The 144,179-nt window shown below is 31.3% G+C and overlaps 6 protein-coding genes across 9 annotated transcripts; 4 read left to right on the forward strand and 2 right to left on the reverse strand.

Annotated features, from left to right (window-relative positions):
• Positions 1-1,039: 1,039 nt before the first annotated feature.
• Positions 1,040-5,760, forward strand: LOC136985978 (uncharacterized). The gene is made up of 5 exons (XM_067283405.1): positions 1,040-1,370; positions 3,576-3,672; positions 3,751-4,063; positions 4,142-4,370; positions 4,563-5,760. The coding sequence occupies exons 1-5, from the start codon at positions 1,339-1,341 to the stop codon at positions 5,713-5,715; spliced, it is 1,824 nt and encodes a 607-aa protein (XP_067139506.1). The 5' UTR covers positions 1,040-1,338; the 3' UTR covers positions 5,716-5,760.
• Positions 5,761-5,786: 26 nt separating this feature from the next.
• On the reverse strand, positions 5,787-47,220 carry LOC136985964 (protein MTSS 2-like). 2 transcript variants are annotated; one of them, XM_067283385.1, is made up of 17 exons: positions 46,801-47,219; positions 39,994-40,055; positions 37,745-37,818; positions 31,780-31,864; positions 31,596-31,687; positions 23,120-23,194; positions 22,681-22,841; positions 18,581-18,733; positions 17,343-17,480; positions 16,102-16,221; positions 15,839-16,025; positions 15,373-15,616; positions 15,158-15,282; positions 14,975-15,081; positions 11,336-11,465; positions 8,454-8,582; positions 5,787-7,981 (listed from the first exon to the last, which is right to left on the reverse strand). In XM_067283385.1, exons 1-17 carry the CDS (start codon positions 46,870-46,872, stop codon positions 6,816-6,818), a joined length of 3,120 nt encoding a protein of 1,039 aa, XP_067139486.1. In that variant the 5' UTR covers positions 46,873-47,219; the 3' UTR covers positions 5,787-6,815. The 2 variants fall into 2 exon arrangements, with proteins under 2 accessions (XP_067139486.1, XP_067139493.1); XM_067283392.1 differs by lacking the exon at positions 8,454-8,582 and having other exon boundaries at positions 46,801-47,220.
• Positions 47,221-55,133: 7,913 nt separating this feature from the next.
• Positions 55,134-56,549, forward strand: LOC136985708 (general transcription factor II-I repeat domain-containing protein 2B-like). Its single transcript, XM_067283043.1, has one exon. It carries the CDS (start codon positions 55,134-55,136, stop codon positions 56,547-56,549), a length of 1,416 nt encoding a protein of 471 aa, XP_067139144.1.
• A 2,635-nt stretch (positions 56,550-59,184) lies between these two features.
• On the forward strand, positions 59,185-75,130 carry Rpn8 (regulatory particle non-ATPase 8). 2 transcript variants are annotated; one of them, XM_067283414.1, is made up of 8 exons: positions 59,185-59,232; positions 59,315-59,509; positions 65,995-66,087; positions 68,664-68,761; positions 68,950-69,030; positions 74,416-74,507; positions 74,590-74,701; positions 74,775-75,130. In XM_067283414.1, exons 2-8 carry the CDS (start codon positions 59,341-59,343, stop codon positions 75,096-75,098), a joined length of 969 nt encoding a protein of 322 aa, XP_067139515.1. In that variant the 5' UTR covers positions 59,185-59,232; positions 59,315-59,340; the 3' UTR covers positions 75,099-75,130. The 2 variants fall into 2 exon arrangements, with proteins under 2 accessions (XP_067139515.1, XP_067139523.1); XM_067283422.1 differs by having other exon boundaries at positions 59,209-59,232; positions 59,331-59,509.
• Positions 75,131-89,925: 14,795 nt separating this feature from the next.
• Positions 89,926-93,634, reverse strand: LOC136985560 (disintegrin and metalloproteinase domain-containing protein 10-like). 2 transcript variants are annotated; one of them, XM_067282878.1, is made up of 3 exons: positions 92,921-93,634; positions 90,623-91,182; positions 89,926-90,558 (listed from the first exon to the last, which is right to left on the reverse strand). In XM_067282878.1, exons 1-2 carry the CDS (start codon positions 93,522-93,524, stop codon positions 90,644-90,646), a joined length of 1,143 nt encoding a protein of 380 aa, XP_067138979.1. In that variant the 5' UTR covers positions 93,525-93,634; the 3' UTR covers positions 89,926-90,558; positions 90,623-90,643. The 2 variants fall into 2 exon arrangements, with proteins under 2 accessions (XP_067138979.1, XP_067138970.1); XM_067282869.1 differs by having other exon boundaries at positions 90,623-91,188; positions 92,921-93,630.
• A 27,850-nt stretch (positions 93,635-121,484) lies between these two features.
• LOC136986231 (serine/arginine-rich splicing factor 5-like) lies at positions 121,485-125,690 on the forward strand. The gene is made up of 8 exons (XM_067283722.1): positions 121,485-121,570; positions 122,308-122,582; positions 123,623-123,704; positions 124,404-124,534; positions 124,615-124,743; positions 124,858-124,970; positions 125,059-125,208; positions 125,422-125,690. The coding sequence occupies exons 2-8, from the start codon at positions 122,336-122,338 to the stop codon at positions 125,497-125,499; spliced, it is 930 nt and encodes a 309-aa protein (XP_067139823.1). The 5' UTR covers positions 121,485-121,570; positions 122,308-122,335; the 3' UTR covers positions 125,500-125,690.
• The last annotated feature ends 18,489 nt before the right edge of the window (positions 125,691-144,179 follow it).

The following is a 144,179-nucleotide window of genomic DNA, read 5'->3' on the forward strand; positions in this document are numbered from 1 at the left end:
TCGATGCGATAAAATACCAAAAGTACTTTCAACTTTAACAGATAAGACGAAACAAAATAGAGCTAGGTCTTCCTTATCGTTCGATTGTTTCTTATTTTATCCATTGTTTAGATTTTGTGTGAATGAACGTTTTATGCTCTGGCCAGGAAGCCAAACATTCTTTGTTTACATACAATCCGACACGTGATATAGTAATTCATTCGCTGTTTGTCTACATTTCATTAATCTCAATACACAGATGATACAATTGTGTATAACTATTTTCTAAGATTTACGAGTGCCTCTTGAAAATACATTTCTAAATCTTGATTATCCGAATCTATTGTCCTCGTGACTAGAAAGATCGTCTGTTTTTCTGTTAGTCTCTATAAATTTGTATGATTATAGGGTTGACCGGATAAGGCAACGTGCACAAGGTCGATCTGCCGAGAGGGGTGCCTCCCGGGAGGAACTGGCTTCTATTAAGTGAATAAAGCCCGTAAACTCGTAGTCGGCCCGAATCCGCCAACAGAGTTCAGTTCTTTTATACATTTCGGCCACTGGTGGGCTTATGAATCTGGACAGGGTCTGAGCAAATGCAACGAAGCATTTCGGGGGAGCATCCTCTCATCCGGGAAGGGCCTAAGGCTACTTTTAGTCGAATAAACCTCACCCCTCAGTCCGCAACAGAAACCAATACAAATTGCGTTTTCATTAATATAATCAGAGATTTTCACAGGCTGTAAATTTCGGTACGGAGCCCATTCTTCTCGAAATATCTTACAACCATTTCCTTAGTGTTACGGACAATTTGGCTAAAGAAAATCTCTCCAAGAAAGAAAACGTGAAGTATCGCTTTGCGCAAAGAAATGCAGGCGTTACGCAAACTTATATAGGAAAAAAAATCAGATATCCTTCGAGATTATCAATTAAGGATTAAATTGTTTTCAGACAGCGATTACAACTGAAAACGTAACCAAAAAATAATAATAATAATTCCTAAAATCAATGCGTAACAAATATTTCTTCAACAGAGATTCTTTAAAGTAACAGATACTCGTTACGATATTCCATTTCAATTCGGATTAGGACAATTAAAATGCATTTAAAGACACGTAACTCGACGTTACTTTCGATGTAATGTGTATTAACCAACCACCGTCGCAAGATATATCGATAGCCAGATAGCGTAACCCGAATGGCTTTGATATCCCAAAACCTAGAAATTTAGAAAAGAGGTCGAGGTTGGGCGCGAATACTTTATCTAATATTAATTAATATATCGATTGAGGTAGGTTTCGAGTAAATTGCCGGAGCGTAACAATAAGTGAAGTGTTCTCGCCAAGAATTTAGGAAATCATGCGATTGCAGACGATTAGAGATAAGTTTGGGTAAGAGGTTCTTTTACACCCGTGCTTTGACCTCCGTGCTCGATATCCCATAAAAGAAACAAAGATATCATTGTTTTCCGAAAAATAACAGGCACGAAAGAAACTCGCGACCCTATAATTCAAAAAGGCCCGAAATAGTCATTTCGGGCCTCAGATACCTCAACAGGAACTGAGGTATGAGGGTCCCTGTTGAAGCATCGATGATGCCTCGTGATACCTCAACAGGTTATGGCGAGGCATCGATGCATTTACACGTAATATTGGGTTTTTTTTCACGTGTCTCGTGGGAAACTAGACCCCATTTAAGTATTTATAAGATCTCTTCCATGGGGAAGATGTCTCATGTTCCAGAATACTCATCACCCGAAACTCACCCACCAGTGGCCGAGTGGATAAAACACCGAACGCTGGTAGTTGATGGCGAGTTTGCACCCTGCCGCGTGTAATTTTTCCAGCTTTTTTGTCACGTGCTAACACCCAGATCTCATAAAAGATCCCCTTGGCCGATCTCACGTGTTGCGTTCCCACATCCCATCAAAACCGAACCGATTCTTCTCGAAAAATCACGCGAGATCCATAAACGATCCAACAAAATCCAATGGAATGAAAAGACTCCTAATCTGAGAGGAGCTTTTCAAATGAAGCTTTACAACAGGGAACTTTTTACGTGTGATTCGAATGGGGATTTTCTTTCTGCTCTAGTCGTTCGATGATCAGAAGGCCGATGCAGCACGAGGAGCTGATGAGCCAATGGTTTTGGCTCATCGTGGTCGCTAATGATTTTTTTTTTTAATACTTTGAAATTAACATAACAAGGCCGAGAGCTACAGATTCTCACGAGGACAAATCCTAAGAACTTTGCAATCCCCATATAAAATTTCCAGATTACCAAAAATGACTAAAATCGGGCTCCGGACGTAACGAACTTCTCGAGGCCTCTACAGTTCCAAATGTAAAATTTAATATTTTTGTGGCTTTTCGAGACGAGTGGGCCTCGAGCGCGACCGGTCCGGACCGGTCGCCACCGTAAGAAAGGCCCGATAAAGTTCAAACTTTTGATAAATAATTTATCGCGTCTTCCCTATCTCGATGCGATCAAAGAATTGTAGTACAGTATTTCGACACCGCCGACGTCTGTAGTGTAAATTACCCGTATTACGCCCGCCAATGCATTGGTAAATTTCATACCATTCGGAAGCCATTTTATCGCTCCGCTCCCCCCTCGTTTCGAAATCTGGCGCGTGAAAATGGCCCTCTTGGTGCACTCGGTACGGAAAGAATCGATCGAGTCGACGAATTTGCGTAACAAATTCCGAAAATCCTCCCCACTTCAAACGGCGAAGGTTGAATCGGACTTGATTCACACGAAGGTCGGCGTGAATCAAGTCCGATTCAACGATAAAGTGTGATAACGCGAGTCTCTCGAGCGTAATTTTGTATAACAAACCTTCGAAGGTTACGCGACGAAACTACTGAAGAAATGAAACCGAATTAACACTTTAACAATTAATACGAGGCGATTCTAGAAGGTCGGAATCTCGAAATTCAATTCAATTCAATTTTGGCAATTTCTCGAATTCGGTTTTTCGTCGTAAAATACGTTCCACGAAAGAACTGCGTTTCGAAATTACTCAGAACATGCGACCGGCGTGTTTTTTTTCTTCTTCGCGCTATCTGCGTAACCTTGAAACGTAAGCAACATTCCGCACGTAATTTATCGAACCGATCAAAATATTATTAAACGATCTACAAAAACAAAAATACGACGTAAACGTAACATCCTCCTCCCCTCCGAATGCCAAAACCCTTACATACAAAGTGCGTAAAAGTGGGATTTCCCTTCACCAAACGTGGAAAAAAAACCCGCCATTTTGGCTGCACGTAACTGCATACTTCGGCGGATAAACTTGTAAATTTCTGAAAGTGGGCAATTTCGTAAAATGCCGAAATTTTTTACGGTTACGTGGGCATAATAGTTTCAAAATGAAAGGATAACGCGGCGTAATCGTTACCTCCACTGGCGTTTTTTCGTAATATACTTCGACGAATTTTGCCACAATGGCGACACCCCCCGAAAATGCCATCGGTTGTTTCCGATCTGTGGAACAATGAATGATAAGGTCGCGTATCGATCCGAGATAACAAAGTCCGTTCGACGACGATAAAACCAAAGAAACTTTTAACGGGACGTCAATTTTATCGCAGCAATCGGTTAGTCGAAGACAAAATGGCCGCTCCCTGCAAAACGGGATACTTGGACGTCAAGATACAGCACAAGAGCAGAGGCCTCAAGAATTGGAAGGTGAGGAAATGCGCGATCGTGTCGGACTCCGTTGTTTTGTACGGGGTGGGTCTGTAGCTTCTCGTTTTTGTATTCTAGACTTGGAAGAAACGTTGGGTGGTGATTTCGAGTACGGATTTGAGGCTGATGGGACCACCCTCTCTGGTAATACAGATCTATTCTAACGATGGCCAGAAGGACAAGAATTGCCTCTTCTCCAAATGTTTCTCCTCCAAGCTTTCGGTGGTGTACAGGAGCAGATCTCGAACGCACAGACACGCGTTCAGCATGGCCGAAGACGGGGGTGCCGTGTTGCATTTGGCGGGAGGAAGCGAGAGCCAGAGCCAGGACTGGATGGCTGCCATCAGAGATCTGTTGTGGCCTCCTAGTCCCTTCCTCCAACTAAAAATGGGTAGGTTCGGTTACGGCAGCCGGTGGTCGTTATGGATTCTCGTCTATGCGCTACTCTGACGCAAACTTTATTTTACAGCTTATAAAGGAAGTTACGACGTTTCTTTAATCGATAACGAATTCAGTTACCAGTCTGGAATGCTGGGACTCTACGGTCACTTCATGGCCGCCGCCGACAGATTGGTACTTTCCACCCCCGATACCGGTAGGGTGGTGAAAGAATGGAAACTGTGCCACGTCAAGAGGTATCAGCTGGTACCGCAGATTAACAAAGAAGATGCTTACAAAGTGTTTTCCCTGACTATTAGGTAAGTGGCTTTTTAAATATAGATAAGGGTTATCGCTAGAAGATAATACTGTCAAATACGTCAAACAATAGAAGTAATTGCAGAACCGATAACTGCTATAGACAACAAAAGGGGGTTGAGAATAATCTCGACATCGTTTTATCCGGTGTTCTAGATTGTCATTTTTACAACCATTGTCTTTTCTTTGAATAGCGAACCTGGTGGCTTTGTCGGTCAGCTTCAGTTCTACAGTGTTAATTCCATGTCCATACTTCAAAAAATAAATCGTGCTCTGGATTGCTATGAACCGGTCGACTCTCTTCTGGACACGCCGGTGGAAGAGGTGGATCTGATTCGGTTTGATGATTACAGACGGAATCCCGGAGCGACTACGGACGATGAATTAGAAGAAAACAGGCATTCTCTCGGAAGTTCCGGTTCCGGTAGTACGGACACTTCGGAGAGCACTACGTCGAGCCGATTATTTCTCTTACCCGACAACATGCTTAACTGCAGTGTTAACTCTGGTCGGATGCAACAGCAAGACGAAGACAGCGATTCCTTTTCTCCACCCTCCTCTCCGTCGTTTCATGAGGATCTATCCAACTTTGATTTCCCTTCTCCGGAACTCGACAATGCAGACAATCCCCACATTTATGTAGACATACAAGCTTACAACGAAGAAAGCCCCAAAGAATATATATACGAAGAATTAGAAGAGAGTGAAGATTTCACTGGAAAAGAAACCGTACCGCCTCTTCCTCCCAGGAATACCTATCTCCACCCGCAGAATACTCCGCCCGATAAACACATTTCGGCACTATCGAGGATAAAAAGGGCAAAAATTTCCAAGCTCTTTCATAAAAATGAAAGAAGAACCCAAAGTGCATCTTCGGCAGAATGTAACGAAATTCCTAACGAAAGTTTGGTTCGGACCGAATCCCTTCCAATTTTTGTACCATCCAAATCTCACCACGCACCCTCTCTGTTATCGATCTCTGCCCCGGAAACTCTATCAGGATTTTATAACCCGACGCAACGCACGTGTGATGTAACAAATGTGGACGAAACCTCACGTGGCACAAATTTCCGAGGGAGAAGCAAAACGACTTCTAGTGGAGCCAGCGAATTACACACCATAATAGCAGAATTGGACAAAGTGCAATCGAAGCACAGACACTTCAGACAGTGTATGAAAGCGTTATCGACAGAAAACTTAATAAAACAAGAACTTTCGCTACCTTTGTCGCAATGCATCGAAGACTTAAGAAGATTTTCCTCCGAATACTGCAACATGAATGCAGATCCTGTATATATCGACATGAATGGTATAAATGGCATAGACACGCAGACCGAAGAAAGCTGAGAAATCTGCTGTAAAATGTAATTTTTTTTTTAAGTAAGATTTTTTTATAATAAAAAAAAATTAAAATAAAATTTGACATCAATTAATTTTATTTACCCTTTTTTTTTTCTTCACAATATTACATGTCCCAAAAGACATGACGACACACAAGCTATCAAGTTGGATAGAATATAGATAACTAACGATACAGGTAATTCTCTTGCAACCTGGTTCGTAATTGGATGGAAAGTTAAGTGTTTTTTTTTTACTACAGATATTTTATTCTAAGTTATATAAACTGAATCTTGTTACGACACTTAACTAATTCCCTTTAACTACCGACTAGTAAATAAAGATTTTTTTAAATCTTATCAGAGATTAGCATTAGGCATTTTGTTTAGGGGAAGTAAAACATTAAATACAACTACATATTTACAATTTTCTTATTATTATTATTATTATTATTTTATCTTCTCTTGGGCTTATGCCAACGGAGTATTTTCACCAATTCGAGAAACACAACATGCAGAAAAATTCAGTAAATATTTACAATCAACAATGAAGAATGGAAAAGAGCGAGAGAGAGAGAGTAGGGAGGGAGAGAGATTCTCAAACTAATTTTGTTAATTGAAATTAAACGCGCAGGATACATATAAAATGGGACAAATTCGTTGATCAATTTTGTACAAACTGGTAATACTGTGTGACATTTAAAAAACTGTAATGCAAATAATGGTCCTGACTCTTTGCTTAATAACTGGTGGAAGTGTGATTGACGCTGTCGGATCCATTGTTTTCCTTTACGTTACTCTGAAAAGGTCGGGAATATGTTCTGTCGAAATATCAAAGCTGTAATTAATTTTAAGTTCTGTATTACAGTTAAATATAATAGTATTAAAACGGGTGAAAAACAATAACAAAAATGATAATTATTATTTTGTTTTTTTTTCCTCTTGTACTTTATGCAAAATCGCTTATTCGGCGAATAAATTCAGTGTTTTATAACTTAAAATTGTGTTCTATTACTTTACAAAGCTTCCTAGAGGATAGTATTTGCTATATCTAATTAATGATTAATACTAAAGTCTATCACTTGTAAGTATTGTGGCTCTTTAACTAATTCAAAATTTTGGAGCCGAACGGTCGTTGCTCGGCACCTTGCGCAGCGAAATTCCCTGTCGAATCTGACACAAGAGTGTTTCTCTACAGGTGGTATTGTCCAGAGATCCTCTGCTGGCCAGCCAGCTTTGAACTCTAGCTGCGGCTTCGCTGGTGGAAGGATGTCCGTTGTCCATCATTTTCCTGGCACTTGTCGAGCGGCTGCGACCCATGCCCGGTTCCGAATCTAGCTGCAAGGAACATCTTCTTTCCGTCTGACCGGGTTGTTGAGCTAATTTTGCATTCAGGGCGGCGAGGAAATTCTGTTTGTTGGAACGTTCTCCCGAAATCATTTGAGAGAAATCTTCCTGAGAGGAGAATCCCATAGTGACGTCGTGCAGTTGGTCTAAACTGGGCTGCGATGCTCGCCTGTGAGCCATCTGCTGGGGAAGGGATTTGTGTCCGGTTCCGTGTTTGACCCGAAGGGATGGCTCTTGAAGCGAAGGTTTTCTTTGCACAGTGCGAAAGCCAGCCTGCTGACTTTGTGCAAACCGAGCATTTAAGCTTTGGATGAATGCTTCTCTATCATTTCCTGTCAGAGAATGAGCTCTGCTAGATTTCTTTGGTGGATGGGCCAAAGTGTGAGCCATGCCGTACATTGGATGGACAGGAGGTTTGTAGTTTATTTCTTGTACATTTTGAGAGAATGTTGAAGGATTAAAAAATTGATCCTTTCCTTTCGGACCGTGATCTATCAGTTCCGGATGTTGTAATACGGAAAGTCTGGCGTTGAGAGCCTGTATTAGTTGTGCATGGGCAGTGGGTTCGGAAGGCACAGAAGCAGAGGTACAAGATACAGTAGACTGGCTGCTGTTTCCTGACCTACCTGCATCTTTTTTCAAAACTCTTGCTGGCATGTGGCTCTCGGTGACAGATGGCGGCGATTTATTCAACTCTTCGCACATTTTATTTCCCATGGATCGGGGCCGAAAAGTGTTTTCACTGGGTATTCCAGGCGAAGATCTCAGGGATGCATGTATTTCAGAATCTCGTTTTATGGGCATAAATTCCTGTTGTACTGGACTTGACGTAGAAAGAGACGAAGACCTACGAATCGGAGGAGGTGGTTTGTGAGATCCGGGGCGTGTCAGAGTGCCGGAATTATTTGGAGACGAAGTTGGAACACTTCCTGTAAAATTTAAATTATTATTAAATATTAAATTTATAAATTCAGGATATTATTATTCATTTATCAAATATATATATACATATAAGTGGAACAAGAAAACTATTAGATAAAATAGAAAATTGTATTGATACAATTGACTTGATAACTCCTTTAGATACCATTAATAGAATAGAAATTAGCTCATATTCATTTCCATCTAGATCATTATAAATCACAATTTTTGTCTCTAATTTGCAAAATTATTGAGCTTAGTAAAGTTTAGACATATTTAATTTGCATAATTATTGAATATAGTAGAATAAGTATTTTGTGTTACTAATCATTATCAAATCAATAATATACACAGTTTATTTTAAATCAAAGTATTTTACAGATGTTATTGTCATCCAAATTTTAAAATTATGACCTTTTCCCTGTGTTTAAGTTTAATTAAAGAAGCAAATTTTGTATAATAAAAATTTACAAAACAAACCTGCAAAAGAAGTTGGTCTTTTCTGTATGGGAGGATAAATAATTGGTTTTGTATTTATATCATTTTGAATTGGAGGAGGTGGAGTGAGAGGAGGACTCCAATCGGCAATCTCAGTTTTGGACGTAATGTCTTTTATTACAAAATAAATAGAAATATAAGAAATGGTGATGCAAATTAAGCATAAATAAAAACAAAATTAAAGAAAATAATCAAAAAATAAAAATTTTAAAAAATTGAATAACACAAAGTTTAAATTAAAAAATAAATATGTAAATTATTGCAAAAACAAGCTGAAATAACAAAAAATAATAATGTTACAATGAAAAATTAATAATTTGTTAACTGAATTAAAAATGTGTACTAAAGAAAACAAATTAGATTACAATTTTTTTAATTTTCAAAATATTTTGTAACTTTCTGATATCAATTTAAAAATCAGTGACGTATGATTAACAAATTAGTATATGCAATGATTTTTTAAATTAATCATTCAAATATATTAAATAAATGCAGATTGTATGTTGTATATACAAGTACTGTACATACACAAAATTTGTATATATTTGTAGAATTTATAATTTATTGGTAAATTTATCAAACAAGATAAGGAATTTTTGTCTTTTTACATGAAGTGTAGTGTGTACAATGTTCAGAAATGCTGAATAAACAACATGATAATTCGTTCAAATAATTTTCTTATATGCTGGATAGAATGTCAAGAAACTGTATAGGAGTGACAAAAGAAAAACTAATTTCATTCCTTTATATTTTTGTTTCAGTAATCAAATGAAAGTATTAGATTACACCAGTGGTTCTCAACCTTTGAGGACATGGAATACCATTCATATACGTTTTATTGTATACAGCATTAACATCAAGATATTCAAAATCAAACAATTCTATGTTTACTATTCTCCTGAAGCAATTAACTAATAAATTTTATTGTATTGAATAAAAGAGAAACATGAAATTATCTACAAATAATGTCATATGCTGTAGCACACTGGAAGAAATTTGCAATAAAAACTTAAAAATCTTTACTCGTGGAATGCTCGAGGCAATTTTGCAGAACAAGTTAAGAACCACTGGACTAGACTATAATGAAAACTAAAAATAAAAAAAAAATACAGGGTGTCCCATAAATTTGTCAATAGTTTAAAAATTCATAAAAGTTGAAAGAATTGGTATATTTGAATGCGAACCGACATCGGAGGTACGGACCTCTGATAAACGTGGTACACCACTGCATGGCGATTACACAAACTTCCCATTTCTTCAAACATCGTACTAGGGAAACCAATCCAGCAGGGGTGATTGGAACCCGAACCTTTCTTCATTCTCTTCTGTGTCCTAAACCTTCATAAAGTTTCAGCCGGCGATTTGTGACTGAGATAAAACAACTTCAATAGTGCTTTATCCACCAATGTCAACATCATAATGAAAACTGTATGTCAGTGCCAGTAACAGGAAAATTCAGAAATGAGCTGTTAATCGTACACCCTGCATTTTATATGCACAGTTTGATTTTCTTGAGTTCAGCGCCCTCTAGCGACAAAAATTTAAACTATTTTCTTTTTCTCTACCCAAAAAAATCCCCCTTTGTGACAATAACTTTTACCCAAACCACATTCAAATATACCAATTCTTTCAACTTTTATAAATTTTTAAACTATTTACAAATTTATGGGACACCCTGTATGTACTGTACAGTACATTGTCATGAATGCAGCATTACATCTACCATGTGTCAGATAAGAAATCTTTCCCTCATTCATGAGTACTAACACAATCATGATATAACTGCAGGATACATTCTCCTATTACCCACTAAGAAATTTGTGAATAGTTTCTCATAATTTAATTTATAATTCCAGATTTAAGCTGTTCTAAAATGTTTTATTAAATAAAAATAAAAAAATTCTATACTCTGAAAACTGCTCTGTTCAGAATTCAGATCTAAAACTGATTTTTAATTCATTGAAAATGAATTCTACTTGTTTTAAAATCTTTCTACAAATATAATTTATTTTTATTAGCAATTTAAACTGTAATGATTCTCTTATAAATATTTTAATTTTATATTCATTATATTTAAATTTTAATGTTTATTGTAAAATTAAAATGTTATATAAAATCTTGGCCACATATTAATAATAAATCAGAACATAAAACTTGCTTCAGCCATCTTTCAATATACAGAAACTGACTTAATAATTATTTAACAAAGTTTTAAAGCTTAATTTACAGTTAAAAGCTTTTGTTTTTTAATTTATTACCAAATCTTACATAGTTTCATTTAAAAATCTCTAAATTTAATTAGAATTTTTCCCAATATCATATACCATAATCTGCTGTCAATAAGATAAGAATTTATAAATTGAATAGCTATTGATATATAGTAACTTTATATCTTTAACTTAAATTGAAACTTAATTAGATATCACTTTAAATGCACATGATTTGTTCTATTTATAACGTATGATGTATATCATAATTACAGCTGGTTTCTTCTCTGTTGTGAAACATATTGAATATAATTACTCTTCTAAATTTCAAAAATTTCATTTGTTAAAATTTATTTATTTACATGCCAATTTGTAAAAGTTACTGAATAAATAAATATTAATTATTGAATGGATTTATGACAAAGTTAAAGAAGACTTTTAGAAATGTATAATATAATTGATCATCGCTTGCAGTTTAGAATAAAAGCATATATATTTTATAAATAACCATCTTAATTTTAGCTAATATTCTGTAGAATTTTATTTAGGTTTTATCTAAAAAATCAACCAAAAGTAATATTAATTATAGTTTATATGTGATAGTTAAATTGTTTATTATAACCCCAATTGTTAAGTAACATATATATTTCAACATACCTTCGGTTATTGGAGGTGGTGGTGGAGGAAGGTCCATAGAATCATCAGAAGGATTATCATTTTGTTGTAATTGCTGTTGTAGTAATAAACTCTGTGCCAGAATAGCAGCCAGATCTTTTTGAAATGCCGACTAAAAATTGTAAATATCTTTTACTAAATTTCTAATATTTAACAGAAATTTAAACATTTTAAATTACTTTATTTTATTATTATTTATATTCATACTATCACATTTATTCACACACTTACCAAGATTACAAATTCCACTTAATTAGACAGATCATTACAATAATTACATAATTGAATAAATACCATTTTAACTTAGTATTATGATTAATTGAACTTGAAGAATAGCAGGATTGCCTAGAGATCAACTGATAGACAAACAAAAATAATACATTCAAAAGCAAATTGCAAAAGTAGTTGGCTTTAAGCAATGAAATTACGTAAATAATAGCAAGGTTGAGGCTGAAGTTTTAAATGTGAAAACGTGTACGTCGGACGTTATAGGCTTACAGAAAAGTGGCGCTGAACATCCGACGTACACGTTTTCACGTTTAAAACTTTGGCCTCAACCTCACTAATACTGTTTAATTTTGTAACCTAAAAGCATATTGGAATGAAATTGTTTAATTAGTTTACAAATATACTTTAATTATGAAAAATAAGTTTTTAAAAATTCATTTTAAGTACAATCAAAATATAAATTGATATAGTTGAGGCATCAATTCATCATAATTTTTTAAAATCTCTAGCAATTTTATTTGGCAATTTATGGAATTTGTGTGAAGAATGATCAGTGCTGCTATAATTTTATAATCATTCCACCATGAAAATATTTTTGTATGACAAAAATTTATATATGATACAGCATTAGTATGTATTATGATATTTATTGTTTATTTTCCTTTATTAATCATTACTCATCAAATCAGCAGTTTTCAACCAGGGTGTACGGCACACTAGGTGCCTCAATGACACTTTAGGGGTGTCACAAAATATAGTGCTGAGCACCATAACACTTCATGCATGTATTCTGAAATTATGAAAAACACAGTAACTCTACACTGATAAAGAAGTAGGAGTGCCACTGTTAAAAAAAGGTTGCAAACACCATCTTAAAGGTATAATTTAAATATTTTTCAACTAACTTTATTGAAAAAATTCCAATCCAAAATGATAAAAACACCTGAACTTTTTACAAAACAAATCTAAAAAGCTGTCAAAGGTTCTTGCTCCAACTTTCCCAGCAATCAAACAAGAGGTTAAGTGGACCAGAAAGGAAGTCCAATAATTTTCAATTATACTGTGATATAAAATTTAAACAACAACAAAAGCTTGAGAGGGGTAATTCTGTTCAATTATGAGAACTTTCTCTATTTAAAAGAATATTTAAGTTTAAAACATACAAAGATATATTAACACCAAGTTAAAATTGTGTGTAGTGCCATCTGTTATGAGATTTTATAAAAAAATAATTTTTATATTATTATAAAAAGGCAAAAGGCTTAATTTTGAGGCAGAAATTTTAGAAAAATTGTAATGAAAATTTTACTCATTATTGTCATTTAAGTCTAATACCACTTGAGATATGACACATGACCCCCCTCTATCTCCCCATCCCTATGACCTTTAACCACCAAAATTTAAAAGCATCAATGCCTTGTAAATAGAAATAACCCTGCTAAGTTTCAAAAATTTTCATTCATCCAGTCTTGAGATAGAATGCATAATAGATGCCAATACACAATTTTGTAAGGAATTTTTTTTTGTGCTCCTTGAGTGTCAAAGCATCAAGAAATACAAAACAGCCAAGGGGATCAAAATTTGACCAATCACCATATTTTTCCTATGTTATTTTCCTGGCTGTTATAGATTATAAAACTAAAAATTAAATTTAAAAAAAAATCTTTTAAATCTGTTTCAAAATACTTTATTAGCGTCAAAAAATTCTAAGATTTTAAGTTAAAAAATAAAGAATTTTCCAGCCAAATGCTTTAAAATTATTGCACCTCGTTTTTAACTTTTTCATATTTTTATCAACCAATTATTTCAAATTTTCATTTGTTATAGCTCAACATTTTTGTTTTGTTACTTATGAAATATATTTTGGATATAAAGCTAAAAATTATATAGATTCACTCTCACTTTTCCCTATAGATAAAGTCGCATCTGTTCAATTTATTTCTGTCATCCGTGACTGTTTACGCATTAAAAACAACACAAACAGACGAGACACTATATTACATAGCAACAATTTTTTCCGTTGCTATGTCATTTTTATGCTCTAATTCCTTTTCCAATAAAATTATAAAATTAGAATTGTATTGAAAATGTTTTGCATTTAGAAAATTTTTCTTAAAATAATTTTATCTATAAATAATGTAGCTAAGAGCTTAAGGAAAATGCTTTTCATCTTTCTGAAAAATAAAATTTCATACCATAATGAGATCTTAAACGTGGACGAAGTAAAAACTATTTTAAACTAAAAGCATAAATCTCCTAAGAGTAACTTATTAAATATCTATAATTATAATTTACAATAATTATTAAAATTAAACTAAAATATTCTAAAATAATTCATATTTTAAAATATCTCAGCTTAAAATTCCTTATTTTAAATTTACGTTTATATTTTTTGATTAATTCGTTGTTTTTTTCTACCAAATTAAATTTGATGAAATATAAAAACTTATTTTCTTATGTAAATATCTAATGTGTAATTAATTATTAGCAATTAAAACCATGCAAAATTAAGAGGATAAAATAATTATTTTCTTCTTATACTTATTTAATTAATAATCAGTTAAAGAAAATAAATATTACTTTTTTAAAAAAGTTTAGAAGTAGATTTAATTGTATTATATTTTTTAAAACAGATTAATAATTATTGACTGTGTATAAAAAAACTGAAAATAAAATTGATTATAAACAAAAACTTTGCCAGAATAATATACGGAGACAACCCATTAGTAAATAGACACTCTGAACACAGCAAATGCATGAGGCAATATTAATACCGATAAATACATTGCCATATTGGAGAAGGGTCGTCTTCCAATAATCTTCAGTGGGCTGACAAATAAACATTCACTCTGTTCAGAAACAATGGAGCTCGTTGTCCCACTGCCAAAAAGACCAGAAATTGGTTGGAAACACAAGACATCTGCAAGCTTCCATGGACCAGTCAGTCACCCAACATAAATCCTGTTGAACATGTCTAGAATCTGCTGGATCATGCAGTGAAAACCCACTTCTTATGGAGAACTTTTAGACTGTTTGCATGCTGAGTGGGCCAACACTCCACAGGTGAAGGTAACAAAACTCATTGATTCCAAGCCTGACTGGATTACATTTTTGTAGTTTTAATATGCTACGTGCATGTATATCATATGATACTGTGAAATAAAAGACAGTGTTTGAAAATAAGGGTGTCTGTTTACTTACAGTATGTCTCTGTATAATAAAAATTAGTTTCTGCTCCTATAATCATTGTTTCACAAATATATATTTTTAAAATTATATTCAATTTAATTTTTAAACCAAATGATTATTTTTAAATAGTCATAAATATAATAATGCAGGAAATTTCAACTTATGTTAGTACTGTAAACTGTTAAAACAAATTATTTGTATTACTTTATCATACACATCTTCACTTGACAAAACAGGAGGGGGAGGAAACGAATCAGCTACTGAACTCGTAGGTATTAGTTCATTCAGATTTGCATAAACTGGTGGATCATCTGCAGATAAATTCCAATATGTGAAATTTATAATCAAAATTACTTTTTAAATTTTATTTTCTAAATTATATATTACCTGACATTACAATAGCTTTACTTATGTCGGCCACAAATGATTCAAGATGAGAGATTCCCTTAGAATATCTCGATTTGATAAACTGAGGTTTCTCTGGTAAATTTGGTTTGTCTGGCTCCATATTCCTTTATGAAGATACAGAAAATTTTTAAAATAAATTAAACTATGTTTTTACAATAGTCAACTTAAGAATCATTAAGCTTCTTTTAAGTTACCTATCTGGCAGTGGAGGGTTTGTCGGAATTGGTGGTAAGTCTCTGTTTGGAGCAATCATATTGTCAGCATCATCATGTTCCTGGTCATCTTCAGGAGAATGTTCAAAGGAACTATCTTCGGATGTGGAAGTCAGATTGTCAGAAGTTTCAACCATTCCACTTGGCCCTTGCTGAAGTTCTTGATTAAGTGGCTGGAATGTCTGAGCTGTGAGTGCTGGTCTATTATGCCCTGCACGTTCATAAGCTACAAGAAATATATATATATATATACATATAAAATAATTATCTAAAAAAGAATAATAACTACTAAAAACTTATATTTATCAAATATCAAACTAAAATTTTAATCATCAAAAATTATGATTCAGAAAAACTTCCCAGTTAATTTCTTAATAGGAAAAAGTTTTTCTTTTATTATTAAAATAATTTAGAAGTTATAACATATTTAATTATTAACAATAATCACCAGAAGAAATAGTATGTGGTCTTTGACTCTTTAGAATGGAAGCAGCTGCCCTTTCAAACTGTAGAGTATCCTGAAGATTTGGCCAAGTAGCAGTAACACATGGTGCAGGAGGATAAGGTGATGCTGGAGTACCTGTTGTGCTTACGACTCCAGTAGCATTGCTGTTAAACTCAGAAAGATTTGGAACCTTAAAATTTAAAAAATGAAATATAATATTTACTTGTAGGCATGTTAATTTCTATGCCTTTATATTTACTTTATACCTGATTAGTTAGTTCCATTGGTGGTGGAGTTGGTAAACGTATGCACAATGTGTCTTGTGAAGTGAAGCCAGAATCTTGAGATGAGACACTGGAAAGACGTAAGGCACCCGCTGGAGGTTGCTATCAATGAAAACAAAGTATTTATTATAGAAACTTTATTTATAATAATGTGTTGGTCCTTAAGAATATATCTAATATTGATATTGGATATATTCCTTTCTTCATTATTATTCATTATTTCCATACTGCCGATTATTCATTACTAGACCAAAGACATTAACATATTATTGTATATTTTTCACATTTTCTGAGTATGTTCATTATTGTTTTTGTTCAAATTGATATGATGTATTGTTACAGCTGCTGTAAATTCAATATGGCAATTACAAATCTTATCTTCATACATCCTTTATGAAATAAAATAAGCGTAAGAAAGCTTGTATCATTATCACAAAGGTAATCCAATACCAAATACATACAAGTCTGCTGCATACATTTTTTGATTATACTTTGTATGTTACAACATTCAGTGCCCTTACATTCTCTTGTATGTATTCCCCTAAACATTCTTTGGATGGTGCATAGACCAATCTCGTCATATTATTCAGATAAAATTCTAATTATCATCACAATAATTCTTAAACTTATAATTTAGAAGAAATTGTTACTAAACATTATGTTTCTAAAATTTATCACAATTAATTAAAAACATGACTTTATTTAATTATATACTTACTAAAACTCATATAAATAGCTATAATAGTTTCATTTGAATTTATTTTTATTTATTTAAATTAGCATAAAATTCTTAATATACTTAACATAACACACAAATTATTCCAAGTATGAATATTCATTGTGAAAAAATATCATTTATACTACAAAATTTGTTTTTTAAATTTTACAATTTAATGTTTTAGTGTAGCAAAATTAAAGGAAAACGATGCATATTACTAATTTTAATTGTCAAATTAATAAGTTCTATTGGATATTATGCAAATTATATAAAATACACCTGATTTTATATAGTTTTAAGTTAATTGCCAAGATCAAATCCAAATTCAATTAGTAAAAACCTTTTGTTTTACACATGGAATCACTTTACGAAAAATAAATTATAAATATAAAAAACTTTGAATAATCAGATAAAAGAATTCAAATTAATTATTATTTATAACAAAAGCCCAAAATAATAAAACTATAAATAATAATAATAAAATGATTTAAAAAAAAAAAATCACCTGAGAAAGAGAACGACAACGTGAGTGATGAGATGGAGAATGTGATTTAGTACTGCCGCTAGATGAACTATTTAAACTGCTAATACTGCACATACTTGATTTTCTTGATCCTAGAGAAGTTGGTGAACTTGGAGGTGTCTATTGAAAGAAAAAATTTGATCATCAGTTAATATGAATGCATTAAACTATACTGATTAGGAGAAAATTAAATTTAAAAATTGTCTAATCTATATATCATACCTCTATGAAAATTTTAATAATTTGTTTTCAAAAATATTTTAGTGAAGTTCAAGAATTTAGTAAAATACTAAAATTATAATCTTGTTATTTACTAAATTAATCAAATGCTAAAAGTGATTAAATTATTATTTGAGTCGAAATAAAATATAAAATTTATTTTCAGCTTCTTCAATGACATAAAAATAGACATAACAATGCTTGACTAGTAATTTTACTTAGTTATCAAAAATAATTATCAACCATTTAAAATAGGAAATAATAAAGAAACAAGATAAATTAATGAATTTATACAAATTTTGCAATTCAAATAATATAAACACTTCTGTTTTATTTAAATAGCATTACTGAAACAAATACAATAAAAAAAAAAATAATGATGATGATGATAATTATTTCCTTATCAGTGGACATTACCATTCTTCTTCATTAATATTATTGTAATAGTTGTATAAATGCAATAGCCAATTAATACCAATGCAAAGTGTTACAATAGATTCAAATTAAAATACATAATAAAACAATTATTTTAAGAATCTATGTTTGTAGTTTGTATGTATATCTATGTTTAAAAGTTTCTATCTACGCAACATACATTTAATAATGCTTCCTTTGGTAATATAATGTAAATGCAATGATTAAGATCTAATGTTTCTGTTCAATGATGTCATCAATGTCATCATATGTATCTTTGTTTAAATGAAAAGAAAATATTATTCTTTATGTAATGTTTTTATATAAATGTTCAAAATAATAAATAAAGTTAAATTAAATAGAAAGTAGAAAATTTTAAATATGTTTTTAAGTGAAAAGTTTTTATTAAAGTTTTTAAAAAATCTATTAAAATAATAATTTATAACGTATTTTTATTGCTCTCTGCAATCTAAATTTTAAAAATTTAAATTGAAGAGAATGGTTAAATGAGAAGTTATCGATTCATAGCTTAACAAACAAACATTTAATGATTTGTATAAATAATAACTTATTCAATAAATACTTACATGGAATGACCATCCACTATCAGATCCTTTTATATCACTAATAACTTGTTCACTTGCTGAAGGAAGTGACTGAGGATCTTCAGTTAGTTTTGTCAAGGCATCAACTATCTCTTGCAAATGAGTAACTTCATGGAACAAGGCCAATTCTGAATCCTAAATTCAACAAAAAATTTTTTTTCAAAACTCATAAGGCATATTTTAATCAAAGGAGGAAAAAATTTTCTTATTTTATTTAATTAATATATATATTTAAATAAAAACTTATTTGTTTACACAATTTAATATCAAAACAACTGATGTTATTTTCTTTTTAATACAAATACTTTAGTTAAATTAATGATAAAGTAAAGCTACTAAATCTAAATCAGGATTTAAATGTTATTTAAAAATTTTTATTACTTAATATTTTGGTCAAACACGCTTTCATAAAACTAAATCTTCTACTATTTATTTAAATTAATATAATTATATATGTTGAAATGATTAATAATTAAAAACTTAAGTATTTATCATAAATTAAATTTATTTATAACATATTTCAAGTTATGTCTGTTGTAAGAAAAAGCTTAAAAGAAATTAGAGAAGTACTGAAATATCAGAAGAAAGAAATATGAGAAATAAAATATTCAATTAATGATTTCTTTCACTTTTCTTTAAAAGAATATTTATTCAGAAAAATTAAAGAAAAACTAATAAAGAAAGAAATAACAATAATTACACTTTCTTCTTGAGAAATATATTAATTATTCTTTAGGAAAAATATATGTGCAAAAATAATACTAGAATAATGGAAAAGTAAGTACAGTCAAACCTGTTTTTATGCGGTCTTTTTTTGTGCGATTTTTTTAATGCGATTTTTTATTTGTGCGGTATATTTGGCGACTAGTCTCATGCGTTTTGTCATGTCTCACGTTAATATAGTTGTCATGTTGTCATAGTTGTCATGTCTGGCCAGACTTATTATAGCTAAATAAACTTATTATAGCATAAATGAACTTATTATAGTAATATTATTGCATGAATATGCAAAAAATGAAATCATTTATTTTTTAAGTCAACAAAACACCAGCTGGACAAAAATATGTAAAACAGACGATAGACGAGACGATGCAGTCAAGTGCTGACATCTGTTGTCAATAAATTCTACGTCTGTTTTAATTACGTTAATTAAACCTTCAAAGTGCTTTCACATTCCTGGACCATTAAGATAAGATTCATTTCAAAGCGTAAATGTACTGTATTATTTTTTCTATTTAGATATAAAATTTTAGGATTCTTATTTTATGTTTAGACATAATCCCTGAAAATGAATAAGGGCAAAAATAAAGCGAAGAGGAAGGTAATTTCCTTAGAGACTAAGACTACGATTTTAAAACGAGTTATTTTCTATGTGAGACTTTTTTTATGCAGTCCCTATTCACTGCATAAAAAAAATATTTTTTTAATTGTGTTGCGAAAACTATTTTTTATAGCCACTCGTGAAGTTTCGTGCGATTTTTTTAAATGCGTTTTTTTTATGCGGTCCCTATCCACCGCATAAAAACAGGTTTGACTGTATACTTAATAGTTTTAATTCAGTCAGAAATAACTATGTTATATTATGTTATTTTACTGTATGCTATTGTTTTATAAAACTAACTTTTGTATGAAAACTTTTGGTTTAATGAAATTAAACTATTATCATTTATTATTATTTAACTATGCATTGCTATTTTTGATTGAATCATATATCAACCTAACAACATTGTTTACAAGGTCATATTCAGTTGTGATCATTTCAATTGTATTTGATTGTCAGATTTATAGATATAATTTATCAAAATTAGATCAGAAAATTCACTACATCTGAATAATTCCACTATTTCAATATTTTATCTTCTGTGTTATTCACTGTTTTTTTAATCAATACTCCATGTTTATTTGTCAGTAAAAATCAAAATATCATTTGTCATTTTCTTCGATATTAGCTTAATACATATATTTTTTCTTAGATATTTCTATCATTTACATTTATTTTATATTTAATTACATTTGGGATATTAAAATAGTTTGACTTCTTTGAAGTTTATTTGCATCTTATTCACCATACATTATTCAAGTAAGTTATTTTTGATGGAGAGTGCATCAATAAACAACTTTATTAACAGAAAAGCATTATGTGAAGGTTACCAGAGTAAGTAGATGATGATTATATGAAACAAATTTTAATTAAATTCAGAATAATAAATAATCATAGTTTGTTTATGTAGAAGATTAAATTTAATAAATAAAAGTCAGGTAACTTAAAAAATGCTATGAAATAACTTATTAAAAAATAAATAAATTTTATATAAAATAATTAAAATTAAAAATTGATTGTACAGACAGAGAATAAATATTATAAATCTTTTTTATACAAAATATTATTATTAAATCAATAACTATTAAAACTTTTATTAAAATTACTTTTTTTCTTTTTTGTGATTCTACAGAATTATTCATCAAAACAAAACCCTCATAAATTTATATTAATTAATAAATAAAATATTTACATGAAACAATTATAAACTCAACTGATTTGGATGGCTGAAATGGAAAAAATTGTCTATCTGCTATTCTGAAAAATGTAGATTGAATTCTGAATTTTTCACGAGTGATTTGGGCAAAATCACTTTGCCAATGCACTGGCTATATGCTCAAGAATGTGCATTATACAAAATCTAATTCATAATGGGCATACTATAAAGGCAACCCTTAATGCCCACAAGGTAGAAAGTGTATATAAAACATATATAAATTTAAAAGTTAAGGAATCGCAAATGAATAATATTCAGATATAAGTATAAAGTAAACAAAAAATTAAATATCATGTATAACTTAGTTTTTAAAGATTTTTTAAAAAGTAATCTGCTTTAATATACAGTCAAACCTGTTTTTATGCGGGGGATAGGGACCGCATTAAAAAAAACGCATTAAAAAAAATCTCACGAAACTTCACGAATGGCTGTAAATAATAGTTTTCGCAACACAATTAAAAAAATAATTTTTTTATGCGGTCAACAGGGACCGCATAAAAAAAGTCTCACATAGAAAATAACTCAAAACCGTACGAAATAGAATTTATTGACAACAGATGTCAGCACTTGACTGCATCGTCTGGTCTATCGTCTGTTTTACATATTTTTGTCCAGCTGGTGTTTTGTTGACTTAAAAAGTAAATTATTTCATTTTTCGCATATTCATGCAATAATATTACTATAATAAGTGCATTTATGCTATAATAAGTTTATTTAGCTATAATAAGTCAACGTGAGACATGACGAATCGCACGAGACTAGTCGCCAACTATACCGCACAAATTAAAAAAATCGCACAAATAAAAATCGCACATAAAAAGAGCGCATAAAAACAGGTTTGACTGTAAATTAATAACAATATTCATTCTCCAATTATTGAATTAATTAGATACTTTTACTGTACATAAATTTAGTTACTAAAGAAGATAAAATTCTATGTTTAAAATTACTTTTGAGATAATTTCCTACTTCCTGTTTTTGATGTTTTTCATTACTATTATATAAAATTGATATATATACATCTTGAAATAAATATTCAAACAAAATTTAATTTGTGTAACATGAAAATCAACAATATTTTAAAGCAAAATGTGGTAAAGTGTGACGTTAACAAAAATTTTAAATTATAAATAAAAAAAAAACATTGTCTTTATAAAATCAAATCTTAAGGTATAAGGGCAATATTTTGTGTATGATTTATTCTCTAACTAATGTGTAAGTCATTGTCGAAAAAATATATACTCGATAAGAATACTCTCGTTAATAGTTATTATTAATTAAAACAATTATTAATGTTAATTACATATTCCTGATTATGAGATAATATTAAAACTATCGAACAGAACAGTATTAAATGTCATATTTTTTTTATAAATAAATATTCATGTATTAGTCATTAATTATCTGCTAGTTCAAATCTTGATATTGAGATTGTGATCTTCCTCAAAATATTATGTTATAAATATGTAGTCCTTAAAATATTTTATGAAAAAGTAATAATGATATATTGCTATATATAAGTACTTTAATACATAAATTACTTACAACAACTGGTTTTAAACAAGCCACAAAAAGGCAATAATGGCTTCTTTCCTCAATCAGAGCCTTTCTCACGGCTTGTTTTTCAGTCTCTTCTAAAAGTAGGTACCTATCCGTGACATCTTGTAGGGCAGTATCCAAACTCCTCTGTACATCTCCTTTACTTGCTGTTGGAAAATTCAATAATAAATAATAAAGAATAATAATGTAATTATTGATAATTTCTAATCCTAATGATGCTCACTAAAAAATTTTAAATAAATACACTCAATTATAATTGGAGATTGTAATATTAATTATAATAATTTCTAATTTCTTAATTGCTTTTTAATAATCTAATAAGAGTAATTTAGATATAGAATAAAAATAAAGTTATATCAGTAAATCTATTCTTTGACTTATTAAAACATTAATTTTTTTCTAAATTTAATTAAATAAAAATTACCTTTTCGAACTTTCTTTTGCAACCGTAAGGTGTCAGACGATTTCTTTTTAATGTCTTGTCGTACTCTTTTATATTCTAAAAACAAAATAGTAAAATTAAGTTATTTGATTTAATTAAATACTAATTAAAAACTCAATTTAAAATACCGAAATGCTACAAAACAATTATTGTATTTTTATTAATATCATTAAATCACTAAAATCTTTTTGTCTTGCATGCAAATCATACACAAAAATTTTGGCATATTCTAAGAGAATTACTGGAAACAAATGCTTTAAAAAACTTTTTGCCTTTTTGGGCTCTAAATTTTCTGAATATTAATGTTCTAAATAATTCATAAAAGTTCATTAAATTTGTATAGAGTTTTTAACTAACATTTCACATCCTAACAAGACAGTTTCAAAATTCTTTCCCAGTTCTTTTCTTCCAGATGATTCTAAATTATTTAATAAATTATTATAGTTATAATTATTAATTTGGTTAAGAGACGACACCTAACGTCTATCTCTAGTAGCAAATTACTTAGTATTAATCATTAGATTAGTGAAGTTATAGCCTAATTACTTAAGGCAATCGTTTGGTTATGTTTCTACTGAATGATCGTATCGTTGATTAGCAATTCATTTATTTGCTGATTATTATATTATCTTATAATAAGTGATTTATTTAATAATTTGCCAAGATTCTTAACGAGTTACAAAAACAACACTGTATTGTTACAGTATTATTCCTTGTAAATCTATCAAACTGTAACAGAGGGACCAGTTTCTGATCACTATATTGTGTATACGACTCTTGCTTTAGGCAAAATATTTGTGTTATTCACTTTTTTTAATGGAATTGTCATTTAAGGAAGTGCCTATAGTCGCAAAAGTATGTGGCATTGCATTTAATTAAAATAAACAAACAAGTTTTGGCTAATAAGTTATTCAATGATTCAGATAACTCAGTAATATAGATAGATGAGTCACCTATTTATAATGTTAAATTATATGAAGCATCATTATAAAAAGAGTAAAAATCTCGATATATTATTAAATATATTATATTAATAAATGTAGCGTCATTCTATATTACAATATCAACAAAACATTGAATTTAACACTCAAAAACAGGCTTAAATGGATTTAGACATTAGAAAAGCATCACTAATATACTACAGATTTGTAAATATGATAATATATTCATATATTTTCAAGGTTATATAATAATTTTTTGAAATTTGAAGTTTACAACAGCTTTCTAACATATGTCTACCATCTGTATGTACGCACGCTCATACTACCTGCATTGTCATCTCATCCCCTTACAATTCATTAAATTCCATTCTTTTATTATCTGCCTGTAATCCAATTTCTTAAAAATACACAGAAAAAACATTTAAAAATTTCATCTCTAATTTGAAGAAGTAACTTATAAAATATTGGAAGATTTAACTAGAATACATATGAATTTTAAGATATTTATCAAATCAAATATTAATAAATAAAAATTAAAACCTTAAATTACTCCAGCAAGTACAATTTAATGTAAACAAAAACATTTTTGAACCAATAAACGGCTCTTCAGCTGTTAAACATACAAACATTTAATTTGTATATGCTCTATTTAGTTTCAAATTTAATTTGTACATTCGACAACTGACGAAAATCCATTGACTGGGTCAAAAACGTTTTTGTTTTCATTAAATTGTACTCGCCGGATTAATTTGAGGCATTGATTTTTATTTATTTGTATGTTCATCATCCACTTTCTTATGGAATTTACTTTAATATATAATAGTTTGTTAATATTTTAATAAATCATACATAGTTCTGAATTATTACTCATAGAGCGAACCTTCAACAAGAACTATAAACGGGGAGAATAAAAAGCAATGTATACGTAAGGAAACTTGGATTTTTAACACAGACAATTATTTACAAAAAAAAATCCACTGCCATATTTTAAATATAATAAATACTATTACATTATTATGCTTATGATAATTAAAATATCTAATTTACTCATAAATTGGAAATTTTGTTCATATAAAATTTAAGAGAAATAAACAAGAACATAATAATTTTTATTTATATTTTTGAGATCTTTTATTATTGTTAATTAAAAATGTTCTTCGTTTCAATTTTACATAAAAAGTTATGTAAAATTGCTGTGTTTGTCTAGGCCGGTTCACGACTCCTTAGGGAGCCCGACAGCTTAGGTTTTAGTCATCATATAAACATTTTTCTTTGTACAGACACCTAAAACATAACATTAAGACAAACAATTAATGTAATTCATCATTCTGATGTTAGCTTCTGCTACCATTAAAAGTATAAGTAAAAATCAAATTAATCTACAAAGTAACATAACGGTTGATTTATATCGAATCAGTCGGCTGCAGATAATTCTGTGATATCATTCTTCGAATCGAATAAAATTAGAATGCACGAATGAAATCTTAGTATAGAAAGTGAATAAAAAAAATTGTTAAATTGGGCAAAAAAGTAATTTTTGAAATGATAAAATAGCAAAAAGCAATACTAAAATGATAAACTGTCAAAGAATATCGTTAATTGTTTCGTTTAGACAGATTTTTAAATTACAGAAGAAATATCATATAAAGTAAATTGTAAGTTACATATAATAATAATAAGCAGTTACACGTATAATTCCGGAAATTATTCAGTGACAGGCCTACCATTTCTGCAAAATTTGGATTCGTAAGTATATTTATCGAATTTAATAATCTCGTGCCAAATAAAATTACTATTATATACCACAATCAATCATCCATAGTGTATTAACTTTTTGACTCGGCAATTTTGTATTAGCAATAACATTTATTCTAATTTTTCTTATTAAATGATTACAGATTGCTCTTGAAACAAATCTTTCCAAAATTTAACAGCATATTTTGACTCTCTCCCATTTGTAAATATTGTAATTATATTTAAACATGGTCTTAAATATATTCAAAAACCTCTGAACCTCTGTTTTTATTTTTAAAAATAAACCATTTATTTTGCTTGTAGTCGATGCTAAATTTATTAAATTATTGCTTTCTACATATCAATTTTGTAGTATAAATTGATATCAAATGAGCATGTGCATTTTTATTTAAAAACAATTTATAAATTATTCCAATTTTGTGGAAAAAATTACACAAAAATTAATTTCTTATTGTTACTGTCTCTATTATCAGTGTCATATTTAAACTCATATTTTCGCATAAACGCACTCATTTTGAATCTTAAAACTGTTACTAAACAATAAACAAAAGCAAGCAATGACAGATAACAACAGTTTAAATAAATCTGCTAACAAATATTGAATTATTTGTACATTTCTATTTGATATATAAAATTTAAATGGAACTTGTTTCAGAACGTCTTTCAAAAGTGTTCCAAACTGAAAAGTTCGGCAAAAAACTCTTGAATAAAAAGCCCGAGATTGGCCCCCGAAGAGAGGCCAAAAACATTTGCTTCTTGTTTATATCAGAAGTGCTGGAAATGTGCAAAAAAGGTCAGTTCAATATCAATTTTTTATAAATAACAAATTAAATAAAAAAAGTTGTTATGAGATAACTTTTTAAATAATGTTTAACAGTTTTCAATATTAGAAATTTTGATAAATATAGGGACTTAATCAACATATTTTGTCTTATTATTCTGATTATTTAATGCTATCTTTGGATTTCTGATATTTTAGCTACATCCAAAGCTCATAAGTATTTTTACATTTATTTAAAATTAAATCTAAGTTTTTAAAAATAAATTTTATACTATCAGACAGCCTTAAATTCCCAATATCTGTTTTAACTTTCTGCACCTTCCTTGAAATATCTAAACAGCAAAAGTCATAAGTTTGATTATATTCTTCTTACCATTTTTTAAAAAAAATCTATAAAATGTCAGACAAAGTCTTGTTCACTTGTAATTAGAAATCATTAAAATTTGGAATTGAATAAAATGTCGAGGCGGCTAAATTTTCCCTTAGCAGAATGATTTAACAGAAGCCAGGCTGATAATGCCTTAGCAGTTAATAAAAACAAATTACTGAAACAAAAACAATATACAAATCAAACTGTATCTGTACTCATATACAGTTGTTTTGTTAGTAAACAGACTATTTTTACTTTTAAACAACAAAAAACAGCATAAATTATTATAAATATAACAAAATTTCATCTGTTTAATGTTATTAATTTTCACTTATAACAACATTTCTGTTCGTAACCTGAAAATGCTATAATTTGTTGAGATCTTGAAATGTATGATTCATAAAAATGGTTACATTCCAGTATGCATCGGTCTCGGCCACAACCAATACAATGGTAAACAGTTTAATAAGCTTTTACTGGAATGTCTGATGACCTTATAAGATGGCAAAAGCAAACAGTACACACTTATTTTGTCAAAATAATCTTGAGTTAATACAGATAGTAAAAACGGTGTTAATAATATAACCACGGAGGCAGCCGTACTGCTTCATCACCATATCCACAGTCCCACAAGTGCAACATGCACCATTTGCTGCATTAATGAACTCGTCGGTGAATTTCTGAACACATTTTAGTATATGGATGCACTGGTGCATACCGGAACGTGCCCAATGTTATCAAAACAATTTTAAAGCTATTCAAAGACTGCTTTTTTTAAAAATAAATTTCATGATACCTTTAATAATTAATTTTTCTGAATTCTAATCCTTTAAAAATTAGGAAAGATTTGTCCCATTATAAGTGTTTCTGTAATTTGTGGCTCAAATTGAATACTTTATATCAGTACCTATAAAACTGCTTAGATCTTCTTAATTATAAATTTAATACTTTATCAAGCTCGTCAAAAACAACAGAATATAGTAAAATATACTTCAAGTAAACGAAAAATGAACTCCAGCCGAGCTATTCTCCATCATTATCGAAATTCAAACAGTTAATAGATATTACATTTCCTTTGTTTCTTTCTGTTAAAAGACCAAATAATTTTCAACATAAATATAAAATAGAAATATCATCATTTGATTTAAATTGTTTATGTATTATATAAATAAAATATTAACTATTAAATGTTAGTAAATGTAATCAAATATATTGGAAATAAATGTTGAAAAATTTTCTATAACGGTATATAAATATTGGAAGAAATAATCGGAAAACTAAAACTTTAAGAGACAAGCCACATACGTATATTATTTACGTCAGAATAATTAAAACTGTTATTAAAAATATTCACAATCAATATTCTGTTACTGTGATATTAACTGTGCCAACAAAATAAAACATTTATAAATTTTTAATCAGTAAATGCACTTGAGTAATCTTCTATTTCTAAATAGTTCCAACATAATTTATGCATACTGCAGAAAAACAAGCAAAATAAATTGACATCCGATATAATTTTAAAGAAGAAAATGTTGTTACATCTATCGTTTATGCTTTATAATAAATACTATAATTGGATATTTACTTCCCAAGAAAAATAAAGCAATAAATTTCTGACTAAATTACTTTACATTAATTAATTTATACATTTAATTATTATTGAGTTTATGAAAACACTTGTAAAAAAATTTAATATATAAATGATTATTATATTATTTAAATTAATATTAAAAAAATATATTTTAAACTAAAGCCGTTTTAGTTTATTTAATTTTAAAATTTACTATATTTGCTAATTGAAAATTGCTATATTTATATATTATATAGATTATTCGGGACTAACTTATCACCTTAAATATTTATTATATATAATGCTAGTCAAAGAATTTTTCCAATAAGCATAGAATTCTACAATATAGATATTGGATTGCTCTGTTAAATTGCTTTCTCTAACAATACTTCTAACTCTTGACAGAAAACTAAATATTGAAGAAAATGCTCTTTAGACGATAAAATTGATTTAAAGATACACGTATAATAAAATTTTATTGATTTAGGCAAAACTAATAATAGAAAAAAGAAACACTGTAGACAAAAACATTCAGTACATCGATTAAATACATCAAAATATTAAACTTTCTACTTTGAATTTTATGCAGTTTAAAATAACTATCGTCCATAAAATGAACCATTAAAAATTAATGACGTTGACCGTGATAAATTTGCAGAATTATTCTAAATCATCCTCATATTTTCTGATATGAGAATCAATCTATTGATATCTACCTAGAGGGTCGAGTTATAACTTTGATTAGTTAGATCTTACAATAAACATATGAAAACATTGGCTAATTTATTCAACAGATAACTTGCAAAGAATCGATAAAAATAAATTTTATATAACGTGCATTTTTATTTATGGATAGAACTGAAACCATTGGATTGTGTTATAACAAAAGGCGTAGACATATCTGGCAAATACAGGTTTTTATATTACATTAATAGTGTTTACTTTAGTGACAGAGTAATATCGGAAAAGGTCATCCATAAAAATCAAAATTTCTTTAATATATTGAACAAAACAAGTTTGTTGTTAAATAATAACAATAATAATGAGGTACTTTATTTATAGTATAATTGATTGAAATTTTATGTAAAAAATGCTTTCAAAGCAATATATCAAATGTATTAAAAAAGCATTTCAACAGTATTTGCAGTTAAACTTTATTCTTTCAAGTATTTAAAACTATCAAATATTTATTTTTCTGAATTTATTTCAGCTGCTCTTTACAAATTAAATTAATCTTAAATTGAATTATAAGTATTGATTAAAATGTTTATTTTTGTAAGGTCAAATTAACTAAAACAAATCAGTGACTATATAGATTATGTATTTGATATAAACTACATAGTAAGTCAAATATACAATAGCTTAACTTTCATATTGAAAAATACTAGTGTAGCTTAGAGTAATTCAGATATCTATCACTACTAACACATCTTTTAATTTTAAAATCAGAATCTTGTTGAAAATGTTTTTACGACACTTATTAGAACTGAAGTTTAAAACTAAAATCGAACCAAGAATTAACATACTTTGTCCTATTTTATTGATATGCATTTTTATCGAAGAAGGTTCTTATCGATTATATTTCAAAAGATATTTATATTTATCCTAACTTATACTTATCTAAAATTTATTTTATTCAGTCTGTATTTTCTGTTTATAAAAAATTAACTGCCAGATTTTATCAGACTACATCAAGGCTACTTAATAACCAGAATCGAAGCAATTTGGTTAGAGATAGGCACTCTTTGTATATTTATTTAATAATTAGAAATAAATTAATATTTAAATTAAATTTAGACTATTCTGGAAGTAAATAATTGGTCTGGAATGAAACTTAAAGCCACAACTCCTACTGGCCATGCAGTTGCATTTCCAGTTACACTACTTGAATCCCCATCCAATATTCACTTTCACAACTATTAATTAATTAATTCAGATATAACCATACTAATCGTTTCTGGTGCTGATTGATTATATTAAGTTATATGATAGCATTTAAGATTTAATCACAGAATTTAATAATGTCATTGGTAATATGACTAAACAGATATTCTATATTCTTTATAACAAGTATTATTATAATTTAACAATCAGAGTCATCAACGGATGTTAAGATAGAAAAAGTGTTTTGTTTTAAAAAAATTTATTTAAAATATTAACAATCATCAATAATAGCCTAAGCTGGAACTTAGTGTCTTCATATAAACAATCACTTAGAAAAGTAATTCATATAATGGATTTTTTAGGAATTTCTAAAAAGATTTTAATAAAAAAATATTTAAAATAAACTCCTCACTTATAGAAATCCTGCAAAATCCTTGATTAATATTTCTGAGAGCAAATTTCATCTTCAGATTCAAAACATTTTGAAAAGAAAGCCTTAAAATGAATTCAAAAATATGACAACCCAAAAATAATCTTAGATTTGTTTTCAACACCATGAAGTGTTTTTGCATAGGACTTCAGTAAGTAAGGAGTTTATTTTTAAGATTTTTTGGTATTAAGGAATCAAAGAAAATATAACAATCACTTAATCAAATTTTAATAATAATATAATCAAATAATGTATAAAAAGACTTAGTAAAATCATTTTCTAGATCAGTAAGCACTCTTCTAATCAAATGCTTTTATAATTTTATACCTTAAAACGACAATATTAATGATGAAACTATTTATGCCTTATTACAGTTATTTATCTTTTGAATCATCATCATTTATACCAAATTAATTATTGCATTATAATATGCAATATGCAATTAAATGGAAGTTATATAGTCTCTTTAAATTCTATTGTATCATCTTTCATTTTTAAGTTGCTAAGTAATAATGCAGAAAAATTTAATCTGACCAAAATTATATTGGAATAATCAATCAAATTCATATCATAAACTTTCCAAAATATATCTTAATTGAGTATTAATTGCATTACATAAAATTTAATAATGCATAATTTTAGTTAATGATGTATATAAACATATGATTTCAGCATAAGGAGTAATGATTTAGATTTATTATTATTACATAAATTTATGACTTACCTTTGGCATGATCTTTATCTAGTTGATAGGCTATTTTTTTCCATTCTTCCATTTTATCTTGTAATGGCACAACCAAGCTATCCATTAATGAACTAGAAAGATGATAAATATTTAATCTAAGTTCCAGATTTACTGAAATTCCACATTATTTAATATAACCGCTTTCTATAAATAATAAACAGACCTCGTAAATGCTTTCAATCTTGCTTCTACACTTCTATGTCTTAAGCAGAGTCGTGTTAGAGCTGTTCCTATATCTTTGGTTGCTCCTGCATCATAGAGGTTTTGAATATCGATAAAGGAAACATCATATAGATATACTAATAATTTTAATTTAATTTAATTATATGATTATATAACAACATATAAATATATCACTAGTCTTTATGTCAACAGCAAGCAGAATTATTTTTATGCTGTTCAAGCTAAAACAAATTCTTATAACTGAGTAAAAATATATTTTAATATATAAAATAATTTTGAAACCATTTTAAAATATTGAAAAGATTTATATTGACAAATGACGCCACAAAAAGCTTTTGTACACAATAATTATTACAATAGGTCAAAGTATAAAACATCTGTGAAGTGAAAATAATAAGAATTTGTATTTGTTTTTATACATAAAAGTATGCCGAAGTCAGTTAATTAAGATTATAATGTGATCGTATTTTGTTATAACTTGCATACTTCATAAAAGCTGTTTGAAGTTAGAGCTTTCTTGTTCAATACACAAGTTACAATGCTTTAAAAAATTAAATTATAACACTTAAAATCCTTTGTCAGTTTATTTGAGAAATGCAAAGATTAAATAGATTTCAAGCCACCCCCACATATTTATTGTTTAAAAAATCACGTTAACATACATTAATTTCTACATATTTATGAAAATATTTTAGGAAAACAATTACAGAAATGCTAATTCAATTTTAATAGCATTTAAATTTATATTTGAATAAAACTGAAATTTCGAAAGTAACATTTATCGTTATAAAATAAATAAAAAGCAGAGAGATTCTTTTAATGGCAAATTAATTCCAGAATAAGCCACTCTGCAGGAAAATGCCTCGAAGAGATAACAACATTTTAAATGCCAGGTTAATTTTCCTACAAACTTTTTTTTTTTGTTAGAGTCCTTGAATGCCAGCCACTCCTATCACAAACATGTTAACTTATAACATCATTTTTTTTTTTATTCTGTTCTAATATTTATTATATATATATATATAAAATTATGCTTTATTTAATTGCAATGTTATTTTAATTACATAATTTTCTTTTACTTTTTAAACAATGTTAATTAAATGATTATTAATAATTCATACTTTATATTCTAATCTACATGCTAACTATTTAGTATAATTCTATATAAACTGACAATTGAAAATTAGTAACGTGATAAGATGTTAACCAATAGTATTTACAATATTACGGTAAAAATATTTTTCATTATATTAGTCAATTAATACATGTAAAAAAATTAATCAGAGAGATTACTTCCTGATATACAGGAAAAATATATTAAATAAACTAATTTATCATTATTAAAGATGAGATAGACAATTAAAAAAAAATTATTTGATATAAATTAAACTTGAAATTTCACTTAATCTAAGAACAGGCCAGATTTACACGCTAGACAAGCTACAGCTTAAGGTTTCACATGCTACGGGATGCTTAAGACTTTGTGCTTTTAAATTTATTATTTAAAATGGAAAGGCCTCTTATACGTTATAGCTTAGGGCCGTACTAGTCTGAACCTGGACCTGCTAACAGTCAACAAAAAAAAAAATTAAAATTAAATAATAGTAAAAGAAATAAAGCAACAAGAAACACACAAGTTTTTAAAATATAAACATAGATAATAATGATGATAATACACTTTTCCCACGAAGAGTAATGATAAAGAATCTATTTTATATTTCTGTATAAATAAATATTAACTTATTAATTATTATTTTTAATTTCAACGTTAACATTAAATTATGAATTTTATTAATTACTGATCTTAAGCATAATTCGGCTAGAAATATAAATTAATGAGAACGAAAATGCCAAGTTTCTACAAATCTATTTTTAAGCTGCGTGAAAAAAAAATCAATTAACAAATTTATTTCTAGAGATAAGCAGAGTCGTTATCATTTAACAGAATTTATGATTGTTTCCGTATATTGAATTAACGATAAGATTAATCTGCCACACAGGCAGAAAAATTCTATCCTTGTGGCAAATTCTTCTTATACACATTCTATATATAATATTGAAGTTATTGGTGAATTTAATCATTGCATAAATTAAATTTGGCTTTGTAAAAAAAGAATAATTGTAACTGTAACTGTTCAATGTCAAATAATTGTTTTAAAAAATAACTGCATATAATAGCTAAAACTGGAAACAAAACCAAATAAAACTCAGAAATCAGTAATATATTGGAAACGTTTCCAAAGCTTTCAGGAACATCAGCTGCTTTCTAATAAAACAATTCTCAAACCAAAGATTAGGTTCGAGAGGTGTTCTCTATTAGAAAGCAGCTGATATCGGACGGGAAAGTTCAGAAACATTTCCGACGTAACAAATTATCGACTCCTTCGCTTCGTTCTGTTCCAGTTTTCTTTTTTAAATATCGATAAACAAAAACACTTTACTTATAAGAACTAAACCCAAGCAGATTACAAATCAAACCATTAAAATTGCAGATTATCTCAAGCTTTAATCCTGCATTTTAATCATTAAAGATATCTCGCTGTTAAGTATGTACCAGTGCGTGCGATGCAATTCAAACACGCTAAATTGGATCTTATCCAGATTTAAAAGTAATTTAAATAATTCAAATTTACATATTTAATTATATAAATTTGTCATAGATCTTGTGAAATTTCTACTTATAATAAAATAATCATTAAATTTTCTATCCAAACTATTCTAAAATTAAGTTACTCTGTAACACTATACAATTAAAAAATAATACTTATATCCATGATTTATGTCTGTTATTGCATGCATGTATACATAAGACATTAGAGTTGGTGAATAAATTTCATATTAAAAGATTATTAAATCTTTAATTATTTAAATATCTTAGAGATGATGTTAAATACTTAATATTAGTTATTAAAAGATTCGGAAAATCGATATTTTCGTAACGGCATATTACTCAATCGGCCGAGACGAGGTATAATGTTCCACATAAGGAATGATATGTTTTAATTGGAACCGCGTTACGTAACACCTCATCAAAGAGCGAAATGCTGCATAATTGCACTTAACATTAAAGTATATTTAATGAGCAAATTCACTTTATACACACGCCACCAATGGACACGTTACACAATTTTGAAAACCTTTTATAGTAATAAAATATCCTTATTAAAATTTTCTTTAATGGGTTAAAAAATGTAGAGTGAAATTGTGTTATTATTTTCAAGGTCAGAAAGTATCTGACTATGTTTCGAAGTATTAAAAAAAAAAGTAATTAAAAAAAGAAATTATCATTAATTAAATTGTACGGATGGATTATCTAAAGGTAAAATATAAAGTTTTTAATTTGTTTTTAGTCATTTTTTTCAACTTTAACTTATAAAAGTTTGTTTAAAATTAAATCTAGAACTATAATAACACTGGAGGCGACATGAAATAAAGTGTTTTTTGTGGAAATTTATTTCATCTCACCACTCCTATGATTAATACGGTATCAAAGTAATTGTTAGTCGGTTCACGTAGGAATTACTCGAAGAAAAATAATGCCCAAATAATCCGAAGCGGAATAAATTATTAATATGCCTGTTTTCTATAAAGCAAAATGTCAATTTTCTTCTTATTTTAACTGCAGAAATTACAGTTATTTATTACTTTCTGATGAATTAGTTATAACCTTCCCCAAAGCTGCATTCTGTTGTTTTAAACCCTTCAATTATATTAAAAAAAAAAAAATCTATTAAAATTTAATCTGATAATTATAGACCAACATTAATGTATCAATCATTTGATGAAGTAAATCGCACTACAAGGCACAACTGTAAAAATTAAAATCCAATTAAATTCGTTTTAAAATAAATAAAACGCGTTTACAAACATTAAAATCTGTTAAATAAGAATTTCGCTTTTATAACTTCCTTGGGCGAAAAGGGAGAAGGATTAACGAAAAAAAAAGAAAATGAATTTTGTCAATGCTGCCTGTCACACGACCTTGAAAACTTGGCGGTAATCAACTCACGAACTTCGTTATCCCGTTCACTTATATCCAAAACATTTTTTTCATCAATTCAATCACGTTTTTTTTTATATACAGCTTACGTCTATAATTTCTGTATAAAATATTTTAAAAAATAGACTTGTTTGTCGTATTTCTATCGCTAATTCCGTGAATTTGTTTCGCTTCTATCAAAATACACGTGCGAGTTTGGCTTTTTAAAAGTTAGAAAAAGTTGAAATTAACCGGATTAATTAAAATTTCTACGATTTTTTTTAAATAATGGCGTCGGAAACAATCATTTTTATCAAACGAAACAATCTATTTATAGACCGGAAGATGAAAAATAGAACGGCAGTAATCAAAATACGTAGGCCTGGAGCACAGAATAAACAGTTTTCAATGTGAGCGAAGTGGAAAAAAAGGACATTCTGTATAAAAGGTTAGGGAAAAACGATAACGCATATCTCTAGATTGATATCGTGTCCTAACTACCATTGTAAATAATAATAACGACGGAAGAAACGTCTTAAAAAGCGAATAAACTCGAGACACGCAAGAGGAAGTGAAGGGGGAGCGATTCTTACGTAACCGACGAAATTTCCTTTTTTTCTCTCTCTCTCTTTCAATCTAGATAGGAGGACACACAATATTGGTCACCCCAGTTAAAGAATTTGCGGTTACAATAAGGAAACACGACGGTTCCACGCGGAATCGACAATAGATGGGGATTTTCTATTCACCATCCACCTGCCGACAGCGGTAGCGGATCAATGACTGAAGACAGGGTGGAGTGGGGCAACCGCTGACCTTCTGTTCCACCTACTTTCTACCCACAACACAACAAAAGCCCATCCTTTCATTTTGCGAGACGTCTTCGCATTCAGTTTCCTTTATAATAAGTGACCTCTATACGGAGAGGGGAGAGACTCGACCGGTTTCTGAATCCTTGGAAAATGTCTTACTACAGAAGTCCCGAGTGTTTTTTGAGGGGTTCCGAAACCGTTCGTAAACCAACCGGAAATAAAATTCGAACCGATCGATACCAGATGTACTGTACCTCGTTTAGTAACGCTTAACCTATTTTACGGTTTGCTCTGGGGAGGCCAGCACACTTGACATTGATTGGTCACGCGCACACGCATCTTCCCAAAAATATGTTGATGGGCCGCTCTCTTTCTGATAAATCGGGAGATCGTTTACTAAGGTGTTGAACCCGAAAACTGGTTTTAAACTCACTTTTTTACCCACCCCCTGGAGGATCGAGTGCAATCGTACTAACAAACACGCGCTGCTACCTTATCGGAAACAAACCGTAAAATAGTACGTTCTTCGGCAAAACACTAGCTTCTGAAAACTCGAACAACAGGTCCGGTGGGGTTGTTCACCCGAGAATCTGGCCTCGTGCCAGAGTTCGTTTTCCCTCCCTCCCTCCTCCCCCCCTCAACTTTCGTAGATTCGCGGGGGACCGATTTATAAAAAGGGAATTCTGCTGCTGGTTCATGGACGACTTGTTATTTTGTCCTTGCTGGAAGCCCACACAATGGTTACCCCGACGTAAACAATGTGTTTGTCCTGTCACCTAACCGACCAGTTCGTCGTAAATGCATCAGGAATCAATTTATACGTAAGCCGTATTTAAGTATTGTTTTTTTAAATGAGTTGGAGGAACCATTTGCTGTTAGAGCTGAATCCGAAAGTTTTTAAATATTCCACAAGAACGGTGCTTTTTTAACATTATTTAAAGAAATGGTCAGTAGTCTTGGAAACCGGCCAACACCCTGGGTAATAAATTTCTAAAGGACTCCTGTAGTGGAGAAACAGAATTTGACTCCATTGTAAAAACAATTTAAATATAGCAATAAAGTAAACACTCAGATAACTTAAATATAAAATTAAACTTTTCTGCTGAAAATATCCTAAATTCTACTGATAAAATTATTTTGTATTGATCTTTTACCTTTTGTATTTGTTGCCATGTCGGCGATCTTTTGAAATGAATCCAGAAACGCCGCCGAAGCCACGATTGTTGCTCTGGAAGAGGTAAAATCAAAAGGGAATATTCATATTTATGTTAATTAATTATAGCACTTATTCTAACTGTAATGAATGGCTAAATTGCTCGAATGTACTTGACGAATTGGTGGTTCACAAACATTTCTTCCGCTATTTTAAATCAGGATATGACATGTTACAATGTCAATGGATAGTTAAAGTTAACGAGAAGCAGGAAGAACAATGGGCAGTGAAGTGAACTTTATAGAACAGTTCAATGCACTTCTATATAATAACTAAAATATTGCAATACCAAATATAGTGTGCAAATAAAATAAATTACCATTTATGGGCTATGAGTTTCTTAATAAAGTCTAAGAAGTCTCTGTAATTACAAAGCATGAAATTGATATTTCATCACAATTAACCTGTTAAAGCACGCTGCAACTCTTCACTTGTAGTATTATCGCTTAACGAACCAATACGGACATTTTCATTAAAATCGCTAACGATGATGGCAAAATATCTTAACTTAATGCCCATTACGATTGTGATTATAAATTTAATTGAATTAAGAAAATAAAAATTGAATTATTCTAAAGCTACTTAACGAAAGATATTGTTTAAATATACGTTTAAGTAATTTAAAAATAATCATCTTTGATAATTCAAATTTTATTCTGATTATAGTGAATGAATGAATGGAATAATCTATTTTTACTAGATTCTATCAATTCATTCGTTTAATAAAATAATTCCAAGGATATAGTTTATGTTGAAACCTTTCCAAAATAAAAGCGAGATCCCTCTTCTTATTATAACACATATTTACAAAAAATGTTTCAAAATCAAATATATAACATTATATTCTTCGAATAAATGGTTCGATGAAGGCCATAATTTACATTCTCATTTTCCTTTCCAATCTTTTAATATACCCGTAAACAATGGTTGAAGTAAAGATATTTTTCTATACTTTTGTAATGTAATTCTTTATAAAACAATTTTTTTTATTATTTAATTTTCTTTTATTATTATTTTAAAAGAGGTCAAATTGTTTTCGACTGGAAAAATCCTACTGTATTATTTTAAAGTTGAAGAAATCTGATTACATAATAAAGTGAATAGCTAAATCTTTTATTTGGAAGAATTCTTTTACGTAATGAAATTATCCATTAATGTCCAGATTACGGCAAAATTTCATCAAAGAAAATTAATGTTTTTCTAAAAATAAAATAAAATATTGTTTGTAAAACTGATTTAAGCCAATTAGAATACGTATCAAACTATAAAATTCCAAATAATTAAATTTTATCTTTATTACGATAAAAACTTTCGATCTCCAGTAAAATAGAGATTCTTTATCGAATGGTATTACAAAATATATAATTACAGGAATTAACTCCTGTAAAAAAAAAATTATAGACTTTTACATGTGCGCAGCAGTTTTCTAGAATTATATGATCAGTCATTGATACTCTATTATTAATTATAATCAACTGATACTTCCTTTTCTTAAAAATGTTTACATAAATAAAATTAGTTACTGAAACGAAATACTCCTAAAATAAAAACTGATAATAGTTTAGTAGTAGATATCTATTCTCAACTATTTTTAATTCTACGGAATTCGTCGACAAAAAATTACTGCATCTGTTCGGCATATTCATAACGGACTATCAATATAGCTGTATAAAATGCTGCTGTTAATATCTTCCCATAGACCCACCTCCAGAGTCAAATTACAACACAGCAGTCCTTGTACTAAATATTGAATGTCATTGAACAACTGTCAAAACTGTTTCCTCAACAAAACATCAATTTAAATCATTGTAATTAAACAAATGTAAAACAAACTTCCAATTCATAAACCATAACTTTGGAATTATTATTATTATTAAATACACGTTACACTGAACTGAATAAGATGGGAGGAAAAAAAAACATAATAATTTTATTAATCAGTTAATTAATTCAAATAATGAAAGTACTAAGAAAAATATTGAAAATTTAAATATATATTTATAACAATAATTTACATAATTTTTTCCTTGAGTATATTTTAGCATACAATTCACTCTTTATAAAGATAAAGGTGTTTGTACTAATACTCATGTTTATTCATTTAATCGCTCCATTAAAAAAGTTATTTGCATTAAATACTTTCACTTCTGTAAGAAAATTATAGTGTATAGAACAGAATATTGAACTTACTTCAACTGAGAATGTAATTTGGTGGCTTTTCCTAAGAAATCCTCCCATGCTGGTGTTCCTCCCTAAAAATATTATACAAATTTTTATTCAAAACGAAAATTAATATTAAACATGAATAAATATTTTATTAACGTTTTATTGCGACAAGATCGAAATTTTTATGATTTACACAGCTGAATTTATTGTCTCTTTAATTTAAGTAATAAAAGATATCTCAGGAGGTATTAAAAAGCTGATAATTTGAGGTCAGTGAGATGTCAACTTTCTTTGAGTGAGCACTAAGCGGAAGTAACCTATAAACACAGGTGAGTGTGATAATGATAGCCTAGATTTTCCAGTTGATTGTATACTCAATTATGAATGTATTCTTACCCAATGGACTGAAAAATTTAGTACAATTTGTAATAAGAAGTTAAGAAGAAATGCAAATTTAATAATTAATTTGAAAAATTTTATTATTAACAAAGATAAAGATCTGTACAAATGAGAATAAATAGCTTTACTATAAGTTTTATAATTAATATTCAAAGTCAGATAGGTATGTTATATTAGTCAAAATGCACCACTCTATTAGATAAGTTTCCAAATCTAGTTCATTCATAAACATAATTATTTTTTTCAACTGATTATAAAAAATTTAGTTCTTAAAATTATTTATAATTTAGTACCTAATTCTAGATTACTCCCCTCTACCTACAAGATAATATTTGGAAGCTTCCACTCCCAATCCTCTGCCCAACTATATGACCAATCAATACCACCACACAGAAAATGCAGTGACTCACAATTCACACTGTGTCAAGTTTAGTTCCAGAGTACTATTCCAAATAGTCCTTATGGAAAAGTCAAAAGAATTGGTTTTATATTATAAATATAAAGGCCATCTTTGTTTAGCAATTTGGATAATATTGTAAACAAGTCCTCAAGGTATATAATTACCATACAATGAACATAGTGTGTAATTTTATCTTAAAAGTCTAAAGGAAATACAATTGAGGATAAAGTGCGCACTTATATATAGTAAAAAAAGAAAATATTTGAAAAATTTAAATGCTTTTAAAAGTCCGCAAAGTAGTTGAATCTTTCACTTTTATTAAAAAGTTCATTCTGAGAAATTATTAATTAAATTTTACACAATTTTTTTTTAACTTCCTAAACATAAAATTGAACTGGCCAAACACAAATCATTCTACAAATCAGCATTAACCTTTTTAACCAGTAATTTTATTGTTCTGACAAACGTTATCAGTTATCTTAATTAGTCGTGTTCAAGTCTGATTTATATTCAGAACTTGTATTTGAAAATACTTTCAAGCATACGTTTGAAGTACCGGTTAAAAGATAAATATGTACAATTTACCCAAATTCTTCTTAAAACCGATATTTAACCTTCTACAAACTTTCAAAATATGAATTTAATAATTCACTTAAAAACTGTTTCAATATAATTTCAGGAAGAGTAAATATAAATTTAAAAATTATAAATAAAAAAGAATAAATGATAAATTTTATCATGAACAAGGTTTCAAAAATTTAATCATAATAAAATGTCATTTATATATCATTTTATTACAGATATATCACTTGCTACATTAAGGATATAACAATAATCTAAATAAACAAAGTAGAAAATTAAATTTCAATTCTAGAAAAAACTGAATTTAGAAGCAATCAATATTCAAAACAGTGTTTTTAAAACCATCGAACTAAATATAATATTTTAAATGGATTAATATAAATCTTTAAGAGTAATGATATCTGTCATAATCTCTTTCATTTAGACTATCTTTTAACAAATTAAATTATGTAATCTCAAGAAAAAAAAATCCAAACTGTCAGTGTATAAGATTCATTGAACTATGATTGTACTTTCCAAGTTTCCTATTCCGTGTTCATTCATGCATGATATTGCTAACTTGTGGCATAACACATGAAGTTTTCCAAGCACATTAGTTTGCAAATATTAATTTGTTAATATTAGCTGGATAGATTGCAAAATCTATTAAATATTCACAAAATAATTAATAATATTTACTTATATAGATAATACAACATTTAAATAAAGAAATACTGATTGCATTAAAATAAAGTTTAACCTTACATACGCAAATTATATTCTTAATTAATTAAAACAGAACGTTTATTAATTATTTAGAGAATATAATTTTAAATAATAATTTAATTATTAAATTTACATTGTTTAAGTGTAGTTTTTAAAACAACTAAATAAAGTACGTATTAACTTATTTAAGAATCTGATTATTAATTATTATTTATTAAAAAATATAAAAGATACAAAAAAAATAAACTAAATCTTTCTTTTATACAAAAAGTTTATTTGAAGAAAGATTTACTTTCTAATATAATTCTTAAGATCTATATAAAATTTTCAATACACATATTGCATAGGGATTTGAAATATGAAGAAGAGATGCAGGACTAAAATTAGAACAACCCCTATAAAACCCCAAATTGGTCCTCTGTGTCATAAATGATGCTCTAAAAATCATCTATATTAAATATTAAAATCTATTTTTAATTATTTATTTATTTTTTCCTGTTATTGTTAAATATAATTTAAAAATTAAAAAAAATATAAATATAATATTTCTTAAGAAGTTTTACTGTTTTTTTAAGTTTAACATTTTATTTTATAGTACAATATTAAAAATAAATAACAATAATAATTTTTGAAAATCAAAGAAATATTAATAAAATAAAATGAATTTAGAACCGTTTATATTATTTACTAAATAGGAATTATTTGCCTATTTAAAAACCATACAGGGAAAAAAAAAATTAAATTTTTATACATCCATTACCAGCAATCAAACAATAATTATCTTTTATATATCATTTTATATACGAGAAAACTGAGTGGTGATGAAAACGTACTCGGCTGTGACGTAAAGCAGATTCCTGAGCTATAAAGTTCAGGTTTTAGTTTGTCGGAAAAATAATTATTTATATTTTAACTCGTGTTATTTTAAGCATTATCGTATTAAAAAGAAAAACTTTAAATATATACATACATACAAATAAATTGCTTGAAATGATAATTCTCTCCGAATCATCCTTTTAATTAAACACCATCATTAAGATATATATTATACATTAAGCATATTAAATTAAAGTTTCCAGCAATAACATTTTGATTATAGCCTACTTTATATATTAATTTGGTCATTTTCTCGTAGATGACAAGATATGAATTATTTAAATGAATATAACTTTAAATATTAGAATAATTATTTTAAATTAAAGTAAATGATCATTCTTACTTTTTTTTGAAACAATTTAAATTTAATATTTTTTTTTTATTGCATCAAATTTTAAAAAATTTTAATTTTACAGATTGTTATTAACAGTGAATAACTAAAAGTTATCAGTTGTTTAAAAATCATTAGAGTCAATTGCACAACCGTATTGAATTTGGAATTAAAGAGAATTTATTCTAGCATTAAATACACGGAATAACATCTTGAGACTCAATAAATTCAAATGTCCACTTAACACTGAAGAGGATCCACTTCTAATTGTTCAACATCTTAAAGCCTATCTAGCAAAACAAAATCTGCACTGTGGTTATAATGTTTTCAAACGTGTGATAAAAAGAAAAATGGTGTCACATTTGGTTATTGATCTGTAAAGCTTTTCAAAATAACAATGTTTAAGTTTTAAAAGTATGAAATATTTTAAAACGGTGAATTTATTTCGTCTTTTTTTATGGCATACTAAATTATACTGGGTTGCTCCTGACTGGCTAGCTAGAAAGTTTAATAATTAATAAAGTAATCCGGCACTATAAATAGTAACTAGGTAATTAATGTTACTTCTAGTACCTTGGAATAATTGTGTGTCTAGATCTATAATAAATACAGAATTTTTTTAAAAATTTACTTTGAAGGCTATCCAGAGCATTCTAATTTTATTATTATGGAAAAATTGATTTAGAAAATTATAGAATTGATCCAAATACTTTCGTTTCTATTTAATTTGAAATTTTACTCAATTACAATATTCTAAAATGTAATGTTTTTCTTTAAAAACTGTCTTAATTTGTTAATTTTGCCAATAAAATAAATATTCAAAAGATAATTAAGAATTATATCTTCTGTACAGCATATTAAAGTGTAAAACAGCAAATATACATAATTATTAATTCTAATCGAAAATTATATCAACTAAATTTAATAAAATAACTTCATTATAAGTCTATCATTTACAGTTTTTCTTTTTAAAGTCAGAGTTTATCAAATAGTATGATGATATAAAATGATAGGAATGTATAATATTTACTTTAATCTCATGATGATTTATCACAAATAATCAGCCAATTTCTTCATTAATTAAGAATAATAATTATACAATATAAAATAAGAATATGAATAAATTTATCTTTTAAGCAAATGAACTTAATTAAACTTATATTATTACACAAAGAAAAAAGTAAGGATCTAAATTTAGAGTAACCTCGTCTGATTACTACTTAATAAAATGAGCCTTTGATTATTAATATTAAGTGCTTTATTTTATCGTCATCATTAGACCCATTCACAGACATTTTTATTTTATAATACTTATCTTTAAAAAATATTTTTGCATTATATTTACTGTAAACGTAAGTCTGAATGATACATACTAATGACGACATATGGCGTAATAAAGCTCAACATTATCCTTCGACGCTAGCTAGATCTAATTAAGTATACATTTTTTAAATGAAAATCTACTATTACAATGTTAGGAAGAGAAGTGTATTTGTTGCAACAAATAATTAGTACGAGGAAAAAGTAACCGTAGGTATGACTGACGGAGAAGTTAATTATTTTACAACTAGTTGAAAATTTCCGTCTATCATCATATTGGCAGATTTATCAACGATTTTAAATGTCGAAAACAAGATGCTACATAAAAGTGACCGTCATTCGAAAATTAAATATCATAACATATTTATCAAATTTTATTTGTTTATCCAGCAGTTATGAATATTGTTATTTTCTCTATCCTTCTGTATGATTGATACGACGAATATACAGCATGTTTTTTTAATTTTCCCATCTACGTATCTAGTTATAATTAAAAATTTCCGACAGAGAAAAGGTTATATCATCTTACAAAAGGTTATATCATATTCAACTAAAACTCAATATATTGGTCATTTATTTATTAATTTTATTCATATATTTGAGAAATAGTAAATCAATTATATAAAACAACAATTAAAAAAAGTACCTTAATTAATCTAAACATATTTGCAAATTAATTCCTATTAAAACATTTGAAACATCTGTTTAAAATAATATTAATTGAAAGGTAAGGTAACTTTTAATAAAAAAAAAAATCTTAATCAAATTTATAATTAAATTAAATTGTTTCCATTACTCATATAATTGATATTAAAATAGATAGGATAATTAATTTCAAGCACAGGCAGACTGTATTATAGATTAAATTCTACGGTTAATAGTTAAATACCGTAATTCTTGCCTATAATTTAGAAAATAAACCTATATTGAAATCTGAATTAAATGTGAAGATTATAAATAAAAAATGTCTTTAAAATGTTTTGAAATAAATTAATATATACAGATGGTCTACAGCGAAAATCTCATAAATCACTAACAACTTTCCGGCCAGTACATCAAATTTACTCCTTAAATACACTCACTTTAACACTAAAAAATTATTAAAGCCAATGTTAACCATTAAGCACTTTAATTGCATGATAACAAATAATAAACTGTCAAAGCGAGTGATAAATTATCAAAATATAAAATTTGTTCGCTTTTTTCTTTACTTTCCTCGAAACATTACAAATATTGCATTAATGAGTTTTCTACTTATACCACCAAAAATTTCAATATTCGGAATTACTTCTTTCCAACTCAATTATTGTAATTTCGAAAAACAAAGTCCAACAGTGCCATGTTATCCAACGGGCAAAAGAAAAGGTACCCCGAACCTAACTCTTATAAGGAAATATCCCCCAAAGAAACACGGTCAACACCACACGGTTCCCTAATTCAAACTTGCCCAGCCACCTGCAACACTGTAACGTGCCACTAAAGCCCAGGATAGGATTCGAAAAACCAAACGTCGGCCGAAGAATTCGAAAAATACAGGATTTAAAGCTTGCGAAGTGTGCCCGAAACAATTTAGACCACCAAAACATAAAAATTTAAATTTTAAGAATTACTTCTTTCCAACTCAATTATTGCAATTTTAAGACAAAGCCCCAACAGTGGCGCGTTATCCAACGAGCAAAAAAGAAAGGCGCCCGAACCGATCTTTTATAAGAAAACATCCCTTGAAGATAAACGTCAACAGTCGACACCACACGCGGGTCTCCCCAATTCAAATACGCATCGCCGAAGCCTGGGACGGGATATGAAAAACCGAACGTCCGCCAAAGAATCCGAAAAATACAGGGTTTAAAGCTTGCCAAGCGTGCCCGAAACAACTTTCAAATTGACCATAAAAATATACAAAAACAGTGAAGATATTTATTTATTTATTTTTTTAAATTTGAATTTTTTCTCTGTTGAAGTATTATAATTTTTAATCGAATTAAAACTGTAGTAGTTTAACGTAGTAGTTTAATATATTTGAACTGATATAAATACATTAAATGAAAAAAATCATTGAAGTGTATCACACTCATCCGCCTAAAGCATTGAATTGCAAGGTACCAACTACACCGAATACAATTTATTTTTTCTATTTAAGTGTATAATGTATTGAGAGATAGGAGGGAAAAAACTGAATAAGTAAATAAATAAATAAATATGGCCAATGTCTTCTTACCTTTAAATCGTTAATAATCATTTGGAATAAACCTCCAAGTGCGGAACATTCCTTTTCCGCATTGGTCTCCATATTTCCCAATTAAATAATATCTTCGTGAACTAATATTAATTCAGATAATCCCGAAATAAACCTTATCGTCGTCATCATCATCATTGGCAATGATGATGGATGAAGGGACTCGTTCGATCCGAATTCCTCGACAAACACTCTCCGATCATCCGATATTTAAAAAAAGGCGGCACTTAACTTCTCTTAATAAATGCCAATTGCGTTAAATAAACGTTTGGTAATCGGTCCTTTCGATACTTTTGCGGATTACAAACATTGGAGAGTCGACCATTTTCCTTACAGTATCCGACATCGACCTGTCCACAACGACGGTGGCGACCTCACGCCGCTCCGGTCTGATGACATCACTTCACTTCCCTGTTGTATTTTATCGTCTGTTCCACATTCGAAATTTTTCGGACTTTTATGTTTCTCGTGTTTAATTATACGTTAAAAATATAGTATTAAATCTAAATTAAAATAATTTATATATATAAATTTTTTTAACTAAAATCGAAATATATATATGTATTTTAAAGATTATAGGTCATTGACATCGTTGATAAAAACTTTTAATTTTTATTCTCGATTCGAAAAATTAACAGAGGAAAATTTAAATATTTTATGTATTTAAGAATTAAATTAACAGATATGTAATAATTTATAAGAGAAGATTTATTAAATTCATTTTTAAATTTGAATAATTAGAAATTATTTTATTGTAGCTTAAAAAAACTGTAAAACTCAATTATTTGTGAATTATCAATTCGGGGTGATAGGCCGAAGGCTTTCTACAACTATCCTGGAAGTTATTATGAACCGATCCGCAAAAAAAATTGTTTATCCGTCAGTTTTATCAAGCGAATACCCGAGTTCGGCATCTTGGATAATGGCCGCGATTCGTTGGAAAACTCTGGTCAATGGAGAAATGTATCCTGCAGAGACCGGAATATTCAATGGGATATATACAATGATATATAGTTTAATAGTAATTTTAATCCGTTTCCTTTTTGTGAGTTATAATTCATCAAAATCGTAACCCACTTTGCCACGTAAATTATATAGCGAACTTAAATTTATGTCAACTGAGTTAGGAAATGTCATTAATATATAATTTCCTATATTAAAATTCTGAATTTTTAATTGTAATTAGAGTAATTCCCGTAGAAAATTTTATTTCATGTTTAATATTTGAGAAATTTTCTTGTTTTCAGCAACATTTTGTATCTGCGACTCCTTAATTAGTAGATCCTCGCTCATACGACCTGGAAAATCGTCGCTGTGCGAGCCGTCGTAAATGAAGCCATCATAATTTTTATAAGAACAGTAGGCTCGTGCTGCTGCCTTAAAGTAGTAATAAATATTTCTCTAAATCGGCAATCATTCTTTAAAGAACCTCTTTAATATTTTGGCTTAGGAGTAACACAATACATAAATCTGTAAGCCACAGAATGCCGAGATGGATAACAAAAAGATATTTCATAGTAAAAAATTTTTATCAGTTGTAATAGTAGGGGTGTAAAGTCAATAGCAGACTATATGTCAATCTAGTCCATCAAGCAGAAATCACTAGATCATGGATGGGCCATGTAGATTCAATAACGCGTTATCCTATGAACAAAAGGGGGCAATTATTTGGGACCCCACACCAACAGGCGGTCCCAAACCAATCTTTCATAAAAGAATATTTCCTCAAAATATATATATATATATTTGAAATGAACACTGTACATGGGAACCTTGATTGACATTTGCCAGGGCTCCTTGAAGCTATAACACGCTACTACGCAGAGTTTTCCAGGTGCCTAACATTAGAAGGACAAGTTCCGCATAAAGGCCATTTTGGCACAGAAAGTCCTCGAAAGAGGCACCTTTCCTTTGGCAGATCGGCCATATGTTGATTGCCTTATCTCATCACTCTTAATCTAATCGTACGTTTTCAGGGTCGCGCTTCATAGGGCCAAAATCGCCATTTGGCGGGTATAATAGAAATAGCTTTGTTTTTAGGAATAAAATCGCAATATTCATTGATAAACCTAAGAAATGTCGTATATAATCTATTCATTTATATGCCAGCTTTTGTCCCGAGATATAAAAATATTTACTTTTCTCACAAAATTATTGTTACAAATTAAAATTAATAATGAAATTTACGCTCTCATTCTTTAGGCCTGTGTCAACCATACTCATTTGTACGATTATTCTCATTTATTATTTACTAATGTATTAAATTCTCGATTTATTACTTATTTAATGGTTCCGTGATAATGCAATTGTATGTATACTCATAATATAAAATTATAAAAATTATGAGTTTAATCCTTTTGTAGCTTTTCTTAATGCTCTACAGAATGAAAATAAATGTAATTATATTCATACTATGCTCATTTAAAATTAATTTTTAAGTATAGCAAAAGGATTCTTAGATTTTCTAGATTTTGAAAGTCTAGGATTGTAAGATTTGTGGAATAAGGCGACACAACACATGAACACAGACATCTGCAAAGGGAGAGTGGCTCCCGGAATGAATTATAATGGGAAATTGGCGTGAAGAGAACCCAGAAAACTTTACATGGTGAGGCGTGAATACACAATAGGGACTACTAGTGGTTTTATCATTTGGACTCTGGTAGGCTCTTTTGAAAGACGGCCGAGTCTTTCAAACGAGTTCGAATGGCCGAACGTTCAATGAGGCAGCATACCGCTTCGGAGGACCAAGGTTCAAATTCGGACGGGTCGATAAAGCTCCAGGAATGTTTTGGGGTGTGGTCTGTCCAGATATGTCAAGCCCCCTCCCTCATCACCCGGCCACCCCATCGTGGGCTTGACTGAACCCATAATGGGCTTGCTAAAAAAGCCCTCACAGAGAGGAGAGAGTTTTTAAAAAAGGGTTCTTTTGAAAGCCTAGATTCCAGTGCATTTTCGGTTTCTATGCCTCAATAATGTCAAAATTACGATTGTAATCAATTTTATAATCACATTCCCGTACAGAGTAGAAATCAAAGCAATTATTATGTAATTCTGTTGTTGCTTAAGTGCCATTAGCAGTACGATTCCTGGTGACTCGATGAACAAAAGGCTTCCATTCTTCCTGTTAGCAGTTCTTTATTTCATCCATCCATCTCTTATGGGCATATTATGTAGCACATACAACTAGTTTTTAAGTATTAAAAGTTGGTTGATATCATGAAAATTGCTTGTCTGTGTATATAGGAAACAATCTTAATGGGTTGTGTGTTTCCTAGATACTGAATATAGCCTGATAAAATTATATCAGTGAGAGTATTTAGTAACATATTTCATATCTTTGTATAATAAAAATCATTTCAGTTATCGTAAATTATGTAGATATATATTATTTAACTTTAATGCAAATAATTACTAATGCATATAAACAATTTGTCAACTGTTTAAATGCAATTTTTAATAAAATTCCGTGAAGTCAAGGCACATTGAAACGTGGAGAAATGCAAAAAATTTGGAAGTGTATGTGTGTTTCGGGGTGCACGATTTTGTTCACCCACTTTGAAGTCTAATAACTCCCTTTTGTCGAAACTTTCTGAAATTTTGCAGGGCGGTTTGTGTATTAGAGGCATTAATGCTATTAAATTTTGGTGGTTAAAAGTCGAGGGGTGAAGAGATAGAGGAGGTCATGTGTCCTATCTTGAGAGAGGTCGGACTTAACGAAGATTTTTACTTGTTATTACCATTTACAACTGTTTATAAAACTCAAAATTAAGTTTTTCGCTAGTTTATTAATTAAAGGATTTGGACAGAATCGAGTGGCTTCGTTTGCCACTTTGTGTTAAATTAGTCAAGTTCATCTTAATGTATTCAACTTGCCTTCAAATATCATTCAGTTTTATGGTGTATATACCTTATTGTACCTGTGTAAAAAGGGAATTTTATGTGAATATTTGTAATTTAATTTTTACTCAGTAGTATAAACTTATACTAAGCTTATGTTTTAACATTAATTACCACTTATATCAATAGTAATCCTCTTCAATTAGTGTCTTAATCTTCCATTGATTTATTTACTTTTCTACCAGTCCATCAAAACCTGTTGCTGTGCAGAGGAGTTTCGGAGAGGGGCCGAGAAGGCTTGGGCTCCATTATTTTTGTAAATAAATAAAGAAAGCAAAATCAAACATTAAAAATTCACTTATGCACATTTATATACAATATGTAATGGCTTACTCTTTATTTCAAGTGCCAATAGCAAGATCCACAGTGATACAGGAGTGAATGTACAGTACGCTTGCATGTTGTAATTTGGGCCTTCACGTAATATCAGAAATGTTATATAAAAGTACATAACGAAGGACATTCTACTGTATAGAATTCTACTTGTTTTACAGGATGGTCCGCAGAAATAAGTATTCTACGAAAATAAAAATTATATAAACTAAAAACCAGTGGCGGATCAAACACTCGGAGGGCCCAATGCGTGACCTAGTTTTGAGGCCCTCTCCTTCTAAATACTAAGTAATGCTATAAAATCAGTTTATTACTTAATAAAAAAAAAATACTGATTAATCAATCGTTTCCTTAAAAATAAATCTCTAAATGTCAAGAAGATGGCAAAATGTAGCTCTTTTTTGAAGCTGCTAATTTATGGAGGTCCCTGACAATCAGGGGTCTCAAGGGCACGCTTCTTGCGCCTGTGCGATGATCTGCCACTACCAAAAACGGTATTCTCGTACTTGAAGGTGGAGTGATAAGATGGCACTATCGGTTTTACCACAGACATCTTTTATAAGCGTGACTTTAGCCTGATTATTACTTTTATTTATGTATTAATACTTTATCCTAGTTAATTGTTTCTTTATTCCCGCTTTGGTCTACACAGGTGATGCTTACTTTAATTTGCAGGAGGTACTTTCATCATTGGCGGTTTTAACACAGGAAATTCATGCTTTCGCATAGAGCTACGTAGTTGCAGGAGTCTCTGTTTGTTTGTTTGTATAAGCCTTATACTATAAGGCAACGCAACGCGTGGGCGATCTGCCGAGAGGATGTCTCCCGGGAGGACTTCGTAAAAAAAAAAAGGCACCTATTTAGGTGTTACAAAGTGAAGAAAATCCGGAAAACCGACCAGTGTTCACAGGTTTTATCTACTTGTGGGCACTGTAGGGTTCTCAGAAACTCACACTTGTAGTTACTTGTTGTTGATTCAGTACAGGAATTGACAATACTAGCAATCCTGAAAAAATTCAAGTATAGTGTGATAAGGGTTTATCATAAATGTAAAATTATTAATTTTTATCTCTTCTGGAATGAAAAATATATGTATATTAACTTCAATAATTTATTAAATTATAAGTGTAAATTTTATTATATTGAGTTAATAAAATTACGGTGTATGATTTAAAGCGGTAAGAAAATTTCCTGCCGGGATAAGTAACGTGAGTAGAGAGGAAGTAATGAAACTAAATTCGAGATTTTATTGCTTACCAAGATATAAAGAGCAACAGTTCTCTTCTTTATCTCGAGAAATATTTAAATCTGATAAACTTAAAGTTGGTTAGTACAAAAGAATGGCTGCGTTATCGATACTGCAGCGTTATGTAATGTATTTGAAGTACAGAAACATAAAAATCTGAACTTACGTCAGTGAAGAACGTAAATTCGTACATTTTTCTGACTATATATATAGCGAAATGCATACCGCCTGCTGAGTACATTTAAAAAAGAGAAAAACCTTTATGAAGCCCTGCACGACTCCTGTTAACAAGAGTGTTAAGGGGTGCCTTCCGGAAGAACTTTCTATAGAAATCTGGCATGTATTTAGGTATTAGACACGTGAAGAAAATCCAGAAAACTGCACGTGGTCAGTCCGTTGGTGGAGGGCATTCTACTGGTATACGTAAAATTCCTTCAATGTTAATTAATATTGCTCAAAGAAGCTTCTAAGGGGATGTCCATAACCGCGTAACGAAGATATGAGTGATTTATACAAGTGATTAAACGTTACAATGCATTACAAGATGGGGGTGTTTACGAAAACTTTACGTAATGCTCAACCCTCGAGGTGTTTACGCCACTGCTTTGTACGTTATATATGTAATTAATAAAATAATTAACGTGCCGCGTATTGCTCCTTAATACAATTAAGAGAGGCAATAGAGAAAATGTGTTATGTAATTTTGGGGATGGAATAGTGGCTGAAAACTATAAAAGTAGAGTTATGTAATTTATAGATTATCCCAAACATTAAATTTGTTAAAGTTTAAAGAATTTTATCTCTTCTCGTTAATGGATTCTTTATAAAAGAATTCGTTATTATCAATTACTGACAACTTTCGTTATCTGCTTCAGAGTTCAAGTAAATATTTTGTTGAAGATTTCATTTGTTAAGAGTAGATAAACACTTCATAAATAATCGTGTGTGAGGATAAATATTATCTGTCGTTCTTCGTATACAAGCCATAGTACAGATATTAATATTATAATTTCAATTAACGTTTACTTTATTCATAAAATGAATGAATTTATAAAACACATTTACTTATTTCTTTCAGAAATATATGATCATTTTGAGTGATTCTTAATTCGAATGTTTATAAGTTCGCAGGAAGTAATATCATAAAATGAAAGATTTACTCTGAAATTCTATACATATAATGAAAACATTTTTGACAGATCGCAATCTATTTGCTGTAAACCCACCAGTGGCCGAATGGATAAAACCGAATGAATAAATGATGGCGGTCGGTCAAGGGTTTGTGCCACGCCAACGGGTTGGTCGCGTGAAGTTTTCTGGATTTTCTTTAAGTGTTTAACACCTAAATAGGTGCCAGTTTCCCATAAAAAATTCTGGATTTTCTTCACGTGTTCAATTCCAAAATAGGGTCAGTTTCCTATGTCTGGAGTTACTCTCTTGCTGTATTTTTTCTGAATCGATTTTACTAATTTATTATTTTAATTTCGTAAACAAAACGCGTTTAAGTTTGACATAAATCTGATAAAACGCCTATTATAATTATCTTGCATTGTCTATAATTAATTATAATCTTGAGCTCTGCTTGAATATAGTACATTAGAACCGAGAGACGGTATGGAGATAGACTATTATATTATAATAGTCCATAGGTGGGGAACCTGCGGCCTCCGCGAGGTCCTTGTGCGGCCCTTTGCCATCTAGTACAAAATGGTAGAGTTCGTTTCAAACAACTATTGTACATCAACGCCATGACAGTTGCGCGAAAAATCCCGCCAAAGACAGTCATATTGTAACATGACGTCAGAATACTAGTCTAGACGGCCGGATGGCCGAGCGGTAAAGGTGGCAGCCTACCGCTCTGGGGGACCCGGGATCGAATCCGAACGGGTCGAATAACCGTGGTCCGTTCGGATATGTCGGGCCCCGTCCCTCACCACCCGGTCGCCCCATTGTGGGCCTGGCCGAACCCATAATGGGCCTACTAAAAAAGGCCCTCTTAGTGCCCACAGGGCGGAAAGAGTTAAAAAAAAACATACAGAATACTAGTCTGTATGTTTATGTAATTTACATATCTAAAAGAAACGAATAATGTTCTATGTAATATTTATTTGAAAATAAATTAAAATTACAAAATACTATTTACAAAATTTGTCATACAATTCATTAGTCAGCTGATTGTCTTTGCAAAAAAAAATTTAAATTAGCGCTAGCAGCGCCATCTACCTTGTCTAAGAAGTAAACAAAACTCGGTTTCAGATCTCCCATTTGAGTGTCACACCTTGCTTTGGCTTCTCTGACTCGCATCTCTCAACGCTTCCCTGTTGCGATCTTCAGCAAACTGTAGTTAATAGTGCGTGCTTATAACAGTTACACGGTTTTATTGTATTTCTAGAAAGTATACACTTTGTTAAAGATATTATTTGATATTCGTTTTTTTATCCATCATGTCAAATAGTAAGAGAAGAAAATTAGGTGATGAAAACAGAACATTTAATGTAGAATGGGAGTTAGATTTTTTCTTTACTGCTGGGAAAGATAAAATGATGTGTTTGTTGTGCAATACAGTTTTAAATACTTTAAAAAAGCGAATGCAAATAAACACTATTTGAGTCATAAAGAACATAAATATTTCGCTTTAGAAGGTGAATCACGAAAAGCTGCACTTCAAAAGTTGAAAAATGAGAAGCATCATAAGCAGGCATCTTTTAGTGCCTTTGTAAATCAAAATTCCGCTGCAGTTGCTGTTACGTATAAAATAGCACATATACTTGGAAAAAGGGGCAAACCATTTAGTGACATTGAAATAATTAAAGAATGTATTGTTGAAGCAGTGAGTATGTTAGATCCAAGAAATGTCGACAAATACAAACAATTACCTCTTTCAAGAAGAACTGTAACAGATCGACAGCACGAATTAGCGCAAAATGTAACAGAGCAACTTCATACAATTATACAAAATGAAGATGTTTATTTTTCAATTGCTTTAGATGAAAGCACTGATAAAACAGATTCGGCACAAGTTTTATATTTTATTCGTGCTATAACTAAAGAATTTCAATGTTACGAAGAACTACTTGCGTTGGGTACACTAACTGGAAGGACTCGCGGAGCCGATATTTTCGAAAACTTCAAAGAAGTATGTAATAAATTACAATTGAATGTCAGTAATTTAGTCAGTGTCTGCACCGATGGCGCACCTTCCATGAGAGGCAAAAAAGAAGGATTCGTTGCTTTGTTAAAAAAGGAAAACTTAAACTTGAAAAAATTGATATCATTTCACTGCATTTTGCATCAGCAAAATCTTTGCGCAAAATCTACCATTTTGCAAGACACTGTGGATAGAACCATTGCCATTGTCAACTATATTCGCGTAAATGCAATGCGTCATCGTGAATTTCGGCAGATGCTCTCTTTAGATGAGGAAACGTATAGTGTTGACCTACCATACTACTGCAAGGTTCGCTGGCTATCAACAGGTCAGGTTTTGATAAAAGTTTTGTCTTTACGACGACAAATTTTAAACTTTTATCAAGAACAAGGAAAACAATGTGATCTATCAGATGAAGTATTTCTCAGAAACCTTGCATTTTTGTCTGATATGATGACAAAACAAAACAATTTAAATGTTTGCCTGCGAGGTGAAACGAGGTATATTTATGAAATGTGGCAAAAGATCCAAGCGTTTAGAAAAAAATTATCATTTTTCAAAACATTGCTTTGTCGATCGGAAATATCTGCACAACACTTCCCGGAGCTAGCTAAAATGTTAAATGAGCAGAACTGTGAAAATAAAATATTCGATGAATATGTAGGTGTCTTGGATTGTTTAATAGAAGAGTATACTAATAGATTTTCTGATTTTGACGAGCACACTCCTGCTATGAAACTGGCATTTGAACCACATTTAATAGATATATCCGAGGCTCCTGCAGAACTACAAATGGAGTTAATTGATTTAGGGGAAGATAGTATCATCAAATCCCTTTTTAACGCTAAAAAGGATCCCATAGAAATCTGGAAAAATGCCGTTGAATATCCATGCCTTCGAGAACATGCTCGCCGTTTACTTTCCTGCTTCGGAAGTACCTACTGTTGCGAGAAAACATTTTCTCTCATGTCAAAAATAAAAACAAATTTAAGAACGCAAATTACAGATGCACATTTAGAGGATCAATTAAAGCTGTGTGTTACGAAGCTTGATCCAAATATACAATTACTGTCAAACAAAAAACAAAGCCAAATAAGTCACTAACTTAGTGAATAAAAAAATATTTTTTATTGTATTTTTTTATAATATTTTTATATTATTTTATATGTATATTATATTTAAAATTTTGTAGTATTATATTTCATTTTTTCTATATAATGCAATAAATTGTTAAATCTATAGAAAAACTATAATAATTTCACAAAAGTCACTTTCTTAGGTCAATCAGCTTATGCGGCCTCTCTTATTGCTGCCTAATTTAAATGTGGCCTCTAATGGTAAAAAGGTTCCCCACCTCTGTAATAGTCTATCTCCATACCGTCTCTCCATACCGTCCATACCGTCTCTCGGTTTTAATGCCATTCATATGTATCATTTACTACGAGTAGTAAGAAATGGGGCGTTCCTCGACCATTCTGATCGGCCCTATTGTGGGTCACACCCGTCTGCAATGAGAGAAATTGCCATTCGTTACATAATCACAATGCACTGTCTGACGTCGAAGAATCAACCAATCATTAGGATTTATTAAGAATTATCTAAGTAGATCGAAAAACCCCAGGAATTCTTCACGGGCGGGCCTCGTTTCTCGCTTTCCGGCTGCTGCCATTGTGGACCTGGTGGAATGGGGTATAAAAAAGACCTTAGTGTAAGACCTTTTTTCCATACACATCGTACCACAAGGCAAAAAGAGCCAACAATGAGATGAAACTGAAAACTGTGTGACAAAGCCTATCAGAGTTTCTTTCAATATATGAATTACACTAGATAAACAGAAGAATTGAAAAGATAATTTACATTCACAAAAGAAAAACTTTTTAATTTTGTGATAAAAATAATTTAAATTTATTATATTAATGATTTTTTAATTTAAATACTCCGTTTTCTTAACAGCGCAATATACTTAAAGACAGTGGCACTGTCAAGATTTGGAGGAGCCGAGTTGAACGGATTAATATGTAGGTTTGCTGTACGATAAATGAATTAAATTATTCTTATCAATTTATTCCATATACGTTGACAGTATGAAACTTGTTTATTTATGTATAAAAGTTTTATATTTGTGAATATGTGACGTTCTACTTATCAAAATTTATTTATCGAAGAAGAACACAGCAGCTAGCTACATCCTGTTTCGAAATGTAAGAGCATTCTTTAAAAATAGATTTAAAATTACTCGATATAACGAATAATTTAAAATCGAACAAACGCTCTTAGTGTAAAAAAAGTGGAATTTATAAACATAATAATTGAAATTATTTGGGCACGTAACGAAAATGTAACTCATACATCGTAAAGCTTAACGAGAGTGATGTGCTGTAACATTAAAATATATTATAGAGTCTCTATAATCCGTCGCTCGCCAGTCCGACGCGTCTACTCAGCAGTACGTGAACTTTTCGTGTTACTTGATGTATGCAACAAAGACTGATGTAGCATACTGTACAGTGTACATATATAATTCAGTTGCTAGTACGCGTGCAAAACAATCACAACTGTAATTAATTCAATATACAAACCTGTGTGTGAACCAAGTACTTTTTACTGTACAGTTTGCACACACATACAAAATCCAATAATACGACAATCTGCTGTAATTCGACACCACCGGTCCGACATATGTCGGATTACAGATGCTGTACTGTATAGGCCTATACATAAATTAACATTTCGAAGATCGTAAATGTTATTAACTCTTTCCATCCTGCGGACATATTTTGCCATCTTGAAGACAATGAGAGCAAGTATATGATGAGAGACAAACTTCAAATCGAAATTTCCTGAGCTTAACCATGCTCTGATCCCGGATCTCCCAGAATAGGGAATTATATGGTAGACCTACTTGTATATCTCCGATATTTCCGGTAGGTGGGAGAAGTCAAAAAACTCATCATCCTTTGAATAGAAGATGACTTTCCTTCAGTTTTGTCTCTTTCTTCCTCGTTGACATTAAGAAGGCCTTTTTAATCATACCCACATGAATTCAGCAGGGCTCACGAAGGAGCGGCCGGGTGGCGAGGGATGGGGCCCGACTCATGCAAAATTCCAAAATCTTTTATGGGAAAGTCAATCGATCCCGACATAGTCAGAGTGGTACTCTGACGCCTTAACCGTTTTGGCCATCTGGCCGTTTGCAAAATATATTTTACGTATCCCCGATGAAACAAAGGTCATTTCTAGCGTTAACTCCTTTTTCTACTTACCTATTAAAAACTAAACACAGTAATAGAAATTTATTTATCAAAATTTTCTATCTAAATTTGTTTTGTGTCAAAAAAATCTCAAAATTATGGCAATATCGGACTTTCCATGGTTTCGGCGTTCCGATTAAATCCCGAAGTGATCGAACGCTGACTTCTCAGGCTTTGATCGTTGCAGAATATCGATCGTCTTTTAATATAAGGAAATTTCGGACGAATCCTTTATTATTATTATTTTTTATTAAAACATTGACGAATATTATTATCTGGAAAGTAAAAATACGAAGTCTTATTATTTCGATTAGATAGATAGCCGCCCTATTTCTGCGTTGAATTAAAAATTAAATATTATAAAATTTATTTAATATTAATTAATATTTAATATTGGTAATAAAATTAAATTTCACATTTAGGAAATTAATTAAACACGAATTTACCATTTTGATAGTTTTCGATTACAAATTATAAATTTTGTAGGTGGCGTTGTATCAGTTTGAAATTGCTGAGTGTTAGACACTAGGCCTAAGGTAATGTGTCTTCGTGTGTTTGTTTGCGTTAGAATAAGAACAATACTTGATAAATTATGTACAATTTTTGTATTATTTTCATGTATTTTGTTTTATAGAAAAGTAATCATGCCCGAGCTACCGATATCTAAAGTGATTGTTCATCCTTTGGTGCTGTTGAGTGTTGTTGACCATTTCAACAGAATGGGAAAGATTGGAAATCAAAAAAGGGTTGTTGGCATACTCTTAGGCTCTTGGAAAGGCAAAGGAGTCCTTGATGTATCCAATAGTTTTGCAAGTAAGCTTATTCTTTTCATTAGACATTGATATTATGTCATTTGTTTATCCATGTGTATACAGGTTGTACCATAAGTCTGACCCTATAAAAGTATGTTGTTGTTTGTTTATTCTTCTATAGGTAAAGCATGAGGTAAAATTCAGTACCCCCAGAATTGTAGACCTCCTATATGAGCAAAAAAGTCAAAAGAACCATACCTATACATGTGACCCTTTGCTAGATATTTGCCTCCAAAGGTCAGTTTTTAACATTTATCAGTGTACTACTATGCATTGTCAAGGGAAGTGATAGTGAGCCTTGTTCAATACTCTGCATGTATTCGTACACTTTGGTGCTTGCCATCGTTTGCACCTCTGTCTAGGTGGGGAGACCCCACACCTCCTAAAATTATATAACATCAAGTACTCTATGAGCAGTCGAGTGGGCTACTCGAAGCCAGCATAGTTGCATGGGCTAAATAGTTAAACTTGTTTGTCTTAACTAAGCGATGCGACTCACGATCAATCTCGTGCAACCTGATTTCAGAGGCTGTATCTCGAAAAGGGTTGCTTGTAGAGATGTGGTTTCTTTGACATTTTTGTTCCTATGGGTATGCTCTACAGCTTTGATAAGGTTCCAACTGCGTCATTCGGTCCTAGAATTGTGCCATAACTTTTATGGAGGCAGACTTACGGGACATCTTTATACAAAGCAGGATTGGCAAAAGGAGAGCAGGGGACTTTTCTCCAGAGCGCACAGAAAATTAAGGGACTTTTAGTGATTCCTCTCCCTATAAAATTAGCATTATTTTTAATAAGAAAATGAAATCTTTAAGACTGAATTTTATTAATAAAGAAATATTCCATGTATTTCATTTCCTTAAAAAAAATAAAAGACAAATGGAACCTGCTCTACTTCCAGGCCCCATCCAAGCTTTCAATGACCCTGATACAAAGTATCTAAAAATAACTTTACCAATGGTATTTTATGCATATATTAAACAATGATTATGAACAAAACATCATTAACAGTGATATAGAGTAGGGTTTCTCAAATGGGATCCTGGGATCCCGGTTGTTTTTTAACCTGGGAAATCGCACAAATTTCTTAAAAATTCACTTTTTTTTTTATTTTGTGTTAAAATTCAGGAAATTTTGCAAATAGAAAGTATAATTAATTCATAAACTGTCAGAATAAATTTGCGTTTATTAATTTTAACCTACTTAGTTTTTTAAATTTTTGCTCATTATGGCATGTCACAAATGGTCAATAATCAATGCATAGCTTATTTGTGGCAGGACTCTGAAAATTCTTTACTTGTCGGAACCTGTAATATCTGGAATAATTGTGCTTATGCTGTTTTAGTTTTTAACCATATCCAGTAGCTTCAATAACTGCATAACGCCAGGTTGTGCACATTGCGCAAGGATACAAACGAGTACGAAGTGTGCAAGTATGAAGTTTTTCTTCATAAACCTAATTATTAAAGACAAACAAACTGTCGAATTATCGGGCTACAAGCTTAATACCGCTATTAAAGCAGCCAAGGTAGACAAATCAAGAATACTAGAGAGCAAAAGAAGTACTACAATATCGAAAACGAACTAGAAATCCTCCAGGCTACAGGTGAAAAAACACATAACATCTATTTTCTCTTAAATGCATTAAACGTGATTCCAATCACATCAATTGAATCGGAAAGAGCATTCTCGGTAGCAAGACTTTTCGTTACTAAAATAAGAATTAGATAGAGTGATCGGAGTATTGACCATCTCTGCTTTTTAAAATCTTATAAAAATTTACAATAATATTTTATATTATGTTTTATTTAAAAAACGAAAATTACCTTCTAAGCAAGGACAAGCAAAAGGCTGGGAACGAGAAACCCTAATATAGAGCTTTGCAATTTTATATAATTAAGCTTTATTTTATCATTTAGTATTGTTTACAGTTTACAATGTTTGTTTAAAACAGAAATATATGAGAAGTGATAAACAATATAAATAATTTAAAGGCTTACTGTTAATCTGCCAATTACAATGCTTCTATAACTAAAAATATGTAGACATTTTTCTTGACAAAAAATCTTATTTCAGAGAGAATGCAGTTTTAACGGTGATACAATAATAAAGATTTTTAAAACTTTTTGTGTTTTTCTGTGTTGTCTTTAAAACTGTCTATTCCTCCATTAAAATGTCTTACAGTTCACATTTATAAATAAGCTTTCATTGTATAGCAACTTATAACTTGAAAATCTTTATCTCCTAAACAGCTGATTCTATTTCAAAATTTAGAGTTTCGTAGCTTGAAGTTAGTACAAATTTTGGTTCTATTTTAACATTGATTTCAAGAACAGGTTACAAAAAATTGGAGCAGTTCCAGAAGCATATGCAAATGTTAAGCTTTACAGACTTATTCGTCCGAAATTTTGTATTGAATGATGTCTGTTAAACAGATACATTATTATTTTCTGACATAGATTCTTGAGATGTAATTTTTTTCACTTTTACTGTTAATGTCTTTGAAAATGAATTGTAGGAACTCACAAATACTAGGATATGTTCTACAGAGAAGCAGGTTTTAGGTGAATCAATTGATGTGGGAATTGTTTTATATGTTACATGAACTTTACTTTTCTTTAGAATTAAAGTACCGTACTTTAATTTGTGACATCACACTAGAACGACTTATTAATATTTTGAATATGGAGGGTTTATATACATCTTGAAATTTATTTATGAGTAAAATACCGATAGCCTGTACAATGATGTTATATGCCACTAAAGCTGGAAAGTATAGGATGCAATATCTTCCAGTTTTGGTCTCTCTTCTGATTACCAAGAATTTGATTGGTGTATGAAGTATGTGATATATTCTTCAATTATAAGAATATAAAACAGTAGATGTGTTAAAAGTATTATACTTGCTTATAATTATCTATAAGTACAATTAATTTTTATTAATTGGTTTAGCTGTTGTAAGCTGTAGAAGTAAATTTCATAGAGTTCAGAGATTACTTTGTGACAGTATATGAATCTGATGGCATTCCACAGATTTTTTTTTATAGAGAATGAAGTTGCAGAATTATGAGATGCAGACGGTGAAATAAAACATCCCGTATAATGGAGGTACTATTCTGGAATTATAGCAGAAGTGAAAAAATTTAATGGAGTCTGTCGGAAAATATTGATAGTGGCCTGAAAAAAAGAGAAGAAATACTGATTTTCTGTCTTGATCATTTTATTGTATTGCTCTCTTATTCTTGAAAAAAGATTGTCACTATCATTATTTTAGTTTTGTGTTTATTGAAGGATTAAAAATTGTTTGTTTTGTGATAATTAACAAAAGTCTATTTCTAGAGAATAGCGAGGTTGAGGCCAAAGTTTATAACGCGAAAACGTGTACGTCGGATGTTCGGCGCCGCTTTCCCGTAAGCCTAGAAGTTTGACAATGGCGTTTGGAATGTCAAGCATGATTCCACTGACTTTCCAAACGCCATTGTCAAACTTCTAGGCTTACAAGAAAGCGGCGCCGAACATCCGACGTACACGTTTTTGTGTTTAAAACTTCGGCCTCAACCTCGCTAATGATTTTTGTTTCCCCTTTTTCTTTCCTACTAGCAATTGCTGCAGAGGTAACATTGTGACATGGAGAGTTCACTATGGACTAATGCAGCAAGCATGCTGTCAAAGAGTTACTCCAAGTGACTGGTTAAAATTGTGACAAATATTTTTTACAATATTGTTTAAAATGATAAATTAACAACTAAGAACTCTTATGTAAAGAAAGAGAAGTGCTAAAATGACAGTTAACAACATTAAAGGAATGTGAAAAGTGTCACAAAGTCGTTTACTCGTAAATGAAATTTAAATGTCATAGAGTTGTTCAAAAACATGCTTACCAGTATCTTTGTGTACTATTCTAAAATTAGTGTTTCTTATTACTAATTATTTTTAATATGAACAAAATTAATTAGAAAGTACAGAAAATATCGAATGGAGTACTATAAAATTCTCCATAATGTTGATAATCTGTAAAGTTTTTAAAAAAATACCTGTATAGAACATTTTTGATAGATATATTATGTCTTTGTCATAAGTATATATTAGCTATTCATACTATAACTGATCATGTAAGTGTGCACTGCTTAACAATGGAGATATGTGCTGAGAAATATGCAGGAACTTAATATTCATAGGTGAGAGATGGTGGAGAGGACCCACCATCTCTCACCTGCCGTATACATCACTACAGCACATTTACAAGTGTGTTTATCGGATTTTGTGGCGGGAAGGATAGTGGGGATAGTATACCCTAAAATGCATTGTCATTGGACTCAAGTACCATACATTCTCAAAGTTTCAGCCTTCTATCATAATTAGAAGTGGGTGAAATTTGAGTTGCAAGGTTTGAGGTCATGATACAAAGCAAGTTAAGTATAAGTGTTTAAAATGAATAATTGAAAATTGGAAGAGATTTGTTTATATATTGCATATAATTTATACTCTTACTTATAAATAATGATTCCAATTTAATAAGAAAATAATATATGTACAATTTAATAAAATCTGGGCTCCTATATTTTAATATAAGCATTGTCAATTATACAAATAAGTTAGAACAAAGAGCAGTTTAATCATTTAAATTTATTGAATAGAACAGAGTTAAATTTGTTGTTAGTTAAATATTATAATTAAACTTATCAATCTTTAATTGAGTATTTATTACTTAAAAGTTAATTAAAGTAAAATTTAATTAGTTCTAAAAATCACGTGTGGGCATTATTTTCCTTGGTATTACGTCGATTATAAGAAAGTAATAAACGTGTATTTAGCTTAGCATGTAATTTGAATTTTGTGTAATAAAGAAAACACGAGTAATTACGTTCTGCATAACGTTAGTTTATTTACGTGGTTTGTGTACTAACGTAATGTAATATAAATGGTTTTTCAATTCGATTTGAAACTCGATTAACTCATTATTAATATTCATACATAAACAACTTATAAATATTAATAATAATATTTATAAGTCGTCTATGTATGAATATTGAATAATAATCATTCATAAGCTGTTTTCCTGACTACCAAAGGGGAATTTCAGCCAGTAAGTAACATGAAAATATCGAAACTGAATTTTGGATGATGTGATCCTGCTGTAATGGTGAATTAAAATGAAATTCTCATCTAATTTTCAATTTCTTAATAACCTAGCAGTGTTTGAACTATTAAACACTAATTTATTCTATAATAATATAGAATAAATCGGCATTTAATTTAATAAGTATTGAGTTATCTTAATGTCGTTTATATTGTTTGTGCTCTTTATAAACTTAGGATCTTGAAAGGGTCTCTTCTCCCATAATTATCATAATCATTGATTTGTTTATAATTTGGTTGCGAATAATTATTTCTAAATAAAATTTTAGAATTTAATATCTTTTGGGTAAAAATTGTCAAATTTTATAGCCGAGGTAAATAGCACTAATAGTTTTAATGATGCGTCAATTTTGTTCGTGGTTGTTGGAACAATCGACGCCAAAGAGAATAGTTTCCGTAAACGTGTTTTTGTTATCAATTTACCAAAATGAAATGAATTATAATCGGTTTTATTTCAGAAAATCAATGATAAATGATTATTACTGTAATTGATCAACATAATTTATTCATATTATTTATCCCAATAGATTTTGTAATGTATATGATCGTGCATTCTCTGCTTCCACTCTATAAGGAGCAGCTATCGTGTTGTTGTGTTATTTGTCAATTTTATTAATGTTCTACAGTTCGACAGAGATAATAACTTCTGTTTTTGATAACTCGTTTCACTTCTTGTTGTTGTCAGTTCTATGTACCTTATTTACTAGCACACAATATTAGATATTTGTTTTATTCTGTTCTATTAAAATTTAAATGTCTTATTCTTTTTACTATAATTGAGATACTTTATGTTTTACTATTGATTTACTTTCCCAACTGTTATGTATGTAACACAGGAAAAGTATAACTGGAAAAAGTTTCATGTGTGTGTTAGCATTATTTCATTTAATATCTTAGGATAGGGTAAAAATTAAGAAATGAAATTCGGCACAGTAACTTGTATATAAAGTTTATTGATGGTATTAAAATTTGGTAGTTAAAGGTCAACAGGGTGGTGAGATAGAGGGGTGGTCATGTGTCGTATCTTGAGAGGAGTCAGACTTAATGCAGATTTTACTCATTATAAGCATTTACAATTTTTCATAAAATCTATCACAACCCTCGAAATTAAGCATTTTGCCTTTTTGTAGCAGTTAATTTATTTTAAAGTTATTTTAATAAAATCTTAAAACAGATGGCACCACAAGCAATTTAATTCATTCTAATATGTCTTAATGTTTCTTAAAACATTATTATGTTTCACCAGGAAAGTTACGCGACTAATTGCTGGTTTAATAATTGATTTTACTAATTATTATTATTGTATTTTATTATGCTATATGTTAACTATGTCATTTGCACTGGCAGTTCCATTTGATGAAGATGACAGAGATAAAACAGTTTGGTTTTTGGATCACGATTATTTGGAAAATATGTACAGTATGTTCAAGAAGGTAAATGGTAAGTAACTTTTCAAATGTTATCCAAATTATCATTATTTATTAAAATTATACAATGCTTTCAATATAAAACATAAGTAAATTTTTAATACAATATCTAAATATTTTTGAAGGCAATGGTCTGTTGCTCTGAGACCTGGGATTGAATCCAGGCAGTCAAAACAATCCTAGGAATTTTTCAGGGTTGATCTGTCTTGGATATGTTGCGTCCCATTGTTCACTGCTTGGCCTCTCCATTTGGAGTTTGGCCAAATCCGTAATGGGCCTGATAAGGGTCCGTTAATATTCACTGGGCATAAAATTTCAAACAACTGTTGAATGTAAGATGTGCAATATCTTCAAACTATCCCTCACAATGCTTTTTGGGTTTTGATCCTTGGTGAAATTGGCTGAAATTTTTGTATATTTTAGTTCTTGACTGACAGAAAGTCTCAACGACACAAAGCTTTTTTGCTAGAACAGTTCAAATATATGGGAGATGTACTGTACGTACAGGATGGTAACAAAAGCTCAAAAAGCTAATTATTTCAAAAATTAATATTTAAAATGAAGATGAAAAAATACACACTATTACCTTTTAATGCATTCTGAAATATCAAGTAGGATCTTGTAATAGTCTGTCAAATATGAAAAGTAAATGCTTCGCTGCACAATGTGCAGGGGTAGTAGTGCATTGCTGCATAACACAAATGCAATGTGAAAGTAGTTGAATGTCTGGCTAGGTTAGCATTAATATGGATATGGAAACGATCCAATTTAATAGAAAATATTAAAGCACCATTATATAAAATAGCTTTAACCTAATCACCATATCATTGCTATTCTAAACCGAAGTGCACATTCAACCACTTTTGCAAGTTATGCTGCGATGCACTGCTACACCTGTATGTTGTGCAGTGAAGCATTTACTTGTCATATTTGACAGCCCTATTCTGGGATCCCACTTGATATTTTGGAATGCGTTAAAAGGTAATAGTATGTATTTTTTCATCTACAGTGATTGATCTATTACTTTGTGAAATAATTGGCTGGGAGAGACTTTTGTTACTACCCCTGTATATCAAATAGCTCTAAAAAGTTAACTATTTTCATATTTTAAACCAGTGGTTCTTAACCTTTTTATACTCGCGGCCCACCAAATATTTCATAATTTTTTTGTGACCCCCATTTTTTATAATAATAATTTATATTTGTTAAATTATCTGTAATAAATTGATTTTTTTATTATTACTTTATTTTTTATATAATAAATATAAATCATAACTTTATTATTTCATTATCTATTTAAATAACATTCAAACTTCACAATTAAACACAAAAACTCATTAATTTTTAACAGAAAATAAAATAAGAAACATGTCGATAAATCGATCCAATGTCGATGCTAAAACTAAACTAAAACTAAAATGCCCACAACTTGTAAGGATTTTGCATATCTTTGGCAAAAATATTTAAATTTTCAAAGCCTACTACTAAGCCTACTATTTTTCCTAATTATTTTTAAAATTCCAAGCATTAATAGTTTCTTAGAATTACTTTGGAATAAAAGAAGTAAATACTGCGGTGTAAGTTGCATATTTGCATTTATTTCTTCTGTACTAACAAAGTTGTATGTAGGGAGAAATAAAAAAAAACTAAATAGGAAAACTTTATCTTTCTTATTTCACTTTTCAATACGATATTCGGTTATACATCAGTTTTCTTTTTATTATATTCTGAAGGAAATTTTGCATAATTTGGCGGCCCCCGGCAAACTTCTTATGGACCCCAGGGGGCCACGTTCCCTGTTAAGAATCACTGTTTTAAACTTTTAACCAATTTCTCCAAAGGCCAAAACCGTGAGGATCGTGCAGGATTTTATATGGGTTGGAGGAAAAACGATTTTTTTTGGGGTTGTTTTTGAGTTTGTAGTTAACAAATGAGAACTCCATATATATAATATGGAGTTTAGATAGTAATCAAAAAATAGTTTCTTAAATACTTTGATAAATCTGCTGTTCATTTGCTTTCTTTATCATAATTTAATAGCTAATTATATGCTGTTATGTGGAATATCTTTGCTTTTTGTATAAAATCAGTTCTCTCTATTCCCTTCACGGTTTATTTTAAATGCATATTCATCATTGATACATGCTGTGTTTTTTTATTATTTTATCCCGTGTGATTATTGTGTGTGTGTCTATCATCACAGACTGCTGATTAATCTTTATCTCTATTCTAAACTTCATATATACTAATGATCTATTAATAAAATGCCTGTCACTTCATCTAGCTCTACCTTAAGATCACTATCAGGTTTCTGATCTAATCTGTTTTCCAGATAACAAATTTGATATTCAGGTTGTCAAAATTATTATTGTTCAGATGTCATTCTTTGTTGTTTTTCATATGAAGTAAAATATATTTCTCAAAGACGAATCTTTAACTGAAGGTGACTTTGTAGGAAGGTCATATTCAACTAAAATATCTTGCCTTATTTGATATATAATTGAGTTAAAAATGTCTTAAATGATGTAGATTTACACACTAATATTTCTATATTAATTTTTAAAATGTTTTAAATTTCTTTTTACACAGCTCGTGAGAGAATTGTCGGATGGTATCATACTGGGCCTAAGCTTCATCAAAATGACATTGCAATTAATGAATTAATCAGAAGATACTGTCCTAACTCTGTAACTATAAAATTAAATCTTTTGTATGCAGTTAAACCCCATTTATAAGTATATCGTGTACAAAGAAAGTACAATACAGAAACGTACAACATATAAATAGGGTTTGACTGTAAAAAGATTGAATATATCTAAATTTTCAAGAAAAATACAATTTATACTATTTTAATTATCCATTTTTTTTTAATTAGGTTTTCGTTATAATTGACGCAAAACCAAAAGATCTTGGTTTGCCAACAGAAGCGTACATAGCTGTGGAAGAAGTGCATGATGTAAATATGTTTTTCTTTTCTTCCATTTCGATATTTAATTTATAATGTTTTATAAAGATGAGTAACAATCATTTAAAGGTTTAGAAAGATTTTTTAATAATAATATTATGAAATAAAATCATATTTTATAATGTCAATGTGACTAAAAAAAACTATAAAATTAAAAGATAAAAAAATTTTATTCTCCTCTTTGCACATTTTTTATTGGTTGCTATATACTGTTTCCAATTTTGTTTTTGGGCTTGAACTTTTGAACATAAATATGATTAAAAGGTTGGCTAGACGGCAGAGGCATTAAGATGTCGGCCTACAACTCTGAGAATCTTGGTATCGAATCCAAGCAAGCAACTTCTTAAGAAGTTTTTGTAGGCATCTGTCTCCTGGATACATCAGGCTGTCCCTCAGTGTTCGGCTGGCCAAACCCCAATAGGCCTCGAGAAAGGCCTTCTTAATACCCACAGGACAGAAAGAACTCAAATTTTCAAGAAAACATTTATAAGAAATAGTGTTTTCAGTATTCCTGGTCATTCAGTATATTAATGATTTGTACGCATTTTATTTTAAATGAAATTTTAAATTCTTTACATCAATTAAAAATATTCTTTTCAGTTGATATAATAAATTTAAGTAAAAAATGCACACGAATATTTGAGTTGTATTCTTATGTATAACAGAGGATTTATTTTTGTTTTTATCATTACGCTCTCTATTCCGTGAGCACTTATAGTATAATCACTTGATTGAATTCATTAAGAGTATGCAAAAACATTTCTGATGAATATTTCCTTTAAACCGTAAAATTTGTTTCGAAAACTTCGGGTAATGTAAAACTGATAAATCAATAATCAATAAAAAGTTGACCTGTGCGAAGAGAAATAAAATTGTAAATAATTTTGTCCGATCTTTTTAGAATTTATAAATATTAATGTTTGCGGTTTTCTCGACAATATCTTTGACATTACGGAATACAAGAAGAAATATTAATTTTTAATACTTATTTAAGAAAAATATAAAACAAATACAATTGAAGGAATATGAAGGAAACTGTTTCTAATGTCTCGATTAATACATCTATTTTTATGCTGTTAATACAGTTATTTTTTAAAATATTGATACTTTTATGATACTTTAAAAAATAAGTATGGATGGTACTACTTAACAATGGTGGTTCCATAAGATGGTAGTAGAGATGAAAAATTCATGGCAGCCTGTTATATGCTGATATGAGTAATAGACTATACCATATAAGCTTAAACATCCCCATCAACGAGTAACGAAAAGCTAAAGATGATTTTGCTGTACATTTTCTTCCTCATCACATTTGACTTCATAAATTTTTAAAACATTATTTACCATTTGAACGATATCTGTAGATATATATTACGATAACTAAGTAGATTAAACAAGATATAATTTCTATATTTTAAAATTTCATAGTTAAACTGTTTTTTTCAGGTTAGAGAGTTGTTATTTATTGTTTATTTAGTGTAAAAAAATAGCGATAATTTTAGTAAACTATTTTATAAATCGTCTTAATGGCTAATCTGTAAAATTTCCTTTTGCTGTATGATTTCAGTATTTAAAAAAATAAAATTACAGAAAGTAGACATGATTAAATTAATTTATTGATCGGAAAGGAAAGTACATATAATTGAGATGTTAACGTAAAAACCAAGAACATTTTCAAAAGAAAAAAGTAAAGTGTAATCTAGTTTAAATGATCGAAAGATTTTTTAGTTAGACTTATCTTTTCATTAATATTTTTATCATAAAGTTAATTAATTTTTAAATTAATACCTTTAAAAAAATTCTTAAACAGAAACCAAAATTTTTTTCGGTTCAAAAAAATTAATACTTCATAATTTTTAATAAATGTAAAGTGTTTTAAAAGTAAGGAGAAATTCAGTTAAAAATTATGTAAAAAAACTAAATTATAATTTAATTTAAAATATTTCATATTTGGTAAATAATATCTTTAAAAATTACCTTTCCGCTACGGTATGGAATGCATTGCATTTGACGCATATTTTTCACTGAATTTACATTGCGAATGATGCAAATCTTTCATTTGATAGGTGAAATCCTTTTAAAATTCAAATTACAAATATTTAAAAGATTGCTACAATTGCGTAGTAAGGCTAGTGAATGACATAAAAATGATGCACACGTTGCATTCAGTGTGTTTTATTTGTGTAGAAAGGAAGTTTGAGAAGATATCTTGTTTTATTAAGTATGGTTTATTTTATAAGCAAAAGAATATTTTAAAAAAAGGATTTGGATTGATGGAATAAGGATATGTCCCTTAGGAGAACTTCTATAGGAAACTGGCCCTCTATTTAGGCACAACACACATGAAGAAAATACAAAAGCTTCATGTAGCCTACCCATTGATCTGGTGCAAATCTGCAACTAATTACCAGTGTTCAATGATTTTATCCACTTACGCTCTTTAAAAAACAATCAAGTAGCACGTGAATAAAAACTGTTACCATTAAATTTTAGTATTCTGCTTTATAATGGTTACTAAATGAGTTGTCTTCATTTTAAAATTTCTTCATTATATTCTATAGATTTTTGCATTAATGGTGTTGATCTTCATTTTGAGACACTTCTCTACCTCAATGTAGAACTTGATTTAAAATGTTCCTCTGGCGGCAATGTAATGTAATAATTCTAATTCTGTGAATCTTTTATTTAAGAACTTCTGTAGATAGGATAGGATGTCAAAGGAAAGGCCTGACTCAATGGTATGGCCTTGGGAAAGAAAGGGGGATAGGTATGGGTAGTAGAGAGTGGGTGGGTGGGGATGAGGAGAAAAAGAGGGAGGAAAGGAGGGTTGTAGGGCGTCTGCCGGGAACTGAGGGGGATGCAATTGAAACAGAAGGGACCGCAAGTAGAAAGTAAACAAAAAAGGGAGTAAGACGCGACGGTAATCGATTAGGGGGAGCGAGCTACAGGAATAACCATAGCAGCAGGGGACCAGAGAGAGGTGGAAAGGTTAATTTCTGTAGATGAGAACATCACAATTACAGTTTAAGTGATGTAAATTTTTCAAATCAAATTGTAATTTTGATATTTTATGCATTAAAAAGCATTTGAAATGTCATATAAGTCCACAAAACTTGTCGTGATGACAGCTTTTAAATAAGTATGCGTGTAATCCTGTAAGCCAAGAAGTTAGTGAGTAACATTGTTGTGTTCTGTCCATCTTCAGCTTACAAACATAATAAAAAATAATTGTTAAATTTAAAATTAAAATTGATATTTAAAGAAATTATAAAATATATTCATTAGAAGAACATCTGGATGCTGTTTCTTTTAGTTTTATAAGTTAAATGAATAATAAATAAGCTTCTGATTGTCATATTCCATTAATTTTATTCTAAATTATACATAATTAAATTAACAGCTATCTTAATAAACAAACAAACTATATTTATTGAATAATTCAGATTGCTCGAGAGATGTTTTCCAATACTTTAATTTAATTCTTAAAGAATGTCATTTTATATTATAGAGTTAACAAACTGCTTCCTATGACATTAAGCAGTAGAAATTTTAACAAAAATACAAAATAATTAGGCTTCTTCAAGAAAGAACCCCAATAAAATGTAGTTAAATTTCAATTTTTTAAACCGCATACCTACCCTGGTGCACTAAGGTCTTTTTAATCATACCTGTTGTGGATTTGGTCACTATCGTAATGCGGATAACCTGGTAATGAGGGATGGAGTCCAAAGTATCGGGATAAATTTCTGAGGTTCCTAACCCAGTTCTCTCAATTACTGAGGCAGTAAAAGCGTCGGCCTTCCGATCTGGAAGACCCAGTTCAAGTCTGGGTCAGAAATTTTACAGGGATGGTGCAATTGAATATTTTGGGTCCCATTTCACGCCTGACCAAAACCATAATGGATACAAGAAAAGTGCCAATAGGACAAGAAGTGTTAGTTTCCCTGAGTGGGAAATTAATGTCTTTACTACCTCAACCAACCAGCCATTTACCTCAAGGTCTGCTTCTTCTTCAGAATTATTTATTGGCACAAAAATGTGCCATCCGGCTCTGCTAGGCCACTACCGGGACAAAGCATCTGCTGTAGAAAACTATTAAACAAGATAGTGAATTGGTGTAAACAATTCAAAATGATTTTAAATTTGATTCTTTCTTTGAAATTTCTACCACTTGATGTTGCGGATGACTTTTTACTAAGTACACCACACGGATATATCTGCATCGTGTTGTTTACGTAAATTGCGTGTTCTCGTATCCATCATTTACGATAAATTTTTCTGCCAAGAATTACTACATTTGTAAGGAAATCATTCAATATATAAATTAATATTTACACAAGTAAGCAAACTTAATTGAATATATCCATTATTAATTAAATTTTGAAATGTGTAGGTCGCTGTGATTTAATTAATTTAATGATACTATTATGAACTTTAAGATAGTTGATTTATTATATGACAGTTTTATTAACAGTCTTCCAATTTGTGTGGGATCTTTGGATATAATGAAAATTGAAGATCATTAATAAAACTGTTTGAAATCTATTATATATTTGTGTAAATTAATATTTTATCATATCCAGTCTGAAAAATTACGATCTTGCTTCTAAACAGGATTGTTTTTGTGTAATTATAATAATTTTTAAAATTTATTTCAGTCTTTAAAATGTATACAGACTGTCTGAACTATTGAAGTTTCATTAATCTTTGTTTATTCTTTTATAGGTAAAGTGCTGTAAGTTGGAATGAATTCAAGTTATTTTGATGGTGGGGATCTGTAGTTTGAGAGAAGTTGCTGTAGAGTTTAACAAGCTGCACTCAGATCTGTGTGTGTGATTGGGGAATTCTGGATGTAGTCTGTTAAACTCTACGGCAACTTCTTGCCGACTGCAGTTTCCTCCATCAAAATAAATTTGTTTCTTAACTCTGTGCATGCTTTACTTGTAAAATAAATAAACAAAGATTAACATAACTTTTACAGTTCCCTATATATAATAGATATTTTTATAAATAAACCCTTACTTTTGGTTGCTCTTGGCACCACAGTTCTCCAGTTTTATCGACTTCAGCTATGTGGGTTGGAGTCGGTGAATCTGAAAATGATGAAGACGAAGTGTAGAAGAATAATAGTGAGACATTTTAGTGCAATGATGAAGAAACTAATAAATGTTACAATTCTTCTGATGATGAATGATGCAATTTTTAAGTTTTCAAAAGTAAGCGTGTGCTTATTTTATACAGAAGTCGCTTGGTTCTTGTAACGAAGCCCAATATTGGCAGAAATATCCAAAACATAAACTTTTTCTGTACAAAAATCTAATATGTTGTTTTAAAATTGGATAAACTTCATGAAAATCTTTTTCTTTTATTAATTAGGATGGCACACCAACTACAAAAACTTTTGAACATGTACCAAGTGAAATTGGAGCAGAAGAAGCTGAAGAAGTTGGAGTCGAACACTTGTTGAGGTAGATTTTTCTGTTAAAATAATGAATATGGTGAAACGTTTCCAATTAGTACTTTTTAATTTAAATTTTAAACAATTTTCAGAGACATAAAAGACACGACGCTCGGCACATTGTCTCAAAGAATAACCAATCAGCTGAGAGGTCTTAAAGGTTTACATTCTCAAATTAACGACATTAGAACTTACCTGGAACAGGTACATTTCTTCATTTAAAAAAATTTCCATTTCTAAATCACAGCATCTTTATTATGTACTTACTTAATTTTAGATAATAGCCGGAAATCTACCCGTGAATCACACCATTATTTATCACCTGCAAGATATATTCAACTTATTACCGGATGTAAATTCTCAGGAATTTGTTAAATCCCTCTACGTTAAAACTAATGATCAGATGCTCGTCGTGTACTTAGCCTCGCTGGCTCGTTCGGTGATTGCGCTCCACAATCTCATAAATAACAAAATTACCAACCGAGACGCGGAAAAGAAAGAAGGGATCAAAAAAGAAGAAGGCAAAGAAAGAAAAGAAAAGTCGGAAGAAAAAACCGACGACAAGAAAAAGGATAAAAGTAAATCTTGTCTAATAGATTAAAAAATAAATTATTGATTTGTTGTTTTTCAGGATTTACCAATGCCGTTACTTTTACTATCATCATTATTTTTTTTTTTTTTTAATATAAATGATTTCCATTTACTTTTTGATTAATCTTCTTCTCCTTCATAAAATTTTAATAATTTCCCTTTTCTTTTATCGCGTAAATGCTATTTCCAACCAAAGTAGCATTTTAAAATTCAGATGGAGCGTAGATGCTATCGTTAGATAAATATCCCATTCGGTGTCTATTAATCATTTTTGTGAATGACCGTGTAAATACTGAGTTACTTAAATATAACATTTATAAATTCTTAAAAGGAAAATAATTTATGTAGCACAATTTGTTCAGAATTTAGGCACTTTGTAATAAAAAAAAAAATACGTTTTTTACTTAAAAACACTGATTGATGATTTGCTTTTTGTCCTTACATTACAATATATGAATTAACGAGTACTGAAGAGGGACAGATAGACTGTCTGAAATACATATCGTCAGTATAATAAACTCGTGTTCACCCACTTCTGTGTGATTACTCCTGCGGCATCAATATTGTGTGATAAGTCCTCCATAGAGCCAAAACTTAGTGCTCGTTAATTAATAAAAACACTGAGTTATTTTTATTTGACATGTTTTATTGAAAGCGACACACAGAATTCTAACATTGAAACAATTTACATTATTGTATAATTAGCAATGTTAAATATTCCTAATAATGTAAACTGCTAGAAGACTAGCCCTTCAAAACCCTAACATAAAGTGCTAGATGAATTGCTCTTCCTGTTTCTGATGTAAACTTCTAGAAGAAAGTTTCTTCTAGCATTTTATATTATTGTAGTAATTAGAAATGTTTTAAACATTGTATTTTGCTCGTTCAACCAGTGAAAATATCAAAACTTTCTGAGATTTGGGAGCTAGTTTTGTGCCAAAGGCCGCGACTTATATCGTCATATATATAAGTGTATCTGAGATATGTTTCTAAATAAGGATAATTTCGTTTGATGACAGAAATGATTTATTTGTTTCTGATATGTCATGTTGCCTGTCATCGTTGATAAGTGTTTACCGTGAAAATTGCCACTGGATAGGAAACTTGTCTCTACTTTTATCTCCTACAATACTATATATATTTATTTAGTGATAGATCACTATAAAAAATATACAATAAATTACACTCTAAGGAACTCACTTGTAAGACTTATAAAATGTAGGAATTACTGTGGATAGTCCAGAGAAAATATATAAATAAATTCGGCTGTTTAGCTTGGCAGGGATATAGTAAATCAAGAAATTGGGTCAGTTCCGAAGAAGTAAAGTATTGATCTAATGAAATTTAAATAAATTCTAATTTAGTAACAGTAACATCACTGAAAGTATAATTAAGGTCATGGTTATTTACATAATAAAACAATAAAATTATTTAATTAAAGAACATGTTTTACATTAAATTCAAATATAAATAATGCCCCTTTACAATGGATTATATCAATAAATACTTGCAGTTCTTATGTATTCTATAATATATAATTATTTTGACATGCCCTGGCCTTTACCAGGGGATTTTTGAGCAAAAAATTGAGAATAAATACTGAGTAAACAATTTAAAATATATGTATACAGACTCTACACCATACAACCAGTGTTAATTTTTATAAGAACAAGTACTTTCGATCGAATTTAAACCATCTTCAGGTACTCTGCTATCAGAATAGATGCTGAAGATGGCCTAAATTAGGCCAGAAGTGGCCTACTGCCTGCAGTTAAAGTAATATGCTCACTACAAGGTGTGGAGCCTTGGTGTATGCTAATTATACTTTATTTAAAATAGAAAATTTGAATACAGACGTGAAAAATAGCAGATAATGCCCCAATTTTACACACTAAAACACGAAAAAATTGCCGTTAAATTCAAGTAATGCTTTAACTAATAGGAAATCGACGTGTGTTCGATATCAAAGAAGAAATCTAACAATTCATCTATTGTTCTCGCTATATATTTCTCTGTTAATATTAGCAAATACCTTTAGATTTATAGTCGCATTAACTCGACCGATAATTTATCAACAAGCCAATACAACCAATGGCAAACTTTTTTACACGTTTTAATGATGTATACCCTCCTCTACGTCACGTAATATATTCCTTAAAAAATTAATATTAAAACCAGTGGAAAGCATTAAAATATCGAACGATGAGTGAAACAACCGGCGGTGATTTTATACACTTCGTGACTGATTTATTGGAATTTCAGATTAATTCGTTTAATATCGAGTTTCTCTTTCGCATAATTCAGTCGTAATGTCGATGCGTTTGGCAATTGAATTAATTATAAAGTAATTTTAAACGTGTTTCTACTCTAACAACTTGCTTTACGTCCCCTAATTATGTTAGAAATTTCTTTTTTCTTACTCAGATTAATGTCTTTGCTCGAAACTCTGCCGCATTTCGACTCCTTTCTGTTCATCACAAGTTGTAGAGACTTAAATTTGAACCTCGATGTAACGTCTTCCTAAATAGCGCATCCTTATAAACATATAAATAGAGAACATTTCAGTTTCTGAAGCAAATGGCATTATCGCGTGTTCACCCCGTTATAGTGCGAGTTACTTCAGTTTAACCGCCCGTCACGGATTCGCACCTCAGAACAGTCTGGCCACGTGAAATTTTTCCGGTTTTCTTCACGTGGATAACACCTAAATGGGGGTCATTTTCCCCATAGAAAGTCACCAGAAGGGAGACAGTCCACTTGTTGATTGAGGCTATAAAGTGTTCTTAACCATTGTCTTTTATAAAGTAAAAACAAAAAAAATGAATAATAATTTGTTAATATGAATAGGTAAAACACTAACTATAGCTTAATTGAATTTTACTGTTTTTAAAATTTATATAAAGAAGCCATATTCCGGTTAAGCAAATTGCTAATTAAAATTAATCTCATCAGAGAAATTGATAAAGATGGAGGATGTTGCTAAGAAACAAAATGTCAGCATTACATTAAGTGATTAATCATAATTAGAAAAAAAAAAAATTAATTTGAAAGGGAAGGATATTTACAGTTCTTTACAAGGGAAGACGGTATAATTAGAAAGTTATATAAGTAACAAATTAATGTTTAATTGAACCGAGCCGATAAATTATTTAAGATAAAAATCTTTTAAATTAACCTGTCTAAATAAGATCTTATACGGAAAATAAGACAAGGCTTTGAAGTAGTGTAAATTATACTTACTTTTATCATTTAATTAGTTTTAACCTTAAGAAAACTTGAATGTTGCTTTCATCTTTGATTTCCCCCCTCTCTTGTGGATTTTTTTTAATCATTTGCAACGTTATTTTTAATATAATCGCTTAATTAGAAGGAGAGCGCGCTTTTGTATTTGGCTTCTGTCTGTAAGGGTTCGGGTTCGATTTCTTTATTAAATTCTCCCCTCTCTCTAGAAGGCAGATAAACCCCTCTTGTATCTGCCTTCGTGTGTAAAATACTAAGTTTATGCTCTGCAATCCTAATATCGACTGAATAATCTCTTAGTATGTACTGTACACACGTGAAGAATCCGGGTTCGAATCTTTAGATAATCACGCAACAAGTCATTTGGTATAGGGATTCGGTTTCAAATCTTTACATGGTCACGTGCCAAGACTATCTGGCATATTGGTATAAGGATCCGGGTTCGAATCCCATGTATATCGTCTTAATTTATTATTGATAACAGGGTCGGGACGTCGTTTCCTTCCCTCGTCTATGCTTGTTGAACCTCAAGCAGGTCGGGCCTTCCCTTAAGGCCTGTCGTATTGGTTTGATACGAAATACAAGTACATTAATCAATCAATCAAATGGAATCCGAACCTCGTGGTTTATTAAATTCTCCATTTCTCATTGGTGTTGACGATCCTATTGAGGATTAGAACTGCATATAACAAGCAAAGCCAGGCTCGTAATTCTAATCTAATTTGTACGATTTATTATATATAAATCATTTCGTTATCTATCAGGCATTATTTTTTTTTTCTTTGCCCACCTCCCTGTCCGATACACGTTCTTTGTGAAATAAAATATGGGCTATTAGTCTGTCAAACCCTAGTAATTCACACTTTTTCACATTATATTAATGGAGTTTGAAGAGAAAATGCTGATCGCCCGTGTAGTGACACGAGAGTTTTATCGTTCCTCCGAACAGCGGGCAGCTTGGTTTCTGTGTATTTCACTCTTCTATGGGATGCTTTTCTTATAATCTAAGTGCGAAAAAGAAAATTAAGTACAGTAATTCATAGAAATCCTGCCCTTTAACCTTTCAAAGATAGCAAATTCAATGTAATATGGTGTTTGATAGATACACGTGGAAATCATTTAAGGATCTCCAAGTTGTAATTTTGAAAGCACGAGTAGTAAAAAAAGGAGAGATAATTTCGTTATGTTTCTCTGTATTTTTCACAAAACAAGGATTGAAATTGTAGTTTTATAATGTAAAATTTAATCTACGTTTTCAATATTTAGTATAATTTAAAGATAAAATTCATGTCCGCCAAACACTGGTTTCTCGCGTGTTCGCGCCCCGCTGACGTCCAGGCACGTGGAGTTTTCCGGATTTTTTCACGAAAAGTCCTTTTTGCAGAGCGCCCACGTGTTGCATTATCTCAACCAATTAATTATACGTTCAGGGTTGTACGTTGCACGCTATACTTTTTCATTCCTATGCAGTATGACCCAATAATACAGTTGCAACACCCTTTCCACTGTAAAATATAAACCTTTCAACCCCCTTTCACTATAGAAACATAAAGAACGTGTAATTTAATAAAAAGTTTAAGTTACTTTCACGAATCTTTATGCCGTTACGCGGCTTAGAAGGAGGGTAGACACGCGATCAATCATTGAAATCTTTAGAAAATTTCAAGATATTTTTAACAAAACACAAGATAAAGATCAACAACTTCTTTATCAAATCAAAAAAGAACTGTACAGATGTACACGCCTAGTGGCGAATGTTTGCACGAGATTTAGAAGAGAATAACAGCAAATTGAATAGCTACAAAAATAAATACGAATAAAGGGGAATGACAGCTAACAAATGAGTTTCTTCTTATCTTTATCTCACGTTTGCCACTTCCATTTGCTGGTTAACATAACCTATAACTATGATAATTTAGGAGAAAGTTCAAGGGGGAACTGAATATGCAACAGACACTTAATCCAGAAATTTGAAATATTACAGAAAAACCTTTTATCTTCTTTCCGTTCTAGATAAAAATCAATTTTCTTTGTGAATTTTCAACACTTTCTTTTCCAGATAACACGCATTCGACTTCATTAATATTGTTATTTATAACAGTTTCTGGCATTTAAAATTCTTGTTTTTGGCTTTGTGTAACGGAGAGGAAAAAGGTTGATCACTCGAAATAACTGACACCCCAAGATCTTTACATTTTTGGACTCGGGACCCCTTCAAACGTGGAGAAATTCGTGTCCGTGGCTCGTTGTACCTTCACGGGATCGAAGCAAACTTGAATTAGGAGGACCCACGTACAGTGTTGACTTCAGACATTTTTTTTTGGGGGGGAATACTTTCTTATAAAAGATTGGTTTGGGCCAGTTCATGGACAATTGACCTTTTTGCCCATAGTATAAGGCGCCACTGATATTTGTGGTTGCACGATTTTGTTCGCCTACTTTGAAGCTTAATTACTCGTGTGCCTTTCGTCGAAATTTTCTGAAATTTATCATGGATTTTCATTTGTTAGAGGGATTGATTCCAATAAATTTCGGTGGTCAAAGGTCGAAGAGGTGCGGAGATAGAGGGGATCACGTGTCGTATGTCGAGTGGGGTCGGATTTAATGATTTTAATCGTTATCATCATTTACAATTTATTATAAAACACCTTTCTATCCTCAAAATTAAGCTTTTTGCCGTTTTATAATAAATAATATAAAAAGTTTTTTAAATAAAATCTAACAGATGGTGCCACACGCAATTTTAACTTTTTTGCCAGGAAAGTTAATCAGTTCGTTGCTAGATTTTTTCTTTTCTTTTCATAAAAAAAACCACAAAAAATTATTATTTTTTAAAAAAAAAAGGTTTTCCTAATTTAAATTGATATTTTTCAATTATTTTGGTTGCTGATTTTCATGTAACATATTCAAAAGTAATCATCATAAAAATCAATTTATCTTAAATTAGATTCTTTTCTAATGTAAAATTGGAAAGAAAATAGGAAAGAAACTCAATTTAATAATCATTAAAATTTCTGTAGAATAAAGAAAAATAAAAAATAAAAAAAAAATAGAAAGGAAAGTTCTATTCGGATATCGGTAAACAAATATTAGGATTGTTAATAATGTACTTAAAAAGGTCAAAAGTGAATTAACACGGAATGAATTATCAGTCTCCATTGGAGGAAATTGGCGAATCGATTTCGGATCCGTCCAATTAAATTGCATTTAATGTCTTTATCTAACTGTTGATTTATTAAAATGGTGTGCAGAAGTGAAGTCAGATTAACTAATTATAAATAAAGTGTCTGACTGTCGTCCTGGGGGACCCGGGATCGAATCCGGATGAGCGAAAAATTCCAGGAGTTTTTTGGTGTGGTCTGCCTGGATACGTCGGACCCCCTCCCTCGCAAATTCACTGTGGGTCTGGCCGAAAGTGGGCATGATTTAAAAAAACAAAAGAAAGAAAAAGCCTCTTAATGCCCACAGGGTGGAGTCAAAAAAGAAAAACTCTGCCTTCTTTATTACTTTAAACCGTTAAAACTGCAATAATCGAATGTTTTTCAGCAACTTGTACAGTCAAAACTCAATTTAGTGCCATCTGGACTGGTGGACAAAGAGGCGAAGGCACCAGGTTAACGCGCTGGAGAATCCAGGTTCGAGAGGATCGGGATGCTGGACTTTTTATGGTCCTGTTCCTCGACATCCGGCCGTCTCCATTGTGGGCCTGGTGATGAGTATGATTAGAAACCCCTCTTGAAATTTTTATCGCTTGAGGCACTTCAGTGTAGCGCCACGATTTAATACTATCTTCGGAGATGAAAAATGACAGTGCTAAATCTGAAGGACTACCAGTGTCCAAGCGATTCCGTTTCCTGAACAATAAGAGTTCGGTCGTTGGTAATCACCTCGCCAGGACGGGCTGACCATATGGAGTTTTCCGAGTTTTCTCCACGTCTGTAACGCCTAAATAGGGGCCAGTTACCCTTAAAAATACCTCCCAGAAGGCATTACCTTAGGCAGATCGCCCAAGTGTTGCGTTGCCATAACTTAATAAAACAAACCCCTCCGCTCTTGCCGGCCGGATGCTAGAAGCAGTAAAGAAATAGTCTACTGTCGGAAGACTCTATATCACATCCGGGCAGGTGAAGAACCCCAGGAATATTTTATGGGTGGCCTATCCTGGTTATATGTGGTCCCGTCCTCACTACTCTGCCTCTATAGTGTGGACCTAGCCAAATCCATGATGGCCCTAAATAAAGGTCTTCGTAGTGTCCACAGATGAAAAGAGTAAAATCAAGATCCCATGCTCTTATCGTTTAGCCTCCCCTTATGAGTCTGGCTACATGCATTAGGACACGAATAAAGTTTTAGCGCCCAAATGTGCAATGAGCCTGAATATAATTTTAAGTTGAATATATTCACGATTGATTTCGCGAGTTTTTATGCATTGGAACATAAGAAGAGATGCAACATAGACACATAAATGGCTTTTATATGCGGGATTCAAAAATTTAAATTCGGATACATATTGAATATAATGTTTTAGTATAATCCAATACGCCATTATGTTTAGTATTTATTCAGCATTATTATGCATCACTATTTCGTGTATGTTTGCAAATGACTATATTGATAAACAGAGACGATTGCGAGGGAACGGGTTCGAGTTCGGGCCTCATCATCAAAATTTCCATATTCTCGAGCCCTGTGCAACGGGGTATCCCGGCTACCCCACTGCAAATCTAGAATAATGTAATAATGAGCTATTAGTAAAGCTTCTCTGTCTACAAAGAAATCGACAGATTGACAAAAGTAGCCAATTACGTTGAAGAGATTGTGCATATTCTCAGATCATATTAATGCACGTGCATACTTGACTCAGGCTCAGGCTTGGCCTCCTTAGCGCTTCATCTCATTGTTTATTACTAATATTTTCCCATATCTATATCTATGTGTAACGCTTGTAAAGAAATTGGGGCAGGGCCTCAAAAGGGCATAAAGAATAGTAAGAAAGGATGTAACCTTGTATCTACTTGTATACAGTAAAAGCTGGCTATAAGTGTTTTTTTTACATTTTTGGGCTCTGGGGAACCCGGGATCGAATCTTGGAGGTGGTAAAATCCCACGAATTTTTCAGGGGTATTCTATCTGGTCGAAAACACCCCACGATGTTTTCACGTGTAAGTCGGGCCCGTCCTTCACCACCGGGTTGGTCGAATCCACAATAGGTCCCCTAAAAGGCTCTCTTAGGAGCTCAAAAACAATTAAATTTTCAGTTTAAATTCATAATTAAAATAATAATCGATAGGCCCGGCCCATTCTTCGATATCAAAATACTCCAGCTTATTATTAATTACAACAATGAATTGTCATTATAAAAAATCGCATCGTTCCGAAGAATTTTTCCCGTTTAGACAGGTTTCCGTTTTGAACAGGTTTTACTCTATATATATGTATATATTATAGTGTACAGTACATAATATAAAGTTTGATAACGTAATTTGAAAATCTGATAGAACGGTCGAGAAGGAAATTGCAATTTTAAAGTAAATCCAACCATCAAATTCTCCTTTGACAGAACAATTCTTTCAATGGAAATACCAATTTTGTAATTCCTACCCCCCCTTATCTACTTTGCCGTATTCTGTAGATGGTAGGACCACTTTAAATATAAGAAGAGAGTAGAATTCAAGCCAAAAGGAGAGATATTCCGTACAGTAATCATTTTAAAATAAGAGAAGACAAGACAGAGAGGGAGGAAGGGGGCAAACAATGGGAATAAAGAAAGGAAAGAGTACCCAACAAGATCTTTGAAAAGATATTTAGAAGGTAACAGACTTACGTTCATTGGTTCCCTTCTATCGAGATGGAGATCGATATTACTCGACCTAAACGGGATCTGTGTATACACCGATAAGGGGGGGGTAGTTTTGAATTTATCGAGTCGACCAATAGCAGATAAGATACCAAAAAATTTACGAGTTTTCTTCCCCCGGAGGAACCAAAGAAAATTCATTTATGTACCCGACATAGAAGGGTGATGCCCATAATTCTTGCAAAAATATTTAAGTGTTGTGATAAGACAATAAGAAAGTGGAGATTAAATAACTGTCTTATCGTATTGTCTATTATAATCGGCGCCATTGTGATAAGGAATAAAACATTGTTTATTTTTTTTAATAATTTTATTGGAAACTTCTTAACTTTTAAAATGGTATCGTAAATTAACGATCGAGTTTATTATTAATTACAGTAAAACCTGTTTAAAACGGAAACCTGCCTAAACGGGAAAAATATCCGCTACCACGCGAGTCCGGTTTAAACAGGTTTTACTGTATTTAAAACTATAAAAATTCAAAATGGAAACGGTTATTTCTGTAAACTGCCCATCGTGGCGCTAGTGTCTACGTGGAAGCTGAGTGTTTATAGACAAAAAAAATACTGAAATTTGGTTTAATTTCTTATTTATTTGACATAAAAAATAAATAAATAACATTACTTTTTTTAAAAAAATAATTCAGACTTAAAAGCATTGTTTAAAAATTAAAATGCATAATTTAAAAAACGGATATCCGCTTTACTGTATATTAAAACCCGTGTAAAGTGGGACCGCATCGTACAGTTTTTACAGGTTTCCATGTTATACAGGTTCCGTTTTGGACAGGTTTTTACTGTACTACACATCATACAGAAATTTTGGTTAATGTTACCTATGGTTCCAAAATGGCGGCTCGTCTCTGATTCCAGCAAATAGAAGAAGGAAAACAGTGGGAGCGCACGTTCTAACCTAACCTAACCTATTCTAATAAATTACCATAATTATTATCAACAAAATTATTAGAATAGGTTAAGTTCAGGTTAGAACCTGTTTCCTTGCTGGTATCAGACGAGCCGCCATCTTGGAACCATAGGTAACATTAACCGAAATTTTTAAAGGGCATGTCTCCTGGTAAAGCGCCCATTGCTCTTATACACGACCTGTGATCGATAATAACGATTTTATATAATTCTGGGGTAATTTTTGGCTTAACGAAGGTTAAAATTAAGCCATTAATTGTGGATCTAACACATAAAACAGAGCCGTAGATGCGAATAACAATGAAACAGAACTAATTAAGTATAAGGATGGGGATCTTTCCCCAATACGCGGATGGGAAATTAGAAAATATCCCGTAAAACCTGATGAGATATTGAAGAGTAACAATATCGATTGGGTTATAAAGAGATGAAGAGTATTGATTCAAGAAAACATATTGAACAGCTGATGATGATAGCATCATTACAACTAACAATATCAAGCAATACACAGGAGCGTGTCCTGTAATTCCGAATGGATGTTGTGTAATATCTAATATATACATTTTTTGAATAAAAACGGCGGAGGGACATTAAGAAAAACGTAAAAAAATACACTTAAAATCACTCACTTTTACTATATTAGCAGTTGTTAGAGGTTGATAGTTTATATAAAACGACCAGAAAACGTGTTAAATTTATCATGAAATGACTCGACAGGTGGCACAAAACACCATTTATCACCGACGGAAGTCGATAATTTCCTACGACGTTGACGTCACTTATATTCTACCCGTGATAAATACGTTAAATTGATAAAATAACGGTACACAAAAGTAAAAATAATTATACGTTTCCCGTTTGTAACGAATCGAATCTGTTGTATGCGGCAAGAATAGAAGAGGAGAGGGAGGAGGAGGAGGAGGAGAAGAAGAAGAAGATGAAAGATAACTTCCTGTTTCCTTATAAAATTTGAGTTCTGCCTACGGAATAATAAAGTCTTGTAAGACATTTTATCTGTTCATTTGGGAATTCTCTCTGACATTGATCTCCGCTAGCAGAAACGAAAAGGTAATGATAGTTTGAAGGCTTTACTTCCACATTATATGGAATTTTTCCGGTCGGTTGGGGAAGAAATGGGGGTCAATAACTGTGTAAAGTTTATCGTATCGGTAAAATGATTTTTTTTTTCTTCTTCTTCTCTTTCTAACGCAAGAATAAGAATCAATAATATTAATATAAAGTTTAAAAATCAGTCGGAAAATTGTCATCGGTCTCACTTCTTTTTTAAAAAGAAAAAAATATATATATTTAAGTACGTTTGAAGGCCCAAAAGGGGTACAGGAAGGATTCAAAAGTCGGTTAAGTACTGTAAAAGCTACATTTCTACCTCATCCGAGTGCTTTATTGCTTATAAACTTTACTAAAAGTGTTTAAAATAGGATCCTTTGAGTGCGGTTAATCGACGTTTGGCTCACCCTGAATATATATTTCGTATTAAAAAGCCGTCCTTGATAAACAGGTCGACTACAAAAGGGATAAATTAAATTTCTCTACTTTCCTCTTCCAATCTCAAACGGGGATGAAGATGTAGGAGGATGAATTAGCACCGATCATAATTAAAAATTAACTGTAATTTATGTGTTTTTATAAGACTAATCCCCCGATTTTTTTTTTTTTTTTTATTAAAAGTGCAAAAAAGAATTTCATTATTTATTCTTTCTCTGTAGAAAATAAAATAAAATAAAATACATTACAATTTTTACTTATAAATACTGTAGAAGAGCGGAGGAAAATTCCCAGTCTAAACCGAAAACAAGAAGTATTTTTCATTTTATATTTATTTATTGAGAGATTTATATAATGCCGCTTCCTTCCCCCCCAAACTTTCAGTGAATTGAATGATTTTTTTAAAGTAAATCCATAGCAATTCCGGAGCATATAAGTGGAAAACTATGCCTTTTCTTCAATATTCTTTTGGCTTGGATGCATTGTTTAAATGGATTTTAGTCTTTTCTAGTGTCTACCGGCAATCCGCCAACAGAATAAAATAATAAAATACACGGAATACTATTTAAATATATCGTAGTTAAATTAACCCGTATATAACGATATTTAGCGGTTCAAATACAACCGAAAAAAAAAGAAGAATTAGGACCGAAATTTGCCACTGTGGCACTTCTGGCGCTGCGGTTTGTATATAGTTAATTGGGGCCTTCATATCCAGTCTCGTTTTCGTCTATCTAACTCCGCTCTCGAGATTAACGAAGGACTGACACACAGACGGACGTCAGTAGGAATGTAAAGGTCTGCAATTTAAAAATTTCAGCCCAGTTATTGTATATGTTTAAATTAATTAATTATTTATTTATTTTCCGAAAATTTATGTTTATTATTTATATAGAATTGAGGAAATTTTCTATATTTACCAAATACATTCTTAAGAGTAATTTCCATACGTTTGAATTCTCAAAATTGTAAGAAAAAATTGACATTTATTACATTCCAGAGAAAATCTGATAAACTTTCGTCGCTTCACAGGGCCCACTAGCGTAGCCAAGGGGTCTAAGGGGGTTTAAAACCCTCTAAAAAGAGAATGGTTTAAATTTAAAAAAAAAATATTCAAACGAAGGCCCGAGGCCCGAACACCAGACTTCAGTTTGATGTTCGGTCTTCGAGAGTCCTTCGTGAGGATAGTTCGAATTGGGAGTCCAACACAATACTGACTTCAGACATCTTTTTAATAAAAGATTGGTTGTGGGGTCTCCAATTGGGCAGTCGCAAGGCCTTCCACGTGGAGTTTTCCGTGTTTTCTTCGCGTGTAAGGCCCGTTTCCTACTCCATTCTCCATCTCAGAGGTGGTCTTTCTGAAGATCTCTTTCCATCGGTGCTCCTGTAGGATTGGATGAACATTCTGAAGGGGGTGCCTCCCAGAAGGACTTTTTACAATAAACTGACACCCGTTCAGGTATTAAACACGTGAAAAACCCCGCAAAACTCCACATGAGGTGCGAACCCGCGACTCTCCATTCCCGGTCAGTGAGGAAATACTCATTCCGTCGCCACTACTATATTTTTCAATAATCTCTTGGTGGACGGCCGGATGGCCGAGCGGTAAAGGTGGCAGCCTACCGCTCTGGGGGACCCGGGATCGAATCCGAACGGGTCGAATAATCCCCAGGAATTTTTCGGGGGGTGGTCCGTTCGGATATGTCGGGCCCCGTCCCTCACCACCCGGTCGCACCATTGTGGGCCTGGCCGAACCCATAATGGGCCTACTAAAAGAGGCCCTCTTAGTGCCCACAGGGCGAAAAGAGTTAAAAAAAAAAAAAAAAATCTCTTGGTGGTGTTGTCTTCTACACTCCCCTATTAAATTTAGAAGACTGTTAACGGGCGGATGGAATTTTATATATACATATGAATAATATTTAAACAATATTCTTGATATTTTAGCGCGATTTCCTATCAGAATTTCCATACAAAGGAGCAGAATTCATTAAATATTCCATTGGAAACCGATGTAAATAATAACCTTGAATCGTGCCCTTTTCTAAGTTTGGTAATCCAGGGAAATATTGCCAATTTTCTTTTCAATTTTTCTACCTTTTTTTTCGCTCTACAACTTGAAAAATATAAATTAAATTTGACAGAAGTTTCCAACTCTTTTATGTATTTTTATGTATTGGTTTTTTTTCCTTTTTCTTTGAAAGCCTTGCTGTCGTGATGTGATACTTGCGGTGAGATTTGAACTAATTATTTATTTAAAATTAATTAATTAATTTTAAATAAATAAACGTCTAAGAGTGCAAAAAATTCGGAGTCTTTTCTGCATGTGTAGATGTTAGTATGTATTTTTATATGTGTGTTTGTGGTAGTGTATTTGTAAGTGTTGTGTGTGGGGGGGTGTTGGCGTCTATTTCGTTTAATATCTCAGGATGAGGTGAAGATTAAGAAATGAAATTTGGCACGGAGGCTTGTATACGAGGGGAATTTGTACCGTTAAATTTTGGTAATGAAAGGTCGAGGGGGTGGAGAGACAGAGGCTGGTCACGTATGGTATCTCGAGTGGATTCGAACTTAATGAAGGTTTTACTTGTAGTTATTTACTGTAATTTAGTTATTTTCTTATTTTATAAAATTCATTTCTACCCTGAAAATTAAGTCTTTTGTCATTTTATAATAATTAAAAATATAACAAATTTTTTATAACAAAATCTCATAACAGATGGTGCTACAGACAAATTTATTTATTATGATTAATAATATAAAACTTAATAAAATAATTTAAGACTATACAAAAAAAAGTCCATCTTCTTCTCACACTTCAGAAAAATTACGGCAGAATCGATCTTTTATAAGAGGCTGTTCGTTCCCTTCCCTTTGCAAAACGTTCGGGTAAAGGCACAAATAATAAAAAAATCCAGCAACGAGTTGCTTGACTTTTCCAGCAGCAACGCCGGACTGCAATTTTTATTTATTTGATTTAAAATAGATGCTCTACACCTCAAATTGTGTGGCTTTTCCGTTAGCGATAGAGTCGTGTCGGTCATTTATTAACTGCTTTCAGGGAGAAAGATTTGAATTGAAATAACGTGACTTCCGGTTTGCATCGGAAGTTTATGGATAGTTAATTGGGACTTCCTGCCCCTAAGGTTTCCACATCTGGTCTCATTTTTTATCTATCTGACATCATCCATTCTCGAGATTGAGGAAAGACAGACAGACGGATGGAAGTGAGCATTTATAGGTCTACAATTCTTTTCAAATTGCAGTCCAATAACATAGAATTTATTACATATTGTTCATATAACAATTTATAATTATGTAAGAAGTAGAATAAAAAACACGATTAAATTTCCACCACAAATAAAATTATTTATTTCTAATTACAGAAATTAAAATCGATCACAATGCTTGAATAAGACCGAATTAAAGTGATTATAATTCAATTTTTATCATCTGATGACGTCGGTTTCTTCTTTTTCTTGACAATTACTTTCACTTTCTTGGCTCGATCAGTCGACTTCTCTTCTTGTTGGACTTGGCTTTGGTCTAAGGATTGTTCGCCATGAATTTCTTGCTCGATGCTCTTCATCGGTGTCTTCTTTTGCTTGAGTTTAATAGGAAAATTTATCCTTTTCTTGACTCGAGTAGGCGGTTGAGTTTCTTCTTCGTCTTGTGTTGGTAATTGTGCACCTTCCTTGGTCTTTTTTATGCCCAACGAAGACATTCGCTGTTTGATGTTTTGAATTGCCGATGGCTTATCTTCGTTAGATTTCTGTTGAGATTTGACCACCTTTTTCTTTTGTATTGTCGCTAGAACGTCTTCGGTGTTCTTCGGTTTCGATTTTCCGGGAAGATATATCAAAGCTACAATTATTAGCACAATGAAAGGCAATGGAGACATATAGTACCATACAGTGTAACTTTTCTTCGAAGCGCAGTACCCGTCACTGTGGGAATAATCACATATGAATAAAATTATATGGTAAAATAAAAGTAATTAACGTCAAATACCTCGAGCATATTCCAAAATTTTTATCGCAATTCGATCCTTCTGCTTTTACGTACAGTTGATGAGTGGAGCGGAACGTAACCGAGAGACTCGGCACTTTGACAGATTTTAGGTTTACTTTCGCAACAAACGTGGCATTCCCATTTCAGAGGCAAACAATTGCAACTTTTTAGCTTATTGTCTTCGCAGACGTTGCTGATGCATTTTCCGGAACGACAAGTTCTGGCTGTTCCTAAACACGGTGATCGGTCTGGCTCCTGTATCAATGGACAAAATGGCGATTTTGTGTTACATACAGTAGAAGTGTTGTAACACGGTGCGCTGCTGAAACACTTTACGTCGTCGCGTGTATTGAATTTGCAATTCAAATCGCAACATTCGTCTGAAGCGGGGGAACAGTCCTTTCCTTCTTGAATCGTGCAGGGTAATGGAGAGTTTCTAGACGTACAGCACGTCATCTCTATGTCACATTGACCGGTAGAATCATCACAATCGCAGGATTCCCCTTCCTCCACAATTCCGTTTCCACACACTGATCTTTGCAGTGTCTTCAGGCAGAAATCTGTTTCTAAAAAAAAAACAAATGCAAAATTATACAAATTTCAATGATACAATTAAAAAGCAATTACTACTATCGACGGTCACCAAAGTTCGGAATAAATACAGAGCAACACAGCCAGTGAATACATGGAAAGAATATGATGAAACCAGCGATTTGGGAGTCACGTAAGTTTATCATCGTATTTAATTTTACCAAAATGTTGTAGTACTCCGATTCCATGGTAAGCATATAACCGAAAATCTCATATTTAGCAGAATGTTTATCGGAGGCCAAACGTCATTATTGAATATAAATAGAGAAAAGGAACCAACGAGCTAGAATATACCACATACAGTGGCTGTGACTATGGTTACATCGGTCTTGGTGGCAACGACAGGTAGTATCGAACACCATTTTATGTTAAATAATAAGGTGCTAATAATTGTGCAAAATGGAAGAAGTGTTGCATTTTCCGATCAAAAATAGACAAAGAAAACATGCCAGTAAGTGAAAGAGATTGATATGTAGAAACTGCATGATTATGATGCGTACAAATTGTGCACCATATGCATCATTCTGCATAACAAAAGTATAACAACATGAACAAACCTTTTATTTGTTACGTTGCAGACAAAGACCTTAGACACTAAAGCCGTGAGCCTGAAGACGAATTGGAAAATTACCATTCCGAAATGCATTGTTAAATAGGCGAAATAAAGTGAACTGTTTTAATTTCGGTCTCGGTTAATTGCGGATAATTAAGACTCTTCCTTTCCTTTGCACACTTTTACGCAACGAGTTTGAATATTCTAGCTCGTTGCCTTTATATAGCACAAATGTCACGCTCGTTGACTAAAAACAAAATGGCGGACGTGTATTCAAGTTTCTATGGCGTCACTACACTCACTCTATGTAGTATATTCTAATTCGTTGGCGCGAACTTCGATGTCAAATTTGGTTGTGGAGTAGCGTACTGGACTGGATGTATTATTAATGTAAGAACTGTTTCGACCAATAAATAATTAAGACAAAGACTTGGTTTATGCGGTCACATCATCGTACTAACCTAAGCATAACCTGCCGTTACAACTAGAGTATGTCAACTATTGAATGGTGGTGAAAAATTTCCATTATTGAAACCTTTAATGAGATTAAAATATAGTTTGTGACAAAAATATTCGATGCAGCTTAAAGCCTGCGTGTGGCCGAGTGGCGAAAACCACCGAACACTAGTATTTGGCCGCGGGTTCGTATGTGAATAATGGGCGAGTTTTTAAGTATTCCGAGTTTATTTCACCTTCCTAACATCTAAATAGAAACTAATTTTCCATAGATAGTCCTCCTAGGAAACACCTTTCCTTGTAAATTGTCCGGGCGTTGCTTTGCCATATCACACGAAACAAATAAACCAAGTAAAGTTGGCGCTTTGCAATTTTAATTATAACATCTCCATCTTAATTCTATAATAATAGTTCATCTGAATAAAATGTATATTTTTGCCTATTGTCTGCATTGTTTTTCAAATTCGGAAACGGCCTAAATACACGATGTCGAATAGATTGAGTTCAATTGAATTGAAAGGGTGTAACATAAGTAAATTTTCCAACAGCACCTTTACTAATTTCTCAGCGATAAAATTCACTTCAATAGTCAAAATCTAACGAAAGATTTTCCAAATTTTATCGCATTTCTTTCAACAATTTATAATTTGATAGAAATTCTTAATACAATAAGCCAGACATCATTCAATTGTCCTTACCTTTCCTCCGTAAGTGTTGTCTGATTTTTCTCTTGCAATATGGAGAAAATTCCAAATTGCTTGAAGTTATCCAACGGGGAATGTCGGGATGCATGATGTAATGTCCGTTGTCATCATCTCGTTTACAATTTTCAGGATCGTGCGGGCAACCAAATGCGTGACCCAATTGGTGTAGTACGTTGGCTGCCACTTCAACGTTTGGCAATTGAAATCCATCTTCTATATCCGTAACGAAACCCACATTATTCATTATCTTGGCATCTTTAGACCCTTTGTGGGAACATATTCCTCCTCGCTTTTTCACTTTTCCCACCGAATACGTCGATTTGGTCCAGAAATCCCTATGACAAAAGCAGATCAACATGCAATAGGGATGAGAATATCGTGCTAAATGATCTAAAAAAGTCGTATGAGTATAGTTTATATTTGGCCGAAAAGGATAGTTAGAGCTACTTTCATCTTGGAAAATTGTAACCTTCTCCACGTTAAACCCTATATTATCAGGAATTCCATCTTCGTCTATGTCTAAATCTTTAAAGATGTAATTTGCGTTCTTGACGTAGAACATCATCTGTGCCACTACTTTCGCGCTATTATAATTCATTCTTTTAAAATACGTGTAGTCCGCCAAGAGTTCTAAGGAGCAACTCCTTCTATTTCTACAAAATAAACCGTATAATCAATTTAAAATATGCTCGTATGACACGTAATAAATGTATGTAAGCCTTACCTTTTATTATTCTTAACACTTAATATATTTCCCATCAATTTTTTGTAATTGCAGTCGATTTTTTCTGATTCGGTTTCGTTCGTTACCTCGTCACAAATGGAATTTCTATTGTGCCGTTTAAATTTGTATTCAATATTTCTCAAATTGTACACCATGGTTTTTTCGGCATACCCCACATCGTAAAGATAATCATAATACGGTTCGATATAATAAACGTCGTCGAGGATCTGTAATCTTCCGGTAAACTTATTATCGTAGAAATATCCAAATAAGGTTACACCTTCTACAAAGAACAATTTTCTAATGTTTTTCAGGTGATACTTGTGTATTTTCTTCCCTGTCCACAGGTAGACTTTTGTCGCGGCCGAAAAGAGGGTAGAATTTCTACTTGCAGGAAATCTCACGTATCTTCTTCTTTCGAATATATCCGAATAGAAAGTAATACTGATTTTCCCGTATCCAACTGAACTAAAGTTTACCCTTATGGAATTGTGTTTAGTTAGTCTGTATATATTTTCAAATTTGGTTCGGCTGGAAACATTCACCAGAGTTATTAGCCCTATTTTCATTAATAAGGTAAGCCAATACATTTTCGTCTCGCAGATATTCGAATTAAACGTTCTTAATCAATATTTCGTTCCATAATTTAAATTGAATTTAAATTCTTTTTTAAATAACCGTTGTGTACAAATTTAAACCGATCGAATTATTTTAAATATATTATCAATAGTCAATTGAGCTAAAATTAAAAAAAAAAATTCTAGGGCTGTAAATTTTCACTTTCGTCCGTCTGTCGGTCTGTCCTTTCTTAATCTCGAGAAGGCAGTCAGATAGACGAAATTCGAGACCATATATGGAAAGATTAAGGGCGTGAGGACCAGACTAACTATATAATTACGTTCAAAATAAAGCTGAAGTTCGTGTATAAGAAGTACTATATTACGCATTGGTATTAATTTTACTTAGAAGAAGGCGAGTTTCTTTTTTCTTCGACTTGACCCACCCCCTTATTTTTACATTTTAGGACTCTGGACACGTTAAAACATCGAGAAGTGCAAAAGCATTCGGGGTTTTGTCTGTATGTATGGATATTAGTGTGTTACGGGGACAATAGTTTGTTCATTTCTTTGGAGCATAATAACTCCTGTATCTTTTTTCGAAAATTCCTGAAGTTTTGCAGGGAGGTTCGTGTATTAGGGGGGTTAATGCTATTAAATTTTGGAGGTTAAAAGTCGAGGGGTCGGGGAAATACAGATGGTCACGTGTCGTGTCTCCAGTAGGGTCGGACTTAATAAATGGCCATTTTCCTCGTTATTAGCATTCACAATTGTTTTTTTTTTAAATATAAAGTCCGTTCTTACTTCGAAAATTAAGCTTTTTGCCGATTTTTAGTAATTAAATAATATAAAAAGTTTTTTTAAAATAAAATCTCCTAACAGATGGCGCCACACGCAATTTTAAATTCTTTTTCCGGGAAAGTTACGCAACTCTGCTGAATTTTTTAATCGCTTTTTTCTTCAATTTATCGTAGATAATTATACATTATTATGTAAATATTTTTGTAGCGAAATGTGTGAACTTTAAGTTATAAGTTCCAAAGATATTAAGGAAAATTATTTATTCTTAATGGTCGAATAATTTTAGATATTTCAGCAGAATTTTTCCATCTTTTTTCCTAATGACATCCTCTTAATGTACCAGAAATTCGTGACGTTACATTAAGATTACGATCCGCAATTCTGTCGGAGATCGCGAGCTACCGGTTGACTTACCTAACTTTACTAAATTACACATTTTTGTCTAGAATGTTTCTTATAATAAAATGTGTTTCATACAGTTAAATTAACATAATCTTTGTAATTGATATAGTATATATTATTAAATAAACTTATTTACATTTTTACTACTGTATAAGAGTTTATATAGGTAAACTTATCAACCTTTTTTTTAAACCATTTCCCGATTAATTACGTTAAAATGTTTATTAATATTTTAAGATTTTAATAAAATATAATCAGTAGACTTTTTTTACATAAAAATCCTAATTTAATTTCGAATTTTTACTGTTTAAACGAGGAAAAAGTAAGCAAAGAAGTAGGGCAAGTTAGCTGATGCTTACCTATTTTAATGAAGGAATGAGAAGGTTTTTTTCAATATAATTAGTAAAATAATAATCAAAAAATCTATTAAAATAATTAGATTTTAAAAATTACAATATAATATCGAATTATTTAAGTAATAAATATTAAAAATTTTAATTTTAAACTGTAAAAAAATCTAATTATTTTAACTAATTTCGAGAGTTGTTATCTCTCTTTCCTGTCTACATTTTTTTTTTGTTTTTTTATTATTATTTTATTTTCAATGGCCCACATTTTTATTTAATTAGCTTTATTTCTTTTAATTCTTAAATGTAATTAGCATAAAGGATAAAAATAAAGTAAATTCTTTCTTTATATGTATAAAAAACAATACTGTGTGTACACTATATCCAATTACAGATCGCCTGAGCTGTTAGAGATTTGCTTCAGGTAAAGATGCCTTCATCTTGATTTTCTTTCCCTTTTTTTATTGTTTATTCTTTTTTCTAGAGAATAAAAATTTAGTTTCTTTTATTCCCTAAAAAATTCTAGTTTAATCTTAAGAAAGAATTACAGTTCTTCTTCTTCTTCGTTTACTTGGCTTCCATAATTGACACACGCATCTTCAGAACGGAGCCTGTAGGGCCCCGAACAAAGGGGGGCCTCAAATTTCGTATTATGTTTAAAGCGTGAGATTGTAGTACTCATTTTAAGACCCCACGCTAATGAGGCAATTAGGGCCTTTCCGTGAAATTATAGCTTCTTCGAGGCCCTTTGAATACTGACATTCATTACTCGTTCGTAATATTTAGTGTGTGATTATATAATTTTGTTCCCTAGTCTTTAACAAAATGGACTTTTGTGCAGTTGAGTAGTTTTGTATTATCTGAAGGGAGGCCCTCTTACGTGTTATATTGTACAGGGTCATAAATTCTAGTTATATTGAGTAACCAATGAGAGGGAAGGGATATCGGATCTATGGTAGTGTGGCCTGGATCCGTACAGGGAATAAGATAGGATTAATGGAATAAGGCAACGCAATACATGGCAATGTGACTTCTATGAGAAACTGGCTCCTATTTAGATGTGTTAGACACGTGAAGGCACTCCGACCCCCTTCTAAAGCAGAGATTTCATGTCTTAGAATAAAACCTGTTTAAAACGGAAACCTGCCAAACCGGAAAAATATTCGATACCGTCGAGTCCGGTTTACACAGGTTTCACTGAATTTATCAAGAAAATATAAAATATTTTAAACAATTTCCGCTGTTTCGATTTTAATATCGCAAGTGGTTCATTTTCTCCGTATTCTTTTTTTAGATTTTTTCTTTTTTTCTTTGTTTTTTTTGCCCCTTCTGTAATAGGATAAAACCAGCATTTCAGGAACCGTGCACTTGATATCTCGTTTGCCTCATCACTGTTGATAGTCTAATCCTGAAATTCGATTTACTTTCCTGTAGACTTGAAGTAAGTTACAAGTCTCATACTTTTGAATTGATCGATCGTTTGATCTACCTTCGATCAACCGAGCGATAAATCAGGGATTGTAATCCCCGGAAGCTCAATGAGAGCGTTAGAATCCATTCACTTTCATTGAGCTGAAACTTTTTTTTTTTTTTACGTATTTTAGAGATTATAATTTTAAATTATTTTCTGTTATTTAGAGGTGGTCGTAGTTTATAGGTTATCTTGTATGCATTTTTATTTCTACCCAAAAAATGGGCGCTGTTTACGGGTAATCGTTATTGGAGATAGACTGTATACGTATGTCACTAGAACTGCCAATGGGGTCATTTTTGATCCTATTATTTACCTACGTGTAAAATGATTACACCGCAAGAAAATGGTGCTTTTCAAAGGTAAATTGTCTGAAAGGAACTGTATTGGATGTAATAATATGCAATGGAAACGAGAACGTGCTAAAAATTACCGAAAATAGTACCATATAAAATACAATGTCTCTCTTAAACCTGTTTTCTTTATCTAGGAAAAGATAAAACTCGTGTGTCCTGGAATATTGAATTGACGGAATTATTTCCTGAAAAGGGAAAGAAATTATCAGTAGCGATATTTCTTTCCCTTCCCTTCTCATCTCCACAGCTAACAAAACAAAATAAAAATAGGAAATAATACTGGAGACGAAAAGAACCTGTTTAGTAAGGACAGTGAATAAAAATGACATTTTTTTTTTTTTTTTTTTTTTTTTTTTTTGCAGTTTTGACGAAAGGCACGAGAGTTATTAAGCCTCAAAGTGGACCCATACACACCTAGACACACACAAAAACACATACTAATATCCATAAAGACAGAAAAAAAACCCAATTTTTTGCATTTCTGAATGTTTCAAGGGTTCCCCGAGTTCAAAAATGTAAAAATCTCGAGGGGTCATTTTTTGATCGATCGCCATACTTTCCCTCTGTTATATATAGCAGCCAGTAAAGTAGTCTTTTCACTACTTTATTGTAATTATTCGTTATTAAACCTGGTTATCATGCAATGTACACTTGTACAACTAAAATTATATGCATTTTACATACTTAAAAATTTTCATTCACATTTTATGGAGCATTAAAGAGACGGTTCAAAACTGATCCAAGAGGCGGTTCAGGCGATATCAAAATCAATAATACTTTTCTCTATTGATTCGGACAAACAAAAGTCCAAAGCTCTTATATTTTAAGAACAATTGACTATTTATATGTGGAAGGAAACAGTTTTTTCCATTTAAATTCTTTATCCTAGCTGTCTTCCCCGTGTACATTGAAAGAACGAGACATTTTTCCAGGATCCTAATCACAGAGGAAGCCCCAAAATTTAATCTTTTATGTAAATTAAAGTGACGAACAGTTTCTTCTATTGATTTTATTCGTCCATTTTTATGTCTTGCGGAGAGAGATGGACCCACTATCAGAAGGAAGCGCGCTAGGCTCGGGCCTGGCGTTTATGCGGGCCTCAAAAGTATTAAGCTAAATTAAACATCTCGTTAATAAAATACAATAAAAATTTTAACGCTATTCGTTTAACATACCCGGCCCTCTAAAAGACAAGAGAATGGCCGCTTTTCATTTCTGAAAGGCCCTAGATACAGAAGAATTATTTTTCTTATATCCAAGGCTTCTCGGATATTATATTTGGGGCCTTTTCGGATATATTCGAGGTTCTGCCATAACCGGGATTCTGTCATATTCGGATCCTTCCATACGGGGTCGTCGAGAGGGAAGGGTCTCAACCTCTATATTAATGTTATTCAAGACTGCGTTTAATTAAGGAACATTTTGCATATTTCATTTCTTAAAAAAAAAAAAAAAAAAAACTGACAAAAGAGGCCCTGTAAGGCGAAGAGGTGCCCGCTCTACCCTGGGCACCGTACAAGCTCTCTGCAGCCCTGTTTCCGTAAGTCATATTCAGGACCTTCCAGATATTATATCCAGGCTTCTACCGTAACCAGGAATGTGTCATATCCAGGTTGTAATTCCAGGATCTTCCATATACATGGCTCTACTATGGCCAGAACTGTGTCATATACACAACCTTATCTGTCATAACCAGGATTGAGTCATAACCAGAATCTTTCAGACGTCACATCCAGGGTCTTTCAGGCGTAACTAAATTAGTAAAACTTTGTCGCAATCTACGACACATAAAAATCTCCACTAACAAAAGATTATTATTAAACTGCATTATATTACCTATAATTACCATTATACTCTCGTATATACGTTAATAATAACTAATTTACTGGAAGCTATGAAACAAGATGGCGACGAAGTTTTCCTAAACTAAAAGAGCAAAGTTTGTCTTCTCAATTAATCGACACCATCTAAAAATAAACTTTTCTTTTTTTAATTCCATTTTATTTACGATAAAACTATTAAAACTTTGGATAACTTCGAACGGGCCAAAGCAATAAAAATTCCTTTCTTTCTTTTTTCTTTGGTCAATTGTACAATACATTGTCCGATCGATTCTTTATTATAAAACTGAATTCCTACTTACATAAATTTTAATAACCTTATCTTATTTATAATTCGCGTAATAAATAAACTAACTTTATTTTGCGATAAAGCTAAAATACGCAATTTAAATGGAAGGAAATAAAATTTTTAAGATTTTTTTTTCTTTTGTATTTTTATGTCGGTAGGGGGAGCGCGTTATTTTCGTCGGCAAGTACGTGAGAACACGTGAGTTGATTAATTCACGTGATTAAGACGTCGTGTTTAATTGTCGGTTCGAGTGTTGCCATTTACGCTCCTGTTTAAGGCAGAAACGTCGTGTCACGTGAGATGTTTACGTTTATATACACTTTTAATGTTGAAATATAAAAGGTTATGTGTAATGTTCACACATACGTACCTGTTTTAAGCAGAAACATAAAAGCAATGTTTATGTTTATGCACATGTTTAAGACAGAAACATAAAGTATCCTGTCCAATATTCCCCTTTACGAGCATGTTTAAAGCAGAAACATAAAAAAGGCCGTTGATCGGAGCATTTTGTAGGCATTTTTATTCCAAAATAAAAAAAAATGGCCGCTGTTTACAGTGGTCGTTTTTGGAGATTCGACTGTATCAAGTTTTTTAACAAATAACTTGTAAAACTTCTATGACAAATTGAACTAAGTTAATGTCATTGTATGAGAATTATAACAAATATGGGGCATGTGTTTATGTAAGGCCCATGTTTATAACTGGCTCAAGTCTCGTCTTACATCCTCTCAACTCCTGAAAATGTATTTGTAAATGTATTTTCAGGGCCTGGAAGGTCCAATATGAAATCTCGGTCAGACAAATTTGGGGATTCCAATATATTTAGGCTTATTTACTGTGGATTCTATATTTTGTAGCTTATCTCAGCTTATTCCAGCCCTGAAAACATATATACTTTTTTATTTTTTTTTATGTTTTCAGGGCCTGAGAGACGTGACGTAGGCCCTGGGACAGCCACAAACGTATGGACATATTTAAAACTAGCCCAGATCCCATCTCATCTTCCTCAAACCTAGAAAATATACATACACATTTATTCAAGGCCTTAGAGACGAGACAGGGCCTCACAAGCCATAAAAATAAATGAATAAAATCAAATAAAAACTGACATTCTCACTATTAAAATAAAATTTAATTCGCATCACTTTCAACTTTTCTGCATTAAAAAATTACATTTTGGGGCCTCTTCTATGCCTGAGGCCTGATCTAAATGGTGCTACAGCTCGTATATTTTATTTATATAAATTTCTTTTTTAAATTATTCACTCGAAACAATTTTATTCTTATTTAATTAATTGTGTTAAGTTTTCGAAAACTTTAGCAACGAGTTGCGTAACTTTTCCGGCCAAAAAAACGGGACAAAGTTAAAATTGCGTATGGCGTCATCTGTTAGGAGATTTTATTTTTAAAATTGTTATATTATTAATTATTATAAAATGGCAAATAACGTGTAAAATCATTAAGACCCGCCCCACTCGAGATACCACACGTGACTCTATCACCCCACTCCCTCGACCTTTAACCCCCAAAATTGAATAGAATTAATAACCCTAATACACGGACCTCCTTGCAAAATTTCAGAAATTTTCGACAAAAGGCACGCGAGTTATTAAGGTTCAAAGCGGGTGAATAAAATCGTGTCACCCCTCACACAAAAACACGTCCATATAGAAAAAAAACCTCAAACTTTTTTGAATTTCTCGACGTTTGAATGTCTCCAGAGTCCAAAATTGTAAAAATTTGGGAGGGGGGGTCAATTTTTGACTGACGGCCATACTCTCTCTTTATATAAAACAGCCGAGAAAGTACAATAATAAAAACTTATTTAATTTTGAATTATTCAAATCTAAATTCAGATTTAGAATCTTTTCCGTTTAGGCAGGTTCCGTTTCTGACAAGTTTTGCTGTATTTTAATGCTAAAAATATGTAATTAAGTATTACACAGCGGATAAAAATTCACCCTTTGGGACTAAAAGCTGAATTTTTTTCTTTTAGTTTCATGAAATCCAATTACAATAAAACCTGTCTAAAACGGGGCTTAAATTGAGGAAACCTGCCAATATTCCGTACCGTGCGATGTTGGTTTATAGAGGTTTTACTAAGCTATATAGTTATATAGTTGATACCATTTATTTGATAGGTCAAGTATCTAAATTATTGTTATACAATGGATAAAAATCCATTTTGTAGTCCAAAAAATAACGTTTTTAGTGCCAAAAAAAATGTAATTTGGTCCAAATTCGTGTTTTTAATCCTGAAAATTATGTTTTTGAGCACCAGGAATATTATTTAACATTAAATAATTTTAATTTTCTGGACTAGAACTTGGTTTTTTTTGGCAGCAGAAAATGTAATTATGCATGCAAAGTGGATACGAATACATTTTCTGGGCGTAAAATTTTATATTTTAGGATCAGAAAATGAAATTGTACATGACACAATGGATAAAGAGCCGTGTTCTTGCCCTAAAAATCATACTTTTAATACAGTAAAACTTGTATAAACGGGAAAAACTCTTCCGAACGGAGCAATTTTCTACGTTTAAAAAAACCTGTTTAAAACAGATTCCGGTTTACACAGGTTTTACTGTATTAAATAGTTAAAAATCCATTCTATAATACTGAAAATAGCAGTTTCTATAATAGAAAATACAATTTTAAGATTCATTTATATTTAAATAATTCGAATTAAACCAACATTGATACCATTTATTTGATAGGTCAAGTATCTAAATTATTGTTAGTTGATTTATAAATTTAAATTAATATTAATAATTAATTAAATGAATAATTAATTATTTAAATATCGAAATTTATAGAATTCATTTCAATTTTCTTTATTCAAATTTAGAAAATTTTACATACCGGCAGATGGCGATCGAATCGCCTTAACGAACTCCGGGGTTTTATGAAGTTCGAAAGTGTTGCCAGTTTTTAAAAAATATTATTTATAAATTAATATATATTTAAATAAAAATTTTACAAAATATTTTACAATTTTAGAATTTTATTAATAATATTTTAAATATATATATTTTATTCGATTCGGGTTACTTAGGAATCGTCACAGAAAGAACGCCATAAGAAGACTTGAATTTGTTGCCCGTTTGGACCTACTCTACCTTTCTTTTGAGTACCTTATCAGTATGAAAAGAATAAATACACCCCAAATATATATATAATTCACTTCCATTTCCGAAAATCTCTCGTGGGTTAAAGTACAGTAGTTTGGTATGTAAGTGCTATCGACTTCTACGTCGATATTTTTATTTACATTCAAGCTACATACTTTACATTTCAGAGATAATTGAAGTCGAATATGTACTGTACTTCATAGAGAGTTATAACTTGGATAAACCGAGACGATCGTGTAGTCTATAGTGAATTGATCCTCTCGAGATATGTCATCAGGAACTAATTAATCGATTATTTTTTAAACTCTTTCCTGCACGAGGGCTACTTTAACAAGCCCATTATGGGTTGGGCACAATGGGGCCAACACATCTGGACGGACACCTAAAAAATCTTGGAATTTCTGGCCCGTCCGAATCAGCATCGATTAGCGCTGAATTCGAACCCGGATCCCTCACTATTCTACGATAATTCTGTATGTTATGACCATGCCAGGCAATTAAAATGTATTAAACTTATATCGCTTTTATATATTAAGCCTTTCTTATTTTAATTTTGAATGAAAACCTGTTCGTTAATTCTAAAACGCAGTAACATCAGATATGGCGAATATAAGAAGATTAATTATTTCCGCACACTTTCGAGAGAATTAAGTACTAAAATAAAAAAGAAATAGATAAATATAATCGCTAACTAATTATCAACAAATAAATAAATTAATTATAATTACCCTCCGAAAAACTTTTTCCTGTCGGAAGTGTGATATAAAAAATGAGAACTTGTAATTAAGGATATTAATTGAAAACAGATTTTTTTAAAGATTTAAGTGGAAATAAATGTGTCAAGGTAAATGAGGTTCTGTTCAAGCTACTAATAAAAATTTATGATGGTTGCACACGCGTGCAGGTATGCCTAGAAAGGAGCAAATGGCCTGGGCCCGAAAAAGTGAGGCCCTATACAATATATATATATATATTTTTTGTTTACTTCCTTTACTTTAATACATCAATTTAATTTACTATAAGGTATGCAATTTGTTGTTGTTTGCATATGGCAACGTAACTCGCAGGGTGCCATCCTGAAGAACTTTCTGCGGTAAGCCAGCCTTCACGTTTGTAACACCTAAACCTGGTAAACTCCAAGTGTCTAATCCACTCGCCAACTGATAGGCCTCCAACTTGTATTTTGTCTCCGTCACTGGGCAGCCCTGTTCGTATGCATCAGCCTTTAGTAACACGTTCGAACCCTTTCCTTACGTCGTGTGTGCCATCAAGTCCACCAATGTCCACCGGTGGTTTGTCGCGGGTTCCTGTCTGGCCAAATGGAGTTTTTCCGGTTTTCTGCACGTGTCAACACCTAAATAGATGCCAGTTTTCTACAAAAAAAAAAAAAAAAAAAAAAATCTTTCCGGGAGGCATCCCACTTGCCACATCTACCATGGTCGAGTTTCCTTATCCTCTCAATCCAATCCAACCGATGTTAAGTAACTAAGATCCATTAAATGTATAAATATTTATAGTGGTTAAAAATATAAATTTCTCCTTGCTTCGAATATTACTTTTTTTCCCTTTTTTTAAATTTTAAAATCTTATATAAAAGTTTGTTTTCTACTCGACCTTGGTAATCTTGAATTTCTCTCTTCCTTTTTTTTTTTTGGACATGTTATACTAGTTTTTATACATTTTATGCATTGAATCCATATATTTTAATGAAATAATATTAATTTAAGCATTATATCTTTTTAGAAAAATATGTAAAAAGTATTTTTTTTTAACTAACTTTTATTTTTATTTAATTAAATAAGTACGTCGGCATAAGATCAAAATGCGTTCTTATGTATTAGCATAGGATCCAATTCACAATTTCTGAATTCAATTTATTTCTTTTACAGAAAAATTTTTGAATAATAAAAAAAAACCCTGTTTATCTTTATATATAAATAGCTCTCGTTTTATAGCAGAGTTTAGATTTATTTATTTACGTTTTTTTAATTTATAAATAGAAACTCGAAAGTGATATTAATACCAAAATTTAAAAAATGAATGCCAAAAAAATATAGAATTTCAAAAATGCTTTAAAATAATTTCGAGTTTATATTCTAAGAATTATCCTGAATAAAAATATATTATAAATCTATATACATAAAAGTCAAAACACCCCTAATCACTCTTAAAGGTCCCTCTTACGTGCGTTTGTTAGATAAAGGGTGTATATCCGCATTTATTACTATTTTTTTACTAATTAAACTGCTAAATTTAATAAATTTAAAATCATTCGTACGATATTTCTATTTGTATATGCAAACAACGGCCAGGGTAATTTAGAAATTAAATATTTTAAATGATTTTATTCCGTTTGAAACTAATTAAAGTAATCTGTTCCGTATCGATTTACTCACTAAACACTAAATAAATCCTAATATTTTAATATTTACACACTTTAAAGAACATTTTTCAAATCGATTAAATGATCGGTATAATCGATTTCATCGATATTCGATTTTAAACCGATGTAATCGATATTAAACAATCGATTACACGTCGGTTTAAAATTGAATTGAAATCTAGTAAACGATTAAGTAATCGATTAAGTAATTGAGTAACACAATCGATTAACTAATCGATTGAACAATCGATTACTTGATTAGCAAGAAAGATTATTTAACCGATAAAAAATCGATTATTTAATCGATTATATCTGTTTATTAGCAATGTTTAATCGATTTAAAACGATCAAAATCGATTACATCGATTAAATCTTGGTGCTAAGTTGTATAATATCCTTCCGAGTTTACAACAAATCATCTGATAAAAATCACTTTTATCTGGCAGAAAATAAATTTATCATTTTTATTTTTTTAATAAACTTAATAATCAAATTTACCTAATATACATTTTTATTCATCGATTTTTAAATTAGTTTATCTATTTTAAAACTAATTTATGTGATAACTCCACTGGCGCAACCTTCACACGAAATGAATTGATCCAAGAACTTCCAGTGAATGATGGAATAATACAGAAATTTGATTTATAATTTATTATATTAAAGGGAGGAAGAAATAAATAAGACAATTATGTTATGAAGGGAGAAAGATTTATCATAACTTTTTTTTTTTAACTTATTTGGGCATAAATCTCGCAAAATTAAGAGAAGTTTTGTGTAAAACTCTGTAATAAGATGATTATTTATTATTCCTGAATGTGTATTAAATTAAATTTGTTTTTTTTATATATATATATTTGTTTTCGAATTTTAAAGTTTTAAATGGAAACCATATTAAAAGTTTGGTTGTTTTCGTGTTTATTGTAGTGTCGAGGGGATGAAATCAGAGGAACAGTGGGGTGTCCAGGATTTGTGGTAGCCTATATTTTCCGTGGGGTCCTAGCGAGAAACTATGAAAAATTTGATGCGGATCGGTCAATGGATTTACGATTTATAGGGGATGAAATCAGGAAAGGATGAGTGTTTCCATGATTACATTGTCTAGATAGTAATTAAAAAATTGGATGCAGATTGGTTAAAGAGTTTATAAGTTTATATAAAGAACAGACTGACAGACATTGTATTTTACATGTACAGGTATATATTTTAGAATGAATTTAATTATTATATGAGATAGCAATTTTTGTATGTTTTATGTAACTTTCTCTCGAATTCATGTCCTTGTAGCGGCTCATTTTCTTGTTAAAATTGTGGAATTTCATAATTAATTGTTATCATATGTTAAAAATGTATATATAAGATATATTTTATAAATTTGCAGTTAGAGATTTTTAAAAAAATTATTTATTGTTAGTGATATTGGCTATTTGGATGAAGAACTAGCTTATAACTAATAAAACGTAGCAAAGAAGGCCTCTTAGAGATCAAACGAAGCCCAAATAATACGTTTTTGAGCCTGCAAAATCCTATCAAATCTACCAATCAATCTTCTCTGGGAAGATGATAATGGTTAAACTAAAGTATTCATTTTCATTTATGAACTTGAATATTGAATACTAAAGTCTCAAACATCAATTTGTTTTACCAAGCCTTATCATAGGGAATCAACGAGGTCATAAACAAATGTTTATAAACAAATGTTTATGACCTCGTTGATTCCCTATGATGTTTGTGTTCATAAATTAAAATGAATACTTTAGTTTAACCATTATCATCTTCCCAGAGAAGATTGATTGGTAGATTTGATAGTATTTTGCAATGCAACATATGAGCAATCTGCCATGGGGTTGCCTCCCTGAAGGATTTTCTATGAGAAATTGGCACATATTTAGATGTTAGACATGTGAGAAAAACCACGTGGGAAACTCCACGTGCCCAGCTCGTTGTTGAGGCATAAAACCCGTGGCAAAGTAGATAAAACCATTGAAGATTAGTCGTGGGTTCGCGCCCAACAAGCTGGCACGTAAAGTTTTCGGGCTTTCCTTCACGTGCCCAACACCTAAAAACCAATTTTCCATAGAAAGTCCTCCCGGAAAATCCTTCCTCTTAAAAGATCGCCCATGTGTTGCCTTATACCACCAATCAATCCAAAATAAAAATATAAAAACTGTTTTTTTTAAATCTTGGAGAGGTAATGGCCCCAATCTCCCCCTCTCAATCCCTCCCGAATTCAGCCGAAATATTTTAGCCAAAAGGGCATAGAAAGACGATAAACTCACCTATAAAACAAACATAAAATGTTAAGAATTAAATGAAGAACCGCATCAACTGTACAGGGAATAAACAAGTCAATTAACTTCCACTCTTCTAAATACATAAGGAAAAAAGTGCACGAAAATATTCCAATTCATTATTTAATTTAATTCTCGTTTATACGAATTCGATTACAAAGAAATTTTGATTAAATTCTCTAAATTAAAACAATTTCGTGCGAAACCTAACCTAACCCAACCAAACCCAACTCAACCCAACCTAACCCAACCCAACCTAACCCAACCCAACCTAACCCAACCCAACCAAACTTAACCCAACCCAACCAAACTCAACCCAACTCAACCCAAACCCAACCCAACCAAAACCCAACCCAACCCAACCTAACCCAACCCAACCCAACCCAACCCAACCCAACCCAACCTAACCTAACCGAAGCCATCATAAGGACGAACCTGTGAACAGCGGCCACTGACAGAAGCATAAAAATTGGTCATTGTTAGGAGGTTTATTTTGTAAGCATTATAAATTAAAGTTTCTGAAAAATGGCCGCCGTTTAGTTTTGGCCGTTGTTGAGAGGTTTAACTGTATATATAAACGGCAAGATTTTCCTCTATTCAAATCTTAATTTAGCAATTTATTCAGGTATGTAAATATTTTACATTACTTAAATTTACCCATAATGGGAGAATTTGCAAATCAATTTAATAAGTAATTCCTCTGCAGAATTTACTTATTGAGTTTTACTTTATATAACAATAATGATAACAATAATAAATATATTATTTCTATATTTAAAAAAAAAAAATCAAGAGAATAAGCTTAATGGCGCCTGCAATAATTCACTCCATTCGACTTTTATTGCATTATTTAAATAAAAATGAAGGATGTTGCAGACTTTTCTTGCATTTTATCGATCCTCCTGCTTAATTTTCTTATCATTTTTCTGTATTTATAAAATTATAAATCGAAAATGTCAAAAAAAAGAAAGGATTTCCATACATAATTATGTCATTTCCCAACCTCCGTTTGTCATATTGAGAAAATGCCAACTCGGGAAGATCGCGATCTACCGGTTGAAAAACTAATATGACATTAAGCGTTACGCTTAAATATTTTATTATTATTTGAGAAAAACAATCGAATTAAATTATTAAAAATATTAATGTTTAATTTAATAATTTCGCGCAATTTTTATTTAGTTTAAAAGAAAAAATAAACTATTAAATTTTTAATAAAAGTAAACCTCTCTATCTATTAGCGCATTTTCCAACCTTCCTGTTTTTATCTGTTTATCGTATTTTGAAATTAAAATGACAAAGAGATCGCGATCTACAGTTTGGAAACTTTAATTTAACGTTAAATAATTACACGCTTAAATACAGTGGAACCTCCGAACAAGGGTCGCTAACGGAAAGGTAGAAAATGGCCGTCGTTCGGAGGTTATTTTGTATGCATATTTATTTTAAAATATTCCTCAAAAGCTGGCTGCTATTTAGAGGTGTCCGTTGTTTAGAGATTCAACTGTATTAATTTGAACTTTTTAAAAATAATATCTCAATTTTTTAATTAAAAAAAAGTATAGAATTATTTACTAAAGCATCTCCCAACCTCCCTCATCTTCCTGTTCATCATATTGAAAAAGTACGATATCGTGGAGATCGCGGTCTACCGCTTGAAAACCTTGATGTAACATTACACAATTAAATGAATAAATACTTCATTTTTATTTTATAAAATTGCAATTTTAATTACATTATCTGATTTTTGTACGTAGTTAACTCTATCACATTTAATTCTTTCGATAAAAAATATTTTTTTTACCCCTCCCCAACCTTTCTCTCTTTCCCTTTTATTACACTGGAAAGCCATAAAATCGAGTAGGTCGCGAGCTACTCGTTGAAAAGTAATGTCGTAAAACTCTTCATTATTTTGTCATAAAATAGTAAATAAAGACAAAAATATAGAAATGGAATTGTGTAGAAAGTAATTTTTCTTTACAATGATTAGTTTTTCCCCCTTCCGTTCGTCAATATAACAGTGCCTTATTAATTTAAAAAATAAAAATGTAACCAAGCTTCATTCGCAAAATTACTTTTCCTTTCGATACGTCCATTTTTAAATCAACTCAATTTGTTTTCATTGATTTACTACAAGAAAAAAAATAAGTACAATTTACATCTTTAAATAGCCGACATTATACTTTAAAATAAGAAAAAATTAACATAAAAATGAATCATTTGCGATGCCTCTGGAGGCCCTTCGACTGATTATAAACAGAACTTAACATACATTTATTTCTACCAGGGGCCTCGACCTTACTAAAGGAGTTTGCTTATATCTTCCAGCGATTGTATGTAATATACAGGGTAATTTAACCGTTGTAAATAATTAAATTTCTTTCTTATTATTAATTATAAATTCTATTTTAAAAAATAAAAAAAAAAACATGAAAGTAATGTATCCTATGTAGAAACTAACAGTACAATTAATATGTCCACAGGCCTTTGGAGCCCCTAAGACCCGTTGGAAGTTAGAAAGGCCTACCATTTACTATTCATAAGTAAAAATTAGGGCCTAGTTAAGTTATAGAGATCCGTGCAAGTGCTTAATTTGTTTACACAACTGTATAATAGGCTAGTAATTGTACGTGATATACAGGGTGGCCCAATCGTCATTTAACCGTCGCAAATGATTAAATTTCTTTCTTATTGGAATCTGCTTTATTATTTACAAACTTAAAAATGAAATATTAAAATAATGTATCTCGCTTAGTAACAGTACAGTTAATATGCCTAGAGGCCTTAAGCGCGAGTAATTTCGTGTAACTATTAATATATATATTTCTGTTTAGGGCCTAGTTAAGCTGTAGAAACCCACGAAGCGCTTAATTTGTTTACACCAGGGATCGCCAAAGTGATCGATATCGACTCCCAGGGGTCGATATAACATTATCGGGTGGTCGATTATCAAGCTTAAGCTAAGGATAATGGGGAGCTAAGGATCAAGCTTAAGCTAAGGATAAGGGGGAGCTAAGGATCAAGCTTAAGCTAAGGATAATGGGGAGCTAAGGATCAAGCTTAAGCTAAGGATAATGGGAAGCTAAGGATCAAGCTTAAGCTAAGGATAATGGGGAGCTAAGGATCAAGCTTAAGCTAAGGATAAGGGGGAGCTAAGGATCAAGCTTAAGCTAAGGATAAGGAGGAGCTAAAGATCAAGCTTATCCGTCTCACTGATTGTCAGTTACAAAAATTATTATTAACATATATACAATAAATGAAAAAAAAATGCAAAATTAAAAGAAATGTATTAAAATAGTAAGTGCTTTTTTTTGCTTGTAACACAAACGTTTTGGCGGGGGTCGACGTGAGGTTTCGAAAACTTGTAGGGGGTCGACGATCAAAAAGTTTGGCGACCCTTGGCTTACACGATAGCCCGCTAGTGACTGTATGTTAGTATACCGGGTGGCCCAAAAGTCATTTAACCGCGGTAGAGACTTAAATTGCTGCCTCGTCCAAATGCTTTATTGCTTAGAAAATCTGTTGATAATGAAATCCTTCTGGTTCGATGATCAAATTAATGGTCTTTAGCAAATTAAATTATAACTTTTTTTCTTAAAAAAAAACACAGAGCGATTCGCGCTTTAACTGACTTTTGGGCCATGCTGTATAATTAATTTCATGCCCAGTTATTTTTAGGTGTTATATATACGAGGTACAGCTTGTATTTAAAGCTAAAAAACCAAGAGAAATCGGTTCGATGCCCTGATTAAAAATTGATTTTTTCTCGTGTACTAACGCCCTTTAGTAAAGGCAACTCCCATGTTGAGTACATGACATAACGTTAATGACTTCAGAAACGGCTATTATCAATTATAAAAGAGGCGATAAGATTTATAATATAACTTTAAATTTAAAAAATTATATATAAAATAATTCTTTAAAAAAAAATAATAATAATTTATTAATGGAAGGATTTTCAAATAACGTTTTTATTACTGTAGCAGTAAAAGAGAAATTTAAAAAAATAATAATAATATTTCGCTAAAATATTTATCATTCTCGTTAAAAAAACAAATAAAACTCTTCATATTTTCTAAAAAAAAAATTATTAAAATCAGCACATTTCTCTTTAAAAAACGGAATTATAATTTGAAAATTTAAATTGTCCAATTGAGAACGTTACTATTTAAATTTGATTATTACGTCCCGTGACGAATTTCGAAATTAATGACGTATCCGGATGCGTCATCGTTATAATAACATTCGTCCAATGAGACTTTGGATTATTATTAAACCCGTTGTAAATTTAAAATTGATTAATGTAAGCGGCTCTCGGATTGATCCACGCGGAATTAGTACATCAAATAATAGAAATTTTAATAAATATTTATTTTATTTTTCTAAATAAAAGAAAACTATCACGTTGAGGAGGAATTAAAGCTTTCTGGAATGCTACGTGATATCATTGAGAAGGATTGCGTAGTTCATGAAAGTTTACTTTTTGTTTTATATATATATAAAGCATAAAGGTTTAAACGTTTGACTAAGTTGATCGCTTCTACTAAATCTACTCGTAAATCTCGTAAAGGACGAGCGAGATCTCATAAAAATGGAGGAAAAAATCCTCTGCTGGACAGTTTCCCATCTTCAATAAGGTCAAAACTTTTTACAGATTCATAACCACAAACATGGCGGATCGGAAGTGTAATGCCGTCTTAATATCGTCTCTTTTCTCTTTGGAATAACATGAATAATTATTTTAAAATGCGCCGTACGAAAAATTATTCTCCGTATTATAATAGAAATTGCACATTATAATATCAAAATCCTTTTTAAGTTTCCGTAAGACGCCATTTTTTTTTTTTTTTTTTTCGTAATGTCAGACTTAGAAAATTGCCTGCTTTAAAACTTTGATCTGGAAGTTTCAAGCTAATGGATTTCGATACTAAATAAATTTAAAGTTTCTGATTTATTTTAATTGTATAAAATAATCAATTATGCAAATTGTAATCGAGTTTTTTCTTAATATCTTTAAATATGTTAGGAGAAAATCGGGATCGGATTTACTCTTACCAGATGCAGCTTATGAGATTAGAGCTTAAGACTTAAGGCCGGCCTGACGATACGAAGCTGTAGTTCTCACGCTTTAAGGCTACAATTTAAGGCCTGACGATACGAAGCTAGTTTTGTTCATAAGCAATAGGTTTCACGCTACGAGGCTACAGTTTTAAGGCCTGGCATTACTCTATGGTTTAGAACCTCTAAGCCTTAGGCCTTACGCTACAAAACTACACTTCAGTGTCTTCGCTAAGGAGCTACAGCTTAGAAGCGTCACGCTAGTTTAGGCCCTAAGCTTTAGAGCCTTACGCTAAGAGGTTACAGCTTAGTTTTACGCTTTTAAATTTATCGATATTAGAAGCGCAATACGTTATATCTCAGGGCAGTAACAAATATAAATCAGGCTGCGGGATAAATTTATATTATTAACTTATTTTCTTATCTTTACCAGCTCTTCTACAAAATTGTTGTTATTGTTATTATTTTCTGAATCTTTTCGAAGAAATAAATATAAAGTTATATTGAAAATCGTATAAGAGGAACAAGTAGAAAGACGATATGTACCGGGATTTATATATAAGCCTTGTGTGATGTTAGTATTTCTAGTTTTCTAACTCGGTCACATTGTTGATGTTGTTCAGAAGGATTTTGGCTTTATTGCTTGCGTGACGATCGACACAAAGCTTATTGCATTCTGTAAAACGTTCGATATGAATCAAAATGGCTATATATTTTGCCAAACATCAATTGAATATCGCTTTATTATTATTTATTAGTAATAATAAATAAAGTGTTTTAAGTAATAGCGTCTGTATTATTAATAATTTATGTGCCAGAAAGTAAAAATTTGCATTATTTCGGGCCCTTCGCGGATGGGCCTCCAATTTCAGGGCCTTCAAAAAGTTGAGTAAATGATTCATTGTCATCACGTTTCTCGAAAGTACTGTGACTTCGGAAAGAGTAACCGACTCGGGTCTCTGGAAGGCCCTAGTTCGTTTATATTGATTTACATATTTTGACATAAGAAAATGTTTTCTTAGTCAAAAGTTCTTATATATATTTAATATATAAAAAAGTATGGTCATAACTATCAATTATTCATTTTTTATTAGGCCTAATTATTAAAGATATTAATTTTATAAAGGGCCTCAACATCAGCTCGCATCTGGGGGCGTCGAACTGCTTAAAAACTCCACTGCTGTCACATTAGAAACAAACTTTGCGGGTATGCGAATTGTGCATTTGCACAAGGCCCCGCGCTTAGAGGAGCTTAGAGGGGCCTCGAATTTATATTTTACACAGAGTCCCATAAAATATGAGCCTGTGCTTTTTACTAACAGAAAATAAAATCTTTAAGACTAATTTTTTATTAATAAAGAAACACTCCACGAAGAAACACTTCGAAAAACAAAACAGTAAAAGGCCCTCTAAGGAGCAAAAGGGCCCGCCTAGCCCCGGGCCTCATACGAAAGCACACCGATCGTACAGTACACCTATACGTAAGACATAAGGGCCCACTTTAATGTATAAAGCCCTTGATGGCCCTTTAATGTCTAACATTTGAAGAAGAGAAATATTCAAAATACAGTTAGACTGAAAATGGCCGATATTCTGAATAATTACTCCAAACATCGTCCAAAACCATTATTATAATGGAGCATTTATAGTAAAGTTATATTAAATCGAAGCTTAGAAGATTGGGGTTAATACTACATTTAATACAATATAGAATAATAGCATTTAGAGCTTACGAAATTCCTAATCTTTCGTACAATATTAAACGCAGGTTAAAACGATTCGAAAATTATCATCCATGTTGCAAAATATGAAAACACAGTTTAACTATTTTCAAAACATTACACGCCACACGACATTAATATTCACTTCTAATGTTGTGAGTAGAGAATTCGGCACGTTTATTAATAGTGTATACTGTAAATTTCCCTATATATTTAATACATACGGGGTGGATAGAATACGGGGTAGAATAACGTGCTTTTCTTCTTGTTAAAAAAAGAATAGAGGGAGCACGGGGAACTAAAATCATGATTTATTATTTAAATATTCGGATAAGACGGCGATTTATTCTTTGCTACGTTTTTGACTTTCAGGTTCCCCCTTCGTAAATACGTCCCCCTTTGCATACAAGAATAGAATATTCAGTACCATTAAACCTCTGAATGACGGACACCGTCATTGTTTGGAGGTTATTTCGAAAAGAAACGTTCCCGAACGGCCGCCGTTTACAGGTGTCCGTTATCAGAGGTTCGACTTTACACAGCAATTTAAGTCAATCTTTATATAAGATTTTATAAGCTGCGCGCGTACTTAATACACACACGAATATATTTAATAAAGGGTGGCCCACAGTTAACCGGATACGATAGTCAATATCAATGGTAAATTGAGCTCAGAATAAAATCGATACAGACACTAGAATTGACGAATTTGAATAAGGCAGAAATTTGGGCCACCCTGTATGCAGAAATATCATTTTTATAATTGAAAACAGTGGCAAAGTTACGAAGAGAAAATCGAAATTAACGTCACAACTTGCAAACTACAGTACTTTAGCTCAACATTAATTAACCAGAACGTGCGTAAATGCTCCTTTAATCCATTATACAAAACTCGTGTACTTTAAATAAACACTAAAAGTTTTTAATTTCTGGCTGTTATACGTAACAGAGAGAAAGTACGGCGATCGGTCCAAAAAAAAAAATGACACCCAAGATTTTATATTTTTGGATTCGGGGACCTCGAAACGGGTGGAACCCATTTCATTCACCCCTCTTTGAAGCATAATAACTCCTGTTCTTATTGTAGAAAATATCTGAAATTTTACTGGGAGGTTTATATATTAGGACCATTGATACTATTAAATTTTCAGGGTTAAAGGTCGAGGGGTGGGGAGATAGAAAGAAGAACGTGTCTTATCTGAAGTTAATAATTTTGAAATTAGAATTAAGTCGGATTTAATGATTTTATTCGTTATTAGCATTTACGATTTATTATAAAACTCGTCTCAACCCTCAAAATTAAGCTATAATATAATTTTAAATAATATAAAATTTCGTAACAGATGGAGCCACACGCAGTTTTAACTCTCGCCGGGAAAGTTACGCAACTCGCTGCCGGACTTTTTAAAATTGAAATTGTTGAAGTATTTTTATAAGTAAAAATGCAAAGCATTCAAACTGTATAAAATCGAGAGGTTTAAATATAATTTTACTATTTAAATGGCATTTTTAAGCTTAAAGCATGGTAAACTTCATAAAAATCAGCCCTATTTTGTAGAGGTTAAAAACAAAGAAAATTATTTCAATATGGCCTCTTTGCAAGCTGTCTACTAGCTAAACAGTGACATCAACGATTAAACATTGTACATTCACTCCAACGCTTGTTCAAATGTAAAGGTACTGTACAAGAAGACCGCTCCTTTAAAAAAAATCTTGAAAAAGTAACAACTTTCTTCTTGTTCTCAATAAGAAAAAAAGGGCGAACAACGCTAAGAATAACATTATCATCAACGCAATCATTCTGCTGTTTCCTCTCGACAAGATCCTGAATTTTAACAGAAATTCCCGAGCGGCCTGAGTTAAGAAAACATTTCAAAATGTTGATCTTCGAGTGAAATATTTTATTTAAAAATATATATATATAAATGCAGTGAAACCTCTCTAAAGCGACGCTGGGAATCATTAAGGGCCGAAAAGTATAGGTTTTACTGAATGGAACCCCTCCAAAGAGACTACCCTCATAAAGACTACTTTTGTTCGCAAACTGTTGATGGCCGCAGAATGGAACTCTTCCAAAATCCTTCCTAAGCGACCACTCTTCATAAAGACCATTTTGCTGGGAATCATTGGTTGCCGCAAAGTACAGGTTTTACTGAGTGAACCCTTCCAAAGCGACCACCTCCCATAAAGACCATTTTGCTCCGATTCATTGATGATTTCAAAATAGGATTTTAACTGAGTAAAACCCCAAAGCCACCACCTCTCATAAAGACCACTTTTACTCGAAACTATTGGTGGTCGCTTTGGAGAGGTTTCTGAGTGAAATCCCTCCAAAGAGACCACCTCTCATAAAAGCCAGTTTTGCAGGGAACCATTGGTGGCCGCAAAATACAGGTTTTATTGTATATATAATGCAGGAGAGATGAGAGAGATGAGACGGAACACGGGTCAGTTACAAATATGGTCCTCATCTCTCAGAGACGAGGGCCCGAGAGACACGGAATTGATATTTTCATCTCTCTCTCTCCAAAAGGCATAAAAATATATATGTATATATATAAAAAAAATCAATAAGGTAAGTAGATAAAACTGTTTGCACCACTTATCAAAAGAAAGTTACATTTATATCACTTTCATATCACGTATTTTACATAAATAACGAAAGGCCTTTGGGTTTCCTCCATGTCTGGGCATACATAATATACGTAACATAGACTCAAACATAGAAGGGCCTGTTTGTAGCTCAGAGAAGTCTCCTCACCAATTATTTTCGACAAAAAACAAACTGTTGAGATGAGGCCTCTCAAGCCTAAGGCATGTTGAAGGGCCTCGCTTCACGACAATAATTTACAAGGAAACAATTAGGGAGGTCTACTTAAAAATTAATTAATGGACCTATTTGAGGCGACGATCCTTAAACTTGATGTCTCTACCACATGATTTATATGGGCGATTGGTAAACTGTGGGCCTCTCTAACTAGGACTTAATGCGTTCATTCTATAATTTATATTATTATTTTATTGTTTTCTTATTAAAAAATCGATACCTTTTGCGAACGTACAGGCGAACTGGCGGATAGAATGAATACAAATGTATTTTGTAAGGTTAAAACTTCACGCGAATCGAGTTAAATTAATACATTTGTTGAAATTATTCGTTTGATATTCGAATAACCAAGATGGATGCCGATTCATAGACATCGTTTTATGTTTTCAATTTGAAAAAATAAAAATAAAAATAAACATAAAAGTAAATAAATAATGTTTTATGTTAAATTTTCATCGTTAAATTATTATTCGTCGCTTAAAATGGTAAATAAATTCGAAAATATTTCTTTACGTTATCATTAAATTGTTTCCTAGGCCATTGCTACAATGAATTAATTTCGAATTTAACTCGCTACATATTAAAAGATAAAACTGTCGAAACGTTAAATAATAATAACTTTAATCACGTATTTAATTCATATTTCAACAAGAAATAAAATAAAATATATCGCATCGAACGTGAAATGCATTATCACGAAAATAATAATAATAAAAATATACAGTATATACATATATATATTTTTTTTAAATAATAATAAACGCATTAAAACTATATTATAAAAATAAATATTTATAGAAGTTTATTATAAAATTAAATAAAGATAGAAGCGATAGAATAGAGACGGATTTGAAATTAATTCAATTAATTAACGTACGATCGCCGCACCGCCTTACGTAGGCGAAAGTGATAAATGACGTAAGAGAAAAGCGATACTTGCCTCGCGCCGCTAGAGGTCTCTCTAATGGGACGAAACAGACGACAGAAGATTTATTTATTTATTTATTTATTTATTTTTATTATTATTATTATTTTGAAGTGGAGAGGAAGAAGAAGAAAAAAAAATACATGAAGACATTTTTATAAATATTTAAATAAATAAAGTAAAATTAAAAAATTGTCCGTTAGGCCTAATTAGTTTTGCATATATAATGGCCTTTTACGTGCAATATAATTATATTATTATATACAGCGACCGATTAATATATCCGAGACCCTAATAGCCAATTAATTTCGAGTTGCTGGTAGTTTTTCATCCATATACTTTATATACAATTATTTCTACTTGGAGACTTCCTACTTAAGAGACCGTGAATAGAAATAATTAAGTGCTTGTAGGATAATCTGTCACTGATTTTATATATACTACATATGTATACAGTGTATATATATACTTTTCTAACATACACAAACACACAAATACATATACAGTATATGAATACAACACCTGTATCTGTATTTGTGTAAGGTTTATGTGTGTATGTGCTTATATATAGTTAGTACGGTTGGCCTTCTATGCTTGTTATAAATAAAATTATGAATAATCTATGGTTTAAATTAAGGAACTTATAATATACACACACAGAATGTGATATAATATATACAATATATATTGTTTTATATCTTATTTGAATAATCAATTTAATTATTTTATATACGACAAGCAGCTTACTAATACGGTAATTTAAAGAAACGTATATATAACATTAAGGTTTTCATTATGTAGAAACAATCCTTGTTTTAGTTAGACTAATAAAGAAATGGATAAATTTTACCAATATGTCTACTGTTTACAATAGTCTATACATTCTTTTATTCAATATACTTACATGTCGTGTTCTACATATGGATAATTTAAAAAGAATTTTCGTATGGGATTTTGTTCTGTTTTAAAATTGAAAATAAAACAGATATGTATAAATTTATTGAATAGAAGTTTTAAAGAAACAGAAGAAAATTTTTCAATATATAAGAATTAGAAAAAAAAAAATGGACGTTAATAGAAAAGAAATGGAATATATATAAAGTTTTCTTTTGATTATTTTGATAAATTTGTGAAATAGGAAGAAAAATAATAAAAATTTCAGAATTTTTGATAAGTTCTTTTCAAGGTGTCATAATCATTCTTATGCGGTTGATATGCAAATTGGCAGTTGCGCTTTTCTTCGGTGTTTCAATTTATAAAGAGTGAAGAGCAGATTTTAAGAGTAAAAATATAAAATAAAATAAAACTGAACGTATATATATATATATATATATATATATATATATATATATACACATATTAATATTATTATTTCGAAAAATTTTTGATAGTATGAATGATTAAAATAGCGTTTATTAAACGAAAATTGTACACTTTAAGCATTTTTTAATAAAATTCCATTAGATGGAAGGAAAAATTATTTTATTTAACTCGATATATATATTTATTTTAAAAATCCTAAGAGAATTAGATAAGAGACGTAACTAATAATAATATATAATAATATATTCTTAAATTTTTGAAATAGAAATCATCTGAGAATGACGTCGCTTGAATAATTAATCATCAATTTAGCGTGAAAAAAACTGAAACGGTTCTTTAATAAAACATCAATATTTAATGTGTATCTCTGCTTTATTGAAAGTTCGAACAAACGAGAATAATAAGCATAAAATATTTGACGTCACACTTAAGAGAGGTAGCGAGAGAAATGAAATGAGATTTACTTGTTTCCGAATGAATATTTAAAGAGAATGCTATCGCTTCTAAACGGATTCTAATAAGAAAGCGCGAATACATCGCCTATTATCTAAGGGAGAGAGGAAAAAAAAAGCGTACTTATTAGCCAGCTTATTAATTTAACACTAAAGAATTTACCTTGATATACGACTATGTTATACAATACAATAGGACTATGATCAGACAGAATACAATAACAGTTTATGTTTCGATCTCGTATTTCTAATTAATCGAAACATCACGCTACATTCTCGAATCGTGCGTACAAAAGCTTAAAATATAGACCCACTAAATAAGTGCATAACTGACTCATTCGAGCTACTGATTCACAGGAAATTCGTAAAATATACTAAAAATTTGGCATATGCAGCCAACTAGAAATTCATAAACGATCCATCAGAAATTGTACACCATTTACTAATGTTTAGTAGCTTTAATGTTAACATTTCCATGCTGAAATTTCGTCTTGAATTAACCGTAGATTCGGAATATATTTTATTGTACGAAAATCCTATCGTATACAGTAAAACTCTATCCGGATTTCCCTGCGACTTTGTTAAAAATAATAGGTATGTACTGTATATACCTATTTATTTTGTATGTATTTGTAACTGTATATACACGAAATATTTTCTAGATGTAGAAAATAAACTAGGTACATTTCCATATTTATTTGTACGTAATTATGTACACGTGTACAGTACATAAGAAGGTGTGTTTGGATAGAAAAAAAAATGACCACTTTAAACAAAAATCCAATTATCCGGATGCTAATTAATTGGGATAATTGGAGTTTTATTAATTATACTTTTCCAGAATGGAAAAGACGTTAACTACACAACACAAGCCAAAGGTATATTTAGTAATACATTTAACGTTATAATAAGTTATCTAAAGAAAAGTAAAAGATATCCATTACAACTTTTATATATTTTTATATATATATATATATATATTTTTCCTTCTCTTGTAGACAAGATTCTTGTCACAAATCCCAAAGGCAATTCTTTTTATGTTAAGTTTTTGACATCTTTCCTTGTAACCGACTAAAATCAATAACGTGTAATGGCCGTTGTATATCCATAGTAGAAAACTATATTTTACGGTTAAAGTAAAGAGTAATAATTCAATATATATATATATATATATTTCTTTGTCATTCGCGTAACCAATTTTTTAATTTTTATATAATTTTATTTTTTATTCGGCACTAGATGGTGCCACTAGTAATTCAGTTACATACATACATACGCGGGGGGAAAAACACACAAGATTCAGTCAATAGTTACATTTTTAATACAAAATATTTCTTGTAATTCTCTTCTTCAATAAGTTATTACGTAATAACCATTGATAAAATATTATCTAAAACATTATTTTATAATCTTTATCACCGTAATAAATGTTACGGATTTTTATTTATTTATTTATTTATTATTTTTTTCTTTTTTAAGAAATTCAAAAGTACGATCGATCCTCTTGAAGGAAAAAGTTTTTATTTTTTATTTTTTATAAAACCAATTAACAAGCTTTGTAATGTTTCTCTCCGACACCCACTCAGTCTGGCTTACTGCTTCGATATTGGCTACCTGTAAACACGTGACCTACTCTACTATTGGACAGAAAAGACAGATCGCGATCCTGCATTTGAGGAGCATCATCGCCTTGTGCCGCTAGAAAGGCGGTCGGGTTTACATGTAACTCTTCTGACTGGGTGAGTATATTTTATACAATTCCCAAATATGTATATTTAATAACAAATTTAAATAACTAATTATCATTCCTTCGAATTTTTACGTTAACACCCCCCTCCCCTGTTATACGGATTAGCCTATATTATTTTTCTTAACTTTTAAAGCTACGCTGTCAAATATTCGCATTAATTTCTAGTATTTGCTTTCATATATTTTTAAACACTACACGGTGACAAAGTCTTATAAGATATAATATAATATATATATATATGGCCGTATATATTGTATATATTTATTTATTTTGTCTAATATATACGGACGTTGTGTTTTATTGTGTATTCTTGTTACGTGCCGCATTTCATATTTTATTACCCATCTATCTTAGCCTATCGTCCTCGATTCGAACAACAGTTCTGTTATATTATTTTAAAATTCTCTCCTATAGAGATGTTCCTTTTCTTCCGAAACATTTTACACAGAACGGAATTTTATTCTTTTCATAGAAATGTAAATTTTATATATATATACATATATATTAATGAGATTTCTACATTCTTCTGTTATAACCCTACATATTTGACCCACTTTACGGATTTTTATTATTAAATTTACACATTTACCAACAAATTAAAGCATAGATTATTCGATAGAGGTTAGTTTAATAATATAATAAATTAAATTTGCATAATAAAAACAACCTTTTTTTTTTTTTTTTTTTTTTAACTGAAGGAAATGATAGTTTCATTTTCTTACGCAGTGGCGTTGCAGTCGATTGTTGGTCAGCCATGACGAGAGTTGGCAATCAGACAAATAGTACCGATCCCGATGCTATCAATTCAAGGATATTTGTGGGAAATTTAAATACATATCTGGTATCCAAAGAAGAATTGGAAAATATATTCCAACGTTACGGAAGAATAAGAGGTATATCGATGCATAAGGGATATGCATTCGTACAATTCACAGATACATGGGATGCAAGAAATGCCGTAATGGGGGAAGACGGCAGGACCGTTGCTGGACAGGTATTAGGTGAGATGACGCCAAGGTTTTTTTTTGTTGTTTTTTTTTTCTCGAATTAAATCTCCTATCCTTTATTGTTAAATTTACACACTAACTTACACAGTAATAGATTCCGTTATTTAGAAATACAGTAGTCGTTAGGCCTACTTATTCAGATCACCGAAGGCTGTCGCTACACATCTATAACGAGGAGTCTTCTGGATTTCGTTAAGTTTCATCACTCTTCAATATATTTAAACATTTACGATTCCCGTGAAAGGTATGACGATATTAAAATTAGTATAAATGTAAAAGAAAAAAAAGAAGCGTTGGCTAAAAGACAACAGTGGTGGTCGGACAAACATATCTAAATATTTTTCGTTGCTTTTTCTTTCTTTCGGAACCTTTTCTTTTTGTCGGGTTGGGGAGCTGTCAATTTGGCAAAATGCCAAATGAAACGGTTCCGTTGCGCTGCCGATAGCCATTCAACCATTTACATCGAAAGACACTCAACACATCGCTCATAAAATAGCTTCGTGCAACGCATGCGTTACAGTAGGGAAAGTTCAAATAGAGCGTCACGACTGTGGGTAAGTTTTCCCATTTCTAAATATACGAAAGGTACTTAATTAAAACACATTTTATACATATAAAAAGTTGGTATGTTAATGACGTCAGCGTGACGCGAAGGCAGCTGACAAATGACAACTTATTTTTGGCAGTGGGAGCTTACGAATTGTAATAGTACATACGTTTTTCGATGCTTACCAGTTCAAAGCTCTAGAGTAAACCACAGCTAAAATTAAAAATAGAAATTTTTCACTCGTAACTTTAACAAATTAATCTAATATCGACAGAGCTTTTATACAGCATTAGCGACACTTGGCTGAGCTTTCATTCTACCAAGACATTTTTGAGGGTTAAAAAAAAAAGGATTCTTTTTTTAACGCGTGGACATTCATTTAAGTAATTGTTTTTCCCAATTTTTAACAAGTATTTTTCTTAAATATTTTGAACGTCATTTTGTGAGGTCGCCACTATGACCTTTGACCTCTATATGACCCTTGCAGACGTGAACATGGTCTTGGAACCAAAGCCACACCAAGTTGTTCGGAAAAGGTCCAATAATCAGCTTTTGAATCCTTCAAGCAAGTAAGTTTAATATGATTTTTTGGTAAAGAAAAGTTTTTTTTTTCTCTCTCTCTCTCTTTTTTTAAAAGTATTTTGATGTATTTTTTTAGATAAAAAAATAAAATCGCTACACGGCTACACTTATATGACTTTTTTACAGCGTCAACTACGTTTAAAAATGCTTAACTTTTGCAGGTTGGCTGGCTTTTTTTTAAAGTGTCGTATTTAAATTACTCAGATTCGAAAAGTCTCGGTGAATTTTTACCTGTCTACTACTACAACTAGAATGACAGCAATTAAACGACACCATTAATACGATGTGGAGTAGGTAGACGATCGATTTCCGGAATCGGATATTTACTTCCGGTTCGCTTAACGACATGTGTCCGACGTTTCCCTCTCCTCCTACGATTATAAGCAATTTTCGCGACGAGTAAGATTTAACCGAAGGAAAGAATTTAAAAAAAAAAAATCTATTTATATATAGAAATTGAAGAAGGTAACCTTCATCGTGTGCCTATATAAACCGAGAATATTGTTATTTATTTATATATATAATCTATAATGTGACATGACATTTGAGGAGTGTTTTTTCGCTTTTGTTCTATTCAACTATAGCTTTGTTTGTTTTAAATCTCAAATAATTAATCGAGCAAAACAGATTTGTAACTTAAAAAACACGTAAGATGTCAGACTGAAATGGTTTTTTTCTAATTGCAGTTATTTGTTTTCCCGACAAGCCATGCCTCCGGTCAAACGACCCAGAACCGAACTGACATCAGTTCCATTTGTGCAAAAGCCGAAACTAAAGTCTAGAGAACCGCTAATTCACCCCAAGAGCTATCAATCAGGTAAAAAAAAAAAAGAAGAAGAAATCAGCTCCCGTTCTCTATTTTATGAAGAGTTTTGACCGCCAGATATCTCGTTGCAGACAATTCTGACATACTCATCTGTGGCAATTGCAAGGAGCTATTTTCCAGTCTTCAGAAGTTAATTGAGCACAAGAAACAAAGCTGCAAGCTAAGGTTTACCTGTAAATGTCATCATAGCTCTTCTACAGGTAAAGAATTCTCTTTTCCCTCCCCCCTCTTTCGGTGTGTAATCTAAACAAAACACATTGTTACAGACCTGCCTTGTTTTACTTTACGTTTAAATTACATTTTTCCCCACGTAGATTCACCTAAAAACATTAACTGTGCCCACTGCCAGACCAAATGTTCGACATGGTGGGATCTCATTCAACACGTGCAAGGATGCCACGGTATATCTATTTATCAAAATACAAACGTAAGTACAGTACAGTCTACTAAGTGATCGTGTTATACTACATTATATATATAATAAGAACATTTTTTTTTTTTTAATTTTCTCGCAGATGACTCTGACAGGTGCGGAAAACGGGACACAGACCTCAACATCCGAAAGCTTAGCATCTGGCGAGTTCAACAAAGAAACTGTCAACTCGGATACGCAGAGTGGATTGGACGATAACGAATGGGAACAATCACCGCCGGAGACAATACGCGTAAGTAGATAAATCCCTTTCTCGATACGACAATACGCGTAAGTAGATAAATCCCTTTTCTCAATACGACAATACGCGTAAGTAGACAAATCCCTTTCTCGATACGACAATACGCGTAAGTAGATAAATCCCTTTCTCAATACGACAATACGCGTAAGTAGATAAGTTTGAGACATTTTCTAGATCTCTTTCTCATCTCAATTCTCATTCCAGGAAAACAATTTATGCGAATTGACTCAAGAAAAAGCGGTCGATACCAACGATCTGGAGATTATGGTGGAACAAGGGTGATGTAACTAAAATCTACACTTACCTAAGATATATATATATCCCGTCATGGACCCGAGGACAAAATTTTGCTCAATCCATGAAAAAAAAAACCAAAAAATAAGAAAAAAAAATCTTTTCCCAATTGTCTGTCAATTTTCGTTCTCAGGATTTAATTCTTAAAGTGCCAACCAATTATGGAGCACAGGACCACTGGATTATTCTAGTCAGATTAATGTATAAATATATATATCTATTAGAGAAAACATATATATAGAGATTATATATTAAGCGGGTAGATAAACGATATATATATATGATATATATAGTATATTCTTAGGTATAATTATAAAAAAAAAAAAAAATACATATTTTGTCTTAAATGTTATGTTTGTGAAGTAAATTGACGGTTTAAAAAAAGAAAAAAAAACAATATGGCGGAAGTTAAATCGCCTATAAAATCAGTCTATGTCTTCCCAAGATAATCGGAATTGCTACAGAATTCCTAAAAAGAATGCATATCTTATTCATGCACAATTTATCATTCAAGATGATAAAACATTTTATTTTTATTCTTTTCCTCCCCCTCTCACCACATCATTACCATATATAGCGCATATCCCAACATATCAATGTACAGTATATAAATTAATACATATATATACATATATATATATATGTATGTATAAAACCTAAATAGTCAGATCGAATTTTAAAAATCTTTCTCTTCTTGTCCGTATAATTAGCCTTCTAAATAGATAAACAGAAGAATAGCCTTAGAGAAATTCATCTGATTGTTTTCAATTGTTTTTTTTATTTATTTATTTATTATTATTTTTTTTAAACCAATTTTGCCTTTTATGGTATGTGATGACGTATAGCACATCTCCCTGGGGGATATTTGAATTATCGATCAATTTTTCGCAGCTAGTTCCCCGCATCGATGTTGCCTTACTATATAACTGTGACACTTTTCTTCACGTGTTGTGACTGTGTCAAAAAATAAATAAATAAATAAATAAATAAATTGCAGATTATCATACTTTATGTAATAAAGTTGTTGTCTGGTTATAAAATTGTCGTTGTATTTAAAAAGAAAAGAAAAGAAATTGACTATATTATTGTTAAAAATAATTGCTATTTTCGATTAGTTTAAAAATACATTCGGTGTAATAAATAAAATCGTTTTATTTACGTCCATTTAATCAATTAAAAATGTAAAAGAGAATTTTTACTTTATACACACCGAGAAATACGTCTGTAAATTTAAAAGTTTTATCTGGAAATGCATAAAACCTTCTAACAAAGGAAGGACGTTTCCTATTGTTACTGTTCTGTGAATCAGTTAATGGGTATTATTATTATTATTTTTTAAATTAATTTAATCAATCCTCTCAATAAAAATGACTAATTTAAATACAATTAATTATGTTTTTATTTATTAGAAATAAAAGAATTTACATGGTTATTATTTTATAAATTAAATCTGTAATTTTAACACTAACTTTTCTCTGTTTTCAACCTCTAACAAAATGAATGGATGCAGTTCTTATTTATTTCTCTGATCTATTTATTTTAGATGAAACTGTTAGATATAAGCAGATGAAATTCTTAGAATATATTTCAGATATGAATTGGAAAATCTAAAAAGGAAAAAAAAAATGGCCGCACACACTACTCTCATCGATTTATTTAATATCTTCTTCTTCTATCTTTTGATAAAAATCCTATTTAAATTTCTAAAAGAAAAATCAATAAATTAAACAAATTAATTCTGTTAAACACATCTTTTAATGTGTCAATAGATTTTTAACGTCAACTGATTTCTAAGGGTATGAACAACAGTTTTTAACATTAAAAAAGTCCGAAAAATATCTATTTAAATTTATTAACGAAATGTTTTCTCAACGTAGGACGTAATAATATAAAGCTAAAGCCATCTAAACAATAGAAAATGCCTTCATTTGTTACGTTAACATTCCCTTGTTTAATGATAAATTCTGTAACAGCAACAACAACAACGCATTGTTATATACTACAGTAACAAAACTAATTAATTATAGTGATTTACACGTAAAATATTCACTATTTTACGGATTAATTACTGTATTTATTTTTTTTTAAACACCACACAGATCAATACAATTGTCATTTTAACAATAGATTCTTTACCTTTTTTTTTTAAATTTAAATTTTAATTCTTCTTACGTCACTTGTTTACTTTTACTATAATAAATATATATTTATTAATATGAGGCACGTGTACGGATGTATAAAACTTGCCTTTATATTATACAAATAAGCATGTGTAATGCATTATTGATCGCTTGATGTAATGTTGTCCCACCTATTACACGAATATGAAAAATTATATAAGTCTAGAAAATATTTTATAGAGTAAGGAAAAAGGTCAGGAAATCATATAAGTTGATATGTCTTCTCTTACACTAAAAAAAAAAAAACACACATGAAAACATACAGAAACATACCCTAACACACCTCATATAACAAAAAGGAAGTGTATTACGTAAATAAACACCTTATATAGAGCCTGGTGTGACGTCGAGAAGACGGGGGGGCGGTTCCTACCACTAACGGGCCTCCCCTCACACCCAGGCCTCACACCGAGCTATCGACGACCCTGTCTAAATATTAATAAATAGTTAATGTATATTTAAAATATATTATTTAATTTAAACTTCTCTTAGATTAAGATATTTTATTTACTTTTATTATTATTAATATTGTGTTTAGAGGGAGAGAATTATTACAATTCTTAAGAGAATACGTCATAATTCTCTCCAAAGAGAATTGTAATTAGGAATTATAATTATATTCTCTAAAGGGAATTATTAAAATGTGTGTATAAAGTTATTTTTAAATGTTTTTATTTATTTATTTATTTATTGGTCGTAGCCAAAGAATTGCAATTTTTGTAATTAACGTGCACAAAACTACATAAAGTTAACGGAGAAATTGCAAATTCAGCGAGATTTGATTACGTCACAGTTTTTCTCCCCTTTAATATTGAAATACTTTTGCCGACTTCTCTTCTATAATAATAATAATAAAAGTTAATCCCGCTAGTTTATAAGCGGTCGAAGAACCTCTTTACGACATACACCGACGGGAACGTAAAAAAAAAAGTGTCCGCCGATTGGAGGTTATCCGGCATTCGTTTTTGATTTATTAATAAAATTTGTTTACGTAGACATGACCACTGTTGTTGGGAGGTGGCCGTTATTTGCAGGTTATTTTTTCTATGCGTGTTCGTTCGGGAAAATGTCCGTTGTTGAGAGGTGGTCTTGTTGATTTTGTATGCAATTTTCGTTTTAAAATTATTCCTGGAAATCTGGCCGTTCTTCGGAGGTTAGGCCTATTTTGTATGCAATTTTGTTTAAAAATGTTCCGGGAAAATGTCCGCTGTTGAGAGGTGGTCGTGTAATTTTGTATGCAATTTTCGTTTTAAAATTATTCCTGAAAGTGTGGCCGTTCTTTGGAGGGGTTAGGCCTATTTTGTATGCAATTTTGTTCAAAAAATGTTCCGGGGAAAATGTCCGCTGTTGAGAGGTGGTCGTGTAATTTTGTATGCAATTTTCGTTTTAAAATTATTCCTGGAAAGTGTGGCCGTTCTTCGGAGGTTAGGCCTATTTTGTATGCATTTTTGTTAAGAAAAAAAGCTCCAGAAAATGTCCGCTATTGGGAGGTGGTCTTTATTTGTACTAATTTAATATTAATTAAAAAGAAAATAGTGTTTAAACTTGAATCTTTGTTTAAAATATCGTTTAAAATATTAAAGAATTTATATTTATAAATAATACACATTAAAACCTGTCCAAAACGGAAACCTGCAGAATACGAAAAAAAAATATCTAGTACCGTACAATTCCGGTTTACGCAGGTTCAACCGTACAGTAAAAAAACTGTGTAAAACAGGAATCTTACGGTGTAAACGCAAACCGGAAAAAATATTCGCGAATCCGTTTTACACAGGTTTTTACTACACAATAAATCCAGACCGTTTTTTAACCGTAAAAACCTGTGTAAACCGGAAAAAGAATGTAGTTAACGGTAACCTTTTTAACAGGTTTCCGTTCTAGACAGGTTTCGCCGTATAAAATTCTGTTTTTAATTAGAATTTCACTAAATAATAATAATAATAATACTTTAGTGTTTACTTCGAGAACATAAATAAATAAATTTCTATTTATAAATAATACATACCTAAACATTTTCCATAAAATTCTATGTTAATTAAATTACTTTTAATGGTGAAATCTCGGTCGTATAACCAATTTAATTAAGTTTAATTATAGTAAACGAGAAAAGGGGAGGGGAGGGGGATATTTTTCTATCGAACGAATACGTGGAAATACCAAAAGAGTATTTCAATAATTCTTACCACTTAATTCCGGGATTAATACTTAGAAAAAATTCCACAAGAGTAAACACAGTTTGTTTTACTTACCCTTATTGTATATCCCCACCTACAGGAGTAACATAATTCCAGACTTTTTTCCATTGTAATTCAAACGGGAGCGTGGGGAGGGGGGAGGGAGAAAAACTAACAACAAACTTCGTATCTTACAGAACTTAATAATAATATAAAAAGGGGGGAAGAATTGGGCTCTATCTACAAAAATATCATTAATTAAAATAGCCGTTGAGAGCGGGGGGAAGGAATGATTTACTCGAACCCTTTCTGTTACCATAGTAACTAACCACTGTTACTCGTAACCAGCGCAATAAACAAGATTATTAACAAAATGTTTAGAAAGGATATTAATACTCTTTTTAATTTTATATATATATATATATATATATATATATATATATATTAAGGCGAAACTATATTAAAAATTTCCGCGTGAATATACCGTTTATTAATATGTTTTTTTAAGGGTTGGGATGTTGAAAAATGACGCGCGTGACGGTGCAAATCCTTCGATTTTATTGCGCGTGTTATGCCAAATTTGCATATTTTTAAAATCGAAATTTTCGTCTAGACGCCGAATGGCAATTTGAGGGGGAAGGGGGGACAATATGGCGACGGAAAGTAAAAAAATTGCGTATTTTTTTTTTTAAATCGATGGAAAACGTTAGTCACGCGAACGTTTTCTGTAAAACGGTTACGTGACCGTCAACGTTTGCTACGGATTTAAATGATTAAGTTACGCTGTAATGGAAGCGGATGGAAATCTGATGTAACTTTGTAACTCTAACTTGTTTCAAACTTGTTACGCTCGGTCACCTGATCGTTCGTTAATTACTCGCGTATAAAACGCGTATTGTTCTTCAATTGTTTAGGCTTCTGTTATAAATAGTCTACCGTTACGCTCGTTTTACTGTATATTTAAGCGTGTAAATACCCTAGAAGAAATACTATAATCTATAACTTATTATGTATGCAAGGTCTTATATGAGTACTCTTCGACCAACCGCCTCTAAAGTCCACCCCCTCGAGCGTATACAGTACACATTATATATAGACTTTATATAACTTACAAATTATGATATATTGATTAAATTTACTTAAAATTAGGCGTTGTTTACCTGAGTATATATATAAACATATAGCTTAGCTGTAAATTATACTACAGTATACGCTTACATATTTAATTATACAGTCCGTAGCCGCACATACCAATTTGGTGCAGATACAATACGTTAAACAGTATAAATAACCTTTACGTAAACATCATACATACAGTAAAACCTGTCCAGAATAAACGGTTTACACAGATATTAACGGTTTACAACGGTTTTACTTCTAGATATTTTATATACAGTAGTGTTAAAGTTAAACAATGTAACAACTTACTGTAAATACTTTACATGTATATACAGTAAAACCTACGTTAAGATTTCTTCCGTTTTGGCAGGTTTTTATTATTTTTAACGCCGAAAATCGCTACATTTCGAAGAATTTTCCCCGTTTAAAGCAGGTTTCCGTTTTATACAGGTTCCCTTTTGAACAGGTTGTTTTTTTTTGCTACATAAACGGGAAAAATTCTTCGAAACGGTGCCAAACTGGAGTGCATGTCCGGTTTACACAGATTTTACTGTACACTAATACAGTATTAATAAAGTAATTATATTGTACGTCTTAAACACATAATTTTTAATTTGATTCCTGTCTGTACTTTCATTTTATTTTACAGATTCATGTATAATTTTACTTATACGTGATGTCGCGACGTCGTAATAAAATTTCGGAACCATACATCATGATCTGTTAACCACATATCACATAATAAAATACAGTAAATCATGTCGGCTTAATACACTATCAGTAAACTACAAACTGTAAGTATTATATTGTTCAAATCCGATCGTAAAAGGTATTAAGACTCTTAGAAAATCGTAAGAAGATACAACGAAATAATCTCATTGTAATTGTATTTTCTTCCCTTTTAAAGTACTGTATAAGTTATACGGGCCTCTACAACGTATATAACACGTAGGAATTTTATTACTCTATAATAATTTATAATACAATAAATAATATATCAAGACTGCACATCCTGTGTGTCTGTCGATATACCGAGGTCTGCAGTCTGACAATAAATAAGAATATAATACGCTATTAAAATAAGTTATATAATACAATACAAAATTAAACCTCGATATAACGAACTCTATATTTATGTGTCTGTAGTCTGTCAATACACACTGTAATACAACATATTGTGCTATACAATGGGTCTTCGATATAGCGAATGAGCTACATAAAGAGCAGGAAGGCCCAACAAAAGTACAATTGATATATATTAATACATTATATGATACATAACAATACAGTAATTCTATTGTACTGTTATAGTATTATATTAAGAAAACGACAGAAAGGTAATACATTACTGTATAATTCTATTATAGGATACACTAATGTAAACATGACAAATATGTACTGTGTATATAATCGTATTTAACGTAATGGCCGAAGGTAGTGTGATGCAACAACACAGAATCACGCACGGTTATATAATACCTTAATATAGAATTAATATTGTATTATATAATTCTCACGAAATATATATTTAACAGAAAACACGACAAACTTGCATTTAGGTGACGATTTTTATTTATCTTTAAGCTGTAAACTCGACACTTTAAGTTGGATTTTGCTTGGTATCTTCCAATGAAAATCGATCATCGTCTCATCGATCGAAACATTTATCAATACAATTATAATTATTACGGGGGATGCCGTTTTGAAATCGGTCCGTTTGTCTGTCCGTCTATCCTTCGTTAATCTTCGAAAACTGTTTTAGATACGTGAAAATCGAGTCCAATTAAGGGGCCAGATTGACTACGTATGAACTTCCGGACCGGAAGTGGCGTGATTTTTTTGACATTAAACCGTTAAAAATTGATCAAAATCGCCATTTTCTTACCGAAAAAACCAAACTTTTCAACTTTAATACTTAAGATAATCATCTTACAGGCGGGGGGTTACATCAATTATCGATTTTACATTTGTTATTGATACTATCTTCCTGAAATTCGATTTAATAAACAAAATACTACGTTAAAGTTGAAGGCGTGTTGAAACTTTTTTCCCCTATTTTTACGGTTTATTAAAAACACGAGATTGCCTCAATTAACAGTTAAAGTAGTAATTATTATCTGCAGAAATTATTTATCATTAAACAATCATTAAAGATAATAGAGGTTAGTAGAGGACGACGGGATACGTCGACATCCTAACCTGGTTCTATAAAAGCTAAGAAAATCGATACAAGTGTTATTACTTCTAAAGCTGTCTGCTATTGATTAACAATTGTTGATCTGTATTTTTAAAATTCGTCAATTCGTCCATCGAATTTCCCAAATTCTTTTACGCATTTACCTCCATTTAACGTTCGAATCCAAGAAGTCTCTCGTCTTAACAATAGTCTCTTTTAAACGCCATTTTAAATTTAAAAAGGAAAAAAAGATAATAAAATATGGAGTCGTGTTGGTAATTAATTATTGCTGTATTTTTCCGCCTGGGTAAATTATACACGAGGAAATTTTAATTACTTTTACAGGTTATTGTGTTTTGGAGGGGTTCTTTGTTACGGGGCCCGTTTGGCTCTGTTCTGTTGTGACGTAATAATGTAATCGTGTCACATTTGACCCTCGGGGTTTTTGCCAAACTCCACGTTTTCATACCCCTCTGAACACAGAAAAGTAAAAGGGAAAAAAGTGTGTATATGTGTTGGCATGTATTTTAATTAATATCTCAGTATAGAGTGAAGATTCAACAACCAAATTTGGCACGGTAACTTGTATATAACGGACATTGATGCTTATAAATTTTGGTGGTTAAAGGTCGAGGGGGTCGTACTTAATGGCATTTACAAAAACTCGTCTCGTCCTCAAAATTATGCCTTTTTTTAAACAATGATTAATAATATAAAAGTTATTTTTTTTAAAAACAATTTTAACTTTGTTTAATGTGTCTTAGTGTTGGCCGGGAAAGTTACGCAACTCGTTGCTGGTTATTTTTTGTTTGGTGTGATTTTTATAGTCTTTTGATTACGATTCTATGAGATTCTTTTCTTCTTTACGATTCTGTTATTTCTTTATGGGTTTTCTGGGTATAGCTCGATATAAAAGTATGGTCTTCTGATTATTATTGTATTGTATTAGTTATGGTTCCTAAGATTTTCTATGTGATTATATGAGGTGTTTTGTTACGGTTCAGCCTAATTCTATAATGTTTTGGTTATAATTTTATTTAACTAAAAGGTTTTGGTTATGTTTCTGTGAAATTCTGTGATCCTATGGTTCTATGGGGGGGTTATAGTCTTTTGAATTTCGATTACTGGGTCTGTGCTATTCCGTGCTCTTCTGATTATTATTCAAGCGATTTTTATATTCTTTTTGTTACGGTTCTATGATTGTGGTCTTTAGGCCATGGTTCTATATGGTTCTGTAGTCTTTTGACAATGGTTCTATTATTCTGTGGCCTTTGGTTTTCTGTATGGGTTATCTGGTATATTTTTGCATAATATTATGATCTTTTGATGTCACTTTAGTCATAATTATGTCCCTAAGATTTTATATGTGATTCTACGAGGTGTTTTACGCTTAAGGACCGTATAATACCGTTGAATCGTACCAAAACATGGTATGGTTCGTCGTAATCATACAGTCTTTCCGGACAGGATTTTATTAACAGTTTCTCAACGAAGATATTGATTAATGTCTGGATTTTATCCGCATGTTTCATTCATGTTAACATGCCCTAAAAAATAAAAATAAAAAAATGACTACGATTATTGTTTTATCTTTCAGTTATGACTGTATGAAGTACGATCATTTCATCGTTTTTCTATAGGTTACACCCTTACGATTACGGCTTTTCTTTACGACTTTATTTATGTTATACATAAAATAAAACGTCATAACAATGATGTTACCATCATTAACCACTAATCTACTTACGTAACATTTTTATAACTTATGCGAATCGACAAACAGACGTACGGAAAAAATCGATTTCAAACTAACTTTACAACTTTTTTACGGACAGACGAAATGAATATAATAATAACGATTTAAATTTAGAAAAAGACGAATAAATAATAATAATAATTTTTCAATTTTTATTCATGGCATACGAATTAAAATTGATAATTTTCTATAATATGTTATTATTATTCAGAAATTCGGGAAAGCAATTTGCATGTACTGTAATTATCCGTAATGTGAAATCAGCTGTTTGAAATAATTAAGTCTTATCGTTGATTTCTTCGATTATCTTCGGGCATTTAAAAGCTAATTTTGATTTCTGCTTGACAATCTTATAAATATTTATATTGAAATTATCACAAATGAACTTTCCAATATAAAGAAAAGGGGGAGACCTTGAAACGTGCAAGCAAATTTTGGGGATTTTTTTTCTGTATGTTTGGAGCGCGATTTTGTTTTTACCCTCTTTGAAGCTTAATAACTTTTGTGCCTTTTGTCGAAAATTTCTGAAATTTTTCGTGGACGTTTGGGCGTTAGGAGGGAATATTTGTAGAAATTTTCAGGAAAATCGAACTGTTATTTCGGGAGATATTGGCCCTCCCCCTCTTCCGAACCAATCTTGTGACATAAAGGCAACGGTGGCAATTATTACGGATGAAAACAAATAAAGAATCTAAACTAAAACTTGGTTTTGTTTACGCTATTAACACCTAAATAGGGTCCAGTTTCCCCACAGAAAATCTCCTTTGACAGATCGCGTTGTGGTATACAGACAACAGGCAGACAAGCATAACTCCCCTGTTTATTTTATATTTTCTACTAATATATTTTATTCTAAATTATTCCATTTCTTAAATATCACATTTATTTCGAAATACACGTCCGATTTTTTTCCCTAAAGTCCCTATTTTTCGAATGGAGTTGCGGCAATAATTACAGTAAAACCTGTGTAAAACGGACACGCGATATCTTTCCGTTTTACAGGTTTATTATTATTATTTAATTTGCAGAAATTTGCAGAATTAGGCAGGTTTCCGTTTTACGGAGGTTCCGCCTCGGACAGGTTTACTTTAGGTTAGGTTAGGTTAGATTAGGTCAGGTCAGGTCAGGTCAGGTCAGGTCAGGTCAGGTCAGGTTAGGTTAAGTTAGGTTAGTTAGGTTAGATTAGGTTAGGTTAGGTTAGATCACGTTAGGTTAGGTTAGGTTAGGTTAGGTTAGGTTAGATCAGGTTAGGTTAGGTTAGATCAGGTTAGGTTAGGTTAGGTTAGGTTAGGTTCTAATTCTAAAATATCACGTAAGCCGCGTATGAATCACTCGTACTTTATCCGAATGATGATGCTGAATGAGGGGGATGGATTTTTGCTCCAGATAATAAATAAATTGAACCACAAAGATGTTAAAGATAGATATTCTATTTTAACAAAAGGTTAATTTGTAGACAGAAATAAAATGTATATAAATCCGCATATTTCTTTTGATATTTAAATAGGAAATTTTGGAAGGGGTTCAAATCTTTAAAGCCTAGTAAATTAATTTGGGAATCAACCAAAAAAACACACATTTTGTTTTTTAAAAATCCAATTTTCTCACCCTCCATCTTTAAGTTTTCTTCGTCTTTAATTGAATTTCATTGATGATTCCAATCATCCATCATCCATTTCTTCTATACAACAGGATCTGTGTAGATCCATCGCACTCCTCATCACAGGATATAGCAATATTTAAAGTAATTTCAATTAATCTTCCTTCACTAAATATATTATTTAATTAATTTATTTATATTCTTAGTACTTATTTAAATATATTATTACGCTCTCTATAAATATTTTAGGAAGATATCCAATTAAAACGTCATAAAAGATGTTGGCAATGGCGGGAAGGATCTATTCTTAGAAACAGAGGAACTCTAACGTCACGTGGACGGGGGAAAATTAAATGGGAATGGAATAATAATAAAATAAAATAAAAAAAGGTAAGAAAAGTAAATTTAAATTTAATTATAATAAATTCGCTCCGTGAAGATGATTAAGGATACGTCACGAATTCATCCCTTCATGAGATTATGACGTGACGCTCGTTACGTTTGCCTTCAGTTCGTTACAATCAATAACAAAGGTTGGCGGAATCATCCGTGATGAAACCTCTGACGTCACAAACAACAAGACGGATGAATTGTTGTCGTGTCTTTCTGTTGACTCGTAACAACATGATCCGTTCGATCGATCATCCGATCAAATAATGATTGATCGAATCCATAAAACAATATAAAGAAATTCTTTCCCCCTAGCCAATTTTGCTCCTCTCTTTTACATTCGCGAACGACAGACACGCAGACGTACGGAACGTAGGATAATATTCTCGAAGAGACTTCCCAAATCTGCAATTTCTCGGTGTAATTCTAGAAAATCGTATTCTTTTATCTCAGTTTCTTAGAAAGTTTTAAAGACAGACAGTCAGACAAACTAAACATAAATAGATTTTTGAGTTAAGGATCATCGGAGATAGCGTAAATGAGGATACTTCCTTGTATAATGGCAGAAAACTTCTTTTACTTTGCTATATACAACAGACGGAAAGCGTGGCCACAGGTCAAAAAATGACCCCCGAATGGATTCGTGGGGACTTGATACGCCAGGAAATTCATAAAAATTCGGGGGTTCCTTCTATATATAAGCTACGGATGTTCTCGTTTGTAGGGGTTCACGTTTTTTTGTTTACCACTTTGAAGCTTAATAACTTCCGCGCCATTTGTCGAAATTTTCTGAAATTTTGCAGGACGGATCGTGTATTAGGAGGGTCGACGCTGTTAAATTTTGGAGGTTAAAGGTCGAGGGAGTGTGGAGATAGAGGGGAGAGTCGTGTGACGTATCTCGAGTGGGTTCGATCTTAAAGAAGATTTTGCTGGTTAATGTTTAGTTTCCTAGATTTTTTGAAGATAGACAAACGGACAGACTAAGCATAAAATTTTTAAACTATAACTTCAAGCCTATCAAGAAATATTACAGATATAATAGACTTTAAAAAAATACCCTATTTTATTATAAAATTATCGATTTTAAATGTATACAAAACGTAAAATTTAATGTATTTTATAACCGTTTCCAGTGTATCTAACGATTTAAATCTACACCTCGATGGTGTTTACAGGTAAACTGGAAACAGGAGGGGAAATTTCGGTAATAAATCAAAATATTCTCCGACATACGTTTCCCTTCGTGGCTTCTCCAAGACTTTTTAACATGTCAAACGTCAGTAAAAAGGTAATTTTAGAAGCGTAACATCGATAAGGCCGCTAAAATGAAAGAATAAAGACGGGCAAAACAGTAAAGAAGAGATAATGGATAACGGCAAATCAGATTTGAGAAGACTCTTCCCTTCTTAACGAGTGTAACAAGAACTTATTATTCTAGGAGCCATGTTAGATAAAATGTGTTACAAGATTGATTCGTTGAAAGACTCTGCGTTAAAAATAAAAATAGAAAAAAAGAAGAAGATCGGGAGTGAGAGTGAAGACAGAGAGAGAGAGAGATCAGTTTACCGTTATCTGATTGGCTAGATGGGTATTCGGATTAAGTAAAGGAGATTTTTCCTCCCCTTCCTCCTTCGAATTTCTAGTTATTTCGCTTCTTTAAGAGTAAAACTTGAAGGAAATTCTTCCATTAACTTCATTGTTTTATATTTTTTGAAACTTCGCCTATCTAGTGGGTTATTATTGTGTTGCTGTGTGTGATAGGTGAATTACTGCGTTACTGTGTCTGTTGGGTGAGTTGTTGTGCCACTGGTTCGCATATTAGAGCCACCAATTGGATTGGATTGATGGGGTAAGGCGACACGACACGCGTTGATTTCTGTGGGAAATTTGGTCCCCTATTTAGGTGTTATACAGGTGAAGAAAACCCGGAAAACTCACTTTTTCACGCGAATTTTTTGGTGGTTCTATCTATTGATAGAACCGTTGGATTAATGGGATAAGGCGACACGACACGTGGGATCTGTCGATAAGATTGGTCCCTATTTGAGTGTCGTACAGGTGGAAAACACGAAAAACGCCCCCAAATCTGCGAGTCGTTGGCGATTTCATCCATTCGGTAGAGCCAGCAACGGGTGACATTTACCGTGTCGCTCGCCCTCAGCACGTTATAAAGAATTTCGGTAGATTGAGCGTAGAATCACGAGACATCCGAAATTCCCCACACGTCAGACAAGATTGAAAGTACTAATTTTATTTTAAAACATTCCTTAAAATTAGATTATCTCTACGCAAATTTCCGTTCATTTCCTTCATTAACGCTATCAGGATTTTGCAAATGATTCCGAAGAGATTAATTCGATCGTTACAGTGGGTTTTCCAGGCCAAAGAAGAGATCTCGTTCAGATAAGATAATTAAAACGAGAGAGGTCGAGACTTCGTCATACGTGTCACATCGTCTCCCGGTATTATCCCATTAGTCATAAACACAGAGAAAAATCGTCAGAGTCGTCGTCATCATCATCATCATCCGACTCTCACTATTATCTAAATGGATAATAACCGACGAAAGGAGGCATTTCTAATGCGTTTCCACGTGGGAAAACTGTTAGACGAGCGGTTTATGTCCTCCATGACTCGATTTCGAGTGAGTAACAATCGAATTGGCAACCGCTCCATTAAAATGTTTTCCAAGTTTTTCTGATGTAAAATTTATGTATTTATTCTAATGGAGTTTGGTCATATAAATTCCCTTTTACTTGGCGGTTTTCTGTCACGTGGTTGCCATGTTTAATTCCGACAAAGATATACTATCGAATACCAAGAAAATCCAGCGACCAGTTGCCTAACTTTCCCGGTATTAAAGTTAAAATCTTGTGCGGCCCCATCTGTTAGAAAGCTTTTATATTATCAATTATTATAAAATGGCAACACGCTTAATTTCGAAGCGTAGAGACGAGTTCGTATACGTCACAAAACCTCCTCTATCTCCTCACCCCCTCGACCTTTAATCACCAAAATTTAACAGCATCAACCCCCCTAACACACAAACCTCCCCGCAAAATTTCAGACAATTTTGACAAAAGGCCCACGAGTTATTAAGCTTCAAATTGGGTGTACAATATCGTCTTTCTTCACACACAAACATCCATCCATACATAGTGCCTCTTTATATGGGCAAGAAGGGCAATTGCTTGGGGTTTCCACCAACGGGGGGACCCCAAACTAATGTTTTATAAACTCATTACCGTACTAACAATGCCGAAATTTAAATTCGAACCTAGATTTCCGGTGTGGTGCACGACGTAGCGTAGAGGTGGCTTTAAAAAACGAACGAGGATACCCCCTAATTCAAATTTGTCAGGGCCCCACGAATCTATAACTTACCATCCATACATACAAAAGAAAAAAAAAATCCCTCAATTTATACGAATTTCTCGACGTTTGAAGGTCCCCCGGGTCCAAAAATGTAAACATCTCGGAAGAGGACCGTCGCCACATTTTCCCAGTGTTATATATAACACAGGGAGAGTAAAAATACAGAGAAATAAATGACGTATCTGTAAGAGGATCCAATAGCCGGCTTCCTAATAAATAGGAGTCGTATCTAGTTCAGAAGTGCTCCATTACGACAAACTTGAGTAAGGAAGATAAAAGCTTTTTTCTTCTTCTTCCCCCCCGTTCCACCACTTTCTCATCGTTCTGATTGGATGAACACCCGACAAGGCCTACTCCTTTTTATTAAGAATGTATTTTAGAATCGGCTCTATAAACAAAATGGCGCCGAGGACTTAAATATTTTAAAAACTTTTCGAAATCGTTTGTGTGAGGAAACTCTTAAAGTCAAGATGGAAGAAAGAAAGAAAGAAAATGTACATCCAAACTTAAAATTGAATGCTTTCTTTATGGGGAAAGTATATTGGAGATAACTAAAATTCTTTAAATAGTTTAAACAGTTTGTCTTCTTATTATATTTTTACTTTTACAGCAATATATATAACACAGGGAAAGTATGGCGATCGATTCCCCTCCAAAAAAATTCGGGGGTTTCTTCTACATGTGTGTGGATTGGTTCGGTTCTTTTGACTACAAGCCTTCTGCGAGGGGGGGGAGATGTTTCTGGGTAAACTGGACCATAATTTTGGTGTTAGAAAGGCGAATTCAATGCGGAAAACTCCGTGGCGTGAACCCACGACCTGTGTCTTATGGGCCTGATAATGTTATAGTAATAACTCCAGTCCCTTTTGTCGAAAATTTCTGAAATTTTGCAGGAAGGTTTGTGTATTAGAGGGGTATATGTTGTTAAATTTTGGTGGTTAAAGGTCAAGCGAGTGGGGAGACACAGGGGATCTTGTGACGTATCTGGAGTGGATCGGACTTAATGAAAATTTCATTCGTTTACAGTTTATATATATATATATATATATATATATAAAACTCGTCTCTACTCTCGAAATTAAGTTTTTTTTGTCATTTTATAACAATTAATTATAAAAAAAACCTTTAAAACAAAATCTCGCAACAGATGGCACCACAAGTTTAATGCCGGGAAAGTTTCACAACTGGATTTTCGTTTATCGGAGCGATTCGGTGTGACTTTTTCTACCATTTTAGCGACTTTTTCAATTAAAATTACAGGTTAAACTATTTAATATCGTTTCCTAAAATAAGCTATATCAGTTGCATTGTTCTACAATAATTTACACTTCAATAGAAATACGGGAAATTGAGGTATTTATAAACGATCGCGATATCGCTTTATACAGTCTTAGCGACTTTTTCATAATTTAAAACAGTTTCTTTCTTCGAGCGGAAAAAAAAAATCTCTAGTGTGTCGCCTTACTAGTGTTGCCAGATGTCCCGGCTTTACTGGATTTTCCCGGATTTTTTCCGGCTTTTATCAATCGAAAGGAGGACTTTACAGTAAAAAGTAACCGTTCCTACAATAAACCATCCTTTCCTCCACATTTTAAATGTATTTCTCTTACCGAAAGAGTAAAAACATCTCCCGGTATGGAAGAATCCCCGTATCTTTCCGGAATTTGTCCCCGATTTTATCTCCAAATACCCGGCAACCCTACTCCTATCCACGTGGAAATTTTCCGCGAATTATTCACGTGAAGAAACCCGGTAAACTTCACGTGGATACCCTATTCGAGAGGCTCTAAAACCGCGCTCTTTTACGGTTCCCAATACCTTTAATAGTCTTTTGTGATGTTTATGAATGTTTTCTATAGTTTACACGGCTTCGTTCTTTATATTATTGCCGAAAAAGTACACGTAACAAGAATGGAAGGAGTGATAAGGGTGGAAAGACATCTCCTTCCTCAATTTCTCATACTAAAACTGTGTATTTTATAACCAATTTAATATAATTTGTAAACAAATCGGGAAATTTCATAAACTCTTCGGATTTATTATATAATTTCCTTTGATCCAATTTAATTCGGTCTTGTGAATACGTCAGAGCATGTGATCTAGGTTACTAGGGCAACCGATAGTTACATTGGCTTCGGAGGGTGGCGGTATAGAAAAGGCGATTCGACTTTAAAGAAATTTTTTAAATTTTACTTTTTAATTTAAATGTTTCTTAAAGGATTAAATTTATTAAATTTTCTATTATTAAGAAATTTCAATGTATAGAATTAAAAATAAATAAAACCGTTCTGTTTGTTTCGCCTTTTTTTTAAAGCCGGAAAAATGAATAAATTTAATTATTATTATTTTTTGTTCACTTTTCGAAACGGAATTGATTCGATTTAAATTTAAAAAAAATAAAAAATAATAAAAAACTTCGGTTAAAATTAAATAAATAAAAGTTTTAATCGTTTAAAATTTTATTAATTAAAAATCGAATTCCAAAAAAATTATTCTACGTAATAATTTTATTAACGACAGATGGCGACGGGTCGTTCTTATGACGTAATTTTTGAAAATTTCATTTTTTAAAAATACGTCACCACCAAAAGACGACGGTTTTAAATGTCGATTTAGAAATTAAACTACGAGAGGCTTTAAATATTAGCCAATAAAACAGGATAAATTTAATTTGCTAATTTAAATCCTGTTTCTAGAATGATCGAAAATTGAATTGATTGTCATCCGTGACGTCACGGTCGCCAAGGGAACCGAAACAACAGTAACGTATTCGCAGGTGGCGCACCCTGGTAGACGTATTAAGAATTACGTAAACAAAACAAAGAAAGAAAAAAAACAGGAAATGAAATTGCCTTTCGATAATCGATTATTCTCTTTTCAATTTTTAATCGATTAAATATTGAAGATGCCGAACGACGTTTTGGCATCCTTCCACAACGAATAACAGGCGCAACGCGACTGTCAAACGCGGAAACCGGTTAGTTAAACAGTAATCTAATTAAATTACCGAGAAAAATTGAACGGTCACGTGATTTTACTTTTAAATTTCCCGACGAAGGTTAGTAAAGGTCGCAGCATCGCCCACACACACACACATACACACAACGTTACTCTCGCTAAATTGGTAGTAACTAAATACATTTCGTAACATTTGATTAAAATACGAGCTTGGTTTCTGGATCACGTGACCGAATTCTACCCGACTGATTTCAAATTCACCCGTTTAAAGCGTCGCCGTAACGAAGACAAATAATGATAAATATTCATTTTATCCGGGCGAAATATCGTATATATATAATGATTAATAATCTACTTCTACGCTAAACGTGTCGTCGTAGTATCTTAATTTCGATTGGTCGGACCTTCGCTAAATCGAATTAATTAAGTGGATAGAAGACTCGTGTGGCGTCGATAGACGTCATAACATTAAGAGTACAATCGGTGAATCCGTAATGTAACCGTGTCCTTTATTGCGGGAACGTCGTAATAATGTGATAATATAACAAGAAAATAATTATGAATTGATCCAGAATTAAATGTAATATATTTTTCTTACATTTTAGGGCCTTTTAGAGGTTAATCACCGCTTACACCTTAAGGTTCTTCTCGATACATAGAAAAGAAAAAAAGAAAAACCAGCGTTAACAACAAAAAAATGCAATAAATGCTTTTGAGGCCTCGTAAATATGAGGCCCCTCGGAGTAAAAATAATCCCGCCCAACCACTGTGAAAAGGTCGATGTATATTATTTTTTAACTGGTTTAAAGAATAATTCAAGATTTTATTTAGGGCCTGGAACACGCATAAATATAAGCTTCTTTATACCGTATTTAGTCCATCCAGTTAGTATTCTGCATCTTGTATAATATCGAATAAGTGTTATTTAATATAAACT

Source organism: Centruroides vittatus, unplaced genomic scaffold (assembly GCF_030686945.1).
Source record: "Centruroides vittatus isolate TY-2023 unplaced genomic scaffold, ASM3068694v2 contig_1213, whole genome shotgun sequence".
Classification (NCBI taxonomy): domain Eukaryota; kingdom Metazoa; phylum Arthropoda; class Arachnida; order Scorpiones; family Buthidae; genus Centruroides; species Centruroides vittatus.

What these genes read in the sequence shown, in the direction of transcription:
- LOC136986231 (XM_067283722.1), top strand. Translation starts at nt 122,336, where the DNA reads ATGACGAGAGTTGGCAATCAGACAAATAGTACCGATCCCGATGCTATC. An exon ending in TCATCATAGCTCTTCTACAG is followed by an intron (nt 124,744 to 124,857) that starts GTAAAGAATTCT and finishes TTCCCCACGTAG; the next exon opens with ATTCACCTAAAAACATTAAC. An exon ending in CTATTTATCAAAATACAAAC is followed by an intron (nt 124,971 to 125,058) that starts GTAAGTACAGTA and finishes ATTTTCTCGCAG; the next exon opens with ATGACTCTGACAGGTGCGGA.
- LOC136985708 (XM_067283043.1), top strand. Translation starts at nt 55,134, where the DNA reads ATGTTAGATCCAAGAAATGTCGACAAATACAAACAATTACCTCTTTCA.
- Rpn8 (XM_067283414.1), top strand. Translation starts at nt 59,341, where the DNA reads ATGCCCGAGCTACCGATATCTAAAGTGATTGTTCATCCTTTGGTGCTG. An exon ending in TGTATCCAATAGTTTTGCAA is followed by an intron (nt 59,510 to 65,994) that starts GTAAGCTTATTC and finishes TTGCACTGGCAG; the next exon opens with TTCCATTTGATGAAGATGAC. An exon ending in TTAGAACTTACCTGGAACAG is followed by an intron (nt 74,702 to 74,774) that starts GTACATTTCTTC and finishes ACTTAATTTTAG; the next exon opens with ATAATAGCCGGAAATCTACC.
- LOC136985964 (XM_067283385.1), bottom strand. Translation starts at nt 46,872, where the DNA reads ATGGAGACCAATGCGGAAAAGGAATGTTCCGCACTTGGAGGTTTATTC. An exon ending in ACCACATACTATTTCTTCTG is followed by an intron (nt 15,617 to 15,838) that starts GTGATTATTGTT and finishes TATTTCTTGTAG; the next exon opens with CTTATGAACGTGCAGGGCAT. An exon ending in TAAAGCTATTGTAATGTCAG is followed by an intron (nt 15,082 to 15,157) that starts GTAATATATAAT and finishes ATTTATCTGCAG; the next exon opens with ATGATCCACCAGTTTATGCA.
- LOC136985978 (XM_067283405.1), top strand. Translation starts at nt 1,339, where the DNA reads ATGCGATTGCAGACGATTAGAGATAAGTTTGG. An exon ending in ACGATTAGAGATAAGTTTGG is followed by an intron (nt 1,371 to 3,575) that starts GTAAGAGGTTCT and finishes ATTTTATCGCAG; the next exon opens with CAATCGGTTAGTCGAAGACA. An exon ending in CTTCCTCCAACTAAAAATGG is followed by an intron (nt 4,064 to 4,141) that starts GTAGGTTCGGTT and finishes TTTATTTTACAG; the next exon opens with CTTATAAAGGAAGTTACGAC.
- LOC136985560 (XM_067282869.1), bottom strand. Translation starts at nt 93,524, where the DNA reads ATGAATTATAATAGCGCGAAAGTAGTGGCACAGATGATGTTCTACGTC. An exon ending in ACAACACTTACGGAGGAAAG is followed by an intron (nt 91,189 to 92,920) that starts GTAAGGACAATT and finishes TTTTTTTTTTAG; the next exon opens with AAACAGATTTCTGCCTGAAG.